The sequence below is a fragment of the Motacilla alba genome, chromosome 1 (assembly GCF_015832195.1).
Source record: "Motacilla alba alba isolate MOTALB_02 chromosome 1, Motacilla_alba_V1.0_pri, whole genome shotgun sequence".
Classification (NCBI taxonomy): domain Eukaryota; kingdom Metazoa; phylum Chordata; class Aves; order Passeriformes; family Motacillidae; genus Motacilla; species Motacilla alba.
The window spans coordinates 96,292,067-96,436,245 of record NC_052016.1 but is presented as its reverse complement, the minus strand read 5'-3'; the positions used below and the strand labels follow the sequence as shown (position 1 = coordinate 96,436,245).

The window sequence follows — 144,179 nt, the reverse complement described above, 5'->3', positions numbered from 1 at the left end:
ACCCATTTACATGAAAATTCCACTTGGGACTCAAAAGGATATTCCAGGAAGAGCAGACCCCATTTACAATTTTCTCCAAGGACATTAAGAGAGGAGCTTGCTTTCTATGCTTGGCCTGTGGTCTGAGGATATGTTAACTGGGGACAGACTCTGCATCAAACCTGCTGTGGAAAAGTTGGAGTGGAGCAACAGTTCACTAAATTGTCTGTGCCTCTCCTTCTAGATGCAAGCAAGTAGATTAATAGCTGTGCTTGTGCAGTGCTTTGAAATCTACAGATTAAATTTAATGCCTAAAGTCATGTGCAGTGCCAAATACTTTTATTGTCTTCTGAAATTAGAAACACCTTTGAAACAATTTCAAACCCTTCTCCCACGTAGTCAAATAAAGGAAATTAATCTTGGCCACAATTAACTTTCTATCCTCATTTCTCAACTTGCTCCATCTGCTACTTCATCTGACCTGTTCCTACACTTCACTGATCAAATGCAGTTGCAAGCTTATCCATCATATTACAGCATAATGAAGTTTAAACCTTTTCTGAATCAATCTGTCATGTGAGCCATAATTTGGAGTTCAAAAGATTGCATCCAAGACCATTTTAAGCTTTAATCACAGCCATGCTGAATGATGGGCTACTTTCCATTAGCAAATGTGTCTCCCCTTTGCTACTCAACATTCTCAATGAGTCCAGAAATTCTACAGTTTTAATAAATACTTGGAACTGATCAAAAATAATAAAAAACCCAATAAACAACTACAAAAAAAACCACCCCACAACAAAAATAATTACTCTTAAATGACTTTGTTAATAGCTTAATGTCCAGATTCCTATTTGAGGCAAGTACAAGAGAAAATATGATAGCAAAACTATCTCAGAGATCTGAAGGCACATGCTGGAAGCAAAGGCTCAAAACTTATTATGATTATATATGGGATACTACCTGTGTCCTTCAATTTTGCCTCATATCATCTGTTGTTACATAAAGACTAGTTCAAAACAGCCTGCAAAAAAGCAATCATACACCATTTCATGCATAAGACTGAAGTAATCAAGCAGCAATATAGCACTGATACACTAAAGCCAAAACCTGACATCATTGGTTTTCAATACTGTTGTCAGATGATATTAATAGTAACTGAATCCAGCATCTGGTTCTCAGGAAGGAAAAACAGTCTTTCTCCTCTAGTCCTCACATCCACAATATGTAATATTAAATTCAGAATGGCCAAGCTGTAAAATGCCTTACAATGAGCAAGGAGCAGGGAGAACCTTGAGGAACACAGGGAAAGCTAGAGAAGAACAAACAAAATCAGAGTTCCACCAACTCACAAAGGTGAAGAGCAATGAGGATCAAAGCAATTCAACAGCCTCTCTCATCACTAAACCAGGTTAATTTAGACTAGATTTTTATCACTATTTTAATAAGGGATTAGAAATGCAGGCTGCACTTTCAAAGAACAGTGTAAACAACATTTAGATAAGTAGACTCATTCAAATTGGTAACACTCAATGAAATACACACTGGAAAACTTGCAGATCTTGCTGAAGCAATTTGCATTTCTCTATCAATTGTCTTCAAGAGGTTATGGGATGCCTTAGAGGACGGTAAAGTGGCAACATGGCATACATTTTTAGAAGGTGGAGAACAGTCTGAGGAGCTAGAGCTCAAGGAATGTAACCTTGGTGCGTAGAGCAAGTTATTGAGCAAACTTAATAAGCAAACACTGCTGAAGCACCCAAAGGATAATACAGTGATTAAAACTCAGCAATCCTGAGTTACTGACAAGAATCATGTCAAACCAATCTCCAAAGTAATCTTTTTGTCAGATCTGCCTGCCCTGTATGGCTGCCCTGAGGGCACCACTGCAGTTCAGACTCTGCAGTTCACACAACAAATTCACCTGGCCACTCATTGCCCACGTAGCCAAGAGGTCTCCAACTTCCACCCACTATAACAGCAGCTTGGATATCTAGCTCGTGGGTGAACATGTACACTGAAGGAAAAACATGCTTAGAGTTGGTTTTGGTTTTGTCAAACATGAATGCATCAGTAGGAGTTTACGATAGATTTTGCTATCTTAAGAGATTGTAGAATAGAACTGAAAAACAATTTTTTCTTTTTCTGCATTCACAGCTAACTGCAAAGGGATGCAAGTACTTTGGAGGACAGGGATAACATTTTAAATTATTTTGACAAGCTGCAGAAGTGATCCAAGGTCTGCAGGGTGTTCAGTAAAAAGAAATTCAAAAAGCTTCCTTTAGTCATAAGATGAGAATACAGACATGCACAATGAAGAACTAACAGTAAGTCACCATTAGAGTGGAAAATAATTCAGCAATTGCTGTGATTCACAAGCTAAAAATGTGTGTGTGATGGTGCTGCAAAAAAGACAACTCCCATTCTTGGATTCACTGGCAGGAATGTCATGTGTAAGACACCAGAAATATTTAACATTCTCTGATCCATAACAATAAGTTTCCTGCTAGAGTGTTGTTCTATCCAGGGCCGATAACCACTCTTTAAAGAAAGATATGACAAGCTGCAGAGACAGTGGAGGAGAAAAATAAGTATGACAGGAGAGCTACAAAATATTATTTCTGTATAAATTAGAGAATTTTGCTGTGTTTACTGTGGGGAAGACCCAGGGGGTAGGGGGGAGCTTATCAGGTTATAATGAGAGGGAGGGAGATCAAACTTCCTCTGTCTGCTGAGGGCAGTACACAATTGGCTTCATTTCCATCAGTGAGATGTATTTAAATCCTGGAGCTTTTTATGAGAGATTTTTAGTAACAGATTTGACAAAAAGGGATGGTTAACACAGCATCAAAGCAACAGAAGGTGGATCCACAGCTTTTCTGTGGGGAGGTGGTAGAAATGGCAAAACTGCCTCAGAAACCATTGCTCACTCCAACATCCCTCTACTACAGGGAAACAGAAAAAAACTTGAGGGGTTGAGGAAGCGGATGACAAGTGGCTGAGAAGATTTTGAATGGGCTGGGCAAAGGGCAGCTGAGGAGTAGCCCTGGTTTGGTGGCCTTCCTCTGCAGAAGACAGGCATTTCCCACAGCCCACTGAAACTCCACCACACAACTCACTTGAGACTTGGAGGCTTGTGTTTTTGTGGCTGTTGATTGAATATAGTATGTAAATGGCCTGTTCATTTTCTCTCTAGCTGCAAAGGTGGAGTGATGGTGGTTTTATTATAGCACAAGTGTTCTTCAGTAAGGTAGTTAATGAGCTGTCAAGACTGCTGTAATAAACTTCTCGGTCAGAGTTGTTAGTGATAACTCACTGGAAATGGATCTTACTGTTAGTCATTGCTCAGAAATGTGCTTTACCAATTTTGAGAAATAAACCTCATCTTTTTCAAGAGTCCTATTTCTCAGTAAAAACAAACTGCGAGAACTTTCCTACAACAACAGGGTAGGGTTCTTTTAATATAATTGTAATTACTCATTTTTGCTTATAGTGGAAATATGTGTGCTGTAGAGTTGCAAAACAGTGGAGGAAATTGAGAAATTCTGCTTCATCAGTACCATTACTTCTGCCTCATGCCGTTTCTCTTTCCTCATGTGTGCTCTTCCTGAGAAGACAACTAATCCTGGCCACCAATAACCGAGAGCACACAGAGCTCCAGAAGGGACATGATGGTGCTTTACAGCAGAGCAGAGTTCATTTTCTGATTTAAAAAAATGTAAATTTTTATTTGCCACCCCCAATCCTTTCCTCCCAGCATACATTGCTCAGAACTGTGCTCAAAGGGGCTGGGAGAAGAGAAGAAGGTATTTGTTGTAAATAATTTGTCTGAAAGCACATTTCCTTTCGCAAATGACATGCACACTGTTTACAATCCATGACTTAAATAATTGTTTAAAGTTTTACAGTTTGGATATACTTCAGCTGATTTTCTTCCTAAGCTTTCTGCTGCCTTTCCAATTTTCATGTCTTACGGCTGGTCAGAGAAATCACGTGCTTGTATTTCTTGTCCACAAGCTGATCCAGGCTTTATGGTCAGGAAAATTCCCTCTCTTGTTTTCTGATTGTGCTCAGATGCTTTCTAGTATTCCTGAAATGTGTCTGCAAATAAGAAAAGTTCATTTTGAGAGAAGCTGCAAGTACCTTTTTTGAATATTCTCACAGGTTTCAAAAGGGATTTTAGATTCTGCTTTCCTCTTGCAAAACACGGAAAGTTTCCTGCATTAGTGCTCATGAATCAGCAAATACAAAAGGACAAAATATTCCAACAAATCTGTGTTACAGCCAGCAGTGTGAGGGCAGTGCCCCTCTGCCTGTCTGTCTCCCAGCTCCCGTGTTGGCACACCGATGGCTGCACTGCTAACCTGGGCATCTTCCCTCGCAGTTGATGGGGATCCTTATGGTTACCGGCTGCATTTTACTTAGCAAGAATGCAGGAATACTTCTGCTGACTCTCCCACTTCCTTTCCTCCAGGAGAATGACCGAGGGACTGCGGTGTTTTGCTTATGACCTCTGGTGGTAAAAGGGAGACTCTACAACTCCTATATTTGCAACAAAAGCAATCATGAAAAAATCAGGTAGCCTTGTTTCCTATCAAGAATTAGGCTGTGGCTTCGCTGGGCATGATTTCTTATCAAGCACTGAATTTTCTTTAAGTACATACTTGCATGATATTGAGTCATTGAATGAATGTTGTCACAAACAGTGTCATTGGCAGAGACACGATGGGGGACACGGGACCTGTACTTGCCTGTTTCTCCAGTGCTTGCTTTCCAGGAGTGTCCTTGCTCCATGATACTTCATTTTACAGCATCTCCTTCTCTAAATTAATGTACAAAAAACAAATATACACTTTATTTAGCACTGAATACTTTGCTTGTAAAGTTAAATTTCTTTCTCACTTTTCAAGCACTTAGCACCAGATAGATTGTGAACCTGTTTGCACCCATACAAATCTGAGGGCAGGGCAGGATCCGGACAGAGTTTGGTTAACCAACCTGCAGAACCACAGTGAGCTGTGTACATACAAACTGTGCATTAGCTAAGTATATATAAATATTAACTGCATATTACTGATGGGGATGTTGTGGAAAATGGAAATCAAATAACATACAGACATTTGCATAAGAAAAGCAGTGCTGGATACAGGCCAAGATATCTGAAACCTAATCTTGTCTTCAGACAGCTGGCAGCTCAAAGCAGCTACCAAACCATTTTCCTGCTCTGTACCAGCCCTAGCTGTTGCCCCCATCACCTGCTTCTGCTATGGCAGTGGATCCTCGTGTGTCTGTTGTCCAGTGAATTAAGCCTCAAGCTTTACTTGAGGGCAAAAAGAAGGACAGCTTTTCTCCAGCAGCTCAAGCTGCCACCTCCCTGAGGGGCAGTTATTCAAAATTTCACATCAATGAAGTTGCTCACTGACTAAGAAGGGGACGAAATAGGGGTCCATTTCCCTTCTAGCCCGTAAATGGCATGGGAAAACTCAGAACAGTTTTTTGTTTGTTTTTTTATGTTGTTTTGTTTTGGTTTTGTTGGGTTTTTTTTGCTAGAAACAAACAAGCTTCTCCTAAACCACAAGCAAAAATTAGCTGTCATTTTCCAGACACTCAGCAGTGCAGCAAAATCCTTCCTCTGCAAAGTTTGACATGGAAGGATAAGAACTAATGACACTGAAGGAAAGGGATGAACTGCAGGAGTGAGCATTTCCCCTGCAGAGGCCTGCAAAGAAATTGGGTCACCGCAGTGAGCCTGACAGCAGGGCTTCACCCTGCCAAAGCATGTCAGCCTACTTTTAGCCCTGTGTACGTGTAGATCCTGCTAGTCTGTCCTTAGTTTTAAGCCCGTTGACTTCACTGGGACCTTTCCTTTGCTTAAATCTCCACGTTTCTATGAGCTGGGTCAGCAAAGACTAGCTATTTGCAAAGGCTATTTGAAGCTCTCCTTCTGTATTAATGAGGCTAGATGTTTTTGAAAGTAGCCTTTTCAGAAGTTACTTTACAAATCTGTATCTTACACTGTCTGCATTCTGAGAAAGGCAAGATCGCATGTAGTGAAATGAGGTATCAATGTGTCTGTTACTGTGGCAGTCACAGGAAGAAACACACTTTCTTCTCTGAAAAGTCAGGAATATACAATTTATTATAAGGATAAGCAATTAAGTTGCATTTGGGAAGAGTTTCATAACAGATAGCAGACAAAGTCCTCCCAAAAAATGGATATAAAGTCTCCATCATGTCTCAGACAGTTCATTGAAGACACTCCAACTCAGAAGTCACATTGGCAGCACCTTGAAGCGCCCATGCCCCAGCTTCAGCACCTTTTCACCAGGGGCTGTGAAATGAGAGGAGTTGCAGCCCAGACTCATGCCAGACCACTGCCATCCCACCTCATATCTTACTTGGAAGTGCCTGTCTCTGGCCATCCTGTAACCACAAAAAAAGGTGAGGATTGGGATGAGATGTTTACCAGGCTCTTCAGTCATGTGCATAAAGTTTTGGTGCATGGATCCAGACTGATGATTCTACAGTGACTGCAGAGGAAGAGACATCCTGGAGGGCTCAGAAATGAGCTCTGTTAAATGTGGCGTGGTGGAGAGGGGTGGTGGAGGATTTGACAACTTGCCCAAGTGCACATAGGCTGTCTGGGTGACAGCCAGGGATGAGTGCTTGGCTCCATTGTCCTTGTCCTAGCTCATTCAGAGAGGTGTGAAACAGGATGCTGTGATCTGACAGCTCTTTTCAGAAGTGTCGGTGAGAAAGGAGGATGAAAAAAGCCATCAGAAGAGCAGAGATGTCAAAAGCCAAATGCCCATCTTTCCCCTGGCCAGAACTTCCAAAGCCAAGATATTCACTGTAGAGGAAGTTTACTGTGTTTGCATTAGAACTCTGAAATCTTCTACAGCATCATCCCCCCCCCTAGAGCTTGGTGCCAGGAGATTTGTTACTACGACATTTTTATAAAAATCCTTTTGCTAGGATTTTCTTCTCCCAAGAAGCTGAGAGGGCCTCAGGAACAAATGTAAACAAATTGTTATCTGCTGGTGTGGAATGCAGCAGGTGCTTCCTTGATTGGACAATGTGAGGTGTTTCTACTTAGTGACCAATCAAGGGGGCAGCTGGTTGAGACTCTTTGGGAGTCACAGGCCTTTGTTATACATTCCATTCTATTCCTGTCTCACCTTCTGATGCATTTTTCTCTCTGTTCTTTTAATATAGTTTTAGTGTGGTCTTTTTAATATAATATATATCATAATATAATAAATCAGCCTTCTAAAATATAGAGTCAAGATTTCTCCTTCCCTTCACCCTTGTCCTGGCTGCCCTGAAGACCACATCAAAGATTCACAAGCTTTGTATGTTTAAAGTACGTGTAGTGAGATGGAAGGTAGCTCCTACTTCCTCCTGGGCACACACCACAGCATCCTACAAGGTGCAGGAGCAGAACTGGTCACCTCAGCTTCACAGGTACATTGCTCAGCAGCCTGAGTGTGTTGTAACACCAACAGGAGCCATATATAATGTCCCCTGTGCACCCCAGCTATATGGTTTTGAAGAGGAGTTTCAAAAGCTCCATCCAAAGATGAGCAATATAGAGAAGTAAAAGTGCAGGAAATCCTTTGATACTGCTGAATTCAGATTTGACACCTAAAAAGACTTTTTAGGTGTGAGAAAGGGAGAAGTGGAAAAATAGCTCATTTTCCATCTTTATGTGCAATATGGGAGACATGGGGAAATTCTCAGACTCAGAGACCATCAACAAGTGTTAGGTAGTCACCAGACAGCAAGAGGAATGGAGCCAATTTTAGCAAGGAACAGCTGACACCTCTGTGCCAGGCTGAAGGCCGTGAACTGAGAGACAGGCAGCAAGCTAAATTAGAAAACAAACTAAGCGGCCAATAATTGTACACAGGCCACGCCACAGCCCTCACAAGCCTCACACCATCTCAGCACAGGAAGTAGAAAAAGGGCACAAGGGAGACAAGGGATAAAAGACAAGGACAAAGAAGAGAAGGGGGAGAGAAGCACACCTCTCCCAGCAGAAACCAGCTTTCCTCTTCTGTGTATGCTTTCGCTATCTTAATGTACAAAGCTTGCGGCCAGTCGATTAGATCGCTCTCTCCCCCTTGCCATTTGTATGTCACTTCTCTGCTTATCTTGGATCTTCCCCAGGGCAGGGAGTATATCTTCATGTGCACAGCCTAGCTGCACTGTAATGCAGAGGTTAAGAAAAATAAGAAAGCACTCACAGAGAGAAAACGACATAAAGGGATTTTTTTCTGGTGAACAATGGAAAAAAAATAAATGATAGTGTCTGAACTTGTTACATTTAACTGCATAAACATATTGAAAGTCTGCTGCCCTCTGTGCCTTTATTATTCCCATGCACCTATCCCCCTAACCTCACTTACCCTGCACAGCTAAGTATGGTGCCCTTTTACTGGAAATAAGCCCTGTCCCTGTCAGTGTTGAGAAGATCACTGTAATGCTTGCTGTAGGGGAAAAAGAGAGGAAAATCAGTGCCTGATGTGCTAGCAGACAGTAAAACTCAAGGGTCATAGGAAGCCACAAATCTGCCAGAGATGATTAATTCAGTAGAGAAGGTAGAAGCCTAAAGTTTTTCTGTTTTCTTTATACTGTCAAATTTCTTTTTTCTTGATACAAGGGACAATAATGGATTAGGAGTGATGTCTGGAGGGAGAGGTCCCAGGGCACAGGAAACACTGGGATGCTGGGCTGTAGCAGGGCAGATTGCCAGCAGTCAGGACCTATTTGACTATGGGTGACACACACCTGACTGACATGTCAAAACTGTCCCATCTGTGACATGACATGTTAGGTGATGTAAGATGTGGGAAGCATTTGCCTGGTCAGACAGGAGCCATTTGTGGTGCTGCCTGGTCACCTCCAAATTCATGGCTTTACCTCGGTCTTTGGAACAGCCAAGAGATGAGTTGTGTGAGACCTGACTGTGTGAGCAAGAGTGGACAATTACTCTAAATGTAAGAAAAGTTTCAAGAAGCAAATCTTAAGAATCACACAGTCCATGGGATTTCTTAGCAGCAGCAGCATCATTTGTTAAGAAGAAAGAACCTAAAATTTGGGCCAAAATTATTTCTTAGCTCTTTCTCACTTTCTAAGAATGGATTAGCCTCCATCACACTACAAACACCACTGATGCCCTCTCATTTTCCAAACCTATCTTTCCTCCATATCACAACTTTAAAAATACATGTATCCCCCTTTTACTATCAATCCCCTATGTAGCTCTGTTCCTGATCTTTTGATCTTCTCTTCCTATCACTTTATCCTGATAATGCCCTTGGCATCCTTTCACTCTCCATTTCCCATTCTCATTCTGCTGCCCTCCCTTTTGCAGCTCTCCATGCATGAAATGACCTCCAGAGAAAGGTTTTTACATCCTTATCCTTTCCTGGCAAAAAGCTCACATCTGTCATGCACCTGACAAGTAGTGCAGTAATGTGACAACAATAATATGCGAGATCTTCAAGATAACCATGATGCACACATCTGTGTACCTGTACAGATATGAGTGTGTATATATATATATATATATATATTTATTTATTTATTTATTTATATATATATATTTATATGTGTGTGTGTGTGTGTGTGTGTGTGTGTATACATATATGCATTCACATATGCACATATATGTAGATATACATTCCTGTATATGAATGCAGGAGACCTGTCAAGAGCTTGTAACCAAATAGACATGGGACATTCTTCCTCATTCTCTTTTCTTTACCTCAGGTTTTACATTGCTTCTTCATTTTCTCAGTAAACTCTTTTAAATAGGGACTCTATTTCCATCGCTGGAGAGTACTTAAAAGGGAACTAATAATAGACAGAAGAAAGCAAACAGAGGAGTTTCAAGATTTACAATTTCTGCAATTTGCTGTCCTGCAACTGTTAGTCTCATAAGCTTTTTCTATACTCCTTCTCCTTCCCAAAATCTCAAGTGTGGTCATGTCTGAGTTCCATCTAGGTGCTTTCTAGAGGACTGCCTGTAGACTGGCCTAATCTGTTCAGAGAAAACACTGATAAGATGCACAGACATATGGAGGAACAGTGCTCAAACTTATGGTCTGGCCCTGTTTAATTTACTTGTGCAAACATGCTCCTATTACATCCGTTCCCGAGCAAATGCTTTTTCTTGTCCTTGCTTTTGCTGGACAAGCTCTCACAGCATTCAGCTGTGCAAAGAAACTGAGAGCTTCCCATCCCACTCTGTCCAGCAGAACCTGCAGAAAGTGCTGCGTTGAGAAGACTTGTGTAACACAAAATTCTGTGGGACACTGCTTGTACCTTCTCCAAATGGACTAAGAAGGCATTCTCAAGCACATGAGGCCAAGGTCCCCAAAACAGCCAACAGTAGCATCATTTGAAGTCAAACTCTGTCTGATACACACCATATGACTTGAATGCATACAAACACAGAAACAGAGGCATGTGGTCAGAATGGTGTTCATAACAAAAGTAGCTGAAGTGATGTCTCACATTCTTCTGCCCCTTCTTCCCCACATTCTTTCCTAAGCCTGGGTACTGGTCTGCCAGCCTGCCTTGGGCAAAAGAGCTGTCAGAAGCGAGGCACTCAGAACTGTCTTACAAAACTGTCTTTGCTTTTGAGTGTGTGTGAACATGGTCACAACAGTACTTTATAATAGACAATCAGATGGCAAAGAATTTTTGGCACACTGAACACTGTCAGAACACCGATACAGTGTTCTGACACATACACAGTCATCAGGACTCTGGGTGTGCGTTGGGGAGGTAAATGATTAGCTGAGAAGTGACCTCTGATGAAGTGTATCAGAGACCATGGATCTAAACCTCCCTGAATCTTTGCCTGTGAACTGCTGTGCATGGGCTGGTTCTGGTGCCTCATTTCTCCTGACTCTGTAGCTGACAAATGCACTGATTTTCAAAGCAGGAGAAACTGCTATGACTGACAAGTTTGACCTCTTCTACTCTGCCCACCACGGAGTTTCACCATAAAAAACATGCCAAGGAGGTAATTCTGTAATTGCTGTTTGTGGTTATCCATGCAAGGCAGATCTGGGGTGTCATTTCTTGCACAAAGTTTCATCTGGGATGGAAATAATTTGGCTTGGTAATTTTGAGGTTAAATACCTTTCCTTAGTGCTAAAAACAAGTACACATGCATTTATCTTTGATTTCCCAAAGACTGCCTGTAAATTTTTCCCCTGGGAAGGAAAGACATACCTATGATACCAAGTGCCTTACACATCCTTAGCAGGGATCAGCTGGAGCTCACCACAACATTGCACTCACACATTTCCCTCTGTTAGGAAAAAAAAAATAGTGGAGAAAGTAGGCTCATTGTATTTCAGGGCAAAAATGAGGTCACATGATTTTGAGACTCTCTACAAGACTTTCTTATCAAGACAAACCTATAGCAACTTTGGCTTCTGAATTACATTGCAGTGTAATCAAGGAGGCTGAAATAGTGGGGATTTTGGAAGATTACCCAGTACAACTTATGTACCTCGATGAAACAAAACTGCCCCACGCCTTGTGGTTCCTCAGAAGGGAAGCCCAGGAGTCTGAGCTCAAAAGTTCCCCTTTGACCAGGGAACAGAAAGTAGGACCACATTGCCTCTGCTCTGCAGTTTGGATTCAACTCTTCCTACAATTTCCAGTTCATTCATTTATTACTTACCATGATTGATTTCTGTGGTTATTTTTTCAGTGATGCATCAATAAATGAATATAATCCAGCTATTTGTCAGTTCTATAGGCTAATACATAGGAAAAGTCTTTATTTTTATGAAAGCTTAACAGGCATAGATTACTGTTTATTAAAGTGTGGAGAAAATTAATGTCAGATTGGATGTGGAATTTGTTGGGGGAGAAAAAGACTGAGTTCTCCATTTATGAAAACTGAAGTCCTAAAATTGGTATTACTCATTTCATCTGAATAACTAAGCAGTAATGACCATGGCACAGGCTACTGCAGGCAATTAATGATCAGCTCTCAGAGTTGATGGCCTGTGAGGAAGTTAAGGGACATTAACCTCTGCTGGCTATTACTCATTCAGATATTGCCAACTGCTGACTCTACTGCAGATTCCTTCAATTTTTAAAATATAGACCTTAAAATTTACACTAAAACATCCACAATGTAATGACTGTAATTGACACAGACATCTCTACAAAAATGGCAAAAACAAGGTCAGTGCTGTGATTGCCCAAAGACCTCTTGAGGATGTCGTGGCTTCTGTTTGAGTCTGGATGGCAAATTAAGGAAGGTGAGAAGGGGCACCTCCACATTCTTCCAGTTCTCCTGGCTTCAAGGGCATCCCATCTCTGGGAACTGATTATTCACATCCACCAGCATGATGTGTCCTAAGAAGAAACAAGGAGGGGGATAGTGTTTTACTTGTGCATGAGTTTCAGCCATCTGGGAAGGGAAAAAAGAAATATTAGAAGACTGGAGGAATGGAAGATACTTCAGAGGTTTATATATATATATGTATATATATATCTCTATATATATCTGATACCAAAAAGCAAAGTGTTTAAATATTTTATTGGTATAGAGGACTTACAAGGTATACTTATTTTGGCCTTTCTTTGAATAAGAAATAATTAACAGAAAACACCTGATCTCCCTGTCATTCAGTATTTTGCAGCCTGCTTTATGATGCAGTTAAATGGTTTTGCCCCCAGTACCATTTCAAACTGCAAGCCCAGATGTTAGACACAACTTTTTAGCACAAACAAGCATAAAAGGCCACAAATCCCCCAGATCTTCAACAATGAGTCTGAAATAGGTAAAGGGTAAAGAGTGAGAAGAAGGAACCATAATAATTACTTGGTTTATTTCAATGGCAGAAATTACTTATTTTACTTTTTGTTCTTGTTTTTCCTGTAGTAAGGAGGGATATTGGTGTTGTTTTACAATGAAGTTATATTAGATAGGATCCACCAAGTCACATTTATTGCTGGTGTAATTTTGCTTCAGACAAAACCAGGCTAATTCACATGAGATTGCTTTATTGCTGTTCTCACTGGAACTCTTAAAAAAAACACTCTAAAGAGAATCAGGAAAATTGTAGGGAAATACACCTAAGCAGCATTTACCACCTCTATGGAGGATGGAATTCTCATATGCTGAAGAATTTGTTTAATTTGTTGTATATTACTATATCCTCAGGCCTAAAATATAATTGCTTTTTCCTTGTAAAGTGAAAAACTGATGCCATTGGACTTAGCATGTTTTCAGAACAGTGATGACAAATTGAAAATGCACCTTTTGCTATAGCCTGTGTTTTAAAGCTGCATCCAGATTTCACTCCATTTACAGCTGGCCTATTCAGCTGTAAATTCATTGTCTACCAACAGGTTCTTCTGTAGTAGTGCCCTGGCTTCTTGTTCTTTTCTTCTTTGATTGATTTTTTTTCCCTCATTGTCGAAAAGAGAAGAAAAGAAAAGAGAAAAGAGAAAAGAGAAAAGAGAAAAGAGAAAAGAGAAAAGAGAAAAGAGAAAAGAGAAAAGAGAAAAGAGAAAAGAGAAAAGCACCCTGTTTGTAGAAGTCCAATCCAGAACAAGTTCTACTCTTTACCCCTAGATGTTATTAAGTTGTTTGCAAACAGAAAATGAGCAGCTGGTTATAAACTGGCAGGTTGATCTGCCAGTGCCATGGCAAGACAAGCCTGAGCTTTGCACTCAAAACAACCTGTGCTATGTTTTGTCTTTGTTGGGAGTCTGATCTTTTGATCTCTGTGTCCAGAGAAGCTGTCCAGGATATAATTTCTTACAAGTGTCATGTCTAATACATGAGATTTGGGTATATTAGGAACTAAAGGAACTGGCTGTGAAGCTTCAAAAGAAAACACCTGGAAGGAGGAGGACATGGAAGGTCTGACCTTCCCAGCCCTATGAAGCTGGCTGCCCTCTGTCCCTCTCTGGTTTAATTAAGAGTGGCCAAATATGCTTACCTCAGCTGAAATCTTCTCTCTTGGTCCTTCCTGCTGTGGTGAATGCAATGAAAACACTCAAGCTACTTTGCATCCTCAATAAAAACAAAACACAAAACAAAACAACAACAACAACAACAAAACAGCTTCGTTTTAATGGGTAATAATTTTGAAGATGGTTGAGTTTCCCTAGCAATCAGATTTATCTTCTTAGGGGTTTTGTAATTCTTGTATTTCCATAGTCTCTAGTTTGATACCTTAAGTGCCCAGAGCAGCTTCTCCTGATCATGCTACACACATTGGTTACCTTCAGGTCTACAAACCAATTCCTGAGAAGAAATAGCCCAATCCTTCATCCTTTATTTTCTTATTTTGCTTTTTATTGTGAGGTTCAAACACTCAAAGCATTAACACATTTTCTGTATTTTACTACAAGGAATATTCATATTAATTTAGGAAAAGTTGCAGTAGATGCCATGTACACAAGAGGGCAGATCTGCTTCTCCTTTCGCCATCGGCAGTCCCTTGTACTTTGTTCCTCAGTAATTTCTGTTTTCAGCTGGGTATCTGGGGCTGGATGTCACGGGAACAGCATGGCTGTAAGGCAGGCTTTTAGTCTGAATAGACAATACCATCCGGGGGCGGTCTAAAGGCTTTTTGTACTGCTAGAGCAATGCCTGTGGAGGTAATAAATCCACCGTTGCAAATGTTACTTTGTAAGATTGCCACCGTGGTCACCAAACCTAACTTTTTGGCTTGCAGTTGACTTTCAAGCCTAGAAGGACAGAGTTCACACTTGGCTTTTTTACCCTGTTCATCCCCCACAATGTTGGAAGCTCAGGCACCGGCTTCCACCCTTCTCTGCTGACTGACTGTGATGATTTCATTGAAAAGCCTTTTGACAGGGAGGAAATATCCCTGACCTAAAGGCAGGCCAGGGCTGTGTGGCTCCATCAAGTTACATGACATGGGGCAGAACCCCCAGCATGGGTGGCTTGCTGTCCCCTCTGCTCTGCTACCTTGCAATACCACTTGATGCTGGCAAGATTGATTGTGGTTTAACCTCCTGAATTTAACCTCCCTGAGAGGAAAGGACAGTGTGTCTGAACCCAGAGTGTTTGCTATTCCCTGCCCAGGTTTGCTCTGGGAATGGGGAGCAGCCACTCCAGGAGACCCCGAATGTAGGTCTCATTCACAGACCTTTTCAAACCCCACAGAGGACAAGGGACTTCCCTAAATTCCCAGAATTAATCCATGGCCAGCACTCTGCCTTCCAGGAGAGCTGGCTGCTACCTGTTAATTCCCTGGAGACAGACTGCACCCCTTTCCTTTGGCTCACAAACCACTGCTGGCTTCTCTGGTCACCACACAGCCAGTGGAGTCCAGGCAATTTCTTTAAAACTCTCCTGAGGGATGTAAGCAACTCAGCAAAGGTGAAGGAATGATGCTCTTCTCCCATAAAGTTTTGATAACTTAATGAAACAAAAAAAAGTATGTTTTTTTACAATGACATGAAGACACACACTGTGCGTCAAGTGGTCCAAACACAAAAGGACTTGAAAATTCTGAAGAGCACCAAAAGACTTAATTTTTAAAAGAGAAAAGACACTTTCTTTCAAACATTTTTCTTTCAGCATCTAGAGTCTTTTGGGGAGGGTAGAAAAGAATACAGTGTTTACCTTCCAAATGCCCTTGGAGAAAGGTGGAAGCAAGCAAGTGAACTAGCAAACCCAGGCTTTTTTAAAGAGCAAAGGTCAGGAAAGCTCATCTTTACACAGGCAAATGGGGGAGTGGGGGTGGGGGGGGGGGAAGATAACTGGCCACAGTTTATCTGGAAGATTTCCTCTTGTGCTTTATGATATCTCCTGACACTGTCACATCCCTTGTATTTTATCTATGGGGCAGAATATTGTTGTCACCAGTGTCACTTGGTAACCATCCAGCTAAAGGCCACCTGTTGGAGAACATCTTGGAGCTGAATGTCGGCTCTGAAAAAAACAGGGATATAGTTAAAGCTACTCGTGTCAGACATAATTAGAGACTTACTAGGACATTGCTGGAAGAGACTCTGGAACTTTCCAAGATGTTGGGTGGCTGATGATAAAATATATTTGCTTTTCCATTTTAACAATCTATGAATTTTCACTTGTGGAAAGGCTGTTGCAGGATATCTCACATCAATCACAATTACAGAAGTGCTAATCATGTTCAGGAGTTGTTAATCATACATTAAATTAAATTAAGTGAGTGGCACATGCTCTTGCACAGTGTGCTCACCAAATGGCGAGCCCGTCTCAGACCCTCTTGCACGCTCTCTTTATGTGCATGTTTGGTCTACAAGTACATAATAATTTATGCTTTAATTAGATTATTGTAGTGCATAAAATAAGTACCATACTTATCATCTATTAGTCATCTTATTCCTTTTAAGAGACCTCTGCACAATCAAGACATTAATGGGGGTACTTTACCACAGTGCTGTCACAAAATTGTTCTAAGGACTCTCACCCATTCAACAGGAAAGAAAAAAGGGGGACTGTGTGAATGTGACTCCTAAAGAAGCCAGCAACAGGAGACATTTCATCATTTATGTTAAACCGGGGTTTGCAGTACCTAGCTAGGTCAGTACAGGGAAGATTCATCAACAGATAAAAAAGTTGCATATCCAGAGGATTTTTTTAGACCCAGCTAAAAAGTATCTCTTTTGCAATCAAGAGAGCTTTGGTCACTTGTTAATACTGAAGTTGGGAACATATGTATGTGAGAGCATATATACCTATGCCTATATAGAGAGGTGAACATAGGGAATGTAGAGACCACTAATGCAAACGAGAATATATACAGCGTAGACAAACAAGAGAAAATACAAGTACACTGGCTGCTGCTGGAAGAGTACCCAGGGCTATTTACCAGTCCTTCTTATCTCTCCTCAGCATCTGCTTTTGTGTGCAGCTAGTGCATCTCTGATCAGTGGCATAGCCAATCTTCTACCTGAGTCACAGACTGTTAAAGGAATTTTAATTCTACCAGGAGCAAAATATTTGCTGTGATATCAGCCAATATCTACAGAGAGATGGCAAACCATTTAAGATGATAATTTATTGAGAATTTCTATTAATGCTAGCAAAAAAAGCAAGATGGCCTATTTTGACACTAATTTTGTAGAGGTCTTGAAGCCCCAAGCAAATCCCAAAAGTGTCAGAACATGCTGATTCTGTGCCAGCAGCAGACTTGCTCTGGCTATTAAGCCTGATATAAGCCATTAGCAATTTCAAAATAATGAAAGGCCTTGAAAGTTAAAAAAGAAACAAAGGTGGAGAATTAAATTAATACTGATCAACATGGCCTTATGGAAAATTGATCTGTTTATAAAGAAAGTCTGATTTCCTTTTTTGATGAAATTACAAGTTTGTGGCATAAAGGAGCTTGACACCGTAAGAAGTATACTTAGATTCTCCTTAAAAATATCCTACCTGACACACAGGCTAGTGCTATGAATATAATACACTAAATACCCTAAATTGTCTCTATGACAGACACCAAAAATTGTTTGCCCATGGGTACTCAAAAATGGTCATTTCTAGTCAAATCCCACAGACATTAGTATTAGAATTAACTCTGTTTATCACTTCAAATTGAGAAGCATACATAAGATTATTTCTGGAAATAGGAGTGGATTATGAAGCAGGACACGATGGTGAGGGAAGGAGGTGATACTGAGTGACCTCTATCACTCAAGGAAGCTGGGGTCCAACCTCTACCTCCAGCCTAGGGCATCCATGAGCACTTCTGGATGTACCCTCCCTCAAATGAGGTGTGACAGCCAAAACATGCTTTCATGTCAGTGCCAAGTAGGGATCAGACCTGGAAGAATGACAGCTGGGAAAGAGCCAGACCATCCTCTTAGACTGGGGAACTGTATCCTCAGAAACATCAGCTCCTAACAGCAGTCTGAGAGGTGACGACGTAGAAGGACCAGCACAGTCACCCAGGGCATCTGGGATCCTGAGTATAAAATCAGAGGAGCAGTGAGATAAATTTAGCTCTGCTGTCAACCCAGACATCAGCACATAATTCTGCTGTGCCCCTTTTTAAAGGGACTTGAAAGGCTACTGGGACTGCAGCAAAGAGCTGCCAAAATGAATTAAAGGTTGGAAAAACTCCCATGTGCTCTGATACAGGAAGAATATGTTAATTCTTCAAAAACAGACTAGAGCGAGGTTGAGTGCCTGGGTGTAATTTCCTGTGAGGGGCAGGGGGGAATGCTTTAACTCCTAGAAGTTAAATCCAAGTGCATTCAAACCAGAAACAGGAATAGATAGTTTGTCTGTGAGGTTGTTAATTGCTGGAATAAGTTACAAAAGTAAATGCTGCATTTGCCATCATTAGCTGTCTCTGAGTCAAGGCAAGTATTTTAGTGGGAACATTTTCTTTTTCCTTTCCTTTCTTTTTGCTTTTCTCCTTTCTCCTTTCTCCTGCCCTGCCCTCCTGACATCAGGATGGAATGGAAGATTGGTCCTACAAAGATGGAGCAGCTGGTGTCCATGCAGTCAATGTCACTGCAGCGTCTCCTGCTGAGCCTCTGGGACCCACAGCTAATTTTAAAAATGGACTGGATTTCTTCCTTCATGGTGATTCTTACAGCAGCTGGAACAAGGTTGCTTACACGAGTGTGTTAGACCTGGGCACGGATGTAAGAGACAGGTGCTGGCTGGAAGAGCACCAGGAATGTGTTTAGATATCCTAGATAGCAGTTTCCAGTGCATAACAGAGGCACATCCCCATCCAGCCTCCCACTCTTCCCTGTTTACTTTAGTGCTGCTGGAAGCTAAACACCCTCCTGCTTTTCTTTAGTTGCCACGTAACAGGCCCATCTATTGTCACAATCCAACCTTGTACTACACCAGGACATCTCCTTGGCTGGTTTTCTCTCCCCTCTATTAAATGTAAAGTTTCAAGTGACTTAGTAGACACTTTCAGGAAAAGGCAGACTTGTTTAAATGCACTAATTTCTCTGAGTATTTTACCTATAAGTTGCAAATGTCACTCAACCCGAAGTGATTATTCTGTGTTTGCACAGTAGATTTCATGCACACTAGGGTGCATTTCAGACCTGTTATGTTTAACTGCTAATAGGATTTGCAGCTATGTTTGTGAATTCCAGCTACCCCATTTATTTCACTGAGCTTCAAGTTTATACACTGTGAAGGACTAGAATGAAAAATTAACACCATACAGCTAAACAGAGAAAGTTTGTACATTGTCTTGGACGACATTTTTCTCCATTTTCCGTTGGAAAAATGACAAAAGCACAAGGCTAAAAAAAACCCCAAACTGTAGCAATATATGGGCTTTTGAAAACATTTTCTGTACTTCCAAAATACCCCAGCTCACATATAATTTATGTGTAGCATGCAATAGATTTAGAAAAGACCTTAAAATGACCCATTAATCCAAATTCAATTGGAAACTGGAATAGCTGCAACTAATCTGTTGTCACAACAGCAGTACACAACAGTCATAGGAACAGACTGAGAAGATAATGCTGCTAGAATGTACATGTTTTCCCAGAGGATCTTCAGCCAGCTACAAACACTTTCACAGTTTTCAAAGAAATATTACAAAGATAAAAATTACACTTGAAGTATTTTCTGTACCTACTTTATGTGAACCAAATCATTGCTTATTTTTTTAGCATTTAAATGATCATTTCATCCTGTATTTCTCCCCTGTTTTTTTATTCCCTTAAGTGTATTTATATTTTTAGCATATCCCTTCATTCCCACATATCAGCACATCGCCTACACATTAGGATTTGTAGCACAGGGTTTGTTTAAACCAGGAAAAGTCTGAGCCCTAATTGGATCAGTTCTAAAGCAGAAAACAGGGATAAAGCTCTTATTAACTTGAAGTCTGTGGGCCTTTACCAAAGCTAATGAAGAAATATTTCTTTCTGTATTACAGTAAGTTTGTTTTTTTTAATCCCTTGAATATTTGTTCATACCAGACATTGGCTCCAGAAATATCTTCAGGTGGGAGACCACTGGAGCTTCTCCTTCTGCAGCTGCCAGCTGGTACAAAACCTGGGGGAGGAAAGTTGGGAAGCAGTCCCTCAAGCTGGCCAGAACATATATGGAGCTTTGTTTTTGTCCTTTCCTGGAGGACCTGCACAGCCTGCATGCCATATTTTTGGGTACAAATGTAGTGGTGGCAAGAAGCATGATCTGTAGTGGCCAAGAAAAGCACATCTCTGGGCACATGACACATGATGACCAGCTGAGCGATGAGCGGTGCTTGGACCAAGACAGTCTGACTGACAGGCGTAAAATGATGGCAACCCACAAATTATCTTTGGATGTTGGATATGCCAGCTGGGAAAAGTGAATCTGTCTCAGTACATGGATAACCTTGTGCCTACACAACTGCCAGATAGTCTGTTGCTGATACTTTTCTAAAGAAATTTGTCCTTAGACCTGGGCTACCTTCATCTCACTGCTCCAGGAGGGGAATATGCCCAAATGCCTTACAAACCTTCATGAGCTCCCTGCTGTCATGCTGAAGGCCTCTTCTGAACTTGTGTGACCATCCTCCTGAGGCAGGGATTTCTCTGGTGCCTGAGAAAGCCCACCATGATAAGTGTAAGGGAGCACATGAACCATCACCGTGATGGGCATGCAAATTTTGCAGCCATTACCAGGACTTTTAATTGTCATTTTCATTGTGAGCAGATCCATTTCCCACCACATCATTTACTTGGATACAAAAAGCTAGTCTTTCTGGTCTGGTCACAAGGATGCTTCTGTATTTGTTTGCTGTGTTTTTTTCTTGTTATTCATGATTTATTTAGAACCAACCCCATTCAAAGTCATAACAAAGAGAGTATGTTCAGTAACTCAAATTGTGGGCCATTCTCCAGGGCAATAACCCAAGACTAAAAAAATTCATACAATGCCTTCAAAAAAGAGAAGGAAAAAACGGCAACCTCATTATCTGGCAAGCAAGATCCATGATTTTGTTGAGACTTGCTTAAAAGAAACATTATCAGATTTTGTTTTGTCTTCTCACTAAGGAATCTGTGCACAAGCACAAATTATTCAAGCATTCAGGATTTAGGACATGACAGAGTAAAAATGTCTGTCACTGTACTCTCCATTTTCCCTTGTTTCTCCAAACAATCCTCCTGTGCTGGGGTGCCTAATGATCCACGAAATGTTGTCCTATTGATTTCATGAAGTGACTTTCTATCCCATGAAAAGATGGCTCATGTCAGAATTATGAACCACAGAAAGGCAGGGAAGGAAAACTGCTCAGGAAGCTCTCTTAGTTGAGACAAAAGACATCTGGATGCTCACAGCTCTTGAAAGCAATGAACTTCAAAAAAGAGGCCACGGGACAGTAGCCACACTGAAAAAATAAAAATGTTTTTCCTGGAGATGTGCTTGCTGACTTGGAATTGGCCTCTCTGCAGGCCCAGGGGGATGATGCTCACTGTTGACTGTCCAGCAGGAGCTTGGTATGGCCTTCTGTTTGTTGAAATGAACTGTAGAATGAGGGCGAGGTAGGAGAGATGTGCCTTTCAGAATGCAATAAATATCTAATTCCTTCAGATTTCTTCCAACAGACTTCTTCTCATCATCTCTAGTCAGAAATGTACAAAATTGCTACTCACAGGGGTATTTCTTGCTAAATTGTCACTCTTGCTGGTACTCCTACAGTGCAACATTTCTAAATGTAACTAACTGCAGCATCTTACTTTTTTTTTAAAAAATATATAGTTTAGACATATAATACTGAGTTTTTTAAAGATCAATTTAATAATCATTTGTAGTCATTTGTGGATACTGGAAAGATACTATGGGGGAGGATTGCTGTTCTTGTACTCACATGTATATATCTCTTTTCAGACATCTTAGGAGGCAGATTATCATTGTAGTCATTGTAGTTTCCTCCCCCCAAAAGAAAGCTGTTTTCTGAATAATGGCAAGGATGGACAGATCCTGATTATAAGTAGCTGTGGAACATTCTTCTCTAAAGCAGCTGTAGTTTTACATCAGTAAAATGTAAGCCTCATTCCCTGGATAGATTTCCCAGGTGGATATCCTGATGTTGTAGTGTGCGTGGATCAAAGGGGTTTTATTTCACCATGAGCAGCCATGGTATGGCAGAAACTCTTATGACTTCCACTCAGTTTATAATCTTCAATCAGCTACCATTCCTTAAATGAAATTACTGCCTAAAATTCAGTCGTATAGACTACCTGAAAGCCTCAAATGTATTATTGACTTATTGCTTTAGTTCTGGATTTCATGTTGACCTTTGAGTGTGTTCCCTCTACTTTGTTAATGAAGGTATTAAAATGGGTATCTGTAATAGATGAGCAGAATGGCCTAATAATACTTTTTACTCCTCACCAAAAGACTTGGACATTCTTGTGTAATTAGGTGAGGTGGTGCAGATGACTAACTGCTATGTAAACTGTAAGGAAGAAGCAAGAAGGAAAAGATAAATCAGTAGAATTAGAACAACAAAAAGAGCTCAGTTACCATGCTTTGTAACCTGAAATAAAACCTGTTAAAAGCAGGAGGAGATTAATCATATGATCCAGTAGTACAGTGAAACCATCTCTACACAGATTTTTCTTCCTGATATACCATTTAAGTTAATTCTGTAGATGAAGGAAAAACTTCCACCTCCTCCCTTAGGAATTTAAAGAGAAAAGGCCAACAGCCTATTCCTCCTTCTGTCCCATGACACAGCAAAGCTCTGCAGAATGATCAAAGTGTAACCATATATTGGAGTCCATGTGACCTTTTAACTTTTTTGTTCTAAAAGGCTGTCAAAACCAGAGGTGACCTTTATGCTATTATCTAAAAGGGCAAAGAGTAAGGGTCAAGCTGTTCTTTTTCTAAAGTCAAACAGGCTGGGAATGGCACTGGTGGAAGAGAGCTGTCCTAATCCCTGGCCATGGAAGAGACTTGGGGTCTGTTGATGACTGAAGAGTTTTTGACCAGCACTCCCCATGCTTCTGCCTAACCCAGCTATACCTGCACTGGGAACTGCTGAGCCTTCCTTACTCAAGGACCACAGACAACTGTGTCAGATTAAGTACTACTCTTTTTCATATATCTCTTTCTCTCAACAATAGCATGAGATTCCTGTCCCTGTCTGGACTTGCCTTAACCTTTACCAGGTTACTCGCCTCTCTTTGCCAGAGACAGGGACATCTCCCATTTAATTTTCTCTTCTGCCTGAATACTCCCTCCTTTTTCTCCTCACCTCTCTCCTGCACACTGTCAGAGAGATGATAGCCTTTCCTCTGGTGTGACTGGGACTCTCTGGGGTACCCAGCAGGGAGACACCCCAGACAATGTAACAGGTCAGCCACAGCACAGGGATGAATGTGGCAGAGGTGTGATCTGACCTACCCACCCTGCTCTTTTTCCTCTGGACATCAGCATGCTGTCTTTTCCTGCAGCATCTGAGTGACAACACTAACAAGGCTGTGGACATAAACCAGAGAATTACAGAGCAAATGAAGGCTGAGAAAATCCAAGGATGAAATGGAAAAGTGGGCAAGAAAAATATAGAGCTGAGAAGCCAGCAGAAAAGTAGAAGTAAAATCCTATATCTTTACTTAAGTTTGTGCAAATATTCTACTTTTATGTCCATGAAAGTGACTCAGGACTCCCTCAGAACTGGATTTGAGGATGATGAGGCACAATCTGGCAGACAGCCTTTCCATGCTGTTCATGGTCTTGCTCAGCACTATTTCTCTCCTCCCACATAGGAGTTTCTTTAACACATGAGAGGTAATTCTAGGGGAAGTTTTGAAATACATCATAAAGGCAAAAATAGGAACTTAGCTTTCAAGTGCTTTTCCTATTTAAACTGATAGAGAGGAGCCTGGCAGGAAAGGTTTTTAGGCTGCTGGATGCCACAAAATTCTGAAAGAGAGAAAGCATCCTGTTGGGCACATTGTTGTAGATGTCCTTCTGTCCAGTCACACAAAGCCCACTGAAGACCCTGATAATTTCCACATACACTGTTAGAAGGGTGGTGCTCTCAAATAGAGCTCTTCTTCCCCCCCTCCCCACCCCCCACCCAGGAGTCATGCAAATAAGGAATTAACTAGAGAACAAAACCCTAGAGGGATGCAGGGTTGAGGTTATCTCCTCATTAGACATCAGAGAATTGACACCAAACAAAGGAGAAATTTTGGATTGAGCATAGGTATTTTTTGATAATGCTGAATCTAACACAAATTCGTAAACAACTATTTTTCAACTTTTTATTTGCATAGAACAGTAGGACCCTGCTCTTGTATGCAATTGCTAAAAAGTCTCTTCTTCTAGTTGTGTCTGGTGTACATGTTGCACCTAAACTGGCAATTTTTCAAATTTATCATCTTATGGACAGATATCTCAACATATCCCTATTTTAGTTTGTTTGTGTTTTAAATTCTCATTGGGGTCTGAAAGGTACTAAGAAATTTTTCAAACAAATCTAAGGATTTGCTATTTGTCACTTAGAAATCTGCTACCTCAGCTTCAAGAGAGAAATGTTTTGGTTTCTCTGAAGCTCTGGTCTCTGTCAGGGCTCTCAGGCACTATGGCAATACAGAAACATAATTATGCATCGACTGCCAAATTACACAGGTGCAAAAATAGTTTGTACCAGCTGAGAGAAAACAAATACTTCCTCCTCACTTTGCAAGCAGAATCTGATTGTATGAAAAAAACCCCAGAAACATCTATGTTATTTTTTTAAAGTTTTTTAAAATCTCTCCACCAAGAACAAAGGTATTTTAGAATATCTCTGCAGTGACTGTTGAGATCTGTTTATTAGCTCTCTCACATCCACATCCTTTCCACACACAGCAGGCTTGCTGGGCAGGTGATGCCTGTAACCTTGCAACTCTGCTGCTACAGAGTTGTGTTCCCTGGGGAAGCAGTGGAACACGGTAGGAATCAAGCTGATGCAGGGGAACCACTGAACCACAGCTTTCATAAGGTCCTAGGGTCAAGGTTTCAATTAATTTAATTTTTTTTCTCATTAAATTAAATATTCATCTTGGAAAGCAAACACTTAAGAAAATAAATGTTACATTGGTTTTCACCAAAAACAGTTTTGAAGGAAGATTCTGGATAATTGTTGTGGTTTGGGACTGGTACTCCCCAGTGTAGTGTTCCCACTGAGACTCTCCAAACCACGCTGCTACTTGCTTGGTACCTTCCTCCTTGTCCCTCTCCCCCTTCCCCTGAGATGGGCTGGAGAGAAAAATTGGAAGCACAAAAAATAAAGATCATGGGTTAAGATAAGAACAATTTGCTGGAAACAGCAATGAGACAAGAAAACAAACAGTAAGAGCAGAAATACTGATGACGGAGGGTAGAAGAAAACTGATATTATTGCTCACCACAGTAGACAATACCCAACTGCCCCCTCCTCCATGCCACCCCCACTGCCCCTCTGGCTCAGAGCCAGTGTTACCCCACTGCTCCTTCTGCCATGCTGGCTTCACCAGAAGGAAGCTCTTCTCCCTGGAAGAGAAAGTCTCTTCTCCCCACGCCTGGCAATGATGAAGTGGCATAGAAAACCTCCAGCTACTGGCCATGGCCCATCCCAGCAACTGCAAAAATTGGACCTGTCCTGATGGAGCCAGGAGACTAATTTAAACAAAAAGTAGAGTATTGGTCTCTATAAAAGTAGAGTTTGTGGTGAAACAAGAGTCTATCCAGCCACAAGGTATAAAATTGAGACAATTACTGCATGCTTCTCCCAGGACTTAGTTGTGGTAGAGGATTACTCCATGATACTTTAAGCAGAAATACCTAGAAATAGAAAAAGGCCTCAACATGTTGCATGTGATGACCATTTATCATTTTGTTCAATGATTTGATCTTTTACATCAAGCCTCACATTCTGAAACCAGAGGGCTGAGTAAGAATCCCAGATTTCATTTTTTAAAAAGACACCTTTCAAGACATGTGATAGATAAAGCAAACTTGCAAGGGAAACATCTAATCTTTCCCATCCCACACATTTGCAACCTCTCCTTAACACCACGAGCTTGAGTATCAGGAGGCCATTAACACAAGCCAGAGGCACTGCTTTTAATCTTATGTTTGTTGAAATCTGCCTCATTGTTTGTCTTTTTCTTAACACTTGGCACTGGATATGATTAACACTGCCAACATTTTCCTTGCCAGCAAAAAAGGGGGTTTTTTTTGTTTTTTTCCAGTGAAGCCGGGAGATACCTCCTACTCTGAGGCTGCTGTTCCTCCCTTGTCTATGGAGAGAGCAGCTAAGGAGGAGGATAGAAATCTCATGCCCCTTTTAAGAGAGGTGTTTTCAAGAGGGAAGGAAGGAAAAGTCTCAGTTTATAAATTTTTTGTCGGTCTAGGGTAGTTGAAAAAGAGTCTCTTCTCTTTTTCACTGCTGAAACATTACTCAGAAGCTGCTGATATCATCTCTCTGCCCCTCTTCAGACACAGCACTGTACCACCAAGGATTACCCCAAGAAATACTGCTTGGCAAAAAGCTGTGGTCAGTTGCTTGGTTGACCTACAGTCTAATCTAGGTTGGTTGAGAAAATGAGAGCTACCAGGACAATTCCAGTTGTGTTTTCTCAACAGTCTGTACCTGTGGAGTAAGACCTCACTTACACTGATGCAGGGACCTGGGTTAAGCTTAGCTTTGCATGGGGAATATCTCTACCTGCTTCTTCTCAATTTTTGCTCTTCTTGTGATTTGGGGTGACTAGGAGAGGCATTTTTAGCTGGTCATTTGCAGCTGGATTTTTGCCAGCTCCTTTTCATCTCATGAACACCAGAGAAGCACCCAATCAGATTTGATAATTTGGCCTATTAATTTTTGGTTATTAAACCAGGGATAGAAGAGCACCCTCTTCACTTGTCAGCAGCTAATAGGTCACAAGCTGGCTGGTTTACCAAACACGAAAACAATTTGCCGATAGCCGGGACCTAGACCCTAAAAGGAGAGGACACACACTTGGCTGGCAGCCACCTCACCACCCCAACAAAGGAGAGATATTGGGTATCTGTAGCTGCTTTTAAGCTGTCCCAGGGGTGAACTTGTCTCTGATTTTTAGGCTGTCTGTCTTCAAAGACTTTCTTGTGTATTGCTAACAACTGCTCAGTGAGCCAATACTTTTTAAGAGCTGCTATCATTCACCCACACTGTCCTGTCTGAAAAACAGTCATGAGGTTTTGGTAGCTCACTCCTTACCTCACTGCATCAGTGGGATCCTGCCACCAAAGACCAAGGGCGAATGATGAAAGCCAAGTCATTCTGTTGCCAATTGTCAGGCTTCAACAATCTTAAATATGCTGGAAGTGCCTAGATTTATTCAATTTCAAATTATTGTAGTGCCAGATGCATCTTATGGGAATACAGAGACAAAAATTCCTGTGTATGCCTAATGGTATATTCTATTAGTATATTCTAATTGCATAGTCTTCCTTCCCTTGTATTCAGCAGCTACAAAACTTGGAAAGAAATGCCAGTAGTAGCTGAAGAGGGTGTGAAAGCCATAAAGAGGTGTGGAGGAGGGAAGAGAAGGCTCAGGATGGACCAAAGGTCATTGCAACCCCTTGCTCACTGTCAACCCTCCCCACTCTCCAATCTCACGTCTCTGCAGCCATTCCCTTGGATTTTCCTGCCATTTTCAAGAATCTTCCTCTATTAGGACAATGCTTAAGGTGAGGAGGTAACTTGTAAGGCACTGAAATGTGCCCTCAGCTGTGATTCACACTGGGAGCAGCCCTTGGACCTCACATTCTACAGAGCACTTTGGCAGAGGAGCAGGGGTGGGGCTTGATTGCCTGAAGTTCATGGAGTTACAACAGGCACACTTTTTATCCTTATTAAGACAGTGGGCTGAGTGTGGCTATTGCTGGTATTCATCCTGATGTAAGATGTAAGATGTCCCTGATGTAAGAACCTGAAGGTGAGGGAGTTCATTGCACTGCCTACACCATGGCTCATGCCCTGTGGTGCCCTGGGGTCCTTCATGCAGCCACAGCAGCACAGGCCACCTCCAGCTCCTGTGTCCTCCCTCCTGCCCCATGCAGGTGTCTCAGAGACCCCAGGGTATATTCAGTAGCTTGAAACAGCTCCCTGTGAGCAACTGACTGGAGCCCTCAAGGGCTAAGAATAATGTAATTTCTTCTTCTAGCAATGAATAGGCTGCTCCAGAGGACAAACAACATAAGAGAGGTCAGATGAATTACTCTCTGGAGGTTCATGTTCTACTTCTTTGGTCACACTCACAGACTTTAGGCTTACAAATTTCTTGTATTTTGTAGGAAGTGACCCCAATTATGCTGCAGCAGTTACAGTCATTTTTTAGGACTCTCTTTTAGCATCAAGTTACAGAGCAAAGTTATTTACAAACCTCCATTTATCCTCTTTTTCCATACACATGTTACCTTTCTATTTTTGCTTATCACTCACATTACCTTTTCAACGACTGCCAAAATCACAGCTACTGCTGGCGAGCTCCTTGCCAGCACCCCACATTTAGCCCCCAGGTGCGTTTTCCAGGAAGTGAGGAGAGAGCAGGCGTTGGTGTGCAGGCAAGCATATGCTTTATAGCAATGCTGAGATGCTGAGAAGCAGTAGCTGCAATGTTGATCATATCAAGGCAGTGTTACCAGGAGACACCTCACAGCACGGCAAGTGTGCATCGTTGGAGCTTTTTGCCCTCTGGAAGGTAGTGGGTGTAACATTTTTCTGCTCTTTCTCGCTCAGACATGAAGGATGAGCAGCTTAGCAAGGTCACATTTGTTAGAGGCATGCATATTTCCATCTGCTCAGGCGGATAGCAAAGTGCCTGGCACAAAACAAGGAGACACTCTAAAAAGGAATTGTTTCAGAGGGGAGTGTCTGGGCAGAGCTAGGAAAACAGTGGTGGGTGGATACCATGCATTGAGGCAGGCACAGATACATTAGATCAAAGGCTCACCTACTTATCAAGCAAAACAATAGATGCTACTTCTTTTTTTTCGAAATCCTTCTAGCTGTATTATTTTCCAGGCACCACTAGCAAAGTGGCAGAGAAGATGGATCAGCCTTGGCAGTAATGAACCCCCAAAGCTGAAAGTTCACTCCTTCACTTCTAAGGCAGAACCTGCACTGCACAATGGTTCATGGCTACTGCTGAGGCTTTGCTAAACTTGAGCAAGCACTGCTTCATCTGGTGAGCCATAGCCAGGAGATCCACAAAGGTATTAAGCTAGTTTAGGTGGCAGCCGAAATTTTTTTCATTTTGGATGAATATAGAAAAAAAGTCTATGAGGTGAGAGGCTGAGAAAAAGCTCTGAACATAATTTTTGCTAAACCCCTTTGAGATGAAAGCAATAGCTTCACTTCTTTCACACCTAAGACTCAAGGATATCCAGAGCACAGATGTTTCAAAATCTAATATCTTACAAAATCTAGTATCTTGACTCTGCCAAGGTAATAGAAATAAAGATGTCCTTTAGGTTCAATGTTATAAATATTTTCTTTCTATTTGCTAAACACATTAAACAACTGACTGTATGTGCTGAAATAAGGCATGGGATTGCAAAGGAATAAAGAAGAGCAGTGTCTAAAGAATAAAATTATTCTTTACATTTTTCACTTTAGAAGTCTAGGAACATTCAGTAATTAGTAGGGAAAGGACGTGAGAGTAGAGAAAAAGGAAGAAACAGAAGAATTTTTCCTTTGAGGCATCACTAGGATGACTTTTATGATGACACACATCACCAATTAAAGCATACCTTTGTATCCTCTTTCAGGTTCACTCAGGTTTAAGGCAATGGCATTATCCTCCATTGACTCCTGAAAAATGTAGCCCTTATTTGAATACACACCATCATTTTTAACCAGCAACTATTTCCTTTCCATAGAAAGCTTTCTGCAAATTTTGCAATTTTCCAAGAATTTCTGTATCAAAAATACAGACTAAACTTACACTACCTGAGACTGCTATCTAAATAGCAGAGAACAGGAGATATTTCTGCTTTTTGGGCCAAGGTCTGTCTCCTCTCTATCTGACTTTGATATTGATGTCTCAGTGAAGAAAACCACATAGCACAAAAAGAGATGCTTGATTTTTAGACTTTGGAATAATGGCCTGTGTTACCAGAAGGGAGCCAGAGCCCACTGACATAGCAGCAGAAAGCCAGGCCCTTGGCCAAGTTCTGACTAGGAATACACCTCCATGGCTGGATGCAAGCAGATGGATCATGTGGTGATGGTTCACATCCAAAAACTCCCCAGCCACCCTCTAGCTCCTGGGATGGATGAGCAGAGGCACACTATCTGAGGGCTGAGGGAGATCCAGGCAGCTAAACAAGTCCATGTGGTGCTAGCACTGCCACCCACATATCCTGGCTGGGCCTCTGCTTCCATGGGCACACCTGTCTTTGGGGACTGCATGGATCAGAGGATGTGAGGACCAGAGTAGTAGGCAGCTGGGCTGGAAGGTTCTCATGAGGGCATGCATATGTCCAGCCTGTTCCCAACAGGTTACCACAGCCAAGGGACTGCTAGGAGCCATCATATGTGCTGCAGAAGGGATGAGAAGCAGAGACTATGGGGGAAGCCCCGAATCAGCCAAAATATTCATTTGGCTTCAGAGCCAAGAAGATAGGCCAGCACCAACTTGAATAATGCACTGTATCATCTTTTCAAGGGTTTTCCTGGAAATCCTTCTCAGGCTGCCAGACAGATTTAGTTGCTGTCATTGGTGTAGACTGACAGTAGGCAGGTTACTGAAAATTGAACATTACATAAAGTTTCAGCCATTCCAAAAGCAGGATGACATTTCTAAAATTAAGAGTAAATACTGTGTGAAACATATAGCCAAATAATTTAAGAGCTACTTAACTTGCTTTTGGCAGGTGCTAGGGTATGGATATACAGTGAGGGCAAACCCTTAATACCTGGAAATGGTTCTTAAAGACAATGTTTATCTTTTACTTAGTTTAATTAATAGCTAATGACAGACACATGATGATGAATAACCACTACCTGCCTTAATCTAAGTCGGGCTTCACAGGGCTCCTTGTGGTGTGTTTGGCTCACTTGAAGAGGGCTATCAACAGCAATTCATCACCTCTGAAGTGGGGCTGATAGGCAGCAGAGAGTCTTCTCAGAAACTCTGCTCCTGGGGAGGGATGGCAAATGTTGGCTCTGCAGGAGCAGCCCCGAGCTCTGCAGCAGTAGTCAGGAGGCATTTCAGGGGCCAAAGCCCCTGCTGTCCTGCTGAGGGGGCTGCTGTAAGATACAGGGCTGTAGCACACCAGAGCCTGTCTCCAGGATGAACACTGTGAAAAGGGACCACTTTACTCTCCTGCTCTTCTGAATGGGACTGCAGGCATTTTGGGACAACCTTCACTGTTCTGGACTCATCTTTTGTTTCATGTTTAGCAACCACAGGTCTTCACTTTTTGACCCTTTGTAGGGCTTCCAAGGACTCCACCACAAGAATAAGTGATAGCCAGCTGTTGTGATGCACTGAATAGTTATTTAGATGTTTTGCACTGGGTGTTGTGTTACATGAATGATTCCCCTTCCCCTCAGATGGTTTGTCCCTAAGGTGATCTGTCCCTTGTAGCCCCTCCCTTCGCCCCTCCTCACTGGTGTCCCCTTGGCTGCGGCTTTCCATCCCCGCCTCCCATTCCGCGGGTATAAATGTCCATTGGGATTGGAATCCACCTTCTTTTTTTCACCTGGATGGTCCCCAGTGCAGATGTCCCCTTCCAGCTAATAAACAGGACATCAGAACCACGTGGAGAAAGAGCGCTTCTCGTCCTTTACTTCGTCCATGTAGGATCCGTGCGGGTTTAAATCCCAAGCTAGCCGGGGGGATTTACAGCCCGAAACCCACGGTTCCTTCAGCCAGCTGTTCAGAGACCATGTTGGCATGCAGAATAATAGTCTGGGTCCAAAATGGTGCACTTCCCTAAACTGAACTTGTCAGGATGCGAAAGGGTATAGCAATCCACTGATGCCAGAAGTCCTGAAAGGCACAAAGCTGCTTCACAGCTTAATGCAGCCCTTTCCATTGTTGATGCCTGAAAGCATGAGATATTGACGGAATAAATAAGGAGTACTGGAATTCATTAATTAGCTAACATGGAAATTTTTAAAGTGATAACCAATGTTCATTTATAGTGGAAGAGGCATCTCTCAATAATCAGATCATAACACTCTAGTAACCCTGTGTTTGCATTTGTTTAAAAAATGTCTCCTGTTATATGCCTCTGTTAAAATGATGAAGGAAAGAGGAAAGACTGTATTTTTTCTTTGGTATTCTTTATTGTCACAGTCTTCATGGTGAGCATTTTTGCATGTGAATTGTTGTTTCTGTATAATTTTGTTATTAATACCGTTACTGTTTATTTTCTTATTTCATTGCTGTTTCCAGTAAATTGTTCTTACCTCAAGTTGTTGTCTTCAACTTTTGTGCCTCCAGTTCTCAATTCCATCCCACCACAATGGGAAGCAGGAGGGGAAGTGGGACCAAGAGAGAGCAGTTTTTTGAGAGAGTCTTGGTAGGGGTACTGATTTGGGGAGTATCATTCCTAAACCATGGCACTGAACAAGCACTCTCCCAAAATGTGCTCAAAATAGTACTACTCCCCATGCACAATCTGGTTCCAATACTTGTTTTCCCTTAATCATGAGTCTGTACTCTTCTTGCTACTTGAGTCTCTCAGGCAGATTTCATGCTGTCTTGTCAAGAGAAAAAAACATGAAGTAGAGTCATTTTACACCCCAAATGTAGCAGAAGGCTTCTGTTGAGCTGTCCTGTGTGAGTGATTTCTCCACCTTCCCACACCAAATAATGCTGCTCTATAGTGTAAGTTGCGGTCTCTCTGTGGTGTTAAACAAGATCTTTTTGTCGAAAAACCCACAGATATGCACCATGCTCTCTGGCCACCACTGTTAACTCCTGTACTGGTTTTTCTCACAATCTCTTGGAAGCAGATGGTTGGAAACACAGAGACTTAGCCTGAAACCTTCTGACCATGACAGCTTCCAGTGGTGGAGGAAGCTTTCTGTGATACCACAGATTTTCTTTCTATGGTGACTCCAGCTAGAAGATCCTCTGCCAACCTTCCCACTTTCCCTAGCAGTTTCCAATGCCACTTTCCAATTCCCACTTTACTTGTGCTGCTTGGGGTAAGTACATGCTGAGCCAAGCAGGGGAACAAGCTGGGTTACATTATGACTTTTTAAAGAGTATTTTGATGTGGCTCCATCATCTCAGTGTAGACTCAGGCAGAGCTGTACTCACACAGCTGAGCCAGCTCTGTCCTGTGTTGTAGTAGCAGAGGTGGGCACCTGGGGGCCCGTGCAGGAGGAGAATTTTGGAGAGATGGAGTGGGTTTTGCTGACATTGGTGTAGCCTTGGGGAGAGTTATCCATGGAAACATGCACCACACACTGAAAAGACCAGCTAGATTTGCCACCTAAAAGTGCTGCTTTGTGAAGGGAAATGAATCTGTCAGTGAGCACAGGAATGGCTTCAGGAGACTGGAAAAAGGCAAATTAATTGCTTCAGGAAAAATTTCTCAAAACTTTCCTTTCTTTTTGGAATCAAGATACACCAAATAGGAGATCTGGCACTTGGCAATATGGTTTAGGGGTGATTATAGTGATGTTAGGTTGATGGTTGGACTGGCTGATCTTGGAGATCCCTTCTAGCCTTGATGATTCTGTCATTCTGTGATTCTGTCTAAGCTTGAACAAGTAAGATATACATGTTTTCAGGCAGCACTCTCTACTAGTACATCTTCATGCAAGGGAAAGGTGTGAGGTTTACCTGAGCCTGCATACGTGTGCTGGCTTAACCCAGACATCTTTTCACACAATGGCAACGTAGAGTATGGCTTCATTTAGAGCACACCCCTGGAGAAATTAGCATTGGCAGTCCATCTAACCTTCAGGCTTGTCTCCACACATGCGGCTGAGCTGACAAATGACGAAGTCACACCTTTGCTGCATTTTTTTAGTGACAATTTAACCCATCCCCTTTTCCTTATATGATAGTCGTGGAAAGTGACTGATCCCTCAGGAATGTGATGATCACTGGGAGTGCTCAGGGCTGTATTCTGGGTACAGAAAGCAGGGAAACTGAGGCAGCTAGAGTATGACAGATTTCTATAGCCTAGGTTACAGCTACCACCTTAAGAGGCAGTATCTGTGGGCCCAAAATAAGACAGCTGTAGCCTGACAGATTAGACATGGGACATAGGTAACCTCCTGCTAGTTCTTTCATTTGTCTGTGTGGGTGAAGGTGCTCTATCATAATTTACAAATGTCATATATGACTTGCTATGCATCTCAGGTCTTCTACACTCTGGCTCCCCATCATGTGCCTGTAGCTATTAACTTCAGTTCTAAAGTGCTGAAGAGCTGTAACAGGCATTTCTGTGACACATATAAGTGTCTGAAAGCCTGGGCCCCAAAGTTGTTTATTTTTAGGATAGACATGCTTGGCTCCTGTTTCTGAAGCAGGTACTCCCTCCATCACAGTTGTGACCATTGCAACCCATGCTCAACTCGCACAGTTTAGGTTTTCTGCTCTCCTGTGCCATCCCTTAATAGAAGACTCAAGGTGATGGAACAAGAATCATCTTCTCCAGTAGAGGAGAACTGCAAACAGAGGGCTGTTTATCGTACAGGAGAAGGAATTTGAGGGCAGACTCGGCCATCAGCAGACCCGGCAGGGATGCCCCAGCCATAACGCTTGTCCCCTGCTGGGACACTGCCATGCCTAAACAGGGTTACAGAAGAGAGGGATGCAGGTGGCTCCCGCTGCAAGAGCCAGACCTATAACCTTGCTGTGTGGCTATAAAATGGTCTCAGCAGCTCTGGGGAGTTAGTCATTGCAGGGCTGATGGCTAGTGAAGAATGAAGACTTTTTTCCAGGATATGAAGTCTTGCACAGTATTAACCGACCATTCCGATAACGTAAAATCATATTTTAAAATCATTGAAGCATATAGATAGAAGTGGTTTGATTTACTTCAGAATAAAATATACTGAAGGGTGACAAGAATCCCCAGTAAAACACCAAAACCTCCAGTCTGAGGGTTGTTAAATCATGCCCACAGCTGATGGGCAAAACCTCCAACCTGAGGGTTGTTAAATCATGCCCACAGCTGAGGGGGTGCTAGAGCTCCTGCTGGGGTCATAACTTCACTGTGAAGAGCCACCAGCTTCTGGTCTGAAAGGAAAAGAGCTGTGATCAAATGTAAACTACTCAGTGGCTCCCTCCCAGATCCATCTTTCAGACCACCCTAAACTTTTACTTGAGAGTCCTCAGGCTGAGTGTCAATAGCTCAAGGACAACAAATATCCCAGTTCTGCTGGGCAGTGGCTTCTAAATTATGAAAATGATTTCCCTGGAATTAGTTCATAAAGTCTTAGCACGTGCCTAAGACCCCAGGCCAGAAAAATATTTAAATGTGTGTGCATGCCCATTGACTGAAACGTGCCATAAGTATGCACAGTTCTTAGTGCTGAGGACAGGTTTTTGTCTCTTCCTGGGACTGTCGGATCACGGGCTCAAAAATCCAAGGTAGGGAGCTGATCCCAGAGGGGCAGTGGGATAGGCAAGGATCCAGGTACTAAAAATATAGTGGCCTCCTTGACCTGCAGATGGAAAATATTTCTTCCAATTCATTTGGTACTGCCTTGGTGCTGGGTGAGACTTATGTGGGGAAAGAGGCCACCACAGTCTGCAGGGACAGCAGTGAAAAGGACACAGAAGGAGGGCATCCTTGCAGAGAGCCACAGCTGCCAGCCTGGTAAGTGTGTGGCATTGTTTTCCCATTAAATCCCTATTAAATCAGTTTTAAAGGATGAGCCCAGGCAAGCGTGTGTGGTAGAGAGGCTCCTCGAGACAGCTCAGGTAAGCTGTATACTTTATAAAGTCTGCTTTTAGTGTCTTTTTTTAAAGATTCTCCTAATTTACCAAATATATCACATTTTTTTAATATAAGTGAGATTGAGATTTGTTCAAACTAAATAATGCTTGGAAATTCAAGTTTTGATTATTATTTTTCCTCTGTACTTCAAATTAAGTGTGGGCTATTCATGGCAACACGGAAGTTCTTGCATAATGCAGTTTAAGCTGGGTGCTTTAACCCATTTAAACATAGAGGATCACATTCACCTTTCTACAAAGGCACTAAAGTGATAGGAAATAATATTTAAATCCTTTTTCAGACCTAAACATTTTCATTAAAATTATTATAGTATGTGTCTAAGCCAAACTAATCTTGCAAAAAATGGTTTAGTGTATTCAGTACAGAGCATTTACATGGTAACAGATAAAGTGAATGCATCATTTTGCTAGCTATTAAAAATACTTAATTCCAGTTGGAGCACTCAGCTGTAAGAGCTGTTTTCCATTTCAGTGAACTTTATGCTGTGGAGAGGAAAGAAATGATTTCTCCACATGGTTGAGCATCAGGTTTCTTTGAGCAAGGAAGCAGGCTTGTAAAGGGTAGGTGTTTATGCTTGCTTGTTTCCATCGGGAGTGTTCTCTGACATGCAAATGACCTGCCAGCCGCTAGCAGGCTTTAAGCAGATCTCCTTTAAAACCTCCTGCTGCAATCCCATGTCAGCTCAGACTAGCATGTGCATGGATTAGCTTTGCTTTAGCAGGCAGAGTTGTAGTTTCTTTAGTGCTGTGCTGCCACAGCTGGGTAAAAAGCACTGAGTGGCAAAAAGGGAAAACTATAAGTTATTTGTGGATCACAGGCTCTCTTGCCCTTTTCCCTTCCTGAATCCACCTCCACCAGGGATGATCTCCACTTGAAGGTTGACTTGGAGCAACACTTTCTGAAGTAGTCTTGATAGTTTATATCTGGGACGTTTTGTCTTGTTTTCTTTAGCAGTGCTCACTGTCTAAGATAGTGAGGATGTTTAAAAAGCAAGGATGTCCCTGCACTTTCAGGTAAGCTGAATGGTGCTTTGGGCTCCATGGGCCTAGGGTGATTCACTCAGCCAAAAATACAGACACATTTTTGAAAAAAAAAAAAAAAATCAGCCTAGCAGTTTGTGGGTAAGAATGAGCAGCCAAGACCAGGACAAGGCAGTATTTATCGAAGCCATCTGATAATAGTTGACTAAAAGATGCCTGGCAGGTGACATGTTAAAACTGACCAGAGTATAAACTGGAGTCAAGAGAGAGAGAAGAGAGAAAAGCCAAAAGGAAGAGCAGGAGGGAGAAGATTTCTACCCATCTGGAGTTTCAGCCAGGATGGCTGAGACAGTCATTTTTGGGCAGCTACACATGTTCCTGCTTTATGGAGTCTCCGAGGTATAACATGATGTGCCTAGGGAGCACAGGGAGCCACTCCCAAGCATCCTACACTCCAGTCACACTTTTACAGCAAATAGCACTCCTGTCATGTCACCATTTATCTATGCAAAAATGACTGAGTGGATGTGTTGAGGGGCAGCTAATGTTGCAGTGCATTTCTGAAAGGAAATCTATCCATGACAGCATTGCATAGTTGAACACTAGGCTTCCATAAATAATTAGGAAGGCAAATCTTTGCCTTTTATCTCTGTCACAGTGTCTGGAATGCACCTCACTACCTTCAATGATTACAATTCATGCAGCACTAAAACCACAAGGCATGCTTTTTACATGCCTGATGTACGCCCCTCCACCCACCAGCATTGCTCATAAATATCCTTTGTTTTTTTTCCAAAGATGCCAGGACCCACTGGCAAAACCTGGAGACTTACAAGAATTTGCCTGAAAATCAATCTATCATTAAAAAGAGGAGCTCTTCACAAAAGACATATCTGACATTTCCAAGGAGTGACTGGTGAACTAAAATATTTGGAAAGTGTCTGTTGTGAGCATGAAGGAAGAAGAGGTCCAGAATAATATTTTGTAGGCAGGAAGAAGTTTCAGCAAGGACCTTACTCCACTAAAAAGGGAGATGCTGATAGAAGCCAATCTAAACCAGGTGCTATATTTATTACCATTATTAGCAGTTTTTATAATAATAGCAATAATCATAACAATAATAATAGCAATAATTAATCAATGTGGGATGGACTGCCTGCAGCAGGGAAGTGAAGATGTAAAGTGATTGAGGATGAGCCCTAGACCACTCTCATTGTCTTGTGTTTGTATGTGAAACTTTCAAAATAACTGGTACCAAGAAGAGGAATTTGGACAATGGCTGCCAGCTTTCATGGGAAAAAAAGAAATCTTTCTTATCTTTGTATGTCTCCACCTATGGTGCCACTACTGGTGGTTCTCTCTGAGTACCTACAACACAGCTGGCCAGATGCTCTTCCCCCCTTTGGCCTTTACCACAACACAGGGGTTGAGAGGAAAACCTTGCAAGAGTTTTATTCCAGATCAGCCTGGCACACTGTGGAAATGCACACAGTAGGGTGTTCATGCTGTCTAACCTAACCTGCCCAGGGCAGCTATACCCCTACTTGAGCTGCCTCTGGCCCACCCTCTGGAGGCCTCTACTGACTGCAGATGGACTCATAAAGTTTTATTTATGGATTGAGCTAAAGATCCGAGTCAGGCATGAGCAAAAAAGGCTGACACAGTTCAGAAGGGCTGTTGAATAAGAACAAGATAACATTTGGTCAGGACATGTGTCAGAAATTGTATGTCTGCAGCTGATCTTGCCCAGGGGCAGAAGATCCAGCTTTGTTTTTCTGTGAATCTGTGGTATTCAGTGAGTCCCGTGGTCAGGAGGAGGAAAGCTGGAAGAAATCACACAGAACCTGAATTTCTCAGGGAGTTGTAACAGCTTAGGAAAAAAAAAAAAAAAAAAAAAAAAAGATAGCTTTGGGAAAATGTGAAGAGTAGCAGAAATTTAAATTTTGAAATTTGCCTGAGGCATCCCTTCTGGAAAAACCAAGCTGGTACAGCAAGTAGTGGCTTGATGTGGGGTTATCCTTACATTTCTCTGATGTTCATTTTCACTAGAAGACAGTGCTAAGTGAGGAAGGGAGTGTGTGTTTTTTGCTACAAAATTCAATGCCTTTATGATAGACCCTCATGAGATGCTTTGGCAAACCTTGTCCTTGTGCCTGGCACAAACTGTACTGAACAGAGCTTATAAGAGTCCCAGGTAAGTTTTCTGCATTCACCTCAGCTATTTGCAAGCAGTGCTGATCTAACACACAGCAATTTGGATGAATTCGAGGATTTAAAATGCTTCCCATCACCTTATCCTCTACTGCTCTGTCTCTCTGCCCGTGGAACTATTTTTATGGTCAGATCCTTATCTGTCCTCTTTAAAAACCTTGGTGCAAGGGGTCAGATTGGTAGGCATTCAGGTCTGCAAAAGTTTATCTGCTTGTGGCATCAGTCAGTGTCTCATCTCTTAGGTTGTCACGGAAAATGTGCTATCTATGGTTGTTTGCTGGTTGGAGAATGTAACTTAAAGGCTGGCTGTATAAAACATAGATGGCCTGGGCCGTATGGACAGTTTGGTGACTATTCAGAGATCGTGCACAATTCTTCAGCCTGACCAGAAGAAGCAGGGGGTTATTATTCAGAGACCTAAAGTGTTACCAGGTAAAGTGTCTCATCTGGGGACAAAATCACTGAAACAGGGCTTTGTGTGAAATTATGCAGTCAAGAACCAGGAGAAGGACCACTCCTGTGATGTGCAGCTGCACTGCCAATTGCAATTTCACGGCTAGAAGGCAACCAGTCCTGTCCTCCTTTCTGAGAAGAGGTTCATCTACTGTATCAGAGACATTTGCTCATGCATTGGAGAAACAGAGAAAGGGAAAGGATTATTTACTGAGCTCTGATGTTTGGCACCTGTAGAATGTGCGTATTTTCACCTGGAGTATAAGGCAGGATACTCACACTTTTTACCACCTTGCATTTGGGGCTCGATTCAGAGACCTTGGAAACTTTTCACTCACTTCAGGGGACTTTGGATCATGTCCAAAAGCTACCCAACAGCCTGGAAGGGCAAAAAGATAAACTGATTCTTTCTGCTGGAGAGATCCACGAAAAGAGTTCAACAGAGATAATTAGGATACTGCGGCATTTAGGGAATTTTGGGGTTTTGTTGTTCTTGTTTGGTTGGATTTCAATTCCCCATAGCAACTCATAGTCTAATGCCTGGATTATTTTTAATGTTACATTTCTCTTCCTGTTTTGATTTGTAAGAGGAAAACCCTCAGGGCCTGTGGCTGCAGGGCCCATCAGGCAGCTGAGATGGAGCAGAGGAGCTCCTGCAGAGAAGTGAGGTCCATGACTCACTCAGCTGTCAGCCAGGGCTCCTGAAGGGCCAGGGAAAGCAGGAAGCCCTGGGGCAGGATGAGATTGCAGAGCTGTCTCAGATGTCCCCTCCCCAGAGGCAGGCTGGGCAGATGCTGCCATGAGGGGCAGAAGGTGACCAGCAGCTGGTGCAGCAGCACGAGGTAATGGGGCGAGCCCTGAGCCCACAGACTCCCAGGGGTCTTTACAAACCCATGGCAGCCCTTGTGACTGTCCCAGGAGCTGGTGAGCAAATCCCAGGAAAGGCAGAGGTTTGATTTGAGCTAATGAGAGCTGTGATTTGTTTTAGTCTGGGCCTGGTCCAAAGTCAGTCTTTTATAATCTGGGTTGTGTTCAGGCTGAACTGGGCTTTGCTTTTCCATTTTTGAGAAAGCCCAAAGAGCAGCCTCCTGCTGTGAAAGCCTTATAAGCCAAGCTGCTGATGTGAAACAAGTCTCACATTTGTTTCCTTTCACATCTTTTGGTTTAGAAGCACACAGATGCGCTTAACACAAACTCTAAAAATAAAATCCTCAGAAGAGTAGGAAAATCAAGATTTGTACTTTTTAATGATTGCCTCTAGCAGCCTGCCTTATGATCTTGCCTTAGAATTGACATCACACAACTGATCAGCCTTAAAAACAAAAACTAGTTTTCACACCTTGCTACTTTTAAGATAAAATGCCTTTTAAGGCTTTTCTACTAATTAGCTGCCATGACTTCCCAATCTCTTGGTAGAGGCTCTTTTTAATGTATGTCAATATAATCAACAAGAATTACGATCTTTTATTGAAGGTGTGTTGTTAAGAGATAAGCAAACATAGGGTGCTGCTTTCTCCCCACTAACAGCCAGATCCAGCCGTGCCACTTCAAGTATCAGATCTGCTGTGTCACCCACCTGCCTGAGCAGGAGCTGCCAGGAGGCACTGAGGGTGGGGAAGACCACTTGGTAGAGCTGAAGTGGCCTGGAGGATGGAGCAGAAGGTTATTGCTACAGCCCTGTCACAGAATTCTCTGCTGCTAAAGTGTGGGAACCCAGGACATCCCTCTGGGTGCCCTGGATGGCCCGAGCCACTGGCAGGGGGCTCTGAGACCCTGGCATGCAGCCAAGGACACACGTAGGGTTTTGATCTTAGCCCATGGAGCAAATTACCAACTCTGTATGAAGAATTACAAGCCACACACACAAGTTTAGGTATTGTAGCAGAAGTAGTCACGAAGTGAAAGGAAGGATTTTTGAGTGCTGTACAGAGGGGTTTTAAGCCTTGTACGCAGGGGTCCAAGTTTTGTACATGGGGGTCAGGAGGTCTAAGATGGAGGGATTTGGGTGTGCCCTGTCCTCCTTCTTTCTCCTTCCTGACCTCCATGTCTTTGGTGATGTTTGCACTCGCAGATTGGTTTAGAGTAGAAAGTCACCATTCAATATAGATAGTAGGCATTGGGGAAAAAGTATAAACATGTAGTACGTAATGTGTGATATAAAAGATGGCACCAGCCCCCTGGGAGGGCAGTGTGCCTTTGTCTGACCTGCTGAACGGGCCACAGCAGTTCAGGAGAAGAATCTTTTAGATAACCAACAATAAACAACCTTGAGACCGGACAACAGAACACTCCTGAGTCTTTCTTTGAAGGCATGGGTTGGAGCAGACACTTTTCCATCTTTCGGGGTCACCCCAATCCGGGGGTGAAACCCCACACTAAAATACAGTGGAAAGCTCAGTGAAGACCACACAGCACAACTTGCCACCTGGGATACAGGGGATTGATAAACCTTTCTCAGAGGTGGAGAGTGTTGTGCAACTGCCGCCATCTCCCTTACAGCTCTCCTCTTTCTCACATGATAGCTCTTCAGCTTGAGTGATATGAAAATAAACATCATGCCAGTAAAGAAAAAAGCCATCTGAGTATAAATTAAAGTGGCCAAAGCCTCCCTAGCTGTTGTTAGTCTCTAAGCACCTCCGTGATCTAGATGTTGCCAACAGTAAGCCCAGGTCTTGTGCTTTCCTCCATACCAATGGCTTTGCTCATGCAGTATCAAGCACTAATATCTACAGTGGTTATTGAGGGAATACACACAACCTCAGTAAGGTTGTGTGTATTCTCACAAATCATCTGGAACACACTCTTGGATGCCCATTTTAAAATAAACATTTACAGCCTCAGTTCTTCAGCACTCCACAACAGGACCAGCCTAGTGCCACAGCCTGAGGATTTGTCAGCTTGGATAACACTTAATGTCAGCCTCTTCTTATGCTGCAAGCTGTTTGATTATTCCTAGCTAACACAATTATCTGTGCTTATATTTTCCATGCAGTCCCAATACAACGCTCAGACGTTTCAAACTGATAGTTTAATTAAATTATGGCAATTAGGGTTATTTCAGTTCCAGGAGTATGTGAGGCAAAGATGCTGAGGATAAACACAGCACTTGTGCTTCCAGGGGAGTGGAGAGATTCTGTTCTGTGGGAATATGAAGCTTTCAGAGGAGTGAATTTCATCAGCATTTGAATCCTCTAGAAATCATGCTTCTTTTACGTATTTCAAGTTGGATATTCCAAGATGGAATCTATTCAGATTACTTGTGGAATCGTGGTCTTACACATGCGAGCAGAATTGGAGATCCAGCTATTTCTCTGTGCTTAAGAAGTATTTTTACTGTCTGTTACTCTGTGGAGCCAGCAGTGCCAAGACAGCATGCAGCATGGCTCTTCTTGTGCTGCTCCATATAACCAGCAATGTGCATTTTGTGTGCATGTGTGTGTTTGCCCATCAGGAACATGTGCTCAGCCTCACTACAGGCTGGACCCATGCACACAGAGCTGCAGCAGCCTCACCTGCATCCTGAGGGTCATGAAGTTCAACCAACTCTAGCACCCTGAATTTGATGGAGATCCTTGCTGAGGCACTTTTCCAGCTTTCCAGAGATAAAGACTGTGCCCCAGGAAGACTTCCTTTACAAGCCTCATTACCAACTTTCACAATGTCTCATGCAACTTGTGAAGAAGCATCTGGCTACCTCTGGCTTTGTATCTTTTGTAAGAAAATAGTCCAGCCCTTTACTGAATTGTGGCTTATATGGGAATGGAATGACGGTGGCTTGCCAGTTACACTTCAATCACCCCTACCACCAGACAGGCTTGAAGATAAAGTAAGGAATGAATTTATTCAGGAATCCACAGATCAGCATTACAATCTCCTTATTTAGAGGCAGCTGTGCATAAAAAAAAAAGAAAACTTAGAGCTGCAGACAGATTATTCAGTTATCTGTTTTATGCTGTTGAAATGCTCTCAGCATGCTTACATACCTTTCAGCTTGAAACTTGTCTTTAAGCAAGACCTAGTCCACAGCATGTATTTCATTGAAGGGATGTTTATTAAGGGGTATGCATGTCCTTGCACACCTCTTTTCTCCCCAGGGCTATTTCACTCCCACACATGCCATTGCCTGGGCTGGGAAGCATTTGTGCCTGCTGGATAGGTGGGTTCCACTGTCCAGACAAAATATCTTGGTGCTTACCTTCATGCATGCTGACTGTGAAGGAGAGCTTCTCCTGAAAGGCAGAGCAAGATTCAGGCCTCCTTGTATTAATTTTTTATATAGTGAAAACACCAGCTAGTATATATGAATCAGCTAAAAATCATAGTAGGTATAAACAGTGACGTACATGTAGTTAATTAGAACTTGACTGTATTGAGACAAGAATTAATGGCAATCTAATTATTTCAGGGTGAAAATGACTTGAACATGTTTGGCATGATCTATGCCCATGCAATACCCCAAGATGGCATCCTCTTCCTTCAAAGGTGTTGATGTACTGGATGAGAGACTTCTGGAAAACATTAAAACCAAAAGTAATTTATCATACTCCATATTCTATTAGCACAATTTTATTTTTCATCTGTTCTCCAAAATCCTGGATTCACATCAGCCAATGCATCAATCAATCACTGTGTTTAATTTTCATATGGTCCTGTGGTAAAAATCCTCACTTGCAAACTTTCAAAACGGGTCTCTGATGGCAAAAGTTTTTACTTCTTTTCTAAGGACTGTAAATACCCTTGCAATGGTCACATGAACAAGAGGAATAATCTTGGGTTGTTTGACATAATGTGATCACATCTCTGAAGAATGGCTTTGACTTAGAAAATAACTTTTGTTTTTGCACAGGCAATGCTGGCTGGACAGTGTCATACAGAATGGCTGTCCTCAATAAGATCCTGACATTCCTTTTACAGAGCTACCAAGAAAAATCTGGGTGATTTGAGCTGCTGACATATTTGAAAAGGAGCAGAACTGCTCTAGTCACATTGAGAGATGATGCAAGTAATTTTTCATCATGGCAGCAAAGGTCCCACATGAGAAAGGCTTCTCAATTCAGTCCTCTAACACAACTCTGCCAGAAAGGATACTTTGAGAGCTGTGTTTCTGGGATCCCCTGGCCTTTCTCTACCAGACTTTCTCCTCCTTCTCCTCTTACTCTGCATCCTGCTTCTCCTCCTCATCATCACCAATGTCATCATCAATATCTGTCAATAGTCAATATCTGTTTTTCTTAAAATTTGATTTCCAGAAGGCAAAGTTGTCTCCAGAGCCTGTCCTGGCACAAAAGATCAAGATCAGAGTAGGATCAGAGTCAGAGAGTCCTCAGGTCTGGGATCCAGTCTTACTTTAGGATTTGTTGAAATTATATGCAGAACTGAATGCTCTAAATGCATTTCAGCATGCAAGGCAGAGAAAACAACTTCTCTTTCTTTCTACTTGTTAATCTCCCTTAGTTCAAGACTCTTCAATGCCAGGAGGTCTCTTTTCATATTTCTTTAGATTTGGCAACTATTGAATATGTTCAGGCCCAAGTTCAATTTCAAATGAGAGGTGATGCCCATGGCTCATTCAGAGACTTGGAAAAACATTTTCTCAATACACTCTAGCAAAAGAGCAGATTCTTCCTAAAAGACAGAAAGAAGCATTGCAGTCTGGTGAGCAGGAGCCAAGTTTAGCATGATCACAGATCAAAGAGAGCTGTGAACCTCTGGTCTCTATCTCTGCAGGGTGCTGTCCAGAATGTTTAGTATTTGTGCCCAAAAATTCAATGGCAGATTTGTTTACAGAAGAGTTTTCCAAGAGGCGCTTGGGTTGCGCTCAGCAGCTGCCCTTCCTGCTGTGGCTGGGCATACCTGGCGTGTCTGGGTGATTTATGGACTTCAACTGCTCTCTGCAGCCCTCCTGCTTGAGAGACAGGGGCTGCTCCAGCACGGCAACGAGCCATGAAACAACAGCTGCAACAGATGGCCACAGCTCCTGCCCTGGGTTGGATGGCCACAGCTCCTGGCCTGGTTTGGATTGCTCCTGCCCTGGGTTGGATGGCCACAGCTCCTGGCCTGGTTTGGATTGCTCCTGCCCTGATTTGGATGGCCACAGCTCCTGGTCTGGTTTGGATGGCTACAGCTCCTGGCCTGGTTTGGCACACCCTGCTAAAACGGGGCGAGAGGTGACGCTTGTGCAGGGCTGGATAGGTGAGAAATACCACAAGGACATTTGTCAATGGCAAACAAAGAGTAGTAAAGTGCTCTAGGGAAATAAGGTTAAATGAGGAGGTGAGGGGAGTGAGGGGAAGGTGAGAAATGCCAGATGTTTTGAGGGAACATATATTAATTCTTGAGGGGAAAGAAGTGGTGGCAAGGAGGCAACAATTCAAAGGATTACCTTGTAGTTTTCATGGCCTGAGTGGAGAGGGGAGGTTGGAAGACCACACTGCTGATACTGCAGATGTCTGGGGCAGAAAGGAAGCAGGGGAGACATGTGGTGTGCCAGCCATAACATGTAAGAGGAAAAGAGGTGGTGGAACATGGAATTAAATGCATAGAAAATTATGGTAATACTAAGGTGGTCTAGCATTACATTGGATGATGGTTTTCTGAGGTATGCATACAGGCAGTATCAGAAAAAGTTCAGCAGATTCATAGTCAGGATATGTGCAAAAACAGAATGCAGATTTTACATGATAAAGACTCTAATATCACTGTCCTTTAGTCATACTGAATGTAAATACATCTTTTTAAAGCATAAAAAAGCAACACCGTGGGGTTTTTTCCCCCAAAAATTTAATATCAGAGAGCTATTTGCGCATTTTGATCAGTGTGTAAAAATGTAGCTAGTCTTGGCTGAGAAGGCCTATGCAGCAGAGACATGTCATGCCTTTGCTCAGCATGCTTTGGTTTTGATTTCTGCACTCCAACAATTTAATAGCTGAACATGTCTGTCAAATCTTTCAGATTAATGCATGTCCATAGAGCTGGTAATTTGTCTTTGAATTGTTTTTGAAAAATCTGAGCAGCCTCAATGATGTCAGAAGTAGCTATTGTTTAACTCAGGCACCATAAAGAGCTGTCCTCCTGCTATATGTCATGTTCTCTGTTAATCTTGACCATAAAATTAATGACAGTCATAATATATGTAGCTTTTTCAATCCACCAGTGAATCACTATAAGCTCTCACAAAAGGCATCACTGAAACAGATGAAGTATTAATTCAATCATCTTCTGAGGTTTTTATGTCATGGAGGAGAAAATGAGTGACCCAACATAAAGAGAAAAGAAACATTTGAAGTTTACTGTAGTCACATGCAAGATCTGGGTAAGGGGCAGTGGCAGGTGGCAGGTTGGACATTAATCTGAGCACTTGCATCCAGGCTAATCTGGGCTCTACAGTGAAATTCTTCTCATTGTGCTAAATAGCCTAAGAGGTACACGGTAGCCCTAGGCTGCACTTCTGTCAGCAAAGCTCTAGCAAAGATTGAGTTACCTGTTGATTATGTGGCCAGGGGAAGGATATATTCTGTAACAACAACAACTGCTCTTTATAAACACAACTTTTTAATACCTCTGGGCTTCTTTCAAATGGGACATGATGGCCTTCAGCAGGAAAACCTGAGCTACCAGGCTTGCATTAAGGCACTATCAAAAAAGGGGATTACTGCCCTACTCCCCAATGTGCAGGCACTATACAAGGCTTAAACAGTTTTGTGCAATATTTTAGATTTATCATCATTTCCAGCTGCATAAACTAGTTTTTATTTGCATGCTGGTTTTGGGAAGTGCCTTTGAAGGTAGTAGAATGTCACAGAATTTTACATCTGAAGTCCTGCCTTATATAGCCTAAGAACAGCTCATTGATTGTAATGTAGTAATGGGTGCAGACAGGATGATTTTGAGGTGCTGAAGCACCTCTATTCAAGACCATGTATCCCTCGCTCAGCATGCAACTTGAGTCAGATGTGGGGAAAGAGCAATCAGAGCTAGTCTTGGGAGATTTTGTTGGGAAATGGGCTCCTGACAGAAAGATCCTTTTACTGACTGTGGAGGTGTGGAAAACTCTAAGTCTGCTGGGGGCTGGGGTTTTTTTATCGTCTCAGTGTATTTTTCAGATCCTGCTCTTGAGCAATGATCTCTCTCATAGTTTCCCCTACAAGTGGGAAACCTGAGCCCTTGGGAGCTTAATTTGATTTTTTTCAAAGTGGTTGGCACTTGCACCATCTCTGTCCATCACTGGGACTTTTACTTACTTGCCAGGTTGGATAACATGGATGTGGGTGTCATGTCCAAGGTCACACCATGAATTAATGTCAGAGCAGGGATTATTATTACTTATTATGGGTAGGCTGGTGATTACACCTATGCTTAAGGCAATCTACAGTTTCTATTATGAAAGTCTGCTTTTGTGTTTGTGCATGCCAAAATAAAACTGCTTAGTATAAAATTCCTGATCCATACAAGCAGCTTCATACTTGAAGGCAGGTGAAGCAGGCTGGGCTCTGGATTTCTTTATTTTGCTTGAGGCAACTCCTGACTCTGGCTGCTGGGATCACAGCACTGTACTTCTCTGAGACAAGAGTTACCTCAGGAGAAAAATTCCTCTCTTCTAAAAGGAGTTCTGAAAGAATTTTTTGCACATATGCTCCCTGGTGGAGTTAGGTAGAGTGGGGTAAAGGCATTAGTTCAAACAGACAGGTAAGTGGGCAAACAGGGCACCAAAATTCAGTGTTCCCAGGATTGTATATCTCGTCTGCTTTGAACCCAGGCAATCACTTGGATCCTTTTGTCACTGTAAACCACAGAGGGTTTTATTGTTGTTCCTGCTTAGCTTTGTAAGGACTTATTTTGGTGGATTATGAGGGTAGATTTAGTTTTGGACTGAAGAAGCCTTAGCATGATCCAAAAACAGCAGCTAAAGCATACTGAATGAGTATTTCAGCCAAAATGGGAAAGGGCAGAGATGGGGCCACGAAACAGCTGCTAAGAGGAGTGGCCTTTTGTGAGCTGTGATATTTGCTTGGCATATAAGTGGATGAGTGGTGAAGAAATGATTTCTGCTTTTCCAACTTTGTTTGTACTCTGAAAATACATCCAGCTCTCCCTCTGGCTTAAGAGTCGCCACTCAGTTACTCTTTACTCAGGGCACTTCATTTGTCAGGGCTGTGTCATCAGGTCTGCAAAGTGAACCTGAAGACATGGTGTCATTAGGTAGGCACAGAAGGGCAGCCTGGGGACTGGATACATCTCCCTCAGTGTGAGTAGTACACAGGATGGAGAGGGGGAGAAATGGAAAATCTTCCTAGATTTTCATTGCAAAGTTGGATTTTAGATGTTTTGAAGAGAATTGGGTGTCTGGATTTTCAAACTCAGGCTCCTCTGCATCATTTACCCAAATGTGGCATTGTTTGCTAGGGGAAGAACTCCTGCCAGTGCTCTGAGCTCTGGCAGCCTCCAGGCCCAAGGGGTACAAACTGTGGAGACTGGGCATGGGACAGAACAAACATCTCAAGCATTCGGGATCAGAAACAGCAGGAAATTCATGGAAAGAAGAGAGAAAGAAATGCATAAAGGTCATTAAATATAATTTGCTTCTGTCTCAGAGAGTTCCCAACCCAAAACCTGTGGGAATTCAGAAAACTGTTCCAGGATATATATATTCACAAGCACAAACTACTGGCTACGGGGAAGAAAATAGGCTGGGTTGACTTACATCTCACCCAACAGAGGCATTTTTGTGGCTCACTACTCAAAGCAAGGGCATCTCATGCTGAGTGAGGCACAGTTCACATAAATTCAGCAACCAGAAGTTAGCTGGTGACAAAATTTATGTGAAGGAAAGTCTGGTGTGAGCTATCTTCTCTCACCAGGTAGTCAGCAGCAGGAGATAGGCACCTCCAGCCCCCATAGAAAGCACACAGGTAACTGGCTTAGACCAGGTGCCAGCTTTTGATGGCAAAAACTGTGAGAGGTGAACTGCTGATGAGAGCAACCAGGAAAAACAGATGGGTCACAGGGCTCTGAGTGCTTCAATCTGCTCCAAAGCCTGAGCATATCTTGGCAACAATGGCATCTTCTTGGAGCTTCAGCTCAAAACACAGAGCGGAAGGGGAAACCAGGCAGAGTTGAGGCCCTTGGAAATCACCCTGCTTTGCTCCATCATACAAAAGCACCCACATCTCACCTGTGCTCCACAGTCTGGGCACAACAGTGTCAATGAGGACAGCTGCCCACCAGGAGGGAGGTGGGGTTGGGATCCTCCAGGTATTCCCCAGGTGTGGGGAGGGCTGAGTGTGGAGTTTTATGTGCAGGTGTCTAATTTGGAAGGCACTGGTGTGACCTGTGGCTGTGAAGGGCAAGAAGAAGCCAGCAGGCTGACGTCTTGCTAGCACAGCCAAATCCTCTGCTCAAAACAGCAAATGCTAATCTCATCTTTCTCACTGTGAGAACCTGAGTGTGAAGAGTTGACAAAATATTGACTACCAGCACAATCTCCACAGGTGCCCTCTTCCCCTCTGGCTCTACTGCTAAGTTTCTGGCAATCAATGTCATATGTGCAGAACCCACGTCCAAATCCCCCAAATTAGATTAAAGGCTCAACAACATCATGACACAGTTTTAATCGCTGTGCTACCTACCATGAACACAAATGTCAGAACAGCAAGGACAGATCCCCATGAATATCTGTTAGTAGAGTTCTTTTAGTAAACACACTACCAGTGCAAGCTGGTTAGATTTTGGCTTGTTAAACCTATATGAACATTTATGTTCTTCTTGGATGCCCACATTTCTGGCATCTTCTGTGACTTGCAGAGAATGGCAGGGCAAATCCTGATTGCGAGGGATTAGTGGTAAAACCTCTAACCTCACTGGAATGGATAGCTAATGGCACCTTGGTATGGCTTCCAAGGGAGCTGTGCTTTACAGCTTGCAGCATTTCCTTTCCATTTCTAAAGCATATTTGGACTCAATGATCTTAAAGATATTTTCCAATCTAAATGATTCTGAGATTATAAAGCAGCTCTTGTTGTACATACACATCCCATTGCCTTGGAGTAGGGAACTGGTTGAAAATCTTGCTTTGCTTCCTGCTGTGCCTCAGTCATGGAAGCAGCAGGGCTGGCTCTGGGGCTACAGCCCGTGAAAACAGCAAGCAATGCCAAGCAATGTCATCGCTGCTGTGGGATACAGACCCTCAGCCCCCATCCCTTTTCATAAAGGCTATGTCTCTTCTTCTGACAACATCCACAGGAATACCTCTCCTGCTAGCCTGCCACCCTTCTGTGCCTTGGAAGTGCTGGTCTCCTAAGTGTGGGGGCATTCCCCTGCCTGTCTCAAGGAAGTGGCTCAGCTGTTATCTGCTGCCAGGAGCACAGGATCAAGGCCTGACACGTTGCCGATGATTTAACTTTCTGGCAGCATCCTTTTTCAAGGAGATCTTTCCCTGGCAAGGGTCCCCAAGAGTAAAGCAACACCCAAAATGAAACTGGGACAGTTTAACTAGCAGGACAATGTGGGGTAGTCAGCTCTAGAGAATATTTGCTCTTATTAGAGAGAAAAGCAGTAAAGTTTGCACTAGCAGATCTATAATCCACCTTCTCAAGTTTTTAGATTAAGTGTTCTGGAAGGCAACATCTACCCCAAGCTGGTCCCTGATTGCTGGATGTGTACACCAGATCCAAAAAATGTTCTGCAGTCGGACTGACCCCTAGGGATTAGAGATGTCATTAGTGCCCAGAACATCCTGGACTGGGTCAGAGGACAACCATCATTTATCCAGGTTGTTTCTACAACATCAGCCACACCTTTGAATCATGCAAACAAAAAATTGGCTAACATGAAAAGGTTGAGGCTTTCCAGAGCTGTCAAAACATATGTCTTAACTACCCCATTTTTGCTGCTTAAACAGCTTTTCATAACTGTTTATTGTTCTGGAAAATGTGAAAGGGCTGTTTACATGGTAGCTAAAGAAATATGAGGCAAAAGGCCACTAGATCTAGGATGAGCAATATTTTCCCCAGGAATTCTGCAGTATATTTCTCTTATCTCCCTAACCCAAGTCTCTAGGCCATTCTCCTCACCCGTGGTGCTTGGAAGCTAGGCATTTCTGCAGGGATAAAAGGAGATGTGTGAAAGTCTTTTTCTGCCAGAGGCTTGAATCAGGCTTTCAAATCATGTTGCTTGGCAGAGGCTGAGGACATGATGTTGCAAGCTTTTTAATGGTAGGATGAATGCCTCAGATGCCCACTTCTCATTGGTTTGGAGCTAAAACCATAAAACTTGACTGGGCTACATGTCAAGCCATAAATCAGTTTGTCATGCCAAAAAACCTGGCACACAGTTTGTGTTAGTATCCAGCTTCTGCAGCTTGACCTACACTTGTTGTCCAAATGCTCAGAGACAAGCTGGGAGGTGATGCTCTCTCCTGAGGACTATTGCTCAATCAGAGCTCTGAAGAAAAGAGAGAGAAGCAGGAGATGAAGGGAATGAGGTGTTCTTCAGGACTGTGGAAGTACTAAATAAAACAGCAAAGGAGTTGAATCCCTCGTCAAGTACTACTACTTCAGCCAGGGGGAGGAACAACCCGCAACCTCAGTTCAACAGCACAGCACTTCAGATGAGTATGTTGCTGTAGAGAGTCATTTGCCTGCACAGAGAGTCTGCCTGATGTTATTTCTTCACCATACCGTCTTACAGAGAGCTTTTCCTTTTCCTCCCCTTAAAATAGTTCAACTTTGTACCAAGGACCATGTCTCTGCTACAACTTTCTCTGCAGAAGTACATTGAAATGCAGAGATGGATCCAATATTGACAAGGAGGTAAACAGGTTGTAACCCCACCTCTACACTGAGCCTTGCTTGGACAGGTTTTCCTCCCCAGCCAGCAAGATTGTCCCCATGGGAGCTACTAAAAGAGCTTTTTCCCACCTCAAACATCTTGCTTTTTTTTTTTTTTTTTTTAAATCCACCAGTGTCCCCTTCACCCAGCACTGCACTTACCTTGCAGCAGGAAGGGTATGACAAGCCCTAAGCAGAATAAGCAGGAAGCTCACCCTTGAGCTCCAGTCCTGCTGCCAACACTGACTTACTTTGTGATTTCAGGCTAATCTCTAAAGCTGCTGTCTTTTGTAGTGAGGTGGCACTACAGCTTCCTGCACGAGGAGATGCAGGGCAAAAACAAGGCAGGACACGAGACACAAACTACCCTGCAACTGCCCTGCACACCTGGGGCAGACAGATGGACGGATGAAGGAGTGTTGGAGTTTGTGACATCCACAGAGCACTCAGCATTTCTTAAGGTGTTTCTGTCAATCCCAAAGGCCTGACAAATAATCTGATTGATAAATTAGAGTGGCTCATGTCTCAAACAAAATACTGTGCCCTGAAATATCACCATCTCCTCGAGGTGCCTTGCAGCACCTCCTGAAGGCATTCCCAAATACAGCAAAGTGATGGACTGGCACTACTCAAGAGCACAACAGCCCTTTCCATCGGGGCCCTCATGCAGCTCTAGCTGTGATGCCTTAAAAGGCTGGTGAGCACAGAGATGCTGCAGTCCTTATCTCCTGCCCATGGCTGCTGCTTTGGAGATATTATATTTATAGCTCACCCGCAGCACAGATGCCCAACTGTCTAATTACGAAACATGTAGTTTGGGCAATCCAATAAAGAGGCAAGGCTGTCCTGTCCTCTCTCGTTCACAGACTCATGAGCAGAGGCAGTACTGAGCTGCAGCAAGGTAAGATAGTGCCTTGTTTTGGTTTTCACTGTCTTTTGAGCCCTTTTCTCCTTTCCATCTGTAATTTGCCATCACTTCCCAGGGCTCTGCGTAGACGTCTTGAGGAGAGTGCTGCTTTTTCAGGGGAAGAGTGGGCTCTTAGATGTTTGTTCCTCTCTTGCTGCCAGGGCACACACAGAGAGTCTCTCTTTGTATTCCCAGTCTGCTGTCAGGAGCCAGGTGCTAACTAACAGCTGCTCTTTAGTTTCTTCACTAATAAACACTGTCATGTTTTCATGTTCTCAAGGAACACCACCATATCTAACTATAGTATAGACACTTCCCTGGTTTGAATAACAAACTGAATTACTTTAGGCAGAAAGCTTTTCATTAGTTTTGGGAGATTTTTCCCCTCTATCAGCATTTTCTTCTTTATGTTGAATGTTTGGAAAATGAAGAGATGGTAGGAAAAAAAAAGTGGACCAGCAGAAGGAACATTTTACTTTTCTTTCCTCTTTCAGACCATTTTCTAGAGGCCATGAAAGAAAAAAAGGAAAATTGCAGGTGATGCTTGCTGATTTCATGTTTTAAACAATTGCTTGCTATGGATTACAGCAGCTGAGGGAAAAGGAAAAAGAAAGCAAAGCACTGAATCATAACTGTGTGTCAAAGCAGGAATTCATCAAAACTAGCCTGTAAAATAACAGTAGCAATAACTGCCAAATGACAATTATCAGGATATTGTTGTATTAAATTACTTTTAACCTCATCTCATGAGAGCATTAATTTTCAAATGAAGCTAATAAAAGAATGCCTCTTAGGAAAAATAAGATTCTCTGTGCATGTGCATACATTTGTTTGGATGCATTTACAGATACATTTTTATTATGAATATTCTTACAACAAAAGCTTTTAAATCCAAAGATCACAAAATATGACACAAAGGTAAGAAATATTAATTTACTTTTAGCCTAAAAGCTAAAGCTATCACACATTGCACTAGAGTTTGTTTACTAATCCATTATTCAAGAAGTTAAATGAAAGAAAGGTTTTTTTTTCAGATGCTGATTCCTTCATGGGCTTTGACAGGCTCTCAGGTCCCTGGTACCCTGAGGAGCAGGACTCCTTAGACCTGACCCAAAGCCAGTGTTTGTAGGAAAGGACAGCCCACTTCAACGTGCTTGAGGTCAGATCCTAGGTGAGGATTTCAAAGGCAAGAGGTCAGATGAATACTTGGTCTAAAGCTGCTGGAGATGCACTGACTGAAGATGAGAGGTGATGTTCACATTGGTGCAATTGGTGCAGCACTTTGGTCTGGTCCCAGGGCAGCCCTGGGGCTGTACCCAGGCCGTTACACACTCATGGCCTCTGAAATCAAGTGAACACATCCAAAACACGTCCTAGGGATAGGATTTGCTCTTAGGCCATGGCCAGGAGGGAGAGCCCTACACATCTGGTCAGCAGACCAGTATAGGTGAGTGAATCTCAGTGCCTGGGAGCATCCTATTTGATTTATGAGTAAAGACATGGCCTCAGAGTTTGCCCCCATGTATCCAACCTCACCTGCGACAGGCACTCACTGCCATGGTTGATGTCCTCAGGTGATACGTCATGTCTGGCTTAGCTTTCCAGGGTTGTGCTTGTGTGGGCTGTGACAGTCAGTGTAGATAGTGCTGAGACAACATGCTTAGGGACAAGTTTGCTCCAACTTTCATGTCAAGAACAGCAAATACCTTAAGTGGAAGTATAAATTAATGTAAAATACCAAATTGTCTGCACATGCACTTATCTTGGAGCTCACCGTCCCCATGTGGATGCTTCAGAAGGCTCCAGACACTGTAGCCAGCAGCTCACACATCTCCCTATTCTCCAGCCATAACCATCTACACTGTGGTCTGGTCAGATCTGCACAAAGCTCCATCTTGTGCTCCCCAGCACTGGTGAGATGAATTTCCTGTTACCTGGAGCCCAAAGGCAGCGTGTCCCACCAGAGATTGCAGTGTTTTAGAGGGACACCAGTGGGACAAGGCAGCTGCCTTCGCTCGCCTGGTTATTACAAGACCTTGCTACTAAGCTAAGCAGATGTGCTTCCACAGTAAATTGTGCAGTAATCATGTACAAAATTAGTATTTTTAATAGAGTAGGCTCACTTCTCACATGCTAGAAATTTTCTTTGCCTATCTTCCAAGCCTCAGGCTAAAACAATAAAAATGAGAAAATCATCCTGGTTGAGCACTTGGTGTTAAAATATTGCAGCCACTGGTGAATTGACAGTGTTCCCTTTTAAAAACAAGAAGCAGAAGCAGCATTCCAATCATGTACAGCAAAGCATTAGCTTTTTAAAAAAACTGTGTTGGCCAAAAGTCTTTAGCTGGAACAAAATACAGGAACATACATACTAATGCTGTGATTTTTCACTGGATTTGAATTTAAAAGTGAAATTAAACAAAAAGACCCAAAGCCTGTTTCCAAAGTGAAGCCATTCTAAAGGCAATCTCCAACAATACTACTTTGTTCTTACCTAGCATTTAAAAATATGATTAATGGATGAATAACTTTACTTTTTCCCTTGCAAACAGCAAGCCATCAGAACAAGGCAGACCTTTGACTGCAGCTGGCAAGAGGCTGTGAGGGGGCAGCCTCATTCAAACCCTTCTTTAATACAGAAAATGTAAAAGGCTATTTTACAGAGAAGAAAACCAGAGAAGGAAGTGGATGTGAATACTGACTTGGGGGTGAAATTCTGGCCCCACAGATATAATGGGAGTTCTCTCAGATGCATCCACAGATTATTTTAACAAAACCCAGATCTCTTTCTTTTCCTCCTAATTTAATACTACCAAACTCATGTAGATTTGTACCACAAGATTACATTTCCATATTTTCCTTATCATTTCTCCTTCTTTGTATGTTGTCTAACCAAACCACAGACATTCTGACACAGTTGTTTTTCAGTGAGGTGAATTATTACTGACTGCAATATTTTATCTTTGGCTTTATATCACAGTGAGTACAGTTGCATGCTAATAAATCTCAGGCTGTTTCAACAATGTTCATGATCTAACAGTGATCAGCTTCAAGAAGCATAGGTCATATTGCACAGAGTTTTGTGCAAGTGTTTTGTCCTAGTTTTTCCAAAAACATCTGGAGAAATTTTGCCTGGTTTTGCTCAACTCCCCCTGACAAACATAGAAGGAGGACTACCACAGATATTTCAAAGGCATCCATCAATTTCAGAAAGCTCAAAAAGTTTCTACTGCAGGTTGATTTACTGGCTACTGTTAAAATATGCTAACCAAGAATTAGTGACACTGAAAGAGCTAGAAGAAAAAAATATTTTCCCTCAATTTCTCTTGATATTTTCAGTAATATTTTTTGTGAAGCCATTTATACAGGTTCTCTTTTATAATATTCTTTCTTTTTCCTGCAGTGTCTGTGGAACTCCCATATCACAACAAATTAGAGTAAAACTCTCCTTTAGAAAGGAAAATAAGTGCTTTGTCATGAGAATAAAATGGGCACATAAGTGGGGACAGAAGCTGTCTCACACACCCCATAAACAAAGCTAGTGGGCTTTCAGATCAGCATATTCCCTGTCAAACTGAACAGATTTCCACCAAGGTCTTCCTAGAAATTTGCATGCTTTCTGTAGGAGGGAAGCATTGACAGCATTGACTAGTGCTCCTTTTTGGTAGTCTGTGGCTAGGGAAGCAAAGCCCAACACGTCTAGAGATTACCATATGAAAACAGAAATACCTGCAAGCCATAGATGCCATCACACAGAAGCCCATTATTCTGTTATTTATCCCATTTTTTAAATGCTTGGTATCCTAATTCCCTATGCATGGTTTCCATTGCAACACATCTCCCTGCCTCCAGCGTTGGGTGTGGAAGGCATCAGGACACTCAGGGGCTTAGAACACTAATTATGATACAGAGAGAGATACAGCATGGCACTTTTGGTGCAGAACAACAAAAGAGAGGAAATTCTCAGAATAAACTCTGTTGTACTTTTCAGCTCCACCACATAAGCCCCAGTCAGGAATTTGTGTGAGCACAGGTTAAACACATTATGTGTTATGTGCTCACATGGCCTGCATTTCACTGGTGAGTATTTCTTCTCTCAACATCCTTTTAGGGGAGAGAAATAGCACTTTTTCCTAATTCAGAAGAAAGAAGTAAGGGTCTTCTAAGGACCAGAGCTGAGGGCAGCCATGCTTCCTTTCTGCCTTTTTGCCCTGTGTTTACTAGTGCGAATGTAGGGTGGATCTGTGGCTTACTGAAGGAAATAGCAAACAGTGCTGGGTCCAGGGCTCGCTCAGAGAAAGCTGGCAGGAGGAGCAGCGGGGGAATGGCTGTGGAAGTGCTGTAGGCACTCAGGAAGAGCAGTCTTCCTTCCTCACAGGTCTTCCTCTGCCCTCTCCTGCAAGTGAAGTTTCCACTGCCTGCCAGTGCTGTGTTTGCTGCCAGACTTTGCTTACCAGCCCCTTCCTCATATTTTTTGCTGGATGTCCAAGTGTTAGAAACTCTTCCTTGCAAATGAGGAGTCTGGGTTCCTGGAAATCCTTCTGGATATAAGGAAGAGTCAGCATCATTGTGGACAGGCTCTTCAGGGACACACAGATGGGCAGTGCTCAGTCATGCCAGGCATTTACATTGTAAACCCAGCCAGGACTCACTGGACTTTATGGTTAGGTATTAGGGATAAGCAAAAGGATAAGCTTTAGGGATAAGCAATGCTTTATGAAGAAAGTGAGTTCTGACTCCTCTCTAATGATTCATAAAAATTACTTATCTTCCAGCAAGAGACACTTACACTTCAAGACAAGCCATTGGTACAAGTCTTTCTTTTGTTTTACTCACAACATTTGAATTTCATTCACATTTAGACAGCAACTCCACTGGACAGCCATGGGAATATAAACTTGGCAAGAACAAACAGAATCCGTGTTGCTATCAGGCTGACAATGATTGGTATATTTTTTCAGCTCTGTGTGAAGTGGTAGACATGAAATTCACATCAGCAACCAAAGGTTTACTTTAATCCTATTATTTAAAGGGCCTGAGCACTTATGGGGTTCAAAATAAGCACAAGCCTAAGAAGATCAACAGCAAGGACTCTACTTCAAAGTGCACAATCTAAGCTCATGTACTCAATCATAATATATGTCTGAGCCTATATCTCAGACCCTCTCAGTTTATCTGTAGTATATACAAACAGTAGTTGAGAAGAAAAATAATTGTTGCCATACAGAAGGATCTTTCTACAAAACAGGATTTCCCCAGTCATGGTCAGAATAGAGAGGGAGACTGTTTCTACTTACATCAAAATATTATTAGTCTAAAGTAAATTGGGAAGTGATTTGCAGCTGTATGCTTCTTTTGAATATTAGGCAAGTTGAAGGGTTTGGGAAATGATAGGGCCAACAGATAACCAGTCCTTGAGCAAGAGATGGCTGTAACAGAAGAGGCAAAATGATCTCTTTTTTTTGCTCCTGTGTTCATTGTGAAGAACTTGGAGAGCTTCCTGCAGCAGAATGCTTCCTTAGGGGTATCGTCAGAGGATCTATTTCAAGCTGAAGTGTTTGTAGAAGAGGTATGGAGCAAATAAACAAAATTAATAGGAAGAAAATTTTAGAACCAGATGGTGTTCATCCAACAGATTTAAAGGGACTGAAGGATGAATTAGCTGAAATAATAATAACAGTCCATGGCCTCTTATTTAAAACAGACTTAGAACTGAGCACCTGAATGTATCCAATACAGCATCAGCCTTTTCAAATGCTTCCAAGAGAAAATAGGAGAAATAGAGCCTGGTAATACTGACAAATTTAGTAGAAATCACTACACAGTGTAGAGAAGATGGGTAACTATGATACATTGGGAAAAATTCAATATACCTTGGTAAGGAGAAATGTTCTACAAATCCATCAGGTTCCTGTAAGATGATAAACAGCATGGAGATACAGGAGATCTTTGTTTGACAGCATCTGCCTATTTGTCCTTTTCCATGTATTCAATAAGGGCCCTCATCAAACAACCTTAAAAACATAACTAGTAATAGGATAAGAGGGAAGATATTTGCATGTATGGCATAAAATCAATTAAAAGATAGGTTTTACATAAAGAGATTAATAGGACATTATTAGTGGGAATTCTTCTAAGACTGAGAAACCAGATGAGAGAAAAGGATCTTAGGCAAAAAGATGAGTAGGCAGTAGAACAGCATCTTATACTGAATGTAGATGAGCATAAAACAGTGAACATGAGGGGGAAGGGAATGTAACTTTAGCTATAAAGTAATGATTCTGAGATGTTTAGCTGGGTGTGAAATTTAGAGGTTATATAGGTTTACAAAAAAAAAAAAACAACCAAAAACGACATGTAGCCAAAATGCAAACTGAATGTTAACGTTTTAGCCACATCACCTGAAAAAACTAAATTGTCATACTGAAAAAGTTTGAGGAAGAATGATAAAACACGAGAAGTACCTCTCATACAGACTGAACAGGCAGACTGGGACTCCCTGGCCTAGGAGAGATGGCTGAGGGGAGAATATGATGAAGATTGACAAAGACGTGAAGAGCCTGTAGTACATGAATAAAGATAAAGTTTCTCATTATATCTCCAAAGGTAAGACCTAGGAGGCCTCTGATGAAACTAGTAGGTAATATGTTCAAAATTAACACAAGGAAGATTGTTCTTCAGCTACACAGAGTAGACTTACCTACTCATCAACTTTGATCTTAGCCTACTGGAAACTGTGAATTTCCTTTCAGGCAATCAGGAGGGAACTGTAAGTTCATGAAAGTGATATTCAGTATGAATACTGCCTCCAGGTTAAGAAATCCCCAAGCCAAAAGTTGCTGGAGGCTGCCAGAGTATTATGAAGAGATATCATTACATTCTCACTTTCTTTGCAAGATATTTCCCAAGAGCAGCATAACAAATTGGAGGAACCCTGCTTTCAGTGATTCTCATATTTCTATGGTGTGATCTGAATAACTACTAATGACAAGTTCTCCTGACACTATTCATCCTTTAAAGGCATGAATGTTAGACTGAAAACTTGAGTCTACATCTTCCTTCCTTCCTTCCTTCCTTCCTTCCTTCCTTCCTTCCTTCCTTCCTTCCTTCCTTCCTTCCTTCCTTCCTTCCGACACTTCCTTCCGACACTTCCTTCTTTCCCTCCTTCCCTCTTTGGAGGTTGTGGAGTCCTAATGTTACTCCTTAAGGGCAAATTAGACAGTGATCTGCCAGGAAAGACTTGGACATTGTCACTTCTGCCTTGGAAATTAGTTAGGTACGTTCTTAAGGTGTCTGCCAATTGCCCAGTTTTTCAAACCTGTCTTTGCTCAGAAGTTCCTGAGGCCTCTGGCTGTCTGATAAAGGGAAACGATGGTCTCAAATGTTGCTGTTGGTTATTTCCAGAGGGTGACAGCAGTGCAGGGTGATCAGGAGTGGAGGCAGAAAAAGTGCTAAGGAGAGCAGAAGCAAATTATACACCCAGAAGTAAGGTTCTGGAGAAGAAGCCATGAACAGTGAGGCAGTGGGGGGGAGAAAGACTATGGAAGGGCATTTTGCCTAAAAATGCTGAAGTGTGCTGCTGGGAACACCACAGGTGTTGGGAGGTAATAACTCCCTGGTAATGGGAGCTATTTTTTATAGAATAGCAGGTCTCTGATGCTCTCAGAAACACAGAGTCATTAGTTTCTTGGAACAATCACAGTGTTCGTTTCACGCATCTAGAATAGGGAAAGATAAATCATGATTATATGAAAATTAATAAATCCTAAATTAAGGGGTAGTATTTGCCAGCTCAGAAGACCAGCAATTACTGCAACCTCTGTAGTAATTTGACATCCCAGAGTCCATCTGCAGGGGTAGGAAACCCAAAAGGCTCTTCCCATCAGTCATATTCAAGCCCCACATGGCAGTCAAGCTGAATCCAGAGGAAAGGAAAGAAGCAAGAGCTCCTCTGCACAGGTCCCTGCACTATTTACATTTAGAGTCATATGAAGACCCCTCACCTGTTGTTGAGGTTATCTCTCTATCCCAAAGCACTTCTGAAGACATGCCACCAAGATCTCTACCCTTGGCTACAGATGAACAAACTGTGGAGCTGAGGGGTTTAGTGAACACTTAGAAGCCAAAGTGTGAAGATGGCAAAGACCAGAATGTTTCATTCTAGTTTCCTTAAAAGTAAAGGCACCATCCATTCCTTAGTGAGGGGAAAGAATGAGAGAGAATGCTGGGGAAAGTAGGGAAAAGACTGTATTCCATAAGAATTGTGTCTGCCACTCTCTTTGTTGCAAATCTTCATTATTTCTTCAAGCGGGTCACAGCCTGGTGAGGGCTGTTCAGGGGGGTTGCCCCACATGGTACAGGCAGCTACTGCTTGGGCAGTTGTTTGATGGGCTGCCTTTATCCTGCAATGGCCTGTATGGCTTTTTTTTAATCCATGAGGTCCTGGGATGGATTCTCTGACAATGCTGCTTGTCCAGTGAAGGACCTGTCAGTCCTGTAACATGGTGCCTCAGCTTTCCAAGCTTTTGGAAACTCATCTGGCAACAAGAGGGATTTTCCTTAGCAGATACCATTCCTTTAAGCTCTAGGCTAATTCTTGAAGCTTCCTGTGGAGCCACTGTACTTCTCCTCTGGGATCAAACTGTGTTCCTCTGCACATCAGTTATAAAAGTTATTTGTCTACTCAGCTGGGAGAGAGGAAAGCAGCAGAAAAAGGGACACAGCTGTCTTTCTGCTTGGGTCATCCTTTGCAAGCCCTCTCCTGAATCTCAGTTGTCCACAGAGAGAAGGCTATGGTAGCAATTACACAGAAAGTGACAACCCACAGGTGTCTCACTGCCATATTCACTCTGGGACATCTCTTTCAGGAGATAGATTTTTCTGAATGAAACTGGGGCTAACTGGATCAAAAGTCCTGACTAACTTTAAAAAAATAATTAAATCTTTGTCCAAACTGACCATAATGGTCAAAAATGCTTTCGTCTATATACCAAATTGTGCTATGACAGAGACACACTTGTATTTGAGTTTCAGTCATCTGTCTTATCACATAGCCTCATGTTATCCTTCTAAAGACAACTTTTCCCATGAAAAACAGAAGTTGTTTGATGCTACTGAACCATGGCACCTTTCTCTAAATTACTGAAGAAAACTGTATAACACTGTGTGTGAAAACTATAGCGTATTAAGAAAGTAAACATGGAAGTTTTTTTGTTTGTTTTTTTTTTTTACAGATTAGATTGGAATTTCTAAATCACTAAAGTTTCCTCATTGTTTTAGTCCAAACATCACTAATAGAAGTCTTGCATCATGCAAAAGCAGACAGACTTCCTCTATCTGCCTTGGCAGGAGTGGTTTAAATGGGTTATTCAAAGATGTTTGTAATTCCCTCATCAGAATCTGTGAAACTCTGATACTTCTTACCTGATGGCTCTTTCTAGTTGAAGTTCGAGTCTCCTAGGGGAAGAAAGGAAGATCAGAATACTGCAAAAAGCCTTGTGACTTGGAAACTGAATTGGGAAAGAAAATACATGCTGAAAATATCTTTTTATCCTTTGCAAATTCCTCATAATCTTAGGAAAAATACATATCTGTGAGCATTTTATGAGTATGAAATTTCAGGAAGATTTAATATTGCCTAGCTGTTATTTTAGGTTTAATGAACTAAAATGCAACCTCTGCACTAGTCTACACTCCTTCCTAAGTCGTAGTGCCAAAAATAGCAGCTCTCCTAAATGCACCTTCTCATATTCAATTGAAGCTTGTGTTACACAGATTCAAGCATCAAAAAGGGGATTAGTTGAATTCTGATAAAGCAACTTAACAGTTTCCAGGATAAATTGGTGGAGAAAGGAATCAGCCAGTAGCTTAGCCATTATCAAACCAAAAAGTGTATATTTTCCCCTCCCCTGCTCTCTCAGAGACATTATATTTCTCATGTCTCAAACTGGGGGAAATAAAAAAATTCTACTTCCAGCTGTCTCTTTCCACTACTTTTCTTTGTTCATTCTTTTCAGCCAGAAAAAGAGATAAGTGCTGAAATTATAGTTATTCCAGCATCAGCCCAGAAGCTGAAGTGAGACTTATGAAGGCTTAGTAAAATCATTGAGAAATCCTGCTATGAGAATGGTACCATTTCCACCTTTTTTACCCATATGGAGGTACAGCATTCTACACATAGCATTAACCTGTTAAACATACAGACCACTGAAGGACAAGCAATACATGCTATGTAAATGTTATACACATGAGGAAAGTGTTAACCATAGGATAACCTTCTAAATCACTGCATGGCACTTGCATTTCCACTCTTGGTTTATGCCTCCTATTGGAAGCACTGCCCCTGTTTTCATTGCATTGACTCCTCTGAAGCCTTGAAGTTGCCTGATCTCTGCTGGGTTCTTCAGAGAACCACTGAAGTAAAAATAAAATATGAAATATACCTATTGAAAAAAGAAGAAGTGTGTTGCATAACAAATTTTTAAGTAAAAGGGCCTCTGCCCTTTCCTATCCATCTCTCTGAAAATTAATGAAATTTGTGCCTCTCCCACCCACCCACACCTGCTGGATTTGATACTGGTGGGAAAGAGGCCAGGAAGGGCTGCCAATCACTGATGAATATTTATTTGCCAGATAAATGTGGAGTGAGTGGTCCTGAAGTGGGGGCAAAAGGTCTGACATTCCCTGCACCTTCAAGAGTAGTGTTTGATGGAGTGCATACACCTCATCATGGGATGAGGGAAGGTGCTGCCTGGTCACCTTCCTCATCCCTTTCACAGCCCCACACAGTCTTGATGTGGCTGCTGAGTGTCCAGTCCCTTAGTGAGTCCACAAATCAATGGGTTTTAAATCAGCAGAGGCTCTTCTGCCTTCCAGGAGTCAGAGGTGTTATATTAAAATATGCAAAAATTTCCTTATCTTCCTTAAATCAACCCAGACCTACAACAGATAAACTAAATCATTTCAGCTGTAGCCAGTGTATATTTAAACTTATAATTGTGAGAAACACTTGTCTTCTATGACCACAGGGATCATCAAAAAAATCACTGTCAGACTTGCTGCAGTAGCTGTCAATGGACAGATGGGGAAATAAAAATATAATGGAAATTGAAAATAATCAACACATTCAGAATATTTAGTTTGTTTAGAAAAGTTTAGAATCAAATAGCCCAATCAAATTACCCTGAAGGCCTTTTTCCTTTTTTATGTACACTGCTAAATCAGGGCTGAGGCAAGAACAGTAACTAAGATGGAAATAAATTATTACTGTTGCCACTGTGCAATAGTTTAAGAGAGAAACTATTACTCCTATTATATTTATGCTCTAGCTAGTCCTTTGTAAATTTCCTAGCAACTTACACGTGAGTTTGGCTGTCCTGAGCTTTATATTCACAGATCATGAAGCTAACAAACAGAGAGATGAACTCTCCCGTCCAAGGGCACCCAGGAAGTCACTGATGGGACTGGAAACCCAACCAGCAGCTCTCCCAAGATGTAGGTGCAGCTCCAAGGTAGCTCATAGGTTCAATGAAAAATTTTCACTCCCTGGTTTAATTCATTTTACAGTGCCACTGCAAATTCATGGGAAGAGTCAGGGATTCCCCATGTGGCTGGGGAGTGGAGCAGCTTTGATTTAAATAAGATTTAATTGCCATGGCATCCTTAATCCTGTATGCCCGTTGTCAGCCCTCCAGGGCATGATGCCTGTTTTGAAAACTCAACAGCAAAGGCTGGATCAACTGACAAACAGATCATTGCTGGTCATCAAAATAACTCACATCTGTAAAGGAGAGTTGGCTTCTGATAGAGGAACTAGGAATGGCCCTTACCCACCATTTTAAAACCATTGCTTTTCTAGATTTGGAGTAACACTGAGACCAACTAACACATTTCACCCCCATTCCAAATCTGACTACATCTGGGTGCATAAGAGGACAGCAGTACAGGGCTTCTGGCATAAGTTTGTCTTGCAGGAGAAGCTGTTATCTAACCCATGTGCACATCTACACCACCGCTCAGGCACATGCCAGAACCCAGGACCCAAAACTGGACTACCTGGCATCTTCTGAATGCAAAACAACAGCAAGGCTCTGTCGGGATAATGGGCTTCACATATTTATCCTTCTGGTTTCCCTTAAAGTCGAAAGCATTCATATTAAAGCACCTCCCTCTGGCAAGCACCAATCATTACTGAAGAATTACCCTGAAATGCCTCCGTAGCCTGCCCCTCAAGCTGCAGAGAGCAGCTCTCCCATGTGCTTCTCATCCAAATTCTTCCCTCTGGGAGGTTTCCCAGGACCCTCATTGTTTTGATTAGCAGAATGTCTCGGCTAGAATGGTTGATAAATGAAATTGGATTTAGTAGCAGAAAAAGTAGTTCCCGATTATAGTAGGATTAATAGTTCCCCCTCTTCTTACCATGTGCACACTGGCAAGGCTCATGACTGGGTACTGAGCATGTGCTGAGACAATCTGTTCCTTTGGCTTGCTCTTAGAAAAAAATGGTTGGTTTTGGTTTCATTGATTTCCCCTGCTTTTGTTCGTTTTCCTCATGACTATGGGGAAGCTTGGCAAGAAAGAAGGGTGGAGAGAAATTAGACAGGGGTCTGAATGCTCATAAAGAAATGCCTGCACACGTGCTCTTTGTAAAAATGTGCACCACTCCACAAAGAAGAAGAGAGGCAGGTCGTTTTGCTCTTCTTTGGCAAGACACTCAGCAGGAAAAATGACCAAAGCAAATGAAGTCTCACACCAGTTTTAACCAAGGACTTTATTCTCTCAGCCAGGTGAAGAGCCTTACAAATGTTTGGGCTTGCGTTGCTGTAAAACCTCTCCTTCTGCAAAGAGTGAGCTCTCGGATTTAGCAAAGCCGTGTTATTAATAAGCATCGGGGGTTTAGAGAAACAAAGGCTGGAGGAAGGGAGAGGGAGCCTTATTTTAGGAAGGGGGCCAAGATAGACAAGATGTTTAGGAGGGGGAAGTATTGACACCCTTGGAATAGAGAAAGTGTCGAATGCCAGCTGCAGAGCGCCTCAAAGAATGAGAGTCTCCGATGCTTTTGTCTCCTTATATGGTAAAATGATAGCGAGGGGTTTCACTGGGCTGGGGAAGGCAGCAGCCTCTTTCCACACACACTGCCTGCAGAGCTGCGATCGGCGGAGCCGCTCTTTGCAGGCAGTGGAAAGCCCCAGCTGGCTGCGCAGCTCTCCGCTGCGAGCAGGCCGGTGTGCTCTTGGCACATTTGTTAATGGATGTGACCCCCTGTCCCCGGTCCAGGAGGTGGCATTAACTGCCCGCTACTGCTCTGTAAGTAAATATCCCTTTTTCCCCCTTCCCCCCCGCTACCCACAGAACACATCTTTGGAGGCGTCGCTTTAAACAAAGGGTGCAGAGAGGAGGAGAGGGTTCTTTAACATCCCTGTGGGTTGTTGGGGAAGGATGCGAGGAGAGAGATTGCCGGTCCCCCTTTCTCCTGAGTGCACTGGCAGGGGTGTGAAGAGGACAAAAAGACAAATTTCTTATCGCGGCAATTACTGCCGCATGTCCCTCAGTAAAGTGACACATCGGGGAGCTGATGAGGCACTGGGTCTTTTCATGTGTAACTATTTTTAATGGCCGTGTTGTGCTGCGTGTGTAATCCGCCGGGGAGGTGATCAAAAGTAGAAGATGGGGTCTTAGATTCCTTACACCTCCGTGCGCTCCTGCTGCCGAGCTCAACAAAGGAGCATTTTGGAACTGTGGCAAGAGCAGATGCACATGAAACAAAGGTAGCCTCTCCTCTTTGCAAGCAAAGAGCGTGGATAGATTGTGTATGGGAAAAACAGGGAGCCATCAGCATTGTATTTCTTCTTTTTATGTGGAGAGAATAAATTAGAATACAAATCCCAATTATTAGCTCTGCATTCCTTCTTTTTGTGCTTCTCTCTGTGTGCATGTGTGTGCAGCCACAATAACCCAGTCCTTACTGTATGCTAATGTGGATTTTTTTGTGTATGTAATAAAGGAAATACTAACTTTTGTCTGCATTGATGGCTGTTCCAAACTTTTTACTCCCCCCAAGGGATATGGCTTTTATTTAGTTGACCAAATACCTGCATATTCCAGTTCTGCTGTGTATGGAGACGCAGCTTTGCTGAGTACACGAGACAGAAAAGGTTATAAAAATATAGATACCAGCAAGTCAGTCTGTGATTGCCACTCCCCTGACTCCAATCTATATTAGCTAAGATTGCTAATTGACATTGAGATTGTCAGGGTCAGTATCTGTAACATTTATTAATGGTTATGCGTATTTATAAGTTGTCTTGATTAGGAATTGTTCTAAAAGGGACCGACATCTATCTGTTGGTCCCATCTATGTTATTAGATACACAAATTCATTAAATGTGAAAGAATGCTGCAATTGAGGTTGTCTCTGGGTTTCTGCTGTGAACCCTATTTTCATCAGTTCATAAATTTATGGGACTCCCAGCTTTCTGGCCAAAATCTTCTGTGTCTTTTATCAGCCAGATGGTAAACTTTGAACATGACTGCTTCAGGCATTTGGATATGGAAGGCAAAAAAAAAAAAAAAAAAAAGAAAAAAAAAAGAAAAATTAAAAAAAAGGTGTGTGTTTGTTTGCTTTACAAAAATCCAAGTCTGCTTTGTGCACCTGTAGACATAACTGGGAAAGGATGGATTCTAAACGTTGCTTTTTCAATAAAACCTGACCAATTCTTAGTGACATATGAAGAATTTTTTTTTTTAAAGAGGATATGTGTTGCTCTATTGAAAACTCAGTTCCTGACACAGCATAGCATTACTATCAAAATCTGACCAGAGCACCAATAAAACTGTCTTTTACCCTAGCTATAGGGTGAAATGATCTCTGGCTTGTAAACCAACATGTGGTTGAGGTGAGTGAGGCAGCTGAAAAGACATAAAATGATGTTGTTGAGGAATCAAATATGTAAAAGTTACCTGGGGTTCCCACCTGACATCTCCATCTAACTAGCTAGGGACCTGAGGCTTAGGGGTGGACCAGTTCTTGTGGTCTTTTGAAAAAGCTCAAGATGGCACAAGTGCTGGGATAAAATGTAGTTATTTTTGGTTCTCACCATTCTGCCAAATGTGCTCCCACAGAAAGTGGCAGTGCTACATATGCAAGCACCAAATAGTCACTTCCAGGTGGTTTGGATTTACAGGAAAATACTAGTAGATTTTGTGAAATCACTGTTATCTCCCAGCAGTGGCTATATTGTGTCAGATGCTGTTTGTCTGTGTGAAGTTCCTACCACATACAGCATGTAATGGTGATTCCCAGCTGAATAACTCAGGTACAAATAATCTGTTTCCCATTCCTTAGAGAAGTCTAGGGATAGCACTTTCCCTGAAATCACATCTTTCCTGTCCATCAGCTCTCCCAGATGGCACACCTTGCATTAGAAAAGAGATCAGATAACTCCTTTGATCACACACAACACAGTCTGCCAGGATTCCATCATACTTTGAATTTCAGAAGCCAAAAAAGAAAACAAACTCAAGGCATTGGTGACAAAGTACAACTCCTATAATTGTAAGGGTTAATGACAGTTTCTGCTGCACTGCACTGTAAATTCAAGCTTTCATTCCAAAAGAAAAGGATAAGGAGGGCTGCAAAGTCCTATGTTCATGAGAGACCCCTGGCTTAGTTCTCTGGCATTGAGCTCTGAGCCTCAGAGCCAAGCAATGTGTAACCTGCTGATGTCCTCACCTCTCTGCCTTGCCTCATCTCACAGGGGCCAGGATATTCAGTTAAGGGAAGGTCAGATAAGTGTTAACATCAGCCACAAGCAATTCCTGTTGCTGCTGGCCAGCATGGTCACAGTCTTTCAGGGTCCCCAGGGACCAGGAATATTCAGGTCTAAGTCTCATCCATGTTTCTCTGATGGGTGAATCTGTCCTGAGCATCTCTGGACAAACTCTGAATGGTGTAGTGTTGTAGGCAATCATCTTCCCTCACTTGGGTATTGCTTCAGAGACCGGGGGAATCTCATAATTTGCATTTTTAGACTGATTAATTCTAATGGTGTAGTTTTAATATTTAATTTACATATGCACAGTTATTTGTGATGCAGATTTGCCACAAGTGAGAGTGTGAAATGGTAGGGTAATGACAGGTTTCATGAAAATAAATCTTGGATACATTGACAGCCACTGAAGCATTAACATTTCAACAATATTAATTAGCTATATATAGACAGAATTTGATTATAAACCAGTAGAGCCTTCTCCTAAGGATGAACATCAAAATACTCATGCCAGGTGATAAAGTTAATTTTGTTCCTTTTCACATAAACTTCTATATTATACTGGATTATATCAACTAGGATGCTGAATGGTTACTGTACATATAATAATATACTATAAGAAGAATGCAGGTGAGCATAACACTGACATAAGCATATTCACCATTCCCTATCACAGAAAATTCCTGAATGAAAAGTTTCAAATATATCAACCACTGCAGAGAAAGGTCTAAGGTATCACTCTGATGGTGTGAGTTCTAGACCCTCAGCAAGCATAAGCATAAGGGCTCAAACTCCACCACTGTTTCTTCACTTCATCTTGCATAACAAAAGCAGCAAATTGCGTAAAACCATTAAATACCCGCAGTCATTTACATGGATGTATTTTGTCATTGCTCTGAAGCACCCGTGAGATTTAGAGCAGAAGTGTCTTCAGAGACCAGGATCTTGCCTTTGATGAAATCCACTTTTCCATACTATGCCGTGCAGCTCTCCATGGTGGATTCAACATCTTCCTTCTTCAGCTGGAAATAATCTTGCCCACAGAAAGATTACCTATGTCTATGTCATCAGATTCTCTATGTCTTTGTGCTTTCTTCTGTACCTCTCGCACTCCACAGGTACTTTGGCTCAATCTTACTAGATGTTCTCTCTGCTCTCTGTGTCCAGTCTTCAGCCTCACACCCCCCCCCCCAAACTGGGCCTAACTGGTTTCAGGCAGGTGCAATTGATCTGCTTTGCTAAGATGTGCCCAGCTGAAAGGGTGCCCCCAAGGTTTATGTGGCCTCCTTTGTCTTGTTTTGGAAGGCCACGGGCATGGCAACTGGGCAGGGAAGCTTGGGTACCTCCCAGCCCTGAGGCATTCAGTGCCACAGCAGTTTTATACAGCAGCTGTAAGACATGCATTAAGCCATCCCCCAAACCAGGCGTGCCAATTAGCTCACACACAAGGGGGCTTTGTGGTCTTACCTCAGTAAACAGAACCAGAGCCATGCTGCTAGAGGACAGCACAAAAAACAAAGCATTGTTCTTCCACAGAATCATCCCAACTTTTCTTCTGTCCTCTCTTTAAAGAGGGAAACACAGGCTATTTGGGATATTATTCTGGTTTTGTGCCCTGGGTAGTAGTAAGCAGGATTTAATTGTAAGCAGGATTTAAAAAATACAGAAAAATTTGGAAACATGACTGCATATTAGCACATGTCATTTCTGGGTATTTTTATCTTAAAGTCTAATTTCTCTGAGATTAGAAGTGTTCCTGACATTAAGAGAAAGCAATCCTTTTCTGGAAAAACAAACCTTTGTTGGAGTATAGTGTCTGCAAGCATTTAGCTTATACACTACTTTTGCAGGATAGTGCCAGAAATAATAAAAAGGTTTATTAATCTTATACTATTTTTCTCCACTATAATTTTCTGTTATCTGCTTAAATGCTGTTTTTAGAAATATAAATTTTTACGCTTAAGCAGGATCAAGTACTTGACCTTTCTTCTGAATTAGCATTTGCACATTTTGCAAGAAAAAGGAGGACAGCAATTTCAAAAGGCTTTAAAATAGAAAATAAAAGCAAGCCTTTCCACTTGAACTGTGCTCCTGCTTGCTGTGGCAGATTTAAGTCATGTTCCATGTTATTTCAACACTCTTCTTTTGTAACTGAATTGTGTGCAGGAATATGGGTAAGACCATGGACCCTCCAGTCATTTCAACATCAGCCTGAGATAACCATAGAGCAAATTCTGTGGGGTACAATTTCAAAGTGTCAGTGCTCAGTTCTTCTGTGGCATTTGTAGATATTACTACTGGCTCTTGCTCTACCACTGCTGGAGTGGCTCTAGACAGGAGCAGATCTTTATTGACTGCCAAACACAATAAACCACACAGAAACCACAAGTGGAGAGTTCCTTCTCCACTGCTATGACTGGGATTACTTTAGCCAGATGCATGAGGAACCTTGCCACACAAGAAACATTTTCTATTTCATTTTTTAAATTATTATTATTTATGTTCTGCTAAGGAATACAATCTTACCCAGCATGCTATCCACTTTCCAGTTCATGACAGGCTGACTGTGCAATCCAGACAGGAACCAGGTATGCTTTGGCTATCTGCATATGTTAATGCAGTCTGTCTGGTCAGAAAATTGCACTGCAGAGATTTAAAAATACTCTAAAAAAGAGATCAGAATGTTATATCATATACAAAATAAGTCAGCTATTTCCAAGGAAGGTGAGTCCTTGGAAAAATCCAGAAGTAATTTTGAAGAATATTGCAAGGTAACTTTTCTAAAAATGAAACTTTTTTTTCTTTAAATAGCTTTTAAAATTTAGCATCTAAAGGCATGACAGGGATATTTTACTTGGGGTCCAATTTCTTATTATTAATGTTATTATTACTATTATTTTCAAATATTAAACCAATTTTCCTGGTTTTTGATGAAGAGAAAATGGTCATTCCTTATTTTTTTAAATTAAATTAAAAATAAGTAAAATTAGGTTTCCCTCTTTTCCCCTTGCATGGCCTTATGATCTGGTTTGGAAAGGTGCTTATGTCTTCCAAGAGTGTTTTCCTGTTGCTGCAACAAGATGATAGATAATGAATGTTGTAAGAGCAGCTAAGTTGCAGGGGAAAAAAAATCACCTCTTGCCAGAAAGACCAGCATAGTTTGAACTGTCAGTTCATGGTTGTAAATAAATCTTTTCATTTTAGCCTTTGGAGCATTAACATAAATTGTTTCCAAATGCTCTAGACCGGCATGGCTCATGTCACTGGAGTTGCCAGACACAAATCTTCCTTCCTCAGAGGAAGAGAAATAAACAGATAGAGAACTCTCCATGTGTACTGTTCTTCTGGAAAAATAGTCAGGTGGGAGAAATGCCCGTACCTCTTGAAGGAAGACCTTTTGTTTCCCATGCAGGTGGCTAACGCAACATACCAGTCCAGGGGCACGGGGAGAGAAAGCCCCAGCACTACTCACCTAGTTCAGTGCACAGCAAGTCCTCCTTTGGCATCTACAGGGGCTTCATTCTGTGTCTCCAGATGCTGTTACAAGTGGTCAGAACTTCACTGAATAAACTAAACAACTCCTACATGGTTTAGATAGTTTCCCTTGGCCTCTTTCTCTTGCTTGTGCATCTGCACCTCTCAGCGCTCAACACCCCCTATGAAAATTGAAATAAGAGATGGACACAACAGCATTTATTAGACTTGTAGACATAGCTGAAGCAAGCAAGGTCTGCTTTTTCAGTAGTCAGTAGTGTCATGGGATGGGGGAACACTGGATAATTTTTTAATGGCATGATGAGCCCTAATATTTATGCAGTAATATGACAACTTTAGGAATTGCTGCCAGCAAAATTAGACTGAGCCAATGGGGAAAGAAGAGGAAAGAAGCATAGATTTTGAGTCAGTCTGATAACTTTTTTGTTAATTTTCCTGCCAATTCTTATTTCCTGTGAGACACAGTGTGGGTAGTACTAACATTTGGCATAAGCTGTAGCTTCTCTTTTGGGCAGGCAACAGAAAGCTCTTTTCCTTTCAGGGATGTACTTGCTATGTCTGATGCTGTAGGAGGGAGATTGAATGGCAGAAAAAATCAATTTCTTCATCATGATTATGTTGAGAGCAATCTGAAAAAGCTTAAGTATAGAATGACTACAGAGATAAAATCTAAAGATCTTTAACCACAAAGAGCTGTAATAATGATGAGCCTCTGTCCCACAACACTTTATGGTCAACAAATATCAAACACAAGAGAAAGAAATAGATCAATGACAAGGAGGTTGAATTGCAATTTGTGTCCATCCACAGCTGCGCAAGTCTCCTGCTTTGTTTTTTTTCCCCTCAAAGTCCAAAACAGTGCAGAAAGCCTGCACTAAGCTAAACACAAGGGGATTTTATAGAACAGGAATTAGTGGACTGGCAATGTAAAGGATGATGTGTACAAAGTGACAGGCAAAAATATTGCTCAGTATGATTTTACATTTCTTGCTTGTAAGAGAACAGTGAAATGATTTGTTTGAAATTTCTTCTAGTATTTGGTAGATAGGGCCTGTTATTACCTCACATTTAATTCTCTCTGGGGCAGAAAAAACCCTGTACAATATGCTCAAAATACCACATAGTAGATCATGAAATTCAGTCCAAGGCCTGGATTTAAACAGCTTGGAATTTTGGGATGCTTCAACCTTAATTCCAGCTTAGTGAATGAAACCACATGAATTCCTAACTTTAAGAGATATTGGATCCAAAATTGGTCCCAGATCCAATAAAAGACTCACATAACTAAAGCCAAAATGCAGATCTTGTCTTTCAGTTTCCCAGATCTTTAGAGTTGTTCCTCAAATCTCATCCAGAGCTGTCCCTGCATTGTCTTCATAGAGCAGAGTTCATCCCTAAATCTGTTTTGATGTGTAGAAATGAGGACTGCCCGTCCCTGCTCAGGGTGAGGGGGACAATCCCTGGGACAATCTTAGAGCACATTTTACAAAACTAGATCTCTTTCAGGATTGCAGGGCTATGCCCAGGTATTTTCTGAAATAGTGGCAGCAACTATTAAATAATTGCTGAATTATTTTGAATTGTTGAATTATTACATTATTATATTAATTATTAAATACATCTATTACATGATGCTTGCCTCTGCACCAGTGAAATGCACCCAGAAGACAGTGCAGCACTCTAGAGGGAAAGTCCTGTGACCAAAGACAGGAACGTCCACTTCTAAGGGATCAGTCCTTCTTCCAATCACAAAGCACTTCTATATTTTACATTTAGCAGCTTTGGATGAAATGGTATAAACCTGTAAAAGAATCACACTCTATAGTTTTTGCTTTTACACATCAAGACTGCAGAGAAATTTTTCACTCTTTATTATCTCACATCTACTTTTAAATCAGGGTTAGAAAGAAATAATTCTGAAGAAGGGTGACAAATGCAACTTCATAAGTGGTTTCTGCTCACATTTTAACTTATAATAATGCACAACAGTTGCAATGTTGTTAAATGGGCAACAAAATCCTATCATTTGGAAAAAAATGTCAGGTGGAAAGTACAGATTTCTGTCCTAGATACAGACCATTTGAACAAAAGCTATCACTCCTCTCAGACTTAGTCATACATCTAAACATATAACTCGTGTACCTTGGTCTGACTCTATTCATTTTGCTGAGATTACTCCAGAAGGAAGTTATGTCCAAACCTATTATGCAGTTTAGGGGTGTAAACAGGCTCAAAACAGAGAGGAAAATCCATGATCATCTATTCTGTTCTGTTCTGGTAAATACTGCAGTTGTACTTCAAGAGAAGACTAACTTGCTGGAAGTAATTGTTAAGGAAATGTCCCGATGTATTGTCCCTGTTCTCCTGCCTTACACTTCCATTGCTAGCTGCTGCTGTTGGAAATGGGCTACAGGGGAGCTCTGGGCAGTCCTTGCACTTCTCTCTGCAGCATATCTTCTTACTTTCTGTCTTCTTATCAGTCCTGTGATCCTCTCTAATCCTTAAGGACAAAGAGCACCCAACATACTCCCAGTTCCCCTCTGGGATAAGAAAGTTAATTAGTTCCTAGACCATTCTGAAGGCCAAAGCAGTTGCACTGCCAGTCCTGGGTTGTCAGAAGCACAGAAGACCAGCTGCCAGGATTTGTGCTTCCTCCAGGCACATTTTGGAGCTTGCTAGTTTATCTCTTTTCTTTAGTAGTTACTTGGAATTCATAAGACTTTCCAGCAATGGAGACATCACTTACCTACTTCACACATGTGAAAGCACTCACCCCTCAGTCTGTGCTAGTCACCACAAAATTCAGCAGTGGACTGGCCATTAAAAAAAAAAAAGTTTTCTAGTCATCAAAATAAAGTTTGTCTCTTCAGACAGTCCTAAAACCTTAATCACATCCCAGCTAGACAGAATGAAAGATAATAATAAAAACTGAAATCCTGGAGGAGAACTCAGGATTTCAGAATGCCCTATGGGTGGCTCCCACTGCCAGAGGGAGAGGACAAAATCCAGAAATCAGCAACCTGTGCCAAGAACACTAAGCAAGTAACATTTTGTTTAAAACTGAGAGCTGAAGCTGGCAAAAGGACTGCAGATGCTGTAAATGTCACTTGTGCATGAAAGACAGAGGCAGCCATTTAAGCTATTAGTACTCAAAACATTTAAGGATTTATAGATCAGATGTGCCTTAAAGAGGAGATGCAGCCTGGCAGGCAGTTAAGATCATGCAGTCCAGGTGGCATGTACTTTCTGCTTGGGAAATTCCCTTTCCTAAGCAGGCAGCTATGCCCTGCTCCAGCTGTAACTTCCAAACAGATTTCAGGTGCAACACACGCTGCAAGCCTCAGGTTAACAAAGAAGGTGATGACTGTAATGAAACCCAAAATAAATTGTCCCAGGCAACAATAAATATTCATCAAAGGCACTTGTGTCATCTTTGCTTGTGTGTGCACCCAGAAAATGATAGAGACGTAACAAAACTTGAGGAGCAAACATCAATTGCCCCTAATTCAGACAAGCTGAAATGTCATATACAGTTTCTTCTACTTGATTTTTCCCTTCCATAATAATTTTTTTACATCTGTCTGAGCCAGAACACCCAGGAGCCAGCTCCCATTTGTGAACCAATACACTACAGCTATTTGATAACTTCTTCAGGTGCATCAGAGGAGAACCAGATACACAGTCACTGATCCTACACCTTCCACCCCAGAAGTCCCATGCACGAGCAGAGATGGAGGGTTGGTGTCTGCCTGTGGGGGAACGATTGCCAGACACTGGCCTACTGAGAATGCAGAGAAGGAAGGTGCAGAAGTACATAACTGTGGTGCCTGATAGTCTGTGCATGACTCAAGTCTACTAGCAACGTAAACCTTTCTCTTGCCTTATGCAGGAGGTGTTGCTTCTGAAGATTAGCTGGCTCATCCTCTTAGTGGACTTGACTCCCTCCATCCCCTAGAGAAACACCTTCTTGTTGCAGACCTATAGGTCAAATTCCATTTACAAATCCCACGAGAATTCTTCACACTCAGGATTTAATCCTTCCTCTCATCTCTAGCACTAGGTCTGAACAAAGATGGATCAACAGATGGCTAATTTAGATGGGCTGCACTGCAAAATTTATAGCCTAGTTTTTTCCTATTGTGTTCATTTATTTGACTGAAAGTCAGATTAAAACTGAGGTACGATGTGAAAAACCAAGAATTGATAAACCTTTCTGGATTGGGTCAAGTGCAGCTCAGTCTGACATGTGCCTGTTCCTGTTTTTGTGGCAGGATAGCTGGACTCCAGACACCAACATGACTGAACGCTTTGATTGCCACTACTGTAAAGAGTCTCTATTTGGTAAGAAGTACATCCTGAAGGAGGACAGCCCCTACTGTGTGAAATGTTATGAAAATCTTTATTCCAACACCTGTGAGGAATGCAAAAAACCTATTGGTGCTGACTGCAAGGTATGTCGGATTTCTGTCTTGTTAGAGAAATCTTGACAGAGCAGCCTGGATACGGAGCTCTGAGATCTAGAAGGATCCAGCCTAACAGCTACACAGGGTTTTCTTTTGATGGGAGAGCATGTTTTCTGGACCCCTGTATTTTTTTTGTATCTTTCACTTGGCAAACCCTTCTTTACCCAGGATGGTAATAGAAATGCACTCCCGCAAGCACAGAATGATCCAATGCTCTGAAGTAAAAAATTCTCTTTAATTCTTTGTGTGAGCCTTTCCTCAGGGCCAGCTGGGATCTGAAAGGGTGATAGAAGCTGGTTGTGCCTACTTTTGGGTCAGAGGGAACTAAGCCACTGCTGGCTTTGCAGTGACCACACTTCTGTGGTCATCAAGAGACACACACTCAAGGTGTTAACTTGGAGGTCACAGAAATCCAGCTAATGCTGACTCAAGCAATAAATCAGATAGACGTAGAAAAAGTAGCCTTTTAAACACAGAATTATGATAGTGGAGTCTAATTAAAGAATGGGATGGACAGAGCAGAGGCCTTGCTTGCTTGAGTTACACACTGCTACAGCACATGGAAACACCTGCCTGGTACAGGTTAGTTGTGACCACCTTTATTTCTTTTAAATTAATTAAAACAATTGGAGTTCATGCCAGTTTAAACCTGCCTGAATGAGGACAGAGGAGCCATCCAGTGAAGTATCTGTTACACAGCTACTAACAGACTTCATCTGATATGCATCCTCCTCACATAAAATAGGCCTGTTCCAAGTTGGGCAAGACTTTCACTGACAGAGCAAGAAAGATTGCAGTAGACCTGCAATTTGTATTGCATGGCCATAGGATTCTTCACTGACCCAAAGAGATCTGATTTTTGATTTTCCACTGCTGATCCATACCTCTACAAAGATGAACTAATTCCCATTAGTGATACTACCACCCAATCACTAGTTCAGAGATACAAAAATATATGCTTACTCAGATTGGAAAAAATAAATGTCTCATACCTTCCAAATTGATCTACAACACCCTACTGGCAAATCATTAGGAAAGTCCCTTTCAGAAGCCTTAAAAAGGTAAAAATTTTTCACCACCAAGACAGGGAACTGGCAATAATCTGTAAGAAGGTATAAAATTGCCAGCTTTCCTACAGCTCATAAATATTCAGGTTAGAGATGAGATACAGCTGGCCTGGCCTGACCTGAAAAAGCAAAATATTCCTGCCCTGTTCCAGAATGTGCTTTTGTTTTAAGGTCCCTTTCTAATCCCCTGAGAAGATATTTCCATGTGTTGATAGTCAAGAATTTAAGAACTTGGACCGGCTTCAACAAATCTTGGTCAAAGTATTCAGGAATTAATCAGGCTGAACTTTTCAACCCAGATTTATGTATTTAGGGAGTGTGAGTGTTATCCGATATACTGCTTTTCTTTAGTTTTAAGTGAAGCACACTCTAATAACAGGTAGAAAAAAAGAAAAAGCCCCAATTGTCAGCAATCTAAGAATATTTTATCTATGTAAAAACCAGAACTATATGTGGAAAGCACAACTAAGAGATAGTAGATAAGGATTTCTTAAAGAGCTATAAAGCGTGCCAGAAATAAACGTCCTTTTTTTTTGTTTCTGTGACTGCTGTTTGTGCCTGTCCATACTTTATGCTGTAGCTTTTGAAGCTGTTGAGCAATTTTAGCAAATTCTGATAGATGGATAAAAGTTGAAACTTAAATTCCTACAAGTTTTCTGAAAAAAAGCCCGTGTTTGGGTAGAAAAAGAGATCCTATGAATGTTCTCACTGAGAAGAAAACTAAAGTAGTTTTTCAATGACAGTAATAGACACTAGAGAACACATTTGAGAGAGCCCTTACAAGTGCCTCAGCCACAAGATAAGTTTCAGATGAAGTGTGTGCACTGTGACTGAGCATAATTCAGCCATGAAACAGTCACAAAAAATCAGGCTTCTCCTCATTAAACTGTATGAATATATAATTATATAAATACATGAGAAATACCCATACACACACATATATGTATGCGTTTTTACATAAATCTTTTTACACATAGCATTTACTTTTTCACCTGAACAAAGAAGATAAATTGTACTATGTTTGGGAATGAAACCAATGTGTTTACTGCATGTACGAAATGGACTCAAATTTGTTTGTATGCTTGACATAACCTAAAACCATAAAATTTGGAATAAAAAAAATATAATGGACATGACAGTGTCATGAGAAAAGGTCGCATCCAGGCCTCTGGATCTGGCAGCAGTGTCCACACTTACATCCATATTACAACCTGGAAAGTCCCACAAAGTTCTCAAATCAAATTTTCCTTCACAAGTCCCTTCTTGGCCACCATTATTTCTTTTCACTAAGAAAAGCTGCACTGGGAACCAGATGCTCTTAATTTCCTTCTTTCCCACCCTCCCAATTACAATCAAACCTCCTATAACTGACAGGGTTGCACCAAAGTGAAACCACAGGTACTGAGAATCACAGACTCACAGAATTTTTAGGTTGGAAGAGACTTTTAAGATCATCGAGTCCAACCCATGTTCCAAGACCTCAACTAGATCATGGCACCAAGTGCCACATCCAGTCTTTTTTTAAACACATCCAGGGATGGTGACTCCACCACCTCCCTGGGCAGATGATTCCAGTATTTGACCACTCTTTCTGTGAAAAACTTCCTCCTTAATTCTAGCCTGTATCTCCCTTGGCGCAGCTTGGGACTGAAGAGGACGCTTGTAATACTCGAATTCTGACAGCACTGGACTCTGAGAGGATTACATTGATGCTGGATTTTCACTTTGTGTATTACCTATAGCAGAGAGAGCCCACAAGACAACAATTCTGCAGAGAAACTTACCTTGAATTCAAGTCAGGGGAGAAATTTCCTCACTATCTTTCTATGTTTTAAGGTAGTTTATGGGTAACTGTGAACTTAACTGAGTAATAACTACTTTGTTCCTTATTTTAAAAGAAGAAGCCTTGCCACCAGAAAATACCAGAATGACAACATATGTCTGAATGACACCTTTGGACATAAGCCATTTCAGTAACTGTAAACACTTTTAGCTGATGCTTACAGAACTTTCACAGACAAATTAAAAGCTTCATATACTGACTGGTAGGAGGCACCAGCAGGCAGTATGAAAATACAATGCCATTTCTCTCACACCTATTACAAATAATCCGTATGCCAATGGGTTATGGGAGAAATTTACTTTTCTAGAAAAAAATTGACATTTTATTGGCTGAATTCCTGGTGAATGCTCACCACACCTACAGTTTCATGCTTATTTCTGGAAATCCATACATCTTTCACCCATTTGCTTAACTGCTGAAGGGTTACTTTTGATTTACTTTGGCTTTTTTAATACTTTCCTTGCAGATCCTATGGTATGGAAACCATTGCAAGTACAGGAAATACCTACAGTAATCCTGTGTTTAATGCAGTCCACAAGTTGGCCTTGGCAGGCAGAAGGGGGTGAAAACTCTCTCTGTGAAATGTGCAAATTAAATTATGAGTGGATTGTGAGATATAGCTACTGTGTCAGCACACAGGCCAAAAATGGCTCAAAAGGGTCATTCTCACACATAAACTAAACAAAAAATAAAACCTCCAGTAATGAAGATCAGGAAATAGAAAAAATTAATTATTTTTCTTGTTTTTAATATTTAAACCCTGTCCCAACATGCAACTTTTTTTCAACTCATTATTGAATCGCTGGCTAGTTTTTGTAAAGTGAAATGGTAAAAGAAGTGGATACCTTAATATCTTCTCATGCATGTAAGGGGCTGAATACAGCAGAATATCACTTGTTTTTTTACCTTTTCTCAACATACTTTTATAGGTATGTGCCAGTCTAACGTACTTAAGTGTTTCGCTACAGGGTATGTGCAGCGAAAATCTGCGCAGCGTTTAGTTGGTGTAGCCCATTTCCTACATCCAGCCTTCTGAAAAGACCATTGTGGTAAAAAAAAAGCCATGAACAACATACACAGTTACTGTTCTGGTAATAAGCTCTCTGATCTCCTTCTTCCTACTGGGTCCCTGTTGAAACCCAGAGAAGTTGAAACCCTCTTGCTCAAGAGAAATGATACTGCATAATGGCTTCAGTTTGCTCGGACTTAAAAAGCCTGAGGAGAAGAAAATATAAATGCAGGGTATGAGGAGCCCAAGCTTAACCCAGTTAACTGGTAACCCTAGTCTAACAGGGTCTTCTGGGTTTTTTTTAAAAACCACACTTTTCTAAGTCATGTGCAGTCCCACCCTGGAGGCCAAATAAACCATGCTGGAGCAAAATTGTACAGAGCGGTGGAGAAGCTGTAAAACTTGATCTTGCCGATGTTAACAGTTACCTTGCCCAAGTTTTCTTTGTGGGTGTTATAATGAAAATAAGTGAAAATACAACAGGAATTCATTCTATATCACTTGTACCTTCTGCTGGAACAGATTTATTTGGGTTACAATCAGCTAGCATAAACTAGAATTCACATGCCTAGACTAAATCTGATGTTCTTTCAGCTTAACAGAGGAGCAACCTGACATTCAGAAAGCTTTAAGTCAGTTTTTGCACATGCTTTTCCAGTGTAGAATTTGCTCCAGATCAATACATCCACAGCTTATGAACAAGTCAAAGGCTCCAGTAATATACAACATGCTGAAATATACCAAACCTCCTTTTCAGTGACCTAAGAACACTCATGCTTGTAAAATATTGCTATCATAACTGACACAGGGATCAAATCTTTGATGCCTGATCTTTGTCTTCATTACTCCTCTTCTAAAAGGCATGCACCATCTTCAGGGTATCATTTCACTGATAAAATAAGCATACATCACCACATGAATTTTGGATATTAAAAAATAGCTTGCTGAAAGTTGCAGAAACAGGAAATGACAGGTAAGTGAGGAAAAATAATTGAATACATAATGTTACAAGAGAAAGAAGATCAGATCTGTTGTTCTACTTTCTAAAAATAAAATTTCAGTTATTTTGTAAAGCACTGTATATTGTATTTTTCTGTTGAAAATATAATATGAGACCAAATTTAGGCAATTAGACTTCTCCCAAAGAGATGAAAAAAATGTAAGTAACTTCCAAAGAAGATTGGTTTGCATTTGCTATTAGAAAAAAATAAAATATTACAGTCAGAAATTTGGGTTGTTTCAAAAGGATTTAGCTGAAATGAATAGATGAGCTGAATAAACAACTGTCTGAAAGCTGTGAAACGGAAGTCTTAGGTATTCTACCACAGAGTGCAATCTCAGAGATGAAAGACACATTGGGTATCAATCGTTACTCACAATGATTCAAAAAAATTAGGTGAGTGGCACAGATGTCCAAACAGAAATGTTTAATTGCATAGTCAAATTCTGAGAGAAATTCCTGAAGTTTAACAAGCTACCACATATCAGCTGAATTTGATGAAACAATTTCAATGTTTCCAGCAAGCTGTTTATGAGATCAAGGCTCCCAAAGACAAAATGTTACTTTAGATTAACCTAAATCTGTGATATCTTGCTCTGGCCTAAGATTTCACATTTTGAGTTACCTGTGACTGTACTGACTGACATAGTACAGCTTATGCCAGATCAGGTATGAACCCTTTGTGATGCTTCACACAACTACAAAACTGGAATTCTTTATTCTACCACTCACTCTTTTCCTTCAGTTGCCCTGATTAGTTTAGTGCCTGCAATAAATACACAGTAAATCTTGAGCTAGAGCCTGAGAACTTATTTCAGCTGAACTTTTATACTCCCTATTCATGAGAATTCTAGCCTTTCATACTCCCAACCCAAACCAGAGCCTCTATATTTTGGGGTAGACACCATTTCTTGTTATCATCCAAGCTCTATTTTGTTTGAAGTCCAAAGACATTGTTCAAGTGTTACATTTACAAGCCACCTTAATTCAAATTTTAAAAAGCACAATCCACTGTTTTAGGTCACAATTTTGAGAAGGACTGTTTCTTTTAAATAATAAAAGCAACCACTGCGAAGAGTATTTTAAATACTAACGTGCCCACACTAATCCCTTGGCCAGTACTCTGGATCACAGGGTGCAGGTACAATATGGTCTTGTATCTTTCAGTACAATCCACATCTGAAATATAGGTAAACCAAAACACAAGCATCCGTAAAAATTTGTTATAGTGGAAAAAACCCAAAAGAGATCAGACTCATTCCACTCTTGGTGTAAATCTGTCAAAAAAAAAAAAAAAACAAAAAAAAAACCAAAAAAAAAAAAAACCCAAACAAACAAACAAACAAACAAAAACAAACACCAGAATACAATTGGGAAAAACTATTTCTGTTCAGGAGTAAATATCTATAAAATGAGCTAGAACTCAGCAATAGATAAGGCAAATAGGGGAAGTCTATCATACCTATCAGGTTAACAAGTTCTAATCCAACTCAAAAGTGGGGCTTTATTCTCAAAAAAAAAATCTAAGTGAAATTAGCTGCTCCTCTGTCACAAACAAAAAGGGTTACCTTGAACTGAAAAAGGGTTGATATTTGTCATAAGCTGCTCTTGGTTATCACAGCAAAATAAGTTCACCTTTGTCAGAACATTTTGTTTTCCTCAAAGCAGCCCCAGCTCCTGGCTGGAGTTCAGATTTGGGTGTGTTTGCATTCTCTGAGCTTCCAGTTGTGCAAATTATTCATTCCACTTACTCTGTGGTTTTGGATTTCTACAGGATCTGTCTTATAAGGACCGCCACTGGCATGAAACCTGCTTCCACTGCTTCCAGTGCAAGAATTCCTTGGTGGATAAACCTTTTGCTGCAAAAGAGGAACATCTACTTTGTACTGACTGCTACTCCAATGAATACTCTTCCAAATGTAATGAGTGCAAGAAGACAATTATGCCAGGTTAGGATGCTCACTTTTTGGACTAAATATCAAGCCCAAACTCAGCAATATTTGTGAGAAATGTATCTCCTTGACTCTCTCTACCAGGTCATGCTGAACTATGTGAAAAACTGGTAATGGTGAATCCTAGTCCACTTCCATGATCAGAACATGTAATGTCCATAATGGTTCATGGAAGAACTTTCATTCACATGAAAATTTTGTCCAATTACTCAAAATTTAGCTTCTCTCAGACAGATGAAAAACTGGTCAAAGTGACTCTGAGGTCTTTCTTGAGCACAAAGTTATGAAGGGACGGCAAAGAGCTATTTTTTTCTTAACATGAGACATGAGTTTATAGTAATAGATTGCTAAAACCTGGTCTTCTTACAACAATACTATAGCACTCTGTGATGATTTGAGGGCTTTGATGTTGAAGTGCTATCAGTGCAGAAATAAAATATTAAAAAGGCAATTTGAAGTTTCCTTGTATAGACTCCATAATGATTACTAGCTACTTTGTCAGCTGGTTCTGACATTGGTCATCTCAGATAAAAAGAGGAAACCACAACATTTTGCTACTAGGGTGTAAAAATGAAGGCTTGATGATGAAGTAGAACAACAATATTTAAAAGCAGATGATCCTATCTATTCTGAGTTTAAACATCTCCTATTATTCCATGTGCACCCACTTTGTTGACGCAGAAATAAAAACTGACATGCGTGGGAACAACCAGTGCAGTTTTAAAGCTGGAACTACATGACACAGGAATTCACATCTAGAAAATGTGAACTACATTCACATCCCAGAAAGCTAGTTGTATCCTGGGCTGCATCCAAAGAAGCATGGGCAGCAGGGACGTGATTCTGCCCCTTAACTTTGCTGTTGAGAGATCCCACCTGGAGTGCTGCATCCTGCTCTGGGAATCCCAACATAAGAAGAACATGGAGCTGTTGGAGGAAGTCCAGAGGAGGGCCACAAAGAGGGCTGAAACACTTTGCTTATAAAGACAAGCTGAGAGAGTTGGGATTGTTCAGCCTGGAGAAGGCTCTGGGGAAACCTGTTTGCAGCCTTTCAGTGCTGAAAGGGGACCTGTAACAAAGATGGGGACTAAGGTTTCAGCAGGGCCTGTTGCAATAGAACAAAGTGTAACTTTTTTAAAGTAAAAGAGGGTTGATTTAGATTAGTGTAAGGAATAAGTTTTCTACAATAAGGGGGTAAGATAAAACACTGAAACAGGTTGCCCAGAGAGGTGGTAGATTCCCCATGACTGGAAAAAATCAAGGTCAGTTTGGGTGGGGTTCCGAGCAACCTGATCAAGTTGAAGATGTCCCTGCTTACTGCAAGGGCCTTAGACTAGATGATTTTTAAAGATTCCTTTCAACCAAAACTGTTCTATGAATCTATGATTCTATAATTTTATGTGTATATTTTTAGTACTGCTCATCAGATTCATTGCCATTATCAGTGATTTAATGAATGGATCTCTTTTTGTCTATTATGCCAGCTATACATTGCTATGTAGTAATGGAGGCTGGATTCAGTGACACAGAGTCCCTGCTTCTCTCATAACCCAGAAGAGAAGAAATTAATTTTTGTAAGCTTTGCAACTACCCACTGGTCTCTAGCTGCTTACCCAAGATAGCTGAGATGTCACCACACTGGAAGAGCAGTACACTCACCATGTTTTTCCTGCTTGCACAGCACACTGTGGTAGTACAGGAGCTACAGCAGAGGAGTATGGTCATCAGTGAAAGCATAATTTATTTTGAAAAACCAGCAAGTGATTGGATACCTTTTGTGGAGACTGTTAGTGCTAAACTTACCCTTTGCTTTTAGCCACTAAATGCAAAATGTAGATCACAGAGTCACAGAATGACTAGGTTGGAAGAGACCTTCAAGATCATCGAGTCCAACCCTTACCCTAACACCTCAACTAAACCATGGCACCAAGTGCCACATCCAGTCTTCTTTTAAACACATCTAGGGATGGTGACTCCACCACCTTCCTGGACAGGCAATTCCAGTACTTTATCACTCTTTCTAGGTGATATCAGGAAAAAAAACTTTTTCCTAATATCCAACCTATTTTTCCCTTGGTGTAGCTTAAGGCTGTGCCCTCTTGTTGTGTCAGCTGCTGCCTGGAGAAAGAGACTAACCTCCACCTAACTACAACCATCTTTCAGAAAGTTGTAGAGAGTGATAAGGTCACCTCTGAGTCTCCTTTTCTCCAGGCTAAATAACCCCAGCTCCCTCAGCCGTTCCTCACAGCGCTTGTGTTCCAAGCCCCTCACCAGCCTCGTTGCCTCCTCTGGACGTGCTCAAGTGTCTCAACGTCCTTCCCAAACTGAGGGGCCCAGAACTGGACACAGCACTCAAGGTGTGGCTTCACCAGTGCCCAGTACAGGGGAAGGATGACCTCCCTGCTCCTGCTGGCCGCGCTCCTCCTGATCCAGGCCAGGATGCCGTTGGCCTTCTTGGCCACCAGGGCACACTGCTGGCTCCTGTTCAGCCGGCTGTCACCAGTACCCCCAGGTCCCTTTCTGCCTGGGCACTGTCCAGCCACAGTGTCCCCAGCCTATAACAGTGCAGGGGGTTATTATGGCCAAAATGCAGGACTCAGTGCTTGATTTAAATGTCATCCTGTTGGAATCTGCCCATCCATCCAACTGTTCCAGGTCTCTCTGCAGAGCCCTCCTACCTTCCAACAGATGGACACACACTCCCAGCTTAGTGTTGTCTGAAAACTTACCAATGAAAGACTCAATCCCCTCATGCATGTCATCAATGAAGACATGTAACAGAGCTGGCCCCAGCACAGACCCCTGAGGGACACCACTGGTGACTGGCCCCCAGCTGGATGCAGCACCATTCACCACTCTCTGGGCCCAGCCATCCAGCCAGTTCTAAACCAGCAAAGAGCGCTCCTGTCCAAGCTGTGGAAACTTTACCATGAGGTGCCCATTTAAGTGATTACAAGCTTGTTCTTTCAGTCCTTCTGCAAACCCAACTCACACTGGCTTCAGTCTGACAGCTAACAAAACAGGGCTCTTCCCGCTTTGAATTTCAATGACAATACCATCCCAAAGAGAGCACAGCTGCAAATGTAAAAATAAATTTCTAGACTATTTAAAAAATTATCCACATCTTCTTTTTCCAGAATATTATTCTTTCAAGGACTGATTTATTTGCTCCTTGACATAATATATAGGAAATTACCAGCATTGAGAGGGCATATTTTTTAGAAGGTGTCTGTTAATAAAATGGAACAAAAATATTCAAGAATGTAAGATTAAGAAAGAAAGACAATTAACAGTTCACTTACTACTAATGCAAGTCAATTAAAAAAAATAAACAAAAAACCAACAAACCACCAAATAAATCCTGAAGTATGCCTCTCAGCAGAATTTAATGAGATCATAAAAGAAGAAAAATATGCAACTAGTAAACAAAGATGAATTAATGCATGAGAAGGGAAAAAATGGTAAAACTTCACCCTGCAGTAATAGGGGTGGAGAGAATTGGCATCAAAGGCATTAGTGTGGTTCTTCATCATTAGTCAATTCAATCAGCTTGTCAGTCTTCCAAGTATTTGACTTCATGTTTGCTGTTACAGGCTCCAAGAGTGATGCAGAACTGTAGGAACAACATTTGTTTGTTTACCCTTCTGGCCAGTATCAAATATTCTGACTCAAACTGGTACATAAGAAATCATGCTGTGTGCAAATAAATTTATCTATATAATAGGGCATCTCTAATTTCCTGGAAGGGCTCAGAGTCCACCTGCCATACAGGGGACTGAATCTGCAAAGAACATTATTGAACCCTAAATCTTTGTTCTAGAGAAGTGCATTAATTTCCTAACTACCATACCACTTTTCTGCTTTCCAATAAAAGGATTGTTTAGATTCCACATTTCAACCATATTTTCAATTCAACTGAAAACAGAGAGAAAGCTTTTTTCTTACTGAAAGGTTCAAGGGACAGAAAAACATTTAGGATAGGTTCTGTTGAGCTGGAAACAATTGCAAACTTAGAATACACCTCAATGAGAACAAGAAAAAGGTCCCTGAGCACATATGAAATAATCCTTTGTCTCAGACAGAGACTGTATTTCACTGGGAAAGGGAGGCAAAGTGCTTGCCAGGAATTGCATTCCCCATCCTTGACAGTGTTCAAAGCCAGGTTGGATCAGGCCCTGAGAACTTGGTCTAGTGAGAGGTGTCCCTGTCCATGGCAGGGAGTTTAAAACTAGATGATCTTTAAGGTGTATTTCAGCCCAAATCATTCTATGAGTATGTAACTAACCAGGTACCTTGCTGCTATATGAAAAAGAAAGAAAACAGATGTGGAATGGATGAGGTCAGTCTTTAATGAGGAATAACCTGACCTCCACTCAGTACTAACAGCAACTTATATTGGTGTCTGTCCAATTCCCTTGAATCTTCCTGTGCATTGGAATTCATTATTTGCCTAATAATACCACAAAAAGCAGTTCTAGGCTGTAGCTGTTTGCAATAAACATTTCTCTTCTTTGGAGGAGAAGAGCTCTCCAAAAACCTAAAATGGTACCAAATGTCATGCAAAGCTAGTAGTAACATTAAATAGCCTCTAGCTCACAGCTGCAATGCTTCTGGACTGACAGACAGCTGCCAGGAAAACCAGAGCTACGAACTGCATCTATCTCATCCAGAAGTTCACTTGATGCTCTGGTCTCATTACAGGTACTCGGAAGATGGAATACAAGGGCAACAGCTGGCACGAGACCTGCTTTATCTGCTACCGCTGCCAGCAGCCTATTGGGACAAAGAGCTTCATCCCTAAGGACAATCAAAACTTCTGTGTACCCTGCTATGAGAAGCAGTTTGCCATGCAATGTGTCCAGTGCAAGAAGGTAGGGCTCTTATTTTGCTTACATGAAACCTAAGGGATTGAAGTCCATCCCATTTTATATCCCAGTAGGCAGAATATCTCATTTTCGTATGTGTAAAAAGATTAAGAATTAACTGGTTTTAAGAGATTATATCATTTCAGTTTCACTTACTTGTAAGAGAAAAATCCCTGACAAAGTCGGGAGAAGCAGAAATACTTAATCTAAAATATGAAATAAACAAGTCTCTCCCAAAGAAAGAAACAGGAAAGTTGAAACACATCGAGTAATTCCTCTGCCATGAAGAAAAGGACAGGTGAAGGAACAGTAATGAGACAAACTCTGGTACATGCATACAAAAAGCAACATACAAAGAGTAGCTTGAAAAGCAGAGTAAAATTGAGAGTGAGATTTTACGATATATGCAGAATAAAGTACTTTTAGTTTCTTTTTATAAATAAGGAAATTACAATAAAGCACTTGCATGATTTTCTCAAGGTCTACACCAAGCAAAATTATAATCTTGCTGTTGCTAAGCCTTCTTCCCTTCCTCCCACACACAAAAATCCCATCAACCTTCCTCTTTACCAAATCAAAATACAAACTTTCCACTCTTAAGAAAACACTTTCTTGTCTTTTTTTTTTTTTCTTAAACAGGCTATCACCACAGGAGGCGTTACTTACCGGGAGCAACCATGGCATAAGGAGTGTTTCGTGTGTACTGCATGCAAGAAGCAGTTGTCTGGGCAGCGCTTTACCTCCAGGGATGAGTTTGCATACTGCTTGAGCTGCTTCTGCAACCTCTATGCCAAAAAGTGTGCTGGATGTACAAACCCAATCAGTGGTAGGTCTCTCATGGCTGGTGCTTTTACATTTTGTGGCTGTTTTGTGTGTTGAGTTGCTACTAAAGGCAAAACTAAACAAAAAGTCTGACCTGGTACAAGAGATGCCCAACTAAATCTTCTCATGGAACATCAGCTAGTAATTTTTGAGGTTAAACAAAAGACAATTACTACTAAGAGATATTTTTCCTTTTTTTTTTTTTTCTTTTGTACAACTTCAATACACCCAATGAAAACTGCCATAGCCTCAAACTCTGGAATGCTTTTTTACTAACCTGCTTCTTTTCCTGAGGCATTCTTCCTTCAGAGCTATGAATCAAGTCATGACACATGACAGACTTCTTTTTTAATTATCTAAAATGCACCTCTACAAAACATAAATTAACATACTCAGGTGCCATAAAACATTCTGTAAAAACCTATCAGAATTCTGTTCAGAGGCAGGTGCTTTGCTTTTCTTCTGCTACATGTTGCAGGGCCTTCCCTGGGAAGTTCATTTCTGCCATTATCACTAGGGATAACAACCTTACTCATTAACTTTGCTGAAAGCAACAGAAGTATTTGAGGATGAAAATATTAGTCAGAATAAGGGTGGCAAAGTTAGCACAGCAACAAACAGATTTGCCACAATGGCATTTTTTCACTGCTGCATGTCAGATCTCCGTGTCAGTCTGCATGACCTGATGGCTGACCTGCTATTGTTTTCTTGTAACAGAACGATTTTGCTTTTCAAACAGGACTCGGAGGAACCAAGTACATCTCTTTTGAAGAACGGCAGTGGCATAATGATTGCTTTAACTGTAAGAAGTGCTCCCTTTCATTGGTGGGTCGTGGCTTCCTCACAGAAAGGGATGACATCCTTTGCCCTGAATGTGGAAAGGATATTTAAAGTGCAAACTAAGAGGTGAGGAAGAAGGGAGGAAAGCCGTGCTCGCAATATATAGTCTGAAACACATGGATGTTCAGAGCTACCTTTGCCACTCTGTGTCTCACTGTACTATTAACATTTCTTAACCTTTTTCTTTATACTCTCCAAATCTGGAGGGAAAACAGCTTGAGAATCTCTAATAGCAGTGTTGGTGTTTAAGATTTCTATCAATAACAAAAACTAATGCAAAACCCATGATGTAAAACTATTTGGCTGTTTTTGACACAACATACCATTTTTAATATTTTTTTTCCTAAAAATATTCCAGTTACAAGCAAGTGATACAGTTCAAGGATAACAATGGCCACACACAATACATTAATAGGTGGATATCCAGGGTGAAGCCTTCTGCCAACTGAAATCAATGGCAAAGGCCATTCAATTCCAATAAGGCTGCTGTGACCCCAGTGTTCTTGAGCTATGTGATAAGTGTGTGCTGTCAAGTCTGTAGAAAGACTGCAAAAGTAGAGAGTGTTTCAATGTACATGGATTTGTTACATGCCATAAAGAGATAATGATGAAACTGAACAGTGGAAGTGGGAGTGCTTCATGACAGGTACATATTTTATTGCATGTCTAGCTGATCATTGTGCGAAGTACAAGTTCTGATTGACAGTGTCAGTATTACAGTTAGTTGACATTACATTGCACATTGTATTTTTCAAAATAAAATTGTTTAAAACAAACCTACAATTGTGGCTTAATTGTATTTACATAATATTTACAAAAATGTTTTCAAATTCTGAAGAAACAAAATGCATACAAACACAACCCTTTTTGCACCCAATATTTGGGGGTGTGAAGTTCAGATCATTCTCAGAAGGGCCCTGCTGTACAACATAGTTTTTTACTAATTCAAGTCAGTGGGAAAACTACCAGCAAAAATAAACAAGTGTGTGAAAACACACACTCTACTGACTGCAGCTGATAAAAATGTGTTCATAAGCTCTAAACTCAAGCCCAAAATATTTTTCTTCTCAGCAAGCAAGAAGGTCAGGACAACTCAAAAGACATCCATCTATCTTTGCAAAAGTCAGAAGTTTAACTTCTATACTAGGGCATGCTTTAATTTTGTTCTCTATTGGGATACATAATACTCTGTTGAAGCAGAATTTCTGCTACGTTTGCCACAGCAGCAACTGTCAGCAACATCAAAAGGAAATAATACAAAGGAAGATAAACCTTTTCCCAAAGCAAACTGCAAGAAATATGGCCATGTTATGCGATGCACAGTCCCAGTACACCTTCCAGATGGAATTCATTCGTGTTCAGAAAAAGGAGGAAAGAAATATGTCACACCTCCAACAGGAATCTTCAGATGTGAAATTAAGATTTAGGAATATACTTACTCTGTGTGCTACTGGGTAGGGAAAGTTTGCTCCTAGTTTCTGCCACCACTCTTGAGTTTGTCTCTTAGTACCAAGTGCAAAGTGCTCACAGGTCATTCCCCTCTCATTAATTCAATCATCTAAATAGATGTATCAGATCAGATTTATTCATTGCACACTATTTGAAGAACTTGGCTGGCTGACATTTTTGAAGTGCACACTGTGCTAATCAGAACTCAGTGAATGACTAAATTCTATTCCTTGGTGATTTCATTCTATGATGTAAGCTGTAGCAATAGCAACAAAAATCCCTCTTTATCCCTCCTCTGAAAGGAGGGCAAACACCTCACTCTCTCCTCAGGGGTCTGCCAATCCCCCAGCACACTGCAGCTCTGCTCTAGTACTTTGCTGAGAGAAGAAAGATTTTTCTGAGCTAAAGGGGTAGCGCCCCTGTACTTGGCACTGATGAGAAGCTACATCTTGAGTCACGTGCTCAGTTTTAGGCCCCTCACTACAAGCAGGACAGAGGTGCTGGAGTATATCCAGAGAAGGGCAATGGAGCTGGTGAAGGAGCTGAAGCTGGGAGTTGCTTAGCTTGGAGAAAAGAAGGCTGAGGTGAGACCTTACTGCTCTCTACAACTGCCTGAAAGGAGATCACAGCAACGTGGGGCTTGGCCTCTTCTCTCAGACAGCTTGTGATAGGACAAGGGGAAACAGCCTCCAATTTTGACAAGGGAAGTTCAGGCCACATATTATGAAAATTTTCTTGACTGGATGTGATAAAGCAGTGGAACAGGCTCCCAGGGAATGGTGGAGTCACCCACCATCCCTGAAAGAAAGTGTTCAAAAAACACAGACATGGTGCTTTGTGATACAACTTAGTGTGCATGTGGAATTCAGTTGGACTTGATGATCTTGGAAGTTTTTCCCAACCTTGATGATTCTAAGAAGGCAGTAGGAGCAGCACAGCTTGCACCTTGCCTCCCAAGTGCTACAACAGAGAGCAAAATGGCCCCAGCTTTGGGGAAAGGTAGGTTAAACACGCAAGGCTGGAAAGCATCCCGGCCTGGAAACAGGACTGCTACCATGCAAAAGCAGCATGATGCTATTACTCCAGTGCAGTTCTGCATATCCCTCCTTAACACATACCAACACACACATGCTCCTAGCAACTGAACTACACAAAATACATCCTAGACTCTAGACCACTGACAGGAAGCCAGCCACAAAACAGAATTCCCATCAGAATTGTTACACAAGTGCAAAAACCAGCACTTCATGTGATACTAACTGCTGCTACAGCTGCAAAGCAGCTACTGACCCTTCTACCCTTAAAATGCTGATTACATCAAGTCCACTGAAATATAACTGTACAAACTGAATAAGCTTAATTACATCACAAAAACAAGGCAGCACTGTTTCATTTGCTTTTAATTTAATTTATTTAAATAGGATAAGGCTACTTAAAAGACAAGTCTTTACATAAAAAAATGTACATTACGTTAAAGTTTGCTGTACTCAAGTACAAAAACTGCACAAGTGTTTAGTAAAAGGGAGAGAGCACACCATTTCAAAACACACATCCTTACCATTTTACAGCATTCGAGAAGTGCCTTTTACATCATAACAGTGAATGGAGAACTTCTGTAAAGAACTAAGCTACAGTTTTTGGTTTCAATACAAACCAAAGTTAAAAATGTAAACAAGCTTTCAGATCACTACCAAACTTCTTTTACTGGGTTAACTAGGTGGATTCAGAAGTTGATTCTTTTTTGGTTTTACCAAGTCTGGGAGCATTCTTATTATTCTTATTTACCATCCCTATCTAAAACTGATCTAAACTGGCTTCACCCTGAGCCAATGAGTTTTAATAAAAATGTTTCCATCAACTTAATTGGATTTTTGCCCTGTGAGGCACTCCAATAATCCAGATGAAACACCAATTTTCACAGAAAACCAAAATCCATCTTTAATTATCAAGGGAAGGGAAAAAAGGTTTGTGGGACTTTTTCTAGAGTGCAATTACATGTGTTAATGCTCTCAAGGTACTTCTGTCTTCCAATCCATATCCCTCTTCAACTGTCTGTAGGCTGAGAAAGCACTGGTCTGCATTCCATTGGTTTTCCCCATATTTTATAAATAAGCATGATTGTAACCAGGAAAACAATCAAATTTCCTACACTGGCACATTTTTACACTTATGCATGTAAAAAATATGCCTGTGTACTTAAAGAGACCACGGCACTAATCCATTCACTACTTCCTCTCAAAGTTTCCTATCAGTCTAGTCATGTATTTCCATCTGTGCATTCCTTGTTTCATATATCAAGAGAAACTTCAATTTGAAGTAATGCTGTTAAAATAGTTCATCTCTTATTACCAACCTAACTTGCACTGCAAATTCTACACTCCTGTGCAATAAAAAGGAAAAAAAAATTCTGTAGATTATCTTATCAGCAGAATGGTCAGTTTTTTCACCTAAATTAATTACCTTTTTATAGCCAAGAAGTCTCTAGGGATGACTCTAAAATTCAATAGCTATTTTAATATTTAATCAGATGTGGAATAAAACTGAATCTTAGTGAAACAATGTGTGAATCACAGTGACATGGAGGAGATGAACTATAATAATCTTGAAAACTAAGAGTGGAGGGTTCAGTATAGTGTAATATCACCACCTTTTAAAGAAGTAATTAACTACTTGGTGTACAAGAGTGGATACTTTTAAGGTGACTGGTGATAGTGACTCCAGCTTTACAACAGGGAGCTGTTAAACTTGTTAAAACTTCACAGCAATCTGAATCTCTGTAAGTCTGTAAATTCTAAAATAATTTTATTTAAACTGTTTAAATATGACCTATCTATTTGAAAATACGGAAGTAATATTTATGTTTTGAGCACCATTCGCTACTTCATGGCCATGTAACATGCTGGATTTTCTTCTTTGCTTCCGAAGGCTTTAGGTCATTCTGGAATACAAGAAAATATATAATTATTCTTAGAGATACTGTGCAAACAGGAGTCAGTCATTAATCTGGCATATTTCAATCTGGTACTATTACAGTATTCAGCTACAGGCTACTACAACAGCTTTCTATTGCCATCTTGTGGAGAAAGCTAAATATCACAGAATTTCTCTGGTGAAGATAAAAATAGAGCCAATGAATTTAACTACCTGCAAATCATACATGTGTTTTGGTTTTCAGCAACCTACAATTAAATATTCTTAAATATTGAAAAATTTCTTTCAGTTATGCAGCTTAGAAACAGGTACATATTGAAGTTTCAAAACATACTTTTGAAGTTATTTCAGGTAGTCTTCTTAAAATACTTGTTGAAATGGAATTGTGTAAGGAAAATTCCCCAAATACACAACTAGGAAACCAATTTACTTTTGTCAAACAGTAAAAAACATTGAAAAAAGAAAAAGAAAATTTGGTCTTCCTTTGTAATGACCTGGATAAAAAGAAGATAAATAATTGCCAAAGCCTCAGATGAACTCATCTTTCACGCCCCCCTGCCCAAAGAAACCTGTAAAAATCAAGAAAGCCCAAAGCAAAGAAATGGCAGATGAAGTGGTAAAATAATTTCCTTTCATCATCTAAGGAAATAAAAAAAAAAAAATCTGAGAATTTAGAGCTCCAAAGGTTCACATAAGCAGAGGAAATACAGGTATATGAGTTTTCAAGAACATACTGCAACACGCTGGTTCAGAGAGCACAATCTAGAAATCGCTCTTCTCTTTAAAAGACTTTCAGTGTCAGTTTATTTACAGGAATCCTGTGGACTGCAACTATTGAAAGGTTTAAGGGAATCAGACCCAAAGATAATAGCGATAGTTCTGTACTATTCATTAAAGTTTTTTGAACGTCAAGCAACAGTCACTTGCTTGGAGACACAGTTGCCTTTATTGTCATTACACTAATAATAGATCAGGCTTTACAGCTATCTGCCAAGTACACTGATTCTTCCTGACAGCATCACTTTCTATTCAATAGCACATTTAAATTAAATACAAAGAAGCTGTGAGTGTATACTAAACAAGTTTCAAAAGCTCTGTAGGTTCAGAGCTGACCAATACTTGGAAGAGTTCTAAATACTGAAAGAAGTGGTAGTAATACTGGTAGTAGGAAACTACTTACACCTCTCAAGCATAAATTCCATTCAGAGCCTCAGCCATGATTCTTTTAAAAGCTGCTAAAGCTGTCCTTCACAACAGCCATGTGTTTTGGTACTCATGTTTAATAAAAGTCTGATGGAACATACCAATCCATGCAGCAGAATATTACCTGCATTCTCTCATTAAAGGTTTTTTTAAAAAATATGTTAATATTTTTATATGTTATTATTAATATGAATGTTTTATTGCATCTCATGAGGCAATAGTGAGAAAACAAAGTTCAGTGTCATGTCTTAGGAAAATGCTAATCAATGTAACTGCACACTGTATATCTAAAGCTCCCTCTGCAGTTCAACTGAGAACAGATATTTCTATTTCTTCCTTTGAAGCCCAGATTTATTCCAGATATGGAAATGTGGAAACTCCTTCATTTGTATCATGAAGGAATACAACACAAGTGTTAAGACCTGTGTCTGTATTGCAGCACATTTTTAAGAGATAGCCCAATGCTCCCTGCTCAGTGACAAGCCCTGTAATCACACCACTGCCAAAACTAACCACTGTTCTTTGTCCCCATCTGGCAGCTACACTCAGCACCATTACCTACACAGAAGCTTCTTACTGACAAGTACAAACTTCCTTCATTCTGATATTTCCCAAACTAGCTATACTTTACTAATACTCACTGTTTCTAAATACTCTACTATTACTCCAAAATAAAATCATCCTGAAAACTCCTGCAAGGGCTCTAACTTCGGCTCCTGTAAATCTCAATTAAAAAAGAGAAAGCTGCAGAACAAGATACTGCACAAACATACCGGCAAATCAGATTCCTCTTTCGGAACAGACCTCTTTAACTTCACAACAGTAGTTCCTGCTATTGGAGACAAAGGGTAAACCTTCAGACCAGTCAACACACTGCTGTCAGTCTTTGAAATATTGTTCCGCTGAGCCTCATTATTCCTTATTCCCAGCTTAGCGTCCTCTGACAAACTGGAGGCTGAAAGGTATGTTGAGGCATTGGAAGGAACTGATAATCTCCTGACTGTGTTGGTGGTGCTTCCAGCTGGAGGAGGCTTCAGGCGCTCAGCAGCTCCGTTCTCCGTCTTTTTCACCTTTATGCTTGTACTTGTAGAATTGCCATCAAATACAATTAATGGCCGTTTCCTTAAACCTTCCACTGCTGTAACACTGAAAATACAAATCATAAAATTCACAGAAACATAGGTTAGATGATCAAAAGATAGCATATCCAGGACATGAGTAGCAAAATTTAATTTTATGCTCCCTGAAGAAAACATATATCCCAAAATATTAATATTAAACTCTGAGATGCTCCAAACTTAAATAAAAATAAATATACTTATATACACTTACATATACTTAAATAAAAATAAAAAGCAATAGAAGTCACTTCCAAAAATTAAAGGCGTGGGGGGCTGTGTGAGGACCAGGGGGCTGTGTGAGGACCAACTCTTCTTGCTCCTCAGCAAGAAGAGTTGTGTGAGGAACTGTCTAAGCAGACAATTCTAGCTGTACAACCAAAGGCACTATGCTTTCACCACTGCAGTTACTCTAGAGTAACTAGAGAGATAGTAAGTGTGAAGTATTTAAAAAGATGAGTATTTAAGGAAGGGTGTGCTACCTTACCTGCAGGAACAGCATCTCATATTCTGATACTTCTAAATTTCTCTGTTTCCACTCTTATTCAAAAGCATAATGTTAAGGTAAGTCCAAAAGATTGTTAGCTAAGGAATAAAAACACTAAGCAAAAAAACCCACAACTGTTTCAAATAAATCTTCTTTGAACAGGAACCCTAAGTGAATTTAATGACATTTTTTCAATAGTTTGTGCCTTTAAGCCTATGTGTAGTCAGAGCAGGCCAGTTTAGTAACCACTGATTCATTAAAAGGAATATTATCAAGCTAACATCAAAAGAGTATTATCAGAAAACATCTTGACTGAGAAAAAAATAAAGTACAAAGTCAACATAACTCACACTATATGAATTCAGAGTTTTAAAAATGCAATGCTCAAGAATGACAAAGAGAAAGTGTTTGGAAAGTGCAGATTTAACAAATAAAAAACCCAAACCACCATTAAGAGATATAATATTCCTGTTTAAAAACTTCAATTTTCAGTTTTGATAAAAAGCTCTTTTGCACCTATTTCAGCACACTAACAGTTTCCTACCCAAACACTAACCTCATGTTTCCATCCCCAAGTCCACAGATGTAAACAAATTGAGGTACTCCAACCTCTTATGCACATGGAAAATAACTGGACAAAAAACAGCTCAGTGTTTTAGTCACTGCTACAATTTTAAAAAACACCTAAAAACTGAGAAAAACATCTTAAAAACCCCAAATCACTGGACAGAATTTGTTTAGCTCTTCACAGTAAGAAACCCCAGCAAAGCTAAAAGAGACTCAAGACATCAACAAGCTGTAATACTGAAAAACTACAGGAATTTCCATCCACCTTTCCTTAGGATTTACTGCTGAACATATCAGAATACCACTCAAATGTCAAAGTCTTGGGCAGGTGGAAGGTTAAATGAAGAGATTCAGTAAAACAAACTTTTGAAGAAGATTTTGCTTTCTGAGCAAATACAAACAGAAAGATTTTTAAAATGAGACAGAATATTTATTTCAGAAAGCAAATGTTAGTTTTGAAACAGACACACAAAACTGCTGCAGCATGCACCCCTCACTCTAGATAGAGTAGGCCACCCCTGTCCAGAAGAAAGCATAGTTCAATGTGCTTCTAGCACTTTCCTTAAACACTGCAAACACGATTATTAATTAGCAATTATACAGTGAAACAAAAAATATTTCCTTTCTCCTCATTATAAAGTACCTTGAAATCCACCAATAACTCATTATCAAAACTGGGGTGAAGGTACAATACCAGTTCTCTGGATCAATACAGAGTGGGGGTGGAGGGACTGAGAGTAGCCCTGCTGAGAGGGACTTGGGGATATTGATGGATGAGAGGCCGGACACGAGTCAGCAACGTGTGCCTGCAGCCCCGAAAGCCAAATCTGTCCAAAGCAGTGTGGCCAGCAGGTCAAAGGAAGCGATTCTGCACCCCTACTCTGCTCTGGTGAGACCTCACCTGGAGTGCTGCATCCAGATCTGGAGGCTCTGAAGGAAGGAGCAACTCCAGAGGATGGTCATAAAAATGATCATAAGGAAAGGCTTGAGAGAGTGGAGGCTGCTTATCGTGGAGAAGAGAAGGCTCCAGGAAGACCTTACTGCAGCCTTTCAGTACTTAAAGGGGAAGTATAAGAAAGACAGTTCTGTGAAAAGAAGCACTATAAGCTAGACAGCATTAAGAACATTTAAATGACAAAAAAAAATTATCTTCCCCTTTTTTCTGTTTTTGCAGTAGTAGAATCTCAAACTTCTGACACAGGCAAGCCAACACAGCATTCTCTGTAAACTGTAACAATATCCAAAAACTATACAAGCTTCACTTATCAGGAAAAGATTAAACAAAATGCATTGTCCTAACTTGTCCAAGTCTGGCCCAATAAAGCTAAATTACCTTTTCTTCTCACTTTTCAAGTCATTTTGCTGTCTTTTCTTTTCCATCATTCTCCCCCATCTACTTTTTGGCAAGTCACGCTGAGGCAGGGGAATGGCATGTTGAATATAGAGATCAGTGAGTCCATCTTTGTCCATCTTTACATCATTTTCACCTAATATATTTTTCTGTGGGGAACAGAAAAAGAGTTGTTATTTTTATGACAAATTCAACATTCAACCATCTGAGTGGCATAATTTCTTATTTCAAAATCCACTGTAAAGTACTGTATTGGGCCAGGGTTCCAGAAGTAAAGGGGTGGCTGGGATGATCAGTTTTGAGAGGCCAGGATCTGCTCAGTGACAACAACAGCCCAGTCTCCTACCTTCCTACTGTCAACTTCCTTCATTTTCTGTGTGGATTACACTCAGCCTGTCCCTTCAGCAAGGCAATGGGAAACACGGGATGTTTTGGTCAGTGCATAGAGGTTTCTTTTTCCACCACCTGCAAGTGCATTTCTTCACATGTCTCCTCATGTGCCTCTTCCTGTGTGACCTTTGGAGTCTCCTGCCCCCAGTGTCTGCTGCTCTTTAAGTGCATCTGAGTACAGGTGCCATGAGCAACTCTGCTTCAAATTCTGGGGTGTGATGGGCTGCTTTCTTCAACAGTGTGAGATACATGGACCCAGCTGTGACCAGCACTGGGCAGTTATTCACCTTTGCCCACACAGATCAACCCTGCAGCCCCTCTCCACCCAAAATACTGCAAATTTTCCCAAGGAAAATAGCAGTGAAAAAAGGGAAAATTTATGATAGACATATTGTTGATGGTTGATGTTTTCATGCACTCTTAAACACGCTTCTCTGAATCCAACTACAATACCAGAGCTCTTTTTCACATTTCTAGAAAACAGACAACTAGAATGTAATGCAAGTCAAACTCATAGTGTAGAACTGTGTTATCTTCCCTAGTTCCCAAAGAATAATGGAAATAAGTTTCATCCCAACATGAGGAAGAAATTCCTTACGTTAAAGATGGCAGAGCACTGGAACAAACTCCCCAATGAGGTTGTGGACTCTTCCTCTCTGGAGACATCCAAAACCCACATGGATGTGCTCCTGTGTCACCTGCTCTAGGTGACCCTCCCTTGGCAGAAGGTTTGGACAAGATGATCTCCAGAGGTCCCTTCCAACCCTAACTATTCTGTGATTCTAGGAACCACCAGTAAGAACCAGTTTTCTTTCTAATTGTGTATTGGGTTGTGAACATTTCTTGGTACCTCCTGCCAAATTTATGGGGTGAGAAAAAAACTTCACTAACATCCTACAAATCAAGGTTATCAAGAGCAGATCAAGCTTCTGCCACTGCTGGTTCTGGCAACACTTCATGACTTCTGATGTTGGACTGAAACCTGTCCATATAGGCTGCATGGACAAAAGCATATGAAAGTTCTTTCAGCTTATACAAAACCCTGAAACTTTGATTACTATTGTTTCATGCATCTGAAATTTTCAGCCAAGGCAGTAACTAGTATTCCAAACAACATCAACTAAAGCTTTTTATGGCCCTAAACTGTTTGTAACTCACTTTCAAATTCAATTATTTTCCAATTATCAAGTATCAATACTTAAAAATTAAAACATTAGCTTGACTGATTGCATAGGTTGCACTTCTTTAACTCACAGAATTATAAGGGTTGGAAGGGACCTCCGGAGATGATCTAGTCCAACCGACCTGCCAAGGCAGGGTCACCTAGAGCACGATACACCGGGTATGGACGTGGCAACTTTAACAGTGTAAAGCTCATCCTTCCACAGCCAGTTTTATGTATGCAGACACTGTCTCGATTTGGGCAAATTGCTTTTTAGCACCCTCGGTGTTCAAGCACAGCCCTTTTACAAACACGGAGACATTTCCCGCGCCAGTGGCTCCTCTCTGCAAGTTCGTGGTGTCCAGAGCACCGACTTGGTGCCCGCTCTTCCCTGAGCGCCGTGACTCTCTTCGCCCCGCCTCAGGGGCCGCCGCTCCGCCCGGCCCGGCCCGGCCCGGCTCCCCGGACGCACCTGCTCCAGGGTGAGCCGCAGGAATTCCTCCGAGAGCAGCTCCGGATGCAGTAACAGCAGCTCCGACTCCGAGCGCCCAGACCCGCACTCCTCCTCGCTACCGCCGCCACCCCCTCGGGCTCTTCCCTGCGCCGCCATCTTCTTCCCCCGGCGGCCCCTTCCAGGACTCCCACAATCCCGCGCGCGGAGGGACACGCGTTTCCAGAGCAGCCGCGCGCCGCGGTGGCGTCACGGGCTGGAACGGGGCCGGAGCGGGGCAGCGGGTGCACCCTGCCGGGGCGGCACCGCTCTGCGGGGCAGCCGAGTCGGGGGAAACACACAGAATCCCAGAATATCCTGAGTTGGAAGAGGCCCGCAAGGATCATCGGAGTCCAGCTCCTGGCCCTACACAGGACAGCCCATGTCTTACACCCACAGCCCATGTCTTACACCCCATGTCTTAAGAGTGTTTTCCGAATGCTTGAACTCTGTCAGGCTTGGTGCTGTGACCACTTCCCTGGGGAGCCTGTTCAGTGCCTGACCACCCTTTGGTAAAGAACTTTTTTCTGATATCCAGCTTTCACCTCCCCTGATGTGGCTTCAGGCCATTCCCTTGGGTCCTGTCACTGGTCACCAGAGAGAAGAGATCAGTGGCTGCCCCTCATGAGGAACCTGTAGAACCATGGTGAGGTCTTTTCTCAGTCTCCTCCAGGCTGAACAGACCAAGTGACCTCAGCCAGTCCTCACACGGCTTCTCCTCAAGGCCCTTCACCCTCATGGCCCTACTTTGGATGCTTTCCAATAGCTTTGTCTTTTATTGTACTGTGGCACCCAAAACTGCCCCCTGCACTCGAGGTGAAGCCTCAGCTCAGAGCAGAGCAGGACAATCCCCTCCCTTGCCCGGCTGGCCATGCTGTGCCTGATGCCCCACAGGACAGGGTTGGCCCTTCTGGCTGCCAGGGCACTGCTGGCTCATGCTCAACTTGCCATTGACCCCCAGGTCCCTTTCCATGGCACTGCTCTCCAGCCTCCTGTTCCACAGTCTCTCCATACATCCAGGGTTGTCCCATCCCAGGTGCAGAATCCAGCACACGCCCTTGTTAAATGTCATTCAGCTGGTATCGCTTCACAAGGAACCCCAACGAGGGGAGAGAGAATGATGAGGCCTCCATGTTATCAGAAGGCTAAATAATTACTTTATTCTATACTATATTACACTATATTACATTACATCTAAATGGAATCTGCCAAGCAGTCAACCCTGCACACAACTGCACAGAAACTCATGACTGTCCGCCAACTGTCCCAACACACACACTTGACCCTGACAGGCCAAGGAAACAAAACACCGTGACTTTGGGTAAATAATCTCCATATTGCATTCTACTTTTGCACAAACACAGGCGCAGTAAATTATAAGAATTTTTTTTCCTTTCTCTGAGGTTCAGAGAATCTGAATCCCAGAAATATAATTGGGAATTGTGCCTTTCTTTTCTCTATGAAGAGAAATGTGGGGCTACACAGCTGGTGATTGCACAGCTCTCTAATTTCTCTGGGTTTCTCTGCAAGGCCTCTCTGCCCTTGAGGGAGTTAGGTGTTGCTGATAAGGTGAGGCCATCCCCCAGCTGATAACATGGAACCGGGAGAACATCTGTTTTATTGTCATTCTGTCAGCACAACTATGACAGCGGTTAACGCGGTCTGATAGGCAACAACAAAAGTTGCTTTGTAATTCCGAAGTACAATAGCTGCCTGCCCTTGGAGTCCAGTCGCCTCCTTACGTGTTCAAAAGCAGAATAGAGAATTACAAATGGTTACATGTGTTAATAACCATGTAATTTTGCAACATAAAATGACAAGGTAATTTGAAGTACTTGTTGCATTTTACAGAATTGCAAGGCATGGGCAACAATGTAACACAATAAAAGTACATCCACGTGGAAGGAGTTGAGGATACATGACTGTGTATGTCGCTTTAGAGCCCATATATATGCAGCACTTCAAAAGGCATAAATTCAAATTTGCAATATTTAAAAATCATTCAAGTGTACAAGTAACTAGTAACATTATATCATATGGCTTCCTCAAAAGTGTCTTCTGGCAGTATATAGAACTTGTTCCCCTGTGCTTTTTCTCTTCAGGGAAGCTGCATCCAAGGGGAAGCATGGGCTGGGTGCCAGGGCTGCCCAAAGCCCAACTTTATAGTTCTGTGCCCAGCAGGCACACAGCTATAGATGAGTTCTATTTTCATTTTCTCATTCATTTCTCACTTCAGCCAATTATGTCACAAAATCAACTGAACTCAACTAATCTTGTAAATTAATATAGCTTTTAGGGTGAGTGTTCAGCCTGGATTTTGGTGCTTATTTCAATGAATGAAATTACTTTCTTGTAAATTACATGGATCATCTCCCTCTTCCTAAAGTACCACGTAAGTTCTGCCTCACAGAAACGTATCCTTACTAACTGAATTAGTTGTGCTGATCAAGATTTATACCCCATGATTTTCTTATTTACTATTTACTTTATAGGCATTTGAACCCAAAATTATAGTTCCTCTTTGATTAACCAAAGCATGTCCTCTCACAATATAGTTCTGAAAGGGATGAAATGCAAACAGTCTGATAAAAATATAATGTTTCTTTTCCAATTGCTGTAAAAATAATAGAATTTTAATGAGCTATATTGGTTTCCTAGGTTTATTGAATGATCCTATTGCATTTCATAGCAGAGTTTTTTGTTGTTTTTTGGGGGGTTTTGGTTGTTTTTTGGGATTTTTTTTTGTTTGTTTGTTTGAATGCAATAGGGTAATTTTAAATAAATTATACCAGGTACCATTTTCTATAATTTTTCTTTTTAAGATTTTACAATAAGAAACAAAAAAAATGCTTTACATGAGTTCTGATACATTGCTCTTTACTTTGTTCATTAGCTGTACGTGTTGTTCCAAAATAGCTTCTTTCACCCAGTGAGCAAGAGGCCAATCCACACAGAGAATTGAGATATTTGAATTATTTACAGTTCTGTGCAGAAAGATGTGCTGGGCAGCAAATTCACAAAGCCAGCATGATGACAATCAAAACTTACCATTTACATATTTTAGCAAACAAAGGCATTAATGTTCATTGGCTACAAATTATTTAGTTCTTTCATTAATTAGTCTTCTATTGGTCAATGATTCCCTCACTTCTCATGCTGATTAAACTGCACAATCTTCCTCTCCTCTTGAGCCAGTGGGTTTCTTGGGCCGAGAGGCAGTGATCGTAGCTTTTCCCCTGGCGGAATTACCCTTTACCCAGTCAGAGCTGATTCCAGAGGAGTTGATGAGCCGGCTTTGTTAGTTTCTTCCTTATCTTGGAATTTTTACCAAATGTATTTGCGGCCCACTAAGTCTGCATTCTTTGTGTCCACTATCAGGAGCACACCCTTCTGGCCAAGCTGTGTTAACCTCCTCCTAGGTCACTGAGGCATATCAAGCCCTCAACTTTAACAAGGCAACTCTACCGATAAGTAATTTATCGTTTTAACATTTAATAGTTGAGAGTTATATATATTTATATAAATAATAATAGTAGTAGTATAAGTCTCTTGTAATACATGAGACTCATATAATACATGAAATACTATATACAAATTATTGTAAGTCTCATAATAGATATGAGACTTATACTACTACTATTGTTAACTCAAATTTGAGTGAGGACACTTTCTGAGAACCTGAAAAAAGCATCTTCCATATATATATATATATATATATATATATATATATATATGTGCGTATATATATTCCAAGGCTTTGGACTCTCTTATGTACCAATTTTAAATATATATACAAATAAATATATGCACATAAATATAAATATTAGAATATATAGACATAGAGAGACAGAGAGATAGATAGAGATGCATATAAAAGATGAATGTATTAGTCCCTTCTCTCGGCCGCAAAGCTGTATCTGTCCCCGCGGCGCACCGGGGTGTATTCCCGGCCGGCGCAGCCGGGCTTTCCCGCACGTGACCGGACGCGCCTCCCGCCGCTGCCGTGCCCGGTGACGCGGCCGGGGCGGGGCCGGCGCCGCACCGGAAGCGGCGCGTCCCCCCCGCCCGCCGCCGGCGGATCCCAGCGCGCCCCGAGGCGGCCCCGGCCGCCGCCACCGCACCGCGAGGCCTCGGAGCGGCGGGCCCGGCTCCGCCGTGCGCCGGCAGGTGCTGGGGGAGGGCGGCGGGAGCGGCTCCGCGCCCGGGCGGGCGGAGGCGGCGCAGCGGGGCCGGCGGTGGCGGGCCCGGCTGCGCGCGGTGTGTGTGAGGGGACGGGCGGCGCATCGCTGCCCTCCCGGGGGCTCCGCGGCTCGGGAGAGCTGTAGCCACGGGTTAATTAGAGCCCGCGCACGGTGTAGGAGTGCGCGCAGGTGAGGGAGCGGTGCGGAGGAGAGGGAGGCAGGGTGTTGCTCTCCGAGACAGCACAATGTAATGCAAGGTTATTGCTTAACTGGAGCGGGGGAGAGCTGCTTCCCACTTCTTGCAGGAAATGAGTGCGTGCGGGGTTATTATTGCGCTTAACAATCGGTGTCTCGTAGACTGATAATTTTCTTGACTATTGCTTTATTTTTCTCTGACAGGAAAACATCCCCATTATCTTGTTTTCCGGGCTTCTTACATCTAAATGTAGTATAAAAAATACTATCTGTAACTATGGAGTGGCCTCTTGCATTTCAAAGGAACAGCATGTTCTGCAGAACCTGTTCCTATGCAGTGCTCACTGGCCCCTAAGGTTTCATTAATGAGAACAAGAGAAATGCTAAAAAAGAGGTTATGTCCAGGTCATGCATGTTGGCATTGTTTGTTCCTAAAAGCTTTCTCTTACATCTTTTTTTATTCTAGAACGAGTGTTTTCTCTTTTTTTGGCTATGTAGTACTATGGATTTTTTGTTCCTTCTGTTCAGGAGTCATGTATCTGTTAAGAATTCTTTCATACTTTTAATTTTCATCAACTTTGATTTAGGGAATTCTTTTGGACTTTTTAACACATCTTGGTCAGGAGTAGAACTCTGCATTTTTCTCGGTGGTGCATATTAACATTTTTACTTTGGGCTGCAGGAACATTAACTGAGTCCTTGGCAGCTTCAGGTATGAAAGCTGCCTGACCTCTGCAGACAGTAGTTTATCACTCCAGGCTACAAACAGGCTCTGAAGAACTGTTGGGGTTGTTTTGGCAGTCAACCTTTGGACAGTCCTCTCTGAAATGCTGAGTTTCTTTTGATCGTGTTGGAGAACAAGGCGACTGTGTTGCCAGACTTACATTATCATTTTACCCTCAGCCATTTCTCTAGTGCTTCCTGGGTTTGTTTGGTTGTTTGGTTGGTTGGTTTTTTTGTTGAGGGTCATAACACTAATTTACACTCCAAGTGCCAAGTGAGGATGGAACTTGAAAATGTTATGGAAGCCCAAACTAAAATCTTTTTAACTTCTGATAAAAACCCAAAAAATGAACTCTGAAGTATTTGGCACTAACACTTACTACAGTATCTTGGGAATATGGTTTGATTCTAGCCATAATCTTAGTTTTATATAATTTTATTTCATTATTACCTGCAAGTTGTGTACCTTATCTTTTCTAACTCAGTTATAGAATTTTTTGACCATAGTTTTTAGTTTTCCATTGCAAAAACAAGGGGTTTTGTTAGATGTAGTAATTGGAAACTAAATTTGTTTTGTCTGTGTTTGGTTTCCATTTTTTTTACAGGAGTGTGTTGTTGATGTTGATTTCTTTGTTGGTCCACAGCCATTTAATTTGATGTTTTGTTGTACACGTGGAGTAGAAGTAATAGTGTATGTTTGAGACATTTAGTGTTGTGCCTGCGTTGGCTAAGTGGCCATTGCAGACCAGTCATGACAAATTAGAAAGTGATTAAACAAGGCCAACAGTTACTCATTTGCTCTTCTTTGGAGTGTTGAGCACAGTTGTCTGCTGGTTTCTTATAAAAATAACACAAGCCTGGAGTATAATAAAATTGCATGGATTGTTTTTAAAACAGTATTATCTGCTTCATAAATTGCATCTGTTCCTTGACAGTGCTTGATTGGAGAGGGGTAGGTATAGTTTGTAGAATAAATATTAGAAGTGCTGGTTAGCACTTAAAGACAGGCTTTTGGAATTATTGTGGTTGTGGAGAACAGAAACACTCTGAATTTCTGTGATACTGCATCTTGAGCTTAATGAATGCTTTATGGGTCATGCACTCTGCGTATGTTAACAGAAACCAACAAGCTACAAACCCAAACCAACAGCTTTTATTATGGGTTGGATAATACCTTGTGTAAGTTATTATTGAACTGGCTTGGAAAGTATGTATTTCTGTATTGCTGGAGACGAAGGAATGTAAAATATGTGTTAAAATGGAATATACCTGTGATATTTTGTGAGAGGGCTATGCATTAATAGGCCTACAGTGGAGTGTAAAGCAACATGACATGTTAACTAGTAGCACTAAATGCCTTGCAGCCTCTCAGGAAATCTAAGACCTGAAGCTTGTCTGTTTTCATGTACAGGTGATAGAAACCTGTGCATGACAGGTTTATAAGTAACTAAGTACTGGCAATCACCTCTTGTAGTGCCAGTGTCTGAGAGAGCCAATAACATGCTGGTAACTTGTGGAGAAAGCATCACTTCAGAATAGCTGGGTGCTGTTGTGCATCTGTTTCAGAATGGGTTAGAAGTGGAAGCATACAATTTGACTGATTTCTGTGGTTATTAATGTGCTTGCTCTGGCTTGTGTAGTTGGGTTAGAAATAGAGTATAGACTATTAAAAGTGCAGTAGTTAAGTTTTTGTATAAGTAGATGTTAAATTGCTTTCTCTGATATTTGATTCTATGCACAGAGGTAAATAGTAGTGTTTTTTTCTCTTTAATTAGATCACCCAGAAGACACAATGAGCGTTAAAGCTTTCAAGCTCGTTTCTGCTGTTGAGCGGGAGATGTTAATGGGAGACAAAAATTACATCAACATCGAGTGCATTGAGTGTTGTGGGAAGAACCTCTATATTGGAACCAATGACTGCTTTATCTATCACTTCCTGTTGGATGAAAAGGTATCCACAGCTGGAAAAATAACTTTTGCTGCCACCAAGCAACTACACAAATACCTGGGTTTGAAGAAGCCTGTGAGCGAGTTGAAAGCAGCCTCTGCCCTCACAAGACTGCTTGTGCTGTGTGACAACACTATAACACTAGTGAACATGATCAACTTGGAACCTGTCCCCACTGGTGCTAGGATCAAAGGAGCTGTGACATTCACACTGAATGAAAACCCTGTGAGTGGGGATCCTTTCTGCGTTGAAGTTTGCATTATCTCAGTCAAGCGTCGGACCATTCAAATGTTCATGGTGTTTGAAGACAGAGTCCAGATAGTGAAGGAAGTGTTTACCCCAGAACAACCCTGTGCTGTGGCTGTAGATGGTTACTACTTATGCCTTGCCCTTACTACACAGTATATAATTTTGAATTACAATACTGGCGTCTCCCAGGACCTATTTCCTTATTGCAGTGACGAGAAACGGCCAATTGTGAAAAGAATAGGCAGACAAGAGTTTCTGTTGGCTGGCCCTGGAGGCCTAGGTGAGACTAAGGATTTTAATTTTCTGCAATTTTGATAATTTTTCTTTTTCTCTGAATTTCTGAAGTGAAGCTTTACAAATTAAGTGTTATGCATAATAATGATGATTTCCTTCATAGATCTATCTTGGAATGCTGAGATATAAAGGGAGATGGTAAATTTTTGATACTTAGTACTATTATAACTCTACAATGCTATTATAACTATAAACAAACACAGAAAGTGGTTTTTTTTATGCACAAGATTTTATGATTATTTTTATTCTAATAATATGTTTTATTTTAATCAAAGCTTAATTTCATTGTATCTTGCAGCCCCTAACAAAAGAAATTGTTGGGTACCAAGTGAAATTTCAGATACTGAGAGACAGTCTGTAGCGATTAGAGGGTTTGTTGAGGGTTGGTGGGTTTGTGAACGTTGCTACAAAATTGTTCAATCAGTGTAGATGAATTATTTTTTTCCTCAGTTGCTATTCAGAGGAGCTCATATGAAGTCCATTTAATAGATTTTAACAGATTCACAAGCAGGTATGTTGTGCTACAGTATTAGTGAGAAATTTTAGTGGAAGTAAGTTGCGTCCTACCTCCTATAATAGTAAATGCTGTAGGTGTTATCAGATACTACCCAGTTTTTATGCTCCCATTTGCTTAATATTTTTAGTAGTATTTTTCAGCACTTAGTTAACAGAAAATTATAGTTTAGGTATTGCAAAACTAAAGTTAAATCATGTGAAACCATGCTCTTGTCTAAGAGATGACTGTAAGGACTACTGTAATCTATCTAAATGGACAATTTGCTGTGAGGTCAGTAATCTTGAGCTTTTTTTGGAAAAGCTGCAGTATCCCAGAGCTGACAGACCACAGGCAGAATGCTTTCATGCTGTTTGCCATATGACTCTCCTTTCAGGAGACACTCTTTATGTATTTTCTCTGAAACAGTAGGAATAGCATGGCACAAAGTTCACAGCTGTTTAGGTTCTTAATTTGGATTTTGATTTTTTAATATAAATTCCAAAGAAAATCATTGCTTATATTGAAGTTTTGCTTTGTGACCAGACTGCAAGATGTTCATCAACTCACCAGCTTTTCTCTAAAGAAGTAGACTTTCAGTAGAATTTGAGTTTATGTGAGTTAAAGATGTTCCAAGATGAACTTGGGGTTTTTTTTCTGATACAGTGAATTTCTAAGTCATTTTGGCTGCCCACTTCCTATTAAAGCTCTTAGTTCTTTTAAATTTGGACTTGCATTTTTGGACATTATTAACTGTTTTAGTAGTGCTAAGGAAGTTAAAATTTGTCAATTAGCTGATTTTCTGAGAAGATTCCATTCTTACTTTAGTTTTTAAAAATTTTTAGGCATGTCAAACCAGATTCTGTTCAAGTAATTTCTCTTTTTTTTTTCTTTAAGAATAAAATTTCAAAAGCATAATTGTATTTAGTTAGGAGTCAGAATTTTATTTATTCTGACTTTTGCTTTTGTCCGATGTACTGTAAGAGAGATACATGAAGAGAAGGTTACTTATAAAGTCCAACATCCTTGTGTTAGTAGAATGTCAGGTGTGGGAGGTCTTAAGCTAGTGCACTTGTGCTGCTGTACACATGCTATAAACCACTCTTTTCCTCATGATAGAGGCAAAGTCTTTCTTGTACTGCCTCAGAGACCTTTTAGAGTATTTGCTATCAACTGTATAGTTTTTCCTTCCTTAATTCATCTTTTTTTTTTATCTCCTGTTCTCTAGTCTCTCCCCAGTGATGTTTTGACTAAGTATTATCCATCTTGCTGTTCCTCCTTGGTACAATTCCTAGTGTCTTTAACACTTGTCTCTTTGAAGTTATGAAGATGGTTGGGCACCTTTATAGTAGATAAGCATTGTGTATCTTGGTATCTCGTGTGGGCCTCTGCTGTGGAATGCATGGACTTGAAAAGGCTTGATGTAAATCTTCAGTTCTAATTTTGTTTGCTTTCAAATGTCTCATTGATCAGGACATGCTGGTTTGACACATGGTAGAGCATCTATGCTAAGTTCAACCTCTTTTACAGAATTGGAGGTATTCTGCATTAATGTATTTGGCTTTAGAGTATTTGAAGTGACACTTATTTGCATTAATTCTCTTCTGAGTTAAGACTGGAATTTAGATTGGCAAAAAGCAAGTGCTTAAAATTATAATCAATGTAAAACATCTCTGAGTTTATTGTGTATATAACCTTTTTCTTTATCTGTACATGGGATTTTAAACTGATTGTTAGAATTGTTCATAACAGATCCTTTAGCCATTACTTTGTTGTCTTTACTTGCAGTTAGTATTTAGCTCTTTCTTTCAAAAGCAGGAGGAACTTCATTTTTGGTGCTTCTTCACTAATTAGTTAATTTACGATTGAAAATCAGTTCTTTCTGATATGTATGAAACTGCTTACCAAAAGTCAGTTTTTTAGTTTGTGAAGCTCTTGTTGCATGTTTTTAATCAGATTTCCCGCTGTACAGAGGCTTTAAGTGTTTGAAATTACAGCGGACACTTCTTGATATTGGCGCAGGATATGCTTCCCAGTACCAGCTGGAGCAGCTGCCCCAGAAGGTCTGAGACGTTGACTCAGGCTGAGCTCCTAATGGAGGCTGCAGCTCCTCACACCTTGAGATGAGCAGTGGGCCTCCTGCCTCGTGCTGAGACTGGACCAAGGAAAAACATTTGCCTTGCTCGTGTGTGTGCTTGGTTGAGGATTTCTGTTGCCAAGTAAATGAGATGCAGTGGGAGGTCAGCAGAGTACATGGCACCAGAGATGGCAAAAAGGAAATGGAGCCCAGGCTTGAGGCTTCAACCTCCAGCTGTACAGAGGGGAAGGACTGGCTGGGTCTCTGCTGTTTTGTGATGACTGACACCAGAAACTCATGACTTCTGATAATGGGAAGAATTCTCCTTCTCTGATTGCTGATCTACATCTATGTAATGCTCAGTGCTTACAGTAGCAGATGAAAAGCAGGAAGTTCTAACAAATCATGTGAGCCTGTACAATGCAATAGCACCAGGAGGAATTAGCAAATAATAGTAGTGGGAAACTCCCCCATATTGGCGATGGGGGTTTTCTCATCAATCCTGCTGGTAAAGAAATATCTTGAGGAGGAGTATCTGAATTTTGCAGATCACCAATGGATTTTACAGCTTGTGGTGATGGGTTTTGTCTTTTAGGACTATGGATCCCTATTTAAGGAAGAGATGGGATCCACCAGGTCAAGTGAGGCAAAAGTGTTTCTGCCATCTTGACTGAGCAACATGGTGAGTTGGATTTAGGTTAGGCATGGTGGTAGGCTGTGTTGGCAAACAAATCAGTGTAAGTGGTGTGGTGAGAGACTTCATAAGCAGCAAACAGAGCTGAAGTTCTGCTTCAGGCATAAGCAGAGAAAGAAGTCTTTACAGAACATTGTGGTAGTGGAAACTCTCTCACTTTTTCTGGGAAATCCACACAGCTGTGTTTTAACAGTTGAGATGAGGGTTACCCTTTACATGAGAGCAGTAGAAAGATGTGGTGGGGTGCCTTGGAACACAGGAAGGGACAGATGAGAGTTTATGGATTTGGGTTAGAGAGCAAACTAACACAGGTGAGCAAACTCATTGTGGTGTGTGCCTGAAGCTGACCACTTCATCAGGAAAAAGATGTAGGTAAGACCCTCTTTAGGTAACCCGAAGAAATCTACATTTGCAGGCCCTGGTTTTTAGGGTACACTTGAACCACTACAGTACCTTCTAAAGGGGCAGCCCAGCAGCAGACAAGGAGGCCAGGAGTTTTCCAGAGTCCATTGATTGTCACTATAGGACACAGAACAATGTGATGCATACACATTGCTGTTCTCAAGGTGATAAAAGGGAAGTTTATTTTCTGACTCTAACATTTATAGATTTCTAAAAGTGACAGTGGATTGGAGGGTGAAAGTGCCACCTCTCCAATGACACTGGACAAACTAACAGTCTATCAAATTTTTCTTCTTTTATAAAAGAAAGCAAAACAATAAGTTATTTATGGAAAGTGTGTGAGAAAGTTCATTATAAGAATGTAAACATCAGAAGGCTTAGAAAATCTTAAAAAATTACAACAATTGATGGTGACTGAGGAGAGGATGGAGGGGTGTGCTCTTTTGAATATCAGTGTGTTTTCAGCATTGTTCTACTCAATCCACCAGCTGCTAAGAAGAAAATTAACTCTGTCCAAAACCAGGGCAGAGGCCAGTGTCCAGCTGGCGTTGACTCTGCTGAACACCATGAAGGGCTACAAAAAGAGCTACAAGCATTTCAGCATCACAGGAAGGCTAGTGGAAGCCCACTGTTAAATGGGGTGGAGGACCTGATGCCAGAGGGCACGGAAAAGACTGAGGTGCTTATTGCCTTCTTTATGTCAGTCTACTGGTATGACCTTCTTTCAGGAATCATCAGCCCTTAGGAACAGTGGGAAAATCTGCCCTCAGCAGAGAAGGATCAGGTTATGGAACATTTAAATAAACTGGACAGACAAATCCGTGGGACCTGATGGGATGTTCTCATGAATGCTTGAGGGTGATGGTCAATGTCATTGTGAGGCCGATTTATTATCTTCGAAAGATCATGATGATCAGAGGATGTTCCTCAGAACTGGAAGAAAACAAATGTTTTCCCTCCTGCCTTGGGTGATCAAGAGAAAGGAACCAGGGAAGTATAGCCAGCCCTACCCTGATCCCTCAGGAAGGTGATCTGAGAAAATCCTGGAAGCTGTTTCCAAATATACAAAGGACAAGAATGTGATTTGAAGTAATCCATGTGGATTTAAAAAGGGGAAATTGCCTGACCGGACTGTCTTCTGTGATTAGAGGCCAGCTTGGCGAATGAGAGGAGAGCTGTGATCCAGTGAAGTTCAGTGGGGCTTTGACGCTCTCTGCCATGACATCCTTTGCAGACAAACAGGTGAAGGATGAGCTGGAGAAACAGCTGAGGTGGATTGAAAGCTTGGCTGAAAGATTTATAGGAAGCAGTGCAGAATGCAGGTGGAGGCCAGTCACTGGTCTTGTACCCCAGGGGGCCAATGAGAGGTCAATACTAACCTCATTTTAACAACATGGCTGGTAGGGAAGGGCACACCTTCAACAGTTTGCAGATGATACAAAATATTTCTGTATCTCTTGGTGCTGAAAACAGTGTAGCTTTGTTTCAGGTAACTCTTGTAATCCGTGGGTAGCCCTGGCAATTTTTAATATGGAATTGACTGCCAGCCTTATCTCAGGTTTCATCAGATGCATTCCTGTACTATAAAAAGACTGTGGTTCCTGGTTGTAGTTATGTATATTGTTATCCTTAGGTGAGAGCTGGATGAAGACAGAAAATGCATCATTCTGCCACAGAAGCTCTAGCAATTGAAGGCAGAGGGATATGGAAAGACATTGACTGGAATGCATACCTTTTTAGTTCTATAAAGGATTTTTTAAATTACCTAAAGAGCTTTCTCATTAAAAAAAAAAAAAAAGGAGCTTATAATTGTGTTAGAACATCACAGAAATAGAAAAGCCTTAGAATCAGTCTTTCAAATATAAAAAGTCCTAAGTTTACTACTGGTTAGCATGTATTTAGTACAGGTTTTCTTCCATGTTTTGAAGTGGGATTATATAATGGAATAACAACTGAAAGCCTTTAGAAGTGGACAGTACATTCTGCCTGACATAAAATTTTACTGCTGAGTCATAAGAATATCTTGATCTATAGAGTAAATTAGGAATTATGTATTAAGACTTACAAATTATCTGTAAGGTGCTCTGATTGAAAAGCTGATCACTGAAGTGAAAAAGAACCCTTAGTCAAGGGGAAAGGGCTGATCATTTGCAAGCCACTGTAAGGGATCCAAAAGCTTGGTCTCTACACTGCAGTTTGTAAAAGTCTACAATCTTTGGTTTTGTTTTCTCTGTTTTCCTTTTTTTTTTTTTTTTTAATTTCAAGAAGGTCCTTTTACCCAGCTCGCCTTGCCTCATTATCCTCTGTTTGGAAGAGATTTTGTAAATTGAATAACATAATCTTTTAATCTCTTCTCTTCTTTAGAGCTCAGACTTGTTCTGCCAACTGCCAAGTGTCTCACTGCTGCCAAAGATCAATTTTAATGGGCATGTCTTTTTAATGGCCTGAGAATTCTTGGTTTAAGGGGTATGAATTCATATTTAGAACAGATGTTTACACTGTTCTGGTAAATATTTATGGAACTAGGCCTGAAAATTGTGACTGAAATTTCTCTTCAAATAATGTCTCAGAATTGGGAAATATCTGTATGAATAGAACCAGTGGCATGTGGTCCTAAAGCAATTTAAAGGTTTAATAAGCTAGAAGAAGAATGTAGGACAGAATGGACTTGAGGAAAGATAATGACCTTTTCATTGTGAAAAAACACCCTGCAAATTAACTGAAGCTTTAATCTGGTTATTCTGAAGACAGCATAGGAGTTATCACTGTAATAATAGAAAGTCTTTGTGCTGCTCTATACGCAGCCTGTGCATTTTTTCAAATGATTGAAAATGCAGATGCTTCACAGGAAGTGACTCACCCCAAGGAGCTCGGCCCTTGTTCTCTGAAAAGGTTGCAAAAGTGAAAAAGTGTAGGTAAACAATTGTGTCCACTGAAATGTTCTGTAGTCATTAGACACTACAAGAACAAACACATCTGCATCGCCAGATAGGTCAGGTGGTGCAGGTCTGCAGCTCCTACTAAGGCAAGATTGTTTGAAAGCTGGGTCTCAACAAGTATTACCGTTCTGGTATGAATTCAAACTACATGGCATAATTCCTTTAAGCTCTTAAATTTACTAAACTTGAATAATTCTTGCTAGTTTGTTTTGGTATTCATCTCTTATCTGTTTTTGGCATTGTCTCTTCCGGTGCTGAAGAAGAATTAAAAAAAAAATTGAACTGAATTAACCAACATCTCTGTCAGGTCCAGGGAGGTGTGATGTGTTGTCATCGTGCTGCCTTGATACTACACCTGCTCTGGGACTTTCCATTCTTGTACCTTGGCACCCTTCTTTGTGTTGGGAAGATCAGTCTTCAATTCTCAACTAGCATGAGCCTCAGGCTTTGTTTTTCCCTTTTTCTAGGCATGTTTGCTACTGTAGATGGGATTTCACAGCGTGCCCCAGTGCACTGGTCAGAGAACGTGATTGGGGCAGCTTTGTGCTTTCCTTATGTGGTTGCTCTCGATGATGAGTTTATTACGGTGCACAGCATGCTGGACCAGCAACAAAAGCAAACCCTGCCTTTTAAAGAAGGTCACATTCTACAGGACTTTGAAGGTATTAAAAAAGGACACTTTGTTGCATCTGTAATTCTGGAACAACCGCTGAAGTCACTTGGGTTTGTTTTTTAAACAAAGTATTTAACAAGTGTGTTAACCTTTGAAACTTTAGTTGCAAGTGCTTTCCTCATTAGATTCCTTGCAGACTTCAGTAATTCAAAATTTCAAGCTTCTGACAAAATGTATGCTCATTAAATGTGTTGTAATTATCAAGTTAATTGTTGGGTAGGAGTCTATGGAGTTCGAGCTTTTTCTTGTAACTTGAATATTTCTTTCAAAGAAGCAATGTTAACTTAATGCTACAGCTCAGTAATTGTGATCTACAGGTATTTGTCCACTGACTGCCCTGACAAAATTCTTACATATTAGAAAGGAATACAAAAGAAAAATAATTTTTAAAATATCTGCGCAAGAGGTTTAAAATTGGATCTTTCACATAGAATTGTTAACCAAAAAAATGCAAATATTTCTATTGATCTGTTCTTCAATTGAGAACTCTTAAGTGAGAACTCTTAAGTATACTATGCTACTATTTTTTTTTCCAGAAAAGCTACAAACTCGAGCACTGTGTACTGTATGTTTCTTGCTGGATTTGATGTATGGCTTAAAATTTTCAAATATAAGCTTGGGGAAATACCTGCTAGTTAAACGTTCCTACTCTCTGGAATCTGGACAATAATTTCAGTGGCCTTACCAGCTTAGTTCATCATGAATGACTCTAGCCAATTTCTCTTACTTTTGAGTGGAACAATCTGCTGTAACTAAATAAATTTACCAATATCTCTGTAATTCTGAGGTGGAATTCATAGGTAAACGCTACTATCAGGTAAATGTGGTAGCAGCAAAGGTCACTTTTGGGACTTTAACCCTGTTTAGGTTCTTGTATCTTAAGCTGTGTATTTTAAAGCTTATTTCTGAAATTGCTTTTTCCTGTAGAGACTGTAAATTGAATATATCTGTTTGTGCTGTCCAGGAAAGGTGATTGTTGCTACTAACAAGGGTGTGTATATCTTGGTGCCACTACCTTTGGAAAAACAGATTCAGGATCTTCTAGCTAGCCACAGAGTGGAAGAAGCCCTTGTTCTAGCAAAAGGAGCTCGAAGGAATATTCCAAAAGAGAAATTTCAGGTTTGTCCTTCCTTTAATTTTCATTAATTTTTTTCATTTAATTTCCATTGGTCAAGTGATTAGAGAATGTGGGGGAGGAATTTACATCACAGAGAAGTTGTAATACCTTTTATTTCAGCCTGAGGAAATAGGTATTTTGCTAAATTGTTTTGTACTTGCAGAAGCTGTGACATTGGCAGGGTTAAATGCTGTTGTTCTTCTGGGATTTTGTTAAATTTTTCCAATTGTGTAACTTGAGAGAATTGAAAACAAAGCAAAACCAGAAATCTAGTGGCAGAAAATCCAATGAATGCTTCTTTGGTACTAGATTCAATTATTTGCTATTGCTGTTTAAAAATGTATTCTTTATTTCAAATTAGAATTTTGCAATTTTACTTTTTTTATCGAAGATTCTCACCATATCCTAAACCACATCCTAAACCTCGCTGTAACCCAAACTCACATGCTACTAAACAGAAGTGCTTAACTTCAAAGTTAAGTGATGTGAAATCTTAAGCAACTGCACTTACTTCCAAGCTCTTACAGGTAGTGTTTGTACTGCTGTGTAACTCAGATTTAAAAGTTTTTGTGTGGCACAGTGTCTTAAACTCTGATTACAGTGTTGATTGAAGATTTGTACTCATTCCCTTCTACCCCAATTTCTATTGCTATACATATTCTACTGTATTTTCTCCTATTTAAAGGCTTGTTAAAAGCAGCATGACATCTCTACTCATGGAGTAGGTGAATGAATATTTGACTTAGTTTCTTTCCTATTGTAAAAGCAAAATTTGATCTGTAACCTGCAGTAAATCTGTGGTTTCCTTTTTTTAATATACTTTTTGTTGCCATTAAAACAATGGTGTTACTTTTGATTTGTTTAGAAAGGTATACATGACTCTTAAAGATACAGGATTGCAATGGTTCAAAACTATCCTGGCTGTCAGGACCTTTTTTGTTTTTTAAATTTCAAGAAGCTTCTAATTCCTTTTCATTTCAGTTTCAGTCAAGGCCCAAAAGGCCATCATTAAATGAATTTTGTATCAGCTTTCTATTTTGACCTTAACTCCTCTCTTAAATGAGCAGCAGGGAGACTGCTGGAACAAAAAAGCTTGTTGAGAAAAGTGTTCCCATCCTTTTGTGAAGGTCCAACTTCCTGAAAGTACTTGAAGCTTTAAAGTGTTTAGGGAGATACGGAGTTCAGTTTCCAGCATGTTTTGCTTTGCATCTTCACTTCCTACTTTTCCCTTCCAATCTGTTTAAAGAAGCAAACAAAAATCTCACTGTGAGGCAGAATGCATAATCTAATCAATGTCTTCTATGTGTGATGACCTATAATTTTCCAATTATTTCTTTACAGTTCATGTAGGTTTAGTGTGGGAATGACTTTGTGTTTTGCCACTGGATGAACTACAATTCATTATCTAAAATACATTATGTAGAATCTCATTCCTCTTCAGTTTTCTTGCATTAGGAATTTTTCAGCCTTTAAAATATGTTACTTTCTTTTCACAAGCAACGTAAGTGCGCAGGGTTGGTCTTCCTAAAATTAGTTACCTAGAATATTGTAAGCTTTTTCTAACTTAGTGTGCTTTTAAGGGTGTTCAGTTACTTAAACTCAATGCTACAGCTGAAAACCAGAAAACATAGTCCTTGCAAGCAAAACAGCTGTTCTATTTCTGGGGTGTATTTGCAAATTGTTATTAACCAATTATCAAATTCTTGAATTTGGTAGAGTTTTCTGCCAACTCCTACTAAAATGACTCAGTTTGGCCTAGTTCTTGAGACATTACTTCAGTTTTTTAGAGCTTGTGTGTAGCTGGAAATGTAGCATATTGAATTTGCTTTCTAAGGGGAATCTGACACCTGATATTGTCATTACAGGTTTGTTACAGGCACATCAATCTTTCTTTGCTGTAGTCTTGTGTAATGTAAGTCCGATGGACCTCAACCAAATTGCACACCTTACATATGTTTTTGCAACATTTCTTTAGTATACTTTAACTGACCACACAGTCACTCATTTCTAACTCCTTTTTAAGAGCTATCCTCAGATAATACATATCTATTAGAAAATTGGTATTTTCTAATAGGTGTCTTCTGTTTGCAGGCATTACTGAATCCTGAGCAGCTGACACTTCAGAGGCCTTATTTTGCCATTTTGTATGAGCAGTAGGATGGAGTGCATGGGGTTGGCATTAAGGCACTTGATCCGGCCACTATAAACTATCCATATGTGATAGTGATTATTATTGTGTGGTTCAGGAAGTATAGTGTTCCTTTTGTCACATGATGCAGTTTTCAAAGCCTAATGCCACCTTAGGTGTCACTTGAACCCAGGGCACTGCAGGGCAGATCTTGAGGACACGGGGGCTTTTCCCTGCAGTTCGGTACTTTGTCACTGCATGCACACATGGGTGCATGCTCTCCTCTGTACAACAGCATAAACATATCTGTATATGCTGGTAATGCAGGATGGTGGTGGAATAACAGCAGTGAAGTACTGTGCTCTCAGAATGATTTGTACAGTCAATATTTAGTTGTTGAAAAGTAGCAGGTCATGCCTTAGAAGCTCTAACCTGTTATTTGGCTTGTGGTTCCCACAGACTGCAAATTTAGCTCTGCCATAACAGATGAAAATTTCTTTGTTTTTGAGCATCAGGAATTCCTACTAGGTAAAAAATGCTAAGCAAAAGTGCTCCAAGGAGATGGATATCTCTGCTGGAAATAATTTTTTATAGAATACAAAGGCCTTTCTACCATGCTACCATGAAATGACTGAATACTACTTATTAATTTTTCAGGACAGCTGACGTTTGCAGAAATCATGGTTGATGGTAGTGAAGACCTTGGTTAGATTGACACACAGCTTGCATAGGTATCTCTCTCTCTTTTTTTTTTTTTTTTTTTTTTTTTTTTTTTACTTCCTAATTAATTTTAGTTTGAAAAACATATTGACTGCACCCAAATCTGACCAAAAGACGAAGTGGCTTTCTCAAAAAATTCCTTTGGACAATGTAGTTGGTAATTCTAATCATTTTAGAAAGGATTTTTTTAGCAGTTGAGAGAATTAAGACTTAGCTACAGCAATCATAGCTTCAGCAGTCATCTTTCTTTTTCCTATTGCTTTTTCAAATATGAATTAATATAAAACTTATGTCATGTTTTTGTACCTACTGTTTTTTATGTGAATTTAGTCAACAGTGCAGAATTTGCCTAAAGAATTGCAAATCCGGTGGTGGTTCTTCAGAAATTATAAAGGACTAAACAATGTGTTGAATTTTGGCTGGGTGTAGTTTAGTACCTTATTAAAAGAAGCCTGTTCCAGATCTGACAAGATCATCTGGAAGAACTGAAGGGTTTTTTTCTGTCAGAAACAGAATTTAACTGTGTGTGTTTGACATGTAGGTCTAGCCCATTCTTAAAAATCTGGGAGAAAGGGAATATTGGATTTTCTGTAATCTGCTCTGTTTTACTCCATAATTTTTACCCTAGGACATCTTAATATCTAGTGTTTATATTGTCAGTTAAAAATCTACCTGGGTACTGCCTATCTCATCATTGCATCTTTAAAAAGTTCAGAAAGTGTCTCTCTGTAGATATTCTACAATTTTTTGTTGCATGCCTTTAAGGGAGAATTGAAGATATGTCAACATTTAAATGAAAATGAATACCACTTTATCAGTTCAAATTTAGGACTTGTTCCTTCAGCCTATAGTTACACTATCAATGAACTCTTTTCCACTTTAGGTTAAAAAGATGTTGTACAGACTAAGCTCTGCAATTAAAGCAGTGCTTTCAGTGAAATTAATTAAAACTTTATTACAAAATATGATCAACTAAATATGTACATTTTAGTGATCACTCTATTGCAAAAATTGAAAACAGGCTTTGTGGGGGGAAAAATGCCAGCCTATCTACTTTTGATACTAGCTAGTGGGGTGAGAAGTCTTTCCCTGGAAAGTCAGGCTGGATTTTAACTTTTTGTGCAGCCATGAGATGCAAATATTTGCAGAATTTAATCCTTCAGCTGTGTCATTAGGAAGGTGGCCAGGTAGGTATTCATCAGTTCACAGATTACTGTGTAATTATTGGTGTAATAACCGGGTCAGAAATCCAAATATTCTGGATATTTTCTAAGTCAATCCCCTAAAGAAGTTTTACTTTGTAACTAATTAAATTATCTTTTAATTTTAGTTAAGTCTATTTTTAATCATTACCTTGAATGTAAAGCATTAATTGATATAAAGATGTCATGAAGTATTGTTTGTTTAATTTTATGTTGTTATATGTGTCTGAAAAACTGTGCCTGATAACATTACTCTCTGTTTCCCCTTTTGTCCTATACACTGGGAAAGCAATAAAAGGTCCACAACCTTACAAAGCATTTTAGAGACTTGCTAACAACAGAGATTAAATATTTCCATTAGACAAACCATTTGTAAAGCATGCACAGACTAAGTGGACTGAAGCCAAGCTTTTCTATTGGTAAATCCATAATCTTTAATCAACTTGAAAAACCATCAGAGCATCAGTTCACTGATACTTGAGGCCTGGTGCTCTTCAGCAATTCCTTCCTGGAATACGTTCCTATTGTATTGTACTTTCTTTGGGTATTTTTATTGAAAATGGTTTTTTTAAGTCTGATATTAGTAACAGCCTTCATGTACAGTGTGAAACATTAGAAAGCTGTGTATTCATGAGTAAATTGAAGGGAAAAACTGAGGACATGAGAAGGTAGCTGGGTGTATTGCCAAAGTACCAGTGTTGTCACGAATGGGAATGCTCTGCAGAGCACAGTTTACGTTCCTTGCTTTTAGTACTTCTCTTTTGCTGTTGGAAATATTGTGAGCACATGGATTTCATTTAATCTTGTAATTGGTAGTTGTTTGACCCTTCAGATTTAATAACTACCTATCATTTAAAGTAGTTTTCATGTTCTCTTTCTACTGAGCTTCATTTAAACATTTTTTGTCTAGGTGTGACCTTAACAGTAAAGTTTGATAAAAAGTAACTTTCCATATTATGGTTTACTTGGTATTTAACCATATTTTTATGGTACATTGCATAATGTTCTGCATATTGGATAGGTTGAGCTGTTTTGGAAGAATTTTTTATTTAAAAAAAAATCGAAGTAGCAAAACTGGCAGAAAGTCAAAAATATGGCCATCAGCTGGGGATGAAAAGATAGTTTTGCACCTGAGAGATGAGACAGAAAGGAAGTGGCCGTGTGTGGTCAAGTGGGACCATCTTTATTTTTTGCACTTACTGAATCATGGGGAACTTCAAAGATAACCATTGGCTTTTATGTTTGTAAATAACTCAAAAAACTTGAGACAAGTCAGTGTGATGTCAGATAAGTCATTATTTGAACAAGAAAACTTAAACTTGCTGTTTGTTGACTTTGCTTTTAGTAAGTACTCATGAGCAGTGTTGTGTTCACACACATTTGTGTAGGAAATGAGTCTGGGCAGTAGATTCTATATATTCAGGTACATAATTTAAAATGTAGAGGATCAAGGTTCGTTTTGCTTGTAACTTGTCAGATGTGGCTGAAGATGATTTGTTTGGTGTTTTTTGGCAGGTAGCTATTGCAGTAGTAACTAGCATTACATAAATACAAATATAATAAACCTTTTTTCCCCTCCTTCTTTTTTATAGGTAATGTACAAACGAATCCTGCAGCAAGCAGGTTTTATACAGTTTGCACAGCTTCAGTTCCTTGAAGCAAAAGAACTCTTCAGGTAATTGTGTGACAAGAAATTTAATCATTTACCTTTAAACAAGGAGATAGTGTTCTTGGTTTGAAAAACTTAGTTGCTTGAATGTTTTCTGATGCAGATGTGAGTTCACTGTAATAAAATGGTTTTGTTGGGGTTAAGAACAGGGTAACGTGGAAACGACTTTTTAGCTGAAGAGTTAATGCAACTGGCATTTTTTGGGATGCTAACACATAGTAGCATTAAGAATTTGAGTGTTGTATGTATGGAGATTTTTTTACTTTATGCCCATGAAGGTCAAGGCTTTATCACCGAGTCTGTGCTGTGATTTACAGCGGGAACATTGCTTTGTTCTTTTTTAATACTTTTAACAAAAGGTACAACTTAAACATCAGTTGCAATTGAAATATTATTGACACAATTGCGCTATTTTTGTGCGGATGTTGACAATGAATCTGCTTTAACACTTGTTCTGCTAGACCTTTTCCAGAAGACAGATTTGTTCTTGAAGCCTGTACTAACCTTGACAATTTAGCCATTTCAGCAGTCAGTTGTTAATAAATTGACCTTGATATTCCACTTTCATTCAGAAAATGCTGCTTGTTATCTTTATTCTACCTGATAATTTCATTTCTGCTAACCATGCCTCATTCTGTGATGCAGCACTGTCTGTAGTTAGCGGAATGCATGCTGACCACATAAAATAACTCTCCTTGTTATCTGCTGAAATTCACTTTAAATCAGTTTAGAGCCTATGGAATAGGATTAAGGTTAGACAATTTTCAGTATACTGTAAGCATATTTACAGTGTAGGAAAAAAGTTGTCCTTGGATTTATGGAAATGCATTGAGGAAGGTAAAGCTTTGAGGAATGTTGCTGTTGGTGAGGGACTTTGCCATTTTACTTCCTGCTCACCAGTATGATGAGAGACACTGGGCTTGGATGAGCAGTGTACACTGAATGAAAGGAAAGGCCTGAACAGCATTTAGAGACAATTTGTTCTGGCCACAACCACTTCCTCTATCACCTAGTAACTGTTGTCATTAGTGAGAAACTTGCAGTGTTTCTCCACCCTTATAATCTTTCAGACACTTGTGTATCTGACCTCTGGGTTGTGTATCTGAAGCAGAAGTACAAGTGGTGCCTAGTTAAGAATATTTTAAGAGCAGTGAAAAGAGAGAGATATATCCTGGGAGGGGTTCTACCACCTTGTGGAAGCAGCCAGGATTGCTTATGCATCCTCCATCCAACCATCAGTCCATCTGACAAATAAGTTTTAATGAACAGAATTATGGGAGCTCCTCTGTAGAAACAAACATGCTTCATGAGAAAGTGTGCTGTCCAGCCACAAATTTTGCAGCTCAGGCAGCATCCCAGGGTGTTCCCTTCCTCTAAAAGCTGCAACTCCAAAGCAGAACAGCAGTTCTGCTGATGAATGAATTGCTGATGTCTGCTCAGGGAAGAAAGCCAGAAAAAGTTTCTGTGCTTTTTTTCTGTCCAGCCATACATAAGCTAAGCAGAGTATTTTGGTGACTCTGAAAAAACTTGCTATGGTAATCAGGTTCCTTGATTTTCAGCCCTGGTGGGCACACTGAGTTAGAGTAACAGCTGCATGTGCCCTGCTACAGCCTCAGTCAGTCTTGTTCATTTTTAACTGATGGCTCACAGGCAAAATGGGAAAGAGAATCCCAATGTGTTGCTCTGCAGATTTCAACCTTGTCTTAGAAACCGCTTCAATCTTAATGTCATTGGGAAACTTGGTACCTGTCTGAGGAAAGAGGGTGTTAAGCAGTGAAACAGGGTAGCAGCAGTACCTCAGAGATCTTGGTATGATATGTGGGCCTGCTTCTGGCTAAATATGAAGTGAGATTTTCTCACAACTTGGAAAATATCTGACAGTTACATTTAGCAGGGGGAATTATATTGGATTACAGGTCTTAATTTTCTTTCATTATTTCCCTTCTTGGATAACCTTGTCAGCAAACAGTTCTATCTTATGCTTAAATTCATAGTTCTTAAAGACTGGAACTTTTAAAAGGAATAATTTGCCAAATTCCTCCTGGTTAATGATGATGTTTCTGAATACTGAGGAAGGTTGACAAAAAGGAAGAACGAGGTAGCTTTATTGAAACTCAAATAGTTCAACATAAGGAGGATAGTTTTCTTCAGCTAGATCCATTAACCTTAAAATTGAGTGAGAAGCTACAGTAGGGCTTCTTTGGAGTGACAAATTCTGTTATAAGCAATAACAGAATTGTGATTTATAGTTATGTTATTTCATGTTGCTATCATTAGGGTTATACCAACAGTGCTTTTTAGGAGGTCATTGGCTGAATTTTCCATGCCTTACTGAGATGTTTGGTAGTTGTCATAAGGAAACCAGTTCTCTTCAGTGTTTACTGGTTAGATATTGCTTGTCTTCTGACCCACTGGATACTGGAACTTTTCTGAACTTTGCTCCTTCTAACAAATAAAAATGTTGCACTGTATTTCTCACCTTAACCTATAGAGAGAATTCTCTCCTACACTGAAAAGGTTAAAAAATATTGCTGGTCCTTGTACCTGGACAAATAAAAAGTAGGAATGATGTGGGCTTTGCATCTTAAATGTGATTCAAGAATATAAGCTTCCAATACAGCCAGTGGGATTTTGACAAAACAGTTAACACTGTAGGCTTCTTTGGCATCTCTGATACCCGTAGATACAAGGGTCTGAATTTAGACCTAAGTTTCCTGAAAACATGTAGATTCTTCTTGTTGCACTGTTTATATATATGAAACTCAAAGAGAATTAATGCAGAATTGCTCAAAGGGAAGTTGCCTCACAACACTGATGTCTCAAGAGTTTGTTTTCTACTGTGTGATAAGTTCCTATCTGTGTTTTGCTGAGCCTGAAATGCTAGAAGCTGAAGGCTCAGACATGTTTTTCAAAAGAGATGAGATCCTTTGTAACTGCTCTAAAAGGGTTTTGTCCAGATGTGATGGAAAGATCCACAAGACATCCACAAATCCCAGAGGCCATAAGCCTTGAGTTGAACGTTAGCCATTTGTGCAGGTGGGGTCATTGTTTAGTATTTGGTATTTTTCTGAAGAAGCTCGTGGATAATGTAGTGCTTTTTAAGGAGGCTGCTTGATTGCTGCTTGCCACTGCTGTGTGGAGAACAAAACTGTACAGCTAAACTTGAGTCAGACCTGCTGAGAGTACCACAGGGGATCCATAGCCCAGGCTCTGGGCTAGCCAAAGTTAAAAGTGGATTCTCCTCTTGGAAACAGATCATCATTGAGGCCAGAATCTGTGAAGTCAGAGGTAAGGTAGATGACTACTTCCTTATCTAGGAAAGATAGAAGTAGAAGTTGGAAAATGTTTTGAAACTTATTAAAAGTGGCATGTTAAATATAACATTTTTAACATCATCTATTTCAATCGTCATAGTCTCTAACTCAAGGTTAGGGCCATCTCCAAATACTTGACAGCATAGCTAGCAAGGGAATCAATGTTTATATTTTAATTTCTCCAGATTTCTCAAGACTCCTCTTTTCTGCACAAATTTTGAGCATCCTGTGGATCAAATTACGGGTTGGCTTTTGTTCTAAAACAAACCAAGGAAGATTCATTTGGATTAGAGGGGAAAAAAATCTTTCTTCAAATAGGATTAATTTTCTAGTGTAGTGCATCTCATATAATATATTTAATCTCAGGACTTGAAATTTCAGAGTAGTTGCAGTAACTAAAACTGCAGTTAGGTTACTGTGGTAAGTTCCTACTGAAAACTCAAATATTCTTTGAACCATCAGGTTATGCCACTGACATTACTTGCTACTTCTGGGTTATTCTGCCTCTTATCATAATGTAGATCTAAGAATTTCAAAGCCAAATCCCAAAAGAAGGATTAAAAGAAATTTCAACTGCAGAAATCTGTGAAGTAGACCTGAATGCTTTACCCTCTGGTAGAGGTGCGTCTTTCTAGTGTGGAGGTGAGCTTTAGGCAGTAGGAGTTCTCTACAGGAATTGGGAAAACCTGCTGTTCAAACCTCTCTTCAAGGGAAGGTTTCCCAGTTTTGTCTGTTGTGGTTCTTCTCTATCATCTGTGTTGCTACTCCTGTGCTTTGCAGTCACAAGGTTCTAGAAGAGAGGATGCTGCTGTTGAATTTGCTGTTGCTGCTTTCTCCCAGAATTTCCTTCTGGTATAGATTTTTGTAGCCAAGGGACTGTATTAAAAGCAAAGTTCTAAATGGGGATTGTCATGGTGATGGCTCCTACTAGTTCATATTTCCTGGATGGTTTTGGAATTGTGTCTCTGGCAAGAAGTGAATGATGCAGGGCATGCCTGTAGTGAAGGGATGGCCTATTTATGATGATCTTTCACACTTTATTGCTGTGTTATCATTTGTTTCTTTTTGGAATTTATTCCAATCAAAGTTGTGAAGAGAAAGTATTTGAGTTGGCTGATCACCAGGTAGATTAGAATTATTTTTAAAAAGTTCTATTTGCAACAAAATAACTAAGCAGGGTTTCTTTTAGAGAACTGTCAAGTTCATTTTGATTTTTTTTCAGCAACAGTATTTCCTGCTCGTCAGTAATGTTATTTTTAAATGTGAATTCTGAATAAAAACTGACAGTAAAATAAAATATTATAAAATATCCTGATGTCTTGCTGTTCTTCTAAAGCAAGGCCTGGAAGGAGGGTTCACTCTAGCTGTGAAAATTAGGGATTGTTTGCCATGTGTGGGGAAAAAAAATCTTCTGTCACAACATACATTCTTTAAAAGCTTGAGGAATTTCAATCTAGGCTGAAAGAAAAATGTTTTGTGTGGCATATCTATGTTATGACTTGCTGCTGAATAAAAGTATAGGGTGTCCTTCACACCTGAAGTGGAACAGCCACTCCAGAGGAGCCCCCATAGATGTAGACCCAAGGCCTCTGCCTGTACAACAGACTTAGTGGTTAAATGGATGCATAATCAGTATCCGTGGTTTGCTTACAAAACCCCTGTAAGAAGAAACCCAAGTGAGGAATCTGGTGCTTTTCAGGGTTGGGGAAAATGTTTTCATCATGCATGCACATGTTCTGAAAGCTTTAGTTTTGTACAGGAAGTTGCTGTTTTGTCCAGAATTACACTGACACAGCCTTTGTGGCTTGCCTGAAAGGGTTTACTTTTGCCTTTTTTTTTTGCTGCCAACAGAAGACTGGCTCCCATAATGTATGGATGAAGTCCAGGGCAGTCCTAGGACTGCTGTAGGGCTGTTCAGCTGATTTTTGTATATGCCAGAAAATAGCTGTGGAAGCTTAAAAGCAAAAGGCTGGCCAGTCTCTGAATTCTCAGAGCTTTCAATGTCTAGAGGAGGAAGAAGAAAATTTGGACTGCCTAGCTAAACTAACTAACAAGCAAGAGCAAAAAGCAAAAGCAGCGCTGTGTACTGGGCCGTCTGTGTCCCGCCGACTGTGGGGGAGTGAGCAGGCTGGTAACAAAACAAAACTTCCCTTTTCAGAGCCAGTCTTGGCGGCACAGCACATAATATCCAGCATAAACAGAACAGACAACTGGGGATACAAGCATCATAATGTCACCCTAGGACATTTTTGTCCTGGTTTAGGGCAAATTTGGGAGAAAACCTCCTAAGGGGGCCCCTCCAGAAAGCAAACCCACACAGCCCCTCCCCTAAAGATATAGCAAAAAATACTCCTAAAACTGCCTACATGCTAGTGTCCTGACTAAGCATATGTGAGCACACATTTTTTTTGTGCCTATGTATACTTTTTCTTTCTTTTTGCTTCATCTAGTTTGACACTGTAATTGCAGAAGCGGCCAGCTTGATGTCCGGGAGCTGATCTCTCTGTACCCCTTCCTGTTGCCTACTTCCTCTTCATTTATCCGGTCTCATCCTCCTCTGCATGAGTATGCAGACCTGAACCAGCTGACCCAAGGGGACCAGGAGAAGATGACAAAATGCAAACGATTCCTCATGAGTTACTTGAATGAAGTCCGCAGCACTGAGGTTGCAAATGGCTACAAGGAGGATATTGACACAGCTTTACTCAAGCTGTATGCAGAGGCAAATCATGAAAGCCTGCTGGATCTCCTAGTTTCAGAGAACTTCTGTCTTTTAACAGATAGCGCTGCCTGGCTGGAAAAACACAAAAAGTAAGTGGATTTTTTTATTATTATACCTTCTAGACCGGAGGGGAAATTGCCTTAGATGCTCTTGGCTTATCGAACAGTATGTTTGAGTACTTGTAGTTCCTGTGCTTACACTTGTCCAAAAGACAACTCAGTCTGAATTAACATTGATAGCATTAAAAAATGTTGGTGAAAAGCTATTACTTGACAGTCCAAGGTAAAGGAAATGCATTGTCTTATCCTGGTAAATGCAGAATTCTCCATGAAAGTTTTTGTATCCAACACAAAAATAAAGAACTTGTACAACTTTGGAAGAAAAAAGTTAAATGTTTGCCCTTGAGATAATGGAAGAGTGTAATGTCTGCAGTAGTTGTGCACAGACAGAATGAAAAGATGCCCTAAAGCGTGCACTACCTTAGGTAAAAGCTTTTAACCAGTTAGTGGCTTTAAAATTGTAGTTGCTTTTTCAGGGAAAGAGCTCTTACTTCTGAATTGCAAGCTTTATATGTTCCACTGATTGACCAGAAAGAGGTTCCTTAAGATGACTGCAAATGACTTCAAACCAGAAATGCCAGCAGGCAGAGAATTAATCATTAAGCAGGGAACATTAGATAGTAAATGTGTAAAATACAAACTCCAGCCTCAGGTATAGTATAGTTTATAGTATGTCCATTTTGGTTTTCATTTCTTTAGCTTTCAACTCTCTGGTGCAGTAGTAGCAACTATAGTGGTGAGGAAGAGCCTTTAATTTGGGTTCTATTTGGGGTCATTTCATTTATTTCAGGTGTTTTATTAAAACCTTTTGGTAAGTGTTGTTTGCAAGGCATGCTTTTGCAAGTGTGAATTGATTGAATGTTAGAACACTGCTCTGTGAGGGCAGCCATTACAGAACTTGGCTGTGTTTTTCTTAAAGTACACAAAAGCCGCTCCGTAGTTGCACTGTACGAAGCTCTTCTTTGCCTGACCTGACTCCATGCCACAGTAAAGAAAAAGGTTTTGGATAGTAAAACAGACTTTTAAAGAAACACATAATAAAATATGATTTAATGACAACTGATTAACTATTGGAGAAATAGTCCTTGGAGGTGTGTGTAATGACAGAACAGCATGGGAATAATCTCTAATTGGGCACATACTTGGTGTAAGCTGGATCTGGTAACTTCAAACTATCTTGGGGACAGGACTGATGGAGACACTTTTAGGGCAGAACTTCTCTCCTTTGATTCATAAAAGCAGCCTAGAGAGACTTGTTGAAGTGTAGACAAGGCCATGCATGTGTCATTTAAGCCATTATTCGTTGCACTCTGTGCTAATCAGTCCATAGTGAAATTAGTGGGAAAGTTCTAGTAATTTTAATATTATCTTCTCTTTCTTTACAGGTATTTTGCACTTGGTCTCCTGTATCACTACAACGGTCAGGATGCTGCAGCACTTCAGGTTAGAGTAAAGCTTTTAGTGTCACCTGAAAACCATTCCAAAATACTATTTTTGCTCGGAGATAAAAATCTGAGGTCTTAATTTATCTGTTTGAAAAGTTGTGATGTGTGTTTATAAGAAACTTGAAACTTATGCTAAGACTTCCTTGAATAAATTAATATGCTAGATGTGAAAAGTCTGAAGAGCTTACTGAAGTTGACAGCTACTTAGATGCTTGTGTGATCTTGTTAAAGCAAAACTGTACATACCAGAACATCTGTTTGTACTCCTAAAAGATGGACAAAAGTGCTAAAATAATCAAGCAATCACTTTAAAATATATTTGTGGGACTCAAGCAGCATGCCCTGTGCTGATTTATCCATATACGCACAGCAAAACAGCATTGTATTCTCCTGGCAGACATTGACAGCAACTGAGGGTTTATTTGTTTACCTGGTGATGAAGAGTGAACACATTCTGCAAGATCTGTGGGTTTCAGATGGGTTAGTAATCCCTTTGGGGACCTTCCATCTGATGTCACTGATACTAGCAGTGGCCTGTACACTGCAGACTAAATAATTCTGTTCTGTTCTCCATCTAGAGAAATTAGAATGTTCTTGATGTGTCTCAGACCATACCCAGTATGTTAAGTTTGCCTTATTGTGCAGCTTTTTGAGCACATAAAAGACAGTAACCCAGTTAAATGCCTTCAGGTCAGTTATATAAATAGTAATAATGGCCTGAAAAGAGAACAGGTAAGGGCAACAAAACACATTTGTCATGTGCAAGAAATCTTGGAAGAATTTTGATGCTGCAAAAAACAAGGCTTATTGCTAAACTGGTCTGCTAGGTGTAGCACATTTTAATTGCAATGTATATAAAAATAATATCACATGGTACTTGTAATTCTTTGGTCAAAATGAAAGAAAAGCAGAAGACCAGTTTTTCTTTTAAATTGCTTGTATAATTTGTTTTTTCTTGCACACACAGAACACATGAAAAGTATACCATGCATGGGAAAAAAGGACTTTTATCAAAAGCTTTCTTTGTGACTAGTGTACCTCCTTTAGTCACTCTCAGAATGAGAGCCCACATGATGTGGGGTCTGAATTGGGTGAATATGCCAGATGCAGGAGAAAGGTGTGATGGCAAAAATGAGTGACCAGCGATGTTTCTTGCAATTGGTGTTCTTGTAAACTCTTTCTAATTCCACAGGTCTTGGACTAAATCTTTTAATAGGTGACATAAATTTTGAGCTGAAAGAGCTAGTACATGTTTTAAGCACTTTAATATGTGTGTTTTTGTTGTAGTTATGGGTGAAAATAGTTGATGGAGACATTCAAGATTCTACACGTTCAGATCTCTATGACTACATAGTAGACTTCCTTACATTCTGCTCAGACCAAGAGCTAGTGTGGAAGTATTCTGAATGGATTTTACAAAAAAATGAAGAGGTTTGTGATTGATACACTTTTAACAGAATATCAGTATTTCCCTGCAGTGGTGTTTGGGTTTTCCTAAATGTTGATTTTACTTGATAGCTGATTGGACCTTTTGTAGAATATTTAATGCCAGTTAAATAGTGATCAGCAGAAGAAAACTTGGAGGTTTCTCAATTCCTCCAAGTCCGTCTATTAGCAAGTGCTAGTGATAATTGCCTCTTTTTATTCTGAAAACATAATTTAGAGCATTAAAAATACAGCATGTCTCCTGTTTACTTCATATTGAGTAAGATAATTTTTGAATCTTAAAATAAATAAATAATCTGGCCGGTTAGCTGTTTAACTTAATCTGCCAAAAAAAAAACCAAAACAAAAACCCACAAGTTCTGTGATGTTTGATGTTGATCAGACAGTCTGTACTGTTGAAACTTGTCACTGTCTGATTTATATTAATTTAAGCATAGTTATTTTGTGCAGTGGCAAATTTCTAAGTTTTTGGTTTGGTAATTACAGAAGTCTCTTGCTCCATCTGTATCATCACATGTGAAAAGGCTTAAGACATTCTGGTCTCTAATTTGAGCTTTCCTGCTGCAAAGTGTGAAGTCTCTTGTTCTGTTGTGCAAATCCATTCAATATTTTTTGTGGAAGTTGTGCTCAAGCCAAGGTTTATAGGCTGGACAGTGTATACACTACAAATTGAGGTGTGCAGATAGGAGTGAGTGAGATCAAGATAAGCACAGGGTAGTGTAATCCTGTGGTGTTGAGCAACTTTTTGTGTTTATCTTCCTGAATAATGTATTAACAATAGTGCTATTCCTTTTTAATTTTAAATATTTATTTAATTAGTTGCCATTGAGTTCCTAAATGCAATTAACTCTTTCTAGGTTGGTGTACAGATTTTCACTAAAAGGCCTTTGGAAGAACAGGAGAAAAACATTAATCCAGATGATATCATCAGTTGCCTTAACAAATATCCTAAAGCACATGTCAAATATCTAGAACATCTAGTACTGGAAAGAAAAATACAGGTGAGTTCTGTGAGAATGCTAAAAGTAGGCATTGGATTCAGAATGCAGATTATGATCAACAAGGCTGAAAATAGGCATATATATATATATATATATATATATATATATATATATATATATATATGGAAGAAATATATCTGGAAGAAATAGGTGTAATATGAAGTCTTTCAAAGTAAAAGATGAGGAGTGGATACCTTCATTATTTTGAATTTTTCAGTGCTTGTGATAGCAAAACAATTGCTGATGTCCCCTCAGACTTAAGGGGTTACATCTGGTTAATGCATGTTTTTCTATTTCACTCACTTTATGAGGCTCAAATCTTCTTCTTGTAAGATCATAGAAAATGATCAGCAACAGGTTGATCCTATTGCACTGTGGCAGCAATATATTAAAATTGCTGATTCAGTGTTTTACAAGTGAGAATGTTTTATTCTGTCTTTCTAGAGAGATTTGAACAATTAACAATCAAATCATGCACCCCTCACTAGAATTCCAAACCACTCTTGATTTTGAATGCTCAAAAGATGCACTCACAAGTACTAAGTGACAGTGTATTGCACTTTTGGGAGTTTTAGCTCAGTACAAAAGCAGCCACATGTTGTATTTGGATCTGAAACATTTTAAGCACAGGAGAAGTTCTGTAACCCTGAAATTAAGCAAGAAAATGAACACTGAAAACTTGCAGAGCTGATGGTCAGGGCATTAATTCATATTCTTCAAATGCACATCAGATCAGTGGTGTTCCCGTATTGGTGTTGCAGGTATGTTACACCATGACTGATGAATATACTTGTCTCTGATGTCATGGATTTTTCCAAACAAACTCTTTGACTTCAACACAGCACCTTGTAAAATATTTGTGAAAATATTTTTGAATTAAATCTACCTGCTAGTAAAAGCTGGGTTATAAATCAATTTGGTCTTTAAAAATTACTAGATTATTGTGAATGATTTAGTGTGAACGTTTAAAACAATCAAATCATCAGCTTATTTTGATGAATATTGGATAGTGGATAACAAAAAAAGCACTGTGCCTTCAGAGTGCTTTTCTACCTCTGGTGGCTTGGTCAGATTTTATTGCAGAAATAGAAGACGTCAAAGAATATACTTGAATATGAGGAATTCTGTAATTACAATGTAGTTTGTGAGGCTGCTCTGAATTAAGTTATCTGTATGGACAAAAAACTTTGTGATTAATTCAAATTGAACAAGTTAAAACACACTTCTGTGTAATTAAGTAAATATTCATCACTGTTATTGCTGGGCCTAAGAGATTTGTAAACTGAGCTAACATTGTTCTATTCATCTGTAGAAAGAAAAGTACCATACTCATCTAGCTGTCTTGTACTTGGAGGCAATACTTCAGCTAAAATCTGTGACCACAGATAATTGTACAGAAACAACTGAACTGCTGTTGAAACTTCGCAGTCTGCTTCAGAAATCTGATCTTTATAGAATTCGCTTTATTTTAGGTAGGTTGCATGTTATCTGTTATAAATGCTCTATGTGATTTCCAGCTGGACACAAAATAATAGTCCTCTCAAGGATAGAAAACTGAAAGATCTAAGATTTCTCTGTGTGTTTGTTTGATAGGCTGTATTTCTAACAAACAGATGTTAATTTAGAAAGCATGTGTGTTGGTGTTGTCCTTGGTCTCCATAGCTCCAATGGTATGTTTGCCACTGCACCAGAGACAAAATACCAATTGGCCAGAACAAATATCTGCATACAATTTTCTTGGTAGTCACCTTCTTTTTAATGATGAGCATGGAACTTTTGCATGACATGACATGACAACCTTTTGCAAATGACAGACCTGCAACTTTATTTTTTAAGCAGCTTGCTTCTAGTAAATGGAAGTGAAACTTTAAGGAATCTAATTGCCAAGGACCTGTTACCCATAACCCTGAAACTCACTCTGGGATTCATGTTAAATAAAAATATGAGCATCTTTTAAGGTGAAAAGTGCAACATACATGTTACTGTTGATATAAGGCAAGCAACAGTTGAGCTAAGTATTTTCCTTGGTCAGTGCTTAAATGGTTAATTTATAATGTTTCATCCACTGGAATGCAAACATACAGTACAATTAAGCAAGCCAAGTGTTTAAGTCTTCTCTGGTATGGAGGATTATGGCTGAAGAATGATGGAATAGTGGATGAAAGGGAGGTGGCTTTTTATTGAACTGAAAGATGCGGAATGATTTTTTTGAAATTCAGTGGGAAAAAATCCAGTGTAAGTGGAAATAAAAATTGCAACATTTATTGGAGTAGCAACTAAAATAATTTACCAAAGTTTAATGTTTTCTTGCCTTTTCGGGCAGCAAAATGTTATGTGATGGATATTGTACAGTCATTGAAACTCTTGTTCTTTTTCATTTTTTAGTCAGCTTTTAAACAAATTTTCAGGGCAAGAGTTGCAAAATGGATTATTTGCTTGAAATCCATGTGCTCCAAAATAAAGGGTTTCTTACATGACAAATCTTACCTTACATGAAAGTGAGATCAGTGCAAGCTATCAGGGTGTTCATCCCTGATAACTAAAATATTTTGGTGAGAAAAACATTGTATTTCCATGCATTTTACACATTGTATTTTCCAGGCATAGGCCTATGCAAATCTTTATCACTTTTACAATAATTAGATTATTTTCTACTTTATTTTGAAATGCCAGATGAACTTGCCATTCTACCTGCCTGTTGCTGACACTTAAACCTTAAACTGGATTAAGGTTTGTAGTGTCCTTTTCTTACTGGGAAGTACTATTGGATTTTTATTGTCTCGTGTGAAGCTTATTCTGCAGCCTCCTATAATACTGGGAGAAGCAGAGGTTAAAAATATTGTAGCTTCATCTTACAGTTTATTGTACATGGCAGCAGTGTCTGCTAGAACTGAAAAGGTGTCAGTGACAGTGGTTGGTCACTTATTATTTAGTAATTTCTTTGTCCCATATTTTGTGGTGCTCTTTTGTTAGAGATGTTTCCATACATCTGAGCATTCCTGAGCTTGCAAGCATCTGCCTTCTCTACAGTTGCACTGACTGGGAGAGGGAGCCGTTGTCTCCTCCACTGAGCAAATATTGCCTTGTTTCTCATTTAACAGACAAAATCCAGGGCACAGACCTTCATATGGAGAGTGCAATTTTATATGGGAAACTAGAAGAACACGAGAAGGCTTTGCATATCCTTGTCCATGAGTTGAAGGACTTCCATGCTGCTGAAGAGTACTGTATGTGGAACTCTGAGAACAGAGACTCGCAGTACAGGCGGAGGCTTTTCCATATGCTGCTGTCAGTGTATTTAACTCCAGGCCCTTCAGACTGTGCGCTCGTCATGGCTGCTGTGGATCTCTTGAATAACCACGCTGCGGAATTTGATGCAGGTCTGGTTTTGCAGGTGGTGCCTGACAGCTGGTCAGTGCAGCTCCTCTCCCCATTCCTGGCTGGAGCAGTGAGACAAAGCATTCACACCAAAAGAATGACTCAGGTGGCACTTGGGTTAGCACAAGCTGAAAATTTAATCTACAAGCACGAGAAGGTAGGTTACTGAGGTGTTTTTAAATAAAAGCATTTTGAAGCTTTACAGTTGAGTCCTTTGATATACGGTAATCAAAAGCAGTTTGAAGAATTAGTACAAAAGCTGTCTTTGTGTCTTTGGCATTTATTAGGGGTTTTTTTTTGCCATGACTAATAGATTCAAAATGAACTGTATGTTTTCTCTGTAGAACAAGGGAAAGTAGGGGCCTTGAAATAGGAATAACCTTGGTGGGCTTCTGGGATGAATATGAAGTGAATCTGGGATTCTCAGATTAACAAAGTTCTTGCAGAAACTTTTACAAGTGTCAGTTAGCATTTCTTTCACTAGGAAGGAGTGTCAGAATTTTCAATTCAATTTTTTTTACTGTGTCACCTGTCAACATTTATTAAAAAATTATCCAGCATTTATTATTAATTGAAGCTTGTTAGTAGATTTTGTTAATGGTAAATTCAGTTGTAAAGATTTCTTCTATTCCTAGCTAGGACAGTGTTGCTTAGGGCTCACAGCAGATTCTTAAAATTGTTTTTGTTTTATCCATTTGGCATAGTTGCAATTATGCTCCATAATTTCCCTTCCTTTCTTGTTAGATTCATATTTGTAATTTTTCCTTCATCTCTTTTAGGTTAAACAAAAAGGAGCCCCGATTCTTCTTTCAGACAAAAAAGTGTGTCAGGTGTGCCAAAATCCTTTCTGCGAGCCTGTGTTTGTAAGATACCCCAATGGGAGTATGGCCCACACGCACTGTGCTGCAAACAGACATCTCAATTCCAATGTGACTCATAACTCTCCCACCTCCAGCAATCAGACTTGAAATATTCCCACAGTTCCCATGACTTACACCCCATTGAAAGTGGGCTGGAAAGAAAAAAGTGCAGCTACTTTAAGTATAAATCAAGGTGGACAGCTAGTTTTTGGGTTAATGGGAAGACTTCCAGTAAATATAAAATATTGCTACTTATCTTTTGATTTCTAATGAATGTAGATAGAAAAGAAAATTCACTACCACACATGGAGAGGTGCAAATATGGGCTCTTCTGTGAATAGGAGTAAACACTTAAGAGAAAAGGAGCCTTTTCTTCACAGTGAGGATGAATGTTACGGAATGAAGGCAAACAGTCATTTTAAGAATTGTCCCTTTGCACTGACTGTGGTGTTGATAAATTTGTGGAGGGGAAGATGGCATTTATTGGAGTTGGAATTCTTGAAGAGTGATGGGACAAGATTGGCATCGTGCAGCTTACTATGAAGACAGAGATGTGCATCAGTGTTAGTGCTTGCTGCAGCATGTCTTCTTTTGGGCTGGATTATCTTCCACAGGATCACATTGTCAACTTCAATTTTTTTGCTCTACAAAATGTTGGCTTTTGATGCACTTTTGAGTATCTCCCTCCCATCCACCTTCTATGTGGAACTTAAATGTAAGCACTGTTCTGTTAGGTTTCTGCTCCTGCAGTTACTCTAATGTACTGAGTGGAAACCAATAACCTCAATCACACAGGTGAGCTTGGAAGAAAAAAGAAAGTTTGTCTGGTCAGACTGTAGTCACTTTTATATGGGGGAAGAGGCCCTGACTTTAATACTGATTTATTTATTAATATGCAAATATGCTGTACATACAGTTGAATAAATTGATCTTATCATTCTAGCATTTCTTTGGAGGATTAAGATGTAGCTGATACATAAATGTACAGATGATGTGTTAAATGTTTGCTATAACATAACTTAGGCAGGTTGGAAGTCCACAGAAATAGGTTTTAATGCTTCTGGATGACTTTGTGCAATCAAAACCACGGAGAGAAGTTATAAAATTGTAAGAAATCTACAAAAGTGCACTACAGGGGTACTGGGTTTTTATATTCTACTAAATATTCTGTGAACTAAAATTTTTCAAATAACACAAACCCCTTACTTAACTGCCCTCATATGTATTCACATTCCTATTTAACCATTTTAAAGAAGTTTATTTAAAAGATGTAGCTTCTCCAAGAGAGGTTAAAAAAATGACAACTTTAAATAAACTTAAATACTGCAAAGTGAAAGCATTTCTTTGAATTCTGTAAAGCTCTAATAAATACCAGGCTTACTGACCCCCATGCAGCTGAGTTAGTGTGGCTGCTCCCTATTTCAGAGTTCCAAATCAGTGGAGGCTTTCAGCAAAATGGAGTATCTGCTTGCTCCTTTCTAGAATCACAGAATAAGCTGAGTTGGAGGTGATGCATCAGGATCGTGGAGTCCAGGTCCTGGCCCCACACAGGACCACCCCAGTCACACCATGTTCCTCAGGGTTGTCCTGATGCAGCCTCCTTGTACAGAAAGGCTGGTTTAGGAAGCTGCCTTCTGTGTACAGTGCTGCCTCCAAGAAGGGGCAGCCAGACCTCACCCAGGGGAAGAAAATATCCATCTCTTCTCAGAGAAACGTGCAATGGTTTGGGGTGAAAGGGACTTAAAAGATCATCTATCCAACCCACCTGCCATAGGCAGGGATACCTTCCACTAGACCAGGTTCTTCAAAGCCTCATCCAGCCTGGCCTTGCACACTTCCAAGGATGGGTTGTCTACAACTTCCCTGAGCACCCTGTGCCTCACCACCATCACAATAAAGAATTTCCTGATCTGTGATCTAAATTTGCCCTCCTTCAGCTTGAGGCCATTCTCCTTTGCCCTATCATGTACATGCATCTGTACAAAATCCCTCTTCAGCTCCCTTGCTGTCTCCCTTCAGTTTCTGGAAGGTGCTGTAAGGTCTTCCAAGAGCCTCTCTCCGGGCTGAACAGCCCCAGCTCTCAGTCTGTGTTCACAGGAGAAGTGCTCCTGCCCTGTGATCATCACTGAGCCCTTCCTCTCGACTCGTTCCAACAGTTCAACATCTTGCTTGTATTGTGGGTCCCAGAGCTGTACTCGAGGTGTGGAGTACTTTGCTTTAAAGCAAAAGACCTTTGAATCTTTCTCCTTGCTGATTTCGAAATTAGGAAAGTATAACTGTTGTGCTGAATTTTATTTATTTATTTTTGAATGCCTGAGTAAGGAATTTTGTAGTGCTTTGTACTAAGATGTGCAAGTCACATTTAGTGAGAGGCACTTCAAAAGAAGTCAAGTGTGGGCATTTCTGACTCAGTTCTGATGTGAGTGATTCTGCTGTGGCACTGGTATCAGCAGAGTCTCTATCTTGTAGTCATGGGTTTTGAACTGGCAGTAATGGTATAGAAAAATTTGTAGTCCCCTGTCCTCAAAATACTTGCTGATAAGAGTGGAAATGATTTTTACAAAGACCCTACAAACCTCTTGTGTACACTAGCATGCATTTCTTAAGAAATACTTTCTTTTGCTGCCAGCATCCTAATTATATTCTTTTTTCCTGTTTACTAAGGAGGTACTAAAACAGACCCCTCTCCATGACTTAGAGTGATTTTATCCACTTAGTAGTGATGAACTACTGCTGCAATGGAATAAAAATCATATCATTCCGGACATCAGGAAAGTTCTCAGTTGCTATTGCAAGAAAAAGTATGTCTATAAAAGGTTAAATAATTCTTTATCAATAGTCAATATCTTTTTGCAGATAGGTACTTTGGCTGAAATGCAGCAAAACCAATAATTGTACATACAGAACAAATACAGAAATCAGAATAATGAAAGCCAGCATTTTTGCAATCAAATGTGTGATTAATATTCAAGTTGGGGGCATCTAGTTCTTTGAAACCCAGTCCCCCGAAAATGTGGACTGGAAAAATTGATACATTGTTACCTGTTGCTTTGTTAAATTTTATACTAGAACTCATTTGAATGAATTAATATGGAAATCCCACAGTAACTGAAGGAGAGAGCAGAGAAAGCCAATGTGAGCCTGAGGCAGAGCAAGAGCTCAGCAGGGAGGTGGCAGGTGGGCAATGCTCTTCCTGTGTGTGTCCAGCACGTGAGCAACTGGGAATATTCCCAACCAGAGGAGATGCCAGCCCGCATCAGAGTGTCGTGTGGTGCTCTGGGCTTTGTCACCAGGACATTTATGGAAGGTCTGCATTCAGATTTCCTTAGGTGGGACAACTGAACACCCCTTGGGTAAGAGAGCTTCATTCTGGAGAGCCTGAGTTCAATGGTTCTTTTGTTTGGGCACTATCAGTTTGGTGATTCTTGGTTTATGTACCTGAAATCCTGGGCCAGGATAACTCTGGTAAGTTATGGCTGCAGCAGCACAGAGGGAGCGAACAGGGAAGGAACAAGATTTGGGTATTAATTGCTGGCTGCATATGTGAAGGAGGAGAGGTGGGAAAGAGGAATATTTCTCTGACCATTCTTCTAGTTTGGAAACAAATGCTTTTTGGGAATTAAAGCTTGATGTGATTTTTTTATCTCCAGTTAGGGAATGTCGAGTCTAAGACCTGGCTTGGAGAGTGGAGATTCTTCCAGAATATTTATCCTTAATTTAGCTGTTGCTAAATTATTTGAAATTCATCTCCCTCACTTTTTCCACAGAGTCTCCTCCAACTTTTTGTCAAAGCTAAAACAGTAGTGCAGATTTTTTTTTTTTTTTCACACTGTCTGTGATTCAGGACATAATAAATGAGATTAGTCTCTCACACTAATGCCTCTGCAGACATCACAACACATTTGTCTAAGATTTAACCTCCAGTTACCGAAATATTGCAGCTCTGACTTTTTTTTCAGCCATTCACTGCTACAGACAGTACATACAAAAAGCACTTGATAAACTTTCTTCTACACTTTCATATCTCCACACATCCTCATGTAAAAATTACCTATGATGTGTGTATGTCATCATATGCAGTTTTTCTCTCTTTCAGTCAATAAGAGGAAAAATCCTAAGAAAAAAATTGCTCAGAATCTGGCGCTCTGCTCAAAATAAGATTCATGGCTGTATATTCATGAGGAAGAATTCAGTTACATTTTCATTTCTTTTGTGTAAGTGGATAAGTTGCCACATTGAGATCAGTATTCTTGTAATATTCTCAAAGCCAGGGGAAAAGGAGCCTTTGGGGTTTGTTACACAGAGCACACCAGAGACACCTATGAACTGACTTGTTCAAGCAGCCCATACTGGCTGTGGTGTGGCTTAGGTGTGCACAGGAGTCCAGGTTACAATGAGAACTCCTCTCTTTGCTCTCCTTGCTCCCAGTCTCCAGAAACCTTCCAGCCTTTGTTACCTGATAATGTCACTCTTCTAGCACTTAACTGACATGGGTACAAATCTTGAGAGGTCTGGGGGACTCCTGAGCAGAAGTGTCTTCAGTAAAATGTCACTTTATTGCTAAGCCGCATGAAGCCCTACTACTGTGAGCTGTGGAAAGGTGGTGGTAGGGACGGAGTATGTGTATGTTTTCTGAGAACTTTATTACATGTTTAAACACACAAGCATTATGCTGACTGCTGAGTCTTTATAACAACATCTGTTCTTCGCAGGACTCCTGTCCTGAATGACATTAAAAATATTTTGTTTTATACAGTTCTATCAAGAAGTAATTTTTTATTTTATAACTCTTCCTGGTTTGCTGCAGTCTCTATTCAGCATGGCTCTAAGTGTTTTATTAACATCCTGCTGTTCCTAACAGGCAGCAACTAATACATTTTCATTGTGAGCTCTCTTCCTATTGCCTATATTAGCTAATTAATTTTTCTCTTGCTGTACGACAATTTGGGGCTTATACCTTGTGAACACTGGTAGTTAAATGTGCTGCTACTTTTTAAGGAAAAAGAAGAAAAGTTGATAACATTCTGTAATGTATGATTGATTTCAAAATTGAAGTTCCCCTGCAGTAAATTTGTTCAGATGGAAGTTTGTACTGTTAAGGCTTTTGGACTTAGTGGTTATATTGGTGAACATACACAGCAGTATGTGGAATGTACAAATGTATAAATATGTTGATTTTTAATAAAATAAAATCTTTTAATTACATTTGTTATGGATTCATAGATACATAAACCCTGGAATGTGAATGTCCAAGTGAAGGGAAAAGATTATCTCTTGATGGATAGAGGATTCATCAGGGTGACTGACAGAGGGGTCAGATCCCTGACATGTGGAAGTGAGGCTGGTGCTGACGTACTCTGCAGAAGGCAGCAGTGTTGGTGTTCCTCAGCTTCCTCCACCCTGCTCAGGAATAATGGCCCTGGCTTCCGGCCCAAAGGACCAGCTGCTGCCCAGCCCACCAGTGGCACTGTAGGACAAGGAAGCCCCAGGAAAGGACGGGTCGTAAGGGCTGTAAAGAGTCTGTGGTAAGCCAGGGAAACTGGTGGGATCTCTAAGGGGACTGAGAGAGGAATGCAAAGGAGAGGTGCAGAAAAGGAGTGTTTAGGGCATGCAGGTGTGACCTAATTCAGCTGCTCTCCAGCCCACTCTGCCAGACAGTGCAGGCACTGGCAATGCTGTAGGCATCTCCTGGATGCTGAGGGCAGGTTCTGTGCACGGCCTAACTGGGGATCCAGATCCAACACAGCTGGAACTTCAGGGAAGGGTTCTTGTTTTGGCATTCAGATCTCTGACCAAATGGCAAGGTTTCTACAGCCCTATCAGGTAAAGGTTGTTCCTTTGGCTGAAGTGAAGGCTGTGGGAACATTGGTGGGTGCTCAGGGTGCTCTTACAGAGGGTGTTTGGGATGCATATATTGAGTGCAGCACGATGCTGGAAGGAATGAAAAACGAACACAAGCATGACTTCATTAGCTCAGCCAGCAGGAAATACACCCTGGAGAGCCCTGGTTTGCACTGCCCCATCCATCCATCCATCCATCCATCCATCCATCCATCCATCCATGGGAAGGTAACACAGATAGCATTAAGCCCCCAACCCAGTCGTGACTCCAGCCCTGTGGGATTTCAGCTAGTTTTGTCTCTAGACAGTGGTTAGAAAATGGTTCATGCTAATCATCCAGATGGCAACTCCTTCCAAGACAAATAATCAATAGCTATAGCTGAGTTTAGGCAGAAATGAGTCCCAAAGGTCCAGTTCACTGCAACCACTGTAGCTGCAGGACAGCATAGGGTCAAAGAGGCCAGGGCTGCCAGAAGAAAGCTGATGGCTGAACACATGGCAGGTTTTCAGTAGATAACAAGGCTGATTACAGTGCCTAAAAATCCAATAGTAGTCATGAACATCATTACCAATGCCTGTAATTGCCAACAATCCCCTGAAGATATTGTCCCATGACCACCTTGCCAACATGTTATTTTCATTGATTGGGGTCTGACCATCCCTATGCAAGTTAAATCCTAGAAAAATCTAGGCTGGTTGGATTCTTTGGAGATGGTGTTGTCCAAGCCCAACTTGATGCAGGGTCATCCTGTGTCGGGTAACTTGTCGAGTTTTAAACCGCTGTTGACAAGCTTGAAACCAGTTTGGCAAGGGTCCAAGTGTCTTCTTGGCATGTCTTTGCCAGAGGCA

General features: G+C 40.7%; 3 protein-coding genes across 11 annotated transcripts; 2 read left to right on the top strand and 1 right to left on the bottom strand.

Annotated features, from left to right (window-relative positions):
- The first annotated feature begins 35,783 nt into the window (after positions 1–35,783).
- FHL2 (four and a half LIM domains 2) lies at positions 35,784–91,188 on the top strand. 8 transcript variants are annotated; one of them, XM_038137519.1, is made up of 6 exons: positions 35,784–35,877; positions 76,823–77,002; positions 83,708–83,882; positions 88,587–88,756; positions 89,390–89,576; positions 90,312–91,188. In XM_038137519.1, the coding sequence occupies exons 2-6, from the start codon at positions 76,847–76,849 to the stop codon at positions 90,461–90,463; spliced, it is 840 nt and encodes a 279-aa protein (XP_037993447.1). In that variant the 5' UTR covers positions 35,784–35,877; positions 76,823–76,846; the 3' UTR covers positions 90,464–91,188. The 8 variants fall into 8 exon arrangements, with proteins under 8 accessions (XP_037993447.1, XP_037993473.1, XP_037993437.1 ...); XM_038137545.1 differs by having other exon boundaries at positions 35,855–35,877; positions 76,828–77,002; XM_038137509.1 differs by lacking the exon at positions 35,784–35,877 and adding an exon at positions 36,031–36,474.
- Positions 91,189–93,253: 2,065 nt separating this feature from the next.
- On the bottom strand, positions 93,254–101,726 carry C1H2orf49 (chromosome 1 C2orf49 homolog). Its single transcript, XM_038137569.1, has 4 exons — positions 101,543–101,726; positions 99,501–99,667; positions 96,769–97,141; positions 93,254–94,799 (listed from the first exon to the last, which is right to left on the bottom strand). The coding sequence occupies exons 1-4, from the start codon at positions 101,678–101,680 to the stop codon at positions 94,743–94,745; spliced, it is 735 nt and encodes a 244-aa protein (XP_037993497.1). The 5' UTR covers positions 101,681–101,726; the 3' UTR covers positions 93,254–94,742.
- Positions 101,727–105,324: 3,598 nt separating this feature from the next.
- On the top strand, positions 105,325–142,694 carry TGFBRAP1 (transforming growth factor beta receptor associated protein 1). 2 transcript variants are annotated; one of them, XM_038136328.1, is made up of 12 exons: positions 105,325–105,727; positions 108,435–109,136; positions 116,223–116,417; positions 117,393–117,547; positions 123,188–123,270; positions 129,048–129,389; positions 130,745–130,802; positions 132,092–132,235; positions 133,108–133,251; positions 134,564–134,723; positions 136,353–136,786; positions 137,409–142,694. In XM_038136328.1, exons 2-12 carry the CDS (start codon positions 108,452–108,454, stop codon positions 137,595–137,597), a joined length of 2,589 nt encoding a protein of 862 aa, XP_037992256.1. In that variant the 5' UTR covers positions 105,325–105,727; positions 108,435–108,451; the 3' UTR covers positions 137,598–142,694. The 2 variants fall into 2 exon arrangements, with proteins under 2 accessions (XP_037992256.1, XP_037992264.1); XM_038136336.1 differs by having other exon boundaries at positions 105,325–105,930.
- Positions 142,695–144,179: the final 1,485 nt, after the last annotated feature.

What these genes read in the sequence shown, in the direction of transcription:
- FHL2 (XM_038137489.1), top strand. Translation starts at nt 66,328, where the DNA reads ATGAGAGTCTCCGATGCTTTTGTCTCCTTATATGGTAAAATGATAGCG. An exon ending in CTATTGGTGCTGACTGCAAG is followed by an intron (nt 77,003 to 83,707) that starts GTATGTCGGATT and finishes GGATTTCTACAG; the next exon opens with GATCTGTCTTATAAGGACCG. An exon ending in CAAGAAGACAATTATGCCAG is followed by an intron (nt 83,883 to 88,586) that starts GTTAGGATGCTC and finishes GTCTCATTACAG; the next exon opens with GTACTCGGAAGATGGAATAC.
- C1H2orf49 (XM_038137569.1), bottom strand. Translation starts at nt 101,680, where the DNA reads ATGGCGGCGCAGGGAAGAGCCCGAGGGGGTGGCGGCGGTAGCGAGGAG. An exon ending in TGCGGCTCACCCTGGAGCAG is followed by an intron (nt 99,668 to 101,542) that starts GTGCGTCCGGGG and finishes TGTTCCCCACAG; the next exon opens with AAAAATATATTAGGTGAAAA. An exon ending in TTGAAAAGTGAGAAGAAAAG is followed by an intron (nt 97,142 to 99,500) that starts GTAATTTAGCTT and finishes TTGTATTTTCAG; the next exon opens with TGTTACAGCAGTGGAAGGTT.
- TGFBRAP1 (XM_038136328.1), top strand. Translation starts at nt 108,452, where the DNA reads ATGAGCGTTAAAGCTTTCAAGCTCGTTTCTGCTGTTGAGCGGGAGATG. An exon ending in CATTCTACAGGACTTTGAAG is followed by an intron (nt 116,418 to 117,392) that starts GTATTAAAAAAG and finishes TGTGCTGTCCAG; the next exon opens with GAAAGGTGATTGTTGCTACT. An exon ending in TGGCTGGAAAAACACAAAAA is followed by an intron (nt 129,390 to 130,744) that starts GTAAGTGGATTT and finishes CTTTCTTTACAG; the next exon opens with GTATTTTGCACTTGGTCTCC.